Raw genomic sequence first — 144,179 nt, forward strand, 5'->3', positions numbered from 1 at the left:
GAATGGACTTTAGTTTCTGTTTCTTGTTATCATTATTTGCCTGTTGGTTTATTACAATTTGTATTATTATTTAAGCCCCGCATGTTGTACCAGTTTGATTTCATTACATGCCAAAAAGTGGTCAGAACAATGCACATTATAATAAAATATTTCTCAAAAATAACTGTTTGGCTCATTAATTTTCTTTATAGTTAGTTTGTTACATCAGAAAAGTAATCTGATTATGTAATGTATGCTACTTGTAATGCTTTTCTCGTTACATCAGAAAGTAATTTGATTACGTAATGCACGGTATTTGTAATGTGTAACTTTACTCATTACATCAGAAAAGTAATCTTATTATGAAATGCACGTTATTTGTAATGCGTTACTCATTACATCAGAAAAGTAATCTGATTACGTAATGCACATTGTAATGCGTTACTTGTTACATCATAAAAGTAATCTGATTATGAAATGCACGTTACTTGTAATGCGTTACTTGTTACATCATAAAAGTAATCTGATTATGTAATGTGTTACTTGTAATGCATTATTCGTTACATCAGAAAAGTACGATGAAAAGAACAATGCACATTATAATAAAATATTTCTCAAAAATAACTGTTGGCTCATTAATTTTCTTTACAGTTAGTTTGTTACATCAGAAAAGTAATCTGATTATGTAATGCATGTGCTTGTAATGTGTAACTTTACTCGTTACATTAGAAAAGTAATCTGATTATGAAATGCACATTACTTGTAATGCGTTACTCGTTACATCATAAAAGTAATCTGATTACGTAATGCACATTACTTGTAATGCGTTACTCATTACATCAGAAAAGTAATCTGTTTATGTAATGCACGTTACTTGTAATGCGTTACTCGTTACATCATAAAAGTAATCTGATTACGTAATGCACATTACTTGTAATGCGTTACTTGTTACATCATAAAAGTAATCTGATTATGAAATGCACGTTACTTGTAATGCGTTACTTGTTACATCATAAAAGTAATCTGATTATGTAATGTGTTACTTGTAATGCATTATTCGTTACATCAGAAAAGTACGATGAAAAGAACAATGCACACTATAATAAAATATTTCTCAAAAATAACTGTTGGCTCATTAATTTTCTTTACAGTTAGTTTGTTACATCAGAAAAGTAATCTGATTATGTAATGCATGTGCTTGTAATGTGTAACTTTACTCGTTACATTAGAAAAGTAATCTGATTATGAAATGCACATTACTTGTAATGCGTTACTCGTTACATCATAAAAGTAATCTGATTACGTAATGCACGGTATTTGTAATGTGTAACTTTACTCGTTACATCAGAAAAGTAATCTGATTATGAAATGCACGTTACTTGTAATGTGTTACTCGTTACATCAGAAAAGTAATCTGTTTATGAAATGCACATTACTTGTAATGCGTTACTTGTTTCATCATAAAAGTAATCTGATTATGAAATGCACGTTACTTGTAATGCGTTACTTGTTTCATCATAAAAGTAATCTGATTATGTAATGCACGTTACTTGTAATGCGTTACTTGTTTCATCATAAAAGTAATCTGATTATGAAATGCACGTTACTTGTAATGCGTTACTTGTTACATCATAAAAGTAATCTGATTATGTAATGTGTTACTTGTAATGCATTATTCGTTACATCAGAAAAGTACGATGAAAAGAACAATGCACATTATAATAAAATATTTCTCAAAAATAACTGTTTGGCTCATTAATTTTCTTTACAGTTAGTTTGTTTCATCATAAAAGTAATCTGATTATGAAATGCACGTTACTTGTAATGCGTTACTTGATTATGTAATCATCATAAAATAATCTGATCATGTAATGCACGTTACTTGTAATCGTACTTGTTTCATCATAAAAGTAATCTGATTATGAAATGCACGTTACTTGTAATGCGTTACTTGTTACATCATAAAAGTAATCTGATTATGTAATGTGTTACTTGTAATGCGTTACTCGTTACATCTTAAAAGTAATCTGAATTTGTAACGCACGTTACTTGTAATGCATTACTCGTTACATCATAAAAGTAATCTGATTACGTAATGCACATTACTTGTCATGTGTAACTTTACTCGTTACATCAGAAAAGTAATATGATTATGAAATGCACGGTACTTGTAATGCGTTACTTGTTACATCAGAAAAGTAATCTGATAATTTAATGCACGTTACTTGTAATGCATTACTCGTTACATCAGAAAAGTAATATGATTATGTAATGTGTTACTTGTAATGTGTAACTTTATTCGTTACATCAGAAAAGTAATCTGATTATGTAATGCACGTTACTTGTAATGCATTACTCGTTACATCATAAAAGTAATCTGATTATGAAATGCATGTAACTTGAAATGCGTTACTTGTTACATCAGAAAAGTAATCTGAATATGTAATGCATGTGCTTGTAATGCATTACTTTATTTGTTACATCAAAAAGTGATCTGATTACATAATGCATGTTACTTGTAATGCATTACTTTACTCGTTACATCATAAAAGTAATCTGATTACGTAAAGCACGTTTTACATTAATTGTTACAGCAAAAAAGTAATCTGATGTAATGCATGCTACTTGTAATGCATTATTACCCCCAACACTGCTCATTTCAGATGAGATTTGAAAACACCTGATCGCTAGTTTTGTCTGAAACATTAATAGATCAAGTAGATTTCAGTCTGAGCTAAATTTGCCCATTTTGAACATAATCAGAATTAAGCGTTTTCTACACAGTCTGAGTTGGTTTCCACAGAGTTGAACCTCCACCAGATCTTTGACAGAATCACATCCCCATGTTCTGATATCAAAGACACACGAAGTTCATCTTGAAGTTCTTCTCTGTCTGTTAGTTGAATGGAAACAAACTCAATTGCGTTTGCAATAATTGAAGCTGTATTATATTATTTGTATATATTTTATGGTTTTCACATAATTTTATATATCTTTGGTTTGTTAACTAGTGGACATCTGAAAATCTCTTTGCCTAAGAGAAATAAAAACACATAAGAAAAATTCCTGGTTGTCATAATACATGAAAGGGTTAAACTCAAAGTACGGAAGAGTAGTGATTGGAAGCCTTTAGAAACTTTCGAAACGCCACACGCTGGTGACCCCTGTTGGTCAAAAGGTGTAAATGCAATGACTGTGAATGTGAGGTAATGACACTCCGGGCCTCACGGTGGCAGTAAACGCGGAGGGCCTGCGCGATGACGTCATGCTGCGGAAGCGGAAAGACGCGTTCTCTTTTCCGCCTGTGTTCGCAGCTCCGCGACACATGTGCGAGTTAAATCATAATAATTGATCAAAATGCGTATTGAGAAGTGTTATTTCTGCTCGGCTCCGGTTTATCCGGGACACGGAATGATGTTTGTGCGGAACGACTGTAAGGTAAAGACTTGATCGACGCCATTATCAGGATTATTCCTTGTCGTGTGTGATCGTGTTTATATCAGACCGACACTGATGGGCGTTTAAACCAAGTGTCTAACATTGATTATTATTAACGAATGACATATAAGCGTTTTTAAATGAGCTCCTTTATTCATGTATGTGGTATTTACAGTCGGAAGTGTTCAGAATACATGGTAAAACCGTAATGCATATAAAGGAGAAAACATGGTAAAACCGTGTTTCATATCATTTATAATATAATTTTAAATAATAGATAGCAATGTTATGTAATTTATATTGTAAAATATTCTTTTATTTTCATAAAATTGTATATCTTATAAATGTTTTTAGAATGTATAATAATAGTTTATACAATAAATGTTTTTTAATGTGTAATGTAATTTAATATAATACATAATTTATTCATTTGTAATCAAATATGCTTTTATTTTTACTTTTATACAATTTTATATTTTTATAAATGCTTTTATAACATAAAATATAATTTGATATTGTTTAAAATATTTTATAAGTATTACTTGTGTTAAATGTTAGATTTTTATTATTATAAATGTTTTTATAATGTATAATATAATTTTATATAACGCATCATTTATTTTAGTAATTTATATAATAAAACAAGCTTTTTTACTTTTATACAATTTTATATTTATATTTTTATAAATGTTTTTATAATGTAAAATCTAATTTGATATAATTTAATATATTATATAATAAAGTATTTATTTTTACTTGTGTTAAATTTTAGATTTTTATTATTATAAATGTTTTTATAATGTATAATATAATTTTATATAATACATAATTTATTATAGTAATTTATATAATAAAATATCCTTTTATATTTACTTTTATACACTTTTATATTTATATTTTAATGTTTTTATAACGTAAAATATAATTAAATGTATTTTATATAATAAAGTATTGTATTAAATTGTAGACTTTTATTATTATAAATGTTTTTATAATGTATAATATAATTTTATATAATACATAATTTATTAGTAATTTATATAATAAAATAATGCTTTTATTTTTACTTTTACTAAAAAATGTACTTTTATAAACATTTTTATATTGTATAATATAATTTTTATATAACAAATAATTAAAATAATAATTTGTATTATTCCTGTGGAACATTGTAGATTTATTTAATTTTAAATCTTCTATAATGAACTAATATTTTTTAAAATATAATTTTAATATTTTGCCACCATGCTATCATGTCCAAAAAAGGGAAAAAAAAGACAATATTTTGGCGATACGATGGTACTCTCAGTGTGAATCTTGACAGATGTGTGTTTGTGGCTTTGAAGATGTTCAGGTTCTGCAGGTCCAAATGCCACAGAAACTTCAAGAGGAAGAGAAACCCAAGAAAGACCAGGTGGACCAAAGCGTTCAGGAAGTCCGCGGGCAAAGAGCTGACGGTGGTGAGAGACCCGACTCTTTTTTGGACTTATTTTTTGGTCTTATTTCACAGTTAATTCTGTTTCAGTTCTTGAAATCATATAAATGATGGTGATTATTGTGTCTGACAGGATAACTCACTGGAGTTCGAGAAGCGCAGAAATGTTCCTGTCAAATACAACAGAGAGCTCTGGAGCAAGACGGGTGAGTCTGAGAGCAGCAATGTGGCGGTAATGAAGTTAAAATGATCAGCTCTCAATCTGAACCATGTGTTTGTGTTGAACAGTGGAGGCGATGAAGAAGGTCGAGGCCATCAAAAACAAACGTCAGGCGCGGTTTATCTTCAACAGGTGAGTTGAACATATTTTTACATCTGTATTTGCCTTTTTTTTGTGTGTAATATTAGTTGAAATAATGACACTAGCTATGTCTCCATCCACTTATTTTTATGGACATTTTGGGATATTGCATAAACATAACTACTGGAATGAAATGTGCATAAATTTTAAATATTGTGCAATTGAGGCAGACAATTTCTTTATCACATAAATGCATAAATTATGGTGGAAACACATTTACCGAATTAATTTCTCAATACACAACACAAACCTCAGGTGACTGCCTCAGCAGAGGCTGTGATTGGATAACTGGACTAACCAGCGGACCAATCACATCACAGCATTGGTGGTTCTGAAATGCCTGAGTCAAAGATCACATGACTGTGTTTATGATGTTTTGTCTGATGGTCTGAGATGAACTCATTTATGATGGAGGAAATAAAGAGCCTCTTTCATTTTTATTAATGATAATTTATGCCAGTGATGATTTAGTTTTCTTGAACACATGGGATGAAATCGCTGCTTTATTCGCAAATATTTTTGCCATATTTAAAATTTTCACACAAGTTAAATTGAGCAATGTTGAATGGAAACTGTTTTAAGAGCAGCTTTTTCATATTTGATGGTTTGCATCATTGATTCTGTCATCTTCCTGTTTATTTCTGTGAAGCTGCTTTGAAACAATCTGTGTTGCATAAACTGCTATAGAAATGAAGCTTACTTGACATGAAAGGGTCATGTGTTTGTGTTTCTGAGCTCAGAAATGTAAGGATTGTTTTAGTTTTGAGTTTGTGAAGTGTTCAGTCAGTAATTTGATTCCTCCATGTGGTTGAAATTTGCATAATTTCCATGATCATTTCCATATTTGTGCAGGTTGAAGAAAGGCAAAGAGCTGGAGAAGGCAGCAGATATCAGCGAAGTCAAGAAAAACATTCACCTCATCAAAGCGCCACACGCAGGTAATGGACGCTCCCGATTCTGGATAAACCGAGAACCAAATCAAATGATTCTGAATAGACTAAACAAAATAACATGTCTCTTCAAAATGGCTGTCTATTTAAAAATGTTACATTTGAATGAAAAGGTGGCTTGAATGATTCAATGACTCACTCGTAAAGACTTGTCATTGCTGGATGAATCAGCGCTTCTAAGTGAATCGCTTGAATGAATGATTCAATGACACATTTTTAACAGTCACTTGTCGCCACCTACTGGTGTAACAATGTCATTAACACTATTGTAGGCATCAGTGTTTATATCCAAAACTATAAACTTTTATCCCAGTACTTCTGTGATATTTTGAATGATTGTAACACAGAAATAATGATACTGTGTGTTGTTGTTTCATATATATATACATGACGACGACTCTCTCTGGATCAGAATTGTACTTGTCAAAGGTTTAATAGACTGAGTTGAATCACTCATTTAGGAATAAGATCACATGGGTGTTTAAATCGAGATAGCCATCTTTTAGCAATTAATAATCGTGCCACACAATGTGACGTCTGTATCCCAGAAAACAGTGTTCTCACATCTGACGTCTCTATTCAGGTCAAGCCAAGCAGCTGGAGGACAAGATGGTCCAAAAACTGGCAGAAGACGTGGAAATGGATGAGTGAAGCGAAGAAACTTTGCATTTGGACTTTCAGAATATTTCTGCTTTGAAATATTGAGAATTAGTGGCGTCATCACTCCTGATCTACATAAACATGAATATTCATCAGAATCCAGGCGGAGTCGACAGGACTTATTTGCATGTTCCTTCTGCAAAAATCCTTCTTGTTACTCTCGTGGCTAAAGATTATTTTGGACATCAAGTGTCGTGTGTTATAACTGTCCATACATCTGATCATCAACACTTGAACTCGGTGGAATTTGTGCAAAATCTTAATTCCAATAAAAATCTTCAAATACGGTTTTGATCTGTTTGAAAGTGTAACATTTAATTTACATGTTTGTATATGCATAGTTGTCAGCTGAAAAATATACATAATTTTGTCAACTTAATTAGGCGTAAAACATTGTGATACAAAAAAAGTGTATACTGTATATTCAGTACCCGGACTATAAAAGCTCAAAGGTTTCTTTCTTGAAAGTAAATAAATTAAGAAAAGTAATGTAAAATAATACGCTTATGAAATATAATTACATTTACTTAAAAATGCATTTGTTTCACAATATTCATAATCATATAAAAATGTCTAATTGTTTGGTTTCTTTAAATGAATGTGAATTATGAAGACTATATAGATATATATGGGCCATTCTACAGAACTGATGTAAACTACTGTCCCACAACCAAAAACATTTAAAAAGAACATAATAAAATAATCAACATTTAGTTATTCAAATTTGAGGTGTTTACTAAGATCCTTCTAGTATCTATTGAATCCCACAATAATATATAAAATATCAGTAAGCTTGATATATGAAATCAACATTTATTGGTGGCTGTCCCAAACCATAACCCCTAGATTCAACTTGTGATTTTTTTCCGTGCATTTCCGTGTCACTACCAAAACAGTTTGTTTTAGTCCATTGTCAGACTGATTTTAACACACTTCTCCATGTTTGATCAGGAAATATTCCTGTGTTCCTCCTCTCACAGCCTCTCTTTCACAGCAGATAGATCATCATTCTGAGTTAAATGAGTTCAAAAATCTGAAAATCTGTGTGCAACTTTAAGGAACGTCACTAACAAACACCTTTTTCTGCAATTAAGCAAACTTTTTTGGGTGTTATTCCATGAAATGTAGTTTTTATGTGTAAAACAGTGCTAGATAACGTGCTGATTTTCATCTCTGAGCTAGGTTTAAAAGTATCGAAAATTGTCACTACCGAAACATGGTGACGTTTCGGTGGTGACATCGTTTTTTGGAGGTTATTCGATGTGTGTACAACTGTTCAGAACTGTGATAGATAACCATGTGCTGATTAACATCTCTGAGCGACTCAAAAGTATCTAAAATTGTCATTACCGAAACTTCACCACATGACTGTTTCAGTAGTGACATCATTGTTTTGGTAGTAACAAAAGGGAACATATTGTTTATTTGGGGGAAATAAAATGTCAGTACAGTTATGCAAATCATTAGTGTTTTAGTATGCGAGTTAAATTGTGTCATGTGATGTGGTCACTACCAACACATTACTGTCACTACCGGAAATGTGCAGTCATGACCAAAACATGGGATGATTTGTCAAAAATAAAGACTAAGATGTTATTATAGTGTTTGGTTCAATGTATTCAAACTAATGAATCCTTCACTTTGAAATCAGTTTGATAAACTTTATGACTTTTACAAATTCAAAATACAACAAATCTCATAAATTACACTTGAAATATTGATAAAATTGTTATTGTTTATTTACGTGTGAACTTTAAAAAAAAAAAAAATAGCAAAAAAATATATTTACAAGGCAGATGTAAACAAAATAGATCAATGTAACTTCTTATTAAATTATTTATTATTGTGTTTCGGTAGTGACAAATTTGGGGAGAGGAAAGAAATTCCAAAAATTTCTGAAAATACAATATGAGAATTAACTGTACAATTACTAGAAATGAGTACCTTGGATAATATACAGTTTGTAAACATACAAAATTTGTGGAAAATTAAAAAATTTTCAAGACGTTTCCAACTCTGACTTTAAACCAATTCTGTAGAATGACCATTGTGTGTGTGTGTGTGTGTGTGTGTGTGTGTGTGTTCATAACCACTGACAGAAAAATTAGATATGGAGAGAAAACATGAGTCATAAATATGAAGTTTAATGAAGTGAGACCAACGGTAATAATTTTACAGTTTAACAGTTAAACCCAGGTAAAAGCAAATTTAGCAGCTTCATATAATGGCTCATATTTAATGGTTCCAGTCACTAAATAAACGTCAATATGTGACAATGTTGAAATGAAGTTCTGAGAGTTATATTCATTCTGACACCTGAGATAAAGAAAGGGAAGTGAAACTGGATCCCAAAACCCAGAACCTGATATTAGATCCAAAATAAAAAAATAAAACCGAAACACAAAACTTAAGGAAACAAATGCAATTTTTTAAAACCGAAATGTAAAAAAAAAAGCTTAACACAAATACAATTTTTTTTAAATATTGTGCCATAATTTACAGATGATTTAGTCAATGAACATAAAATAATGTAAACATTCCTATGAAACACTTTATATACTTTCAGTGGAAAATAAGAAAGCTGGACATACTGCAGTTATTGTTGCAAATTCAATAATACACAATTAGAAATATGAGATGATGAAAATGATATGAAACCATAAGTTATGGATGGCTGCTTGCATCAGATGATCAGCCAAAATATGTAACGTTTTCATTATAAAAAGATAAAAAGGCACCGTTTATATTATTGAATCTTTACATTTAGTGCAACTAGATCATTCCTTTAAAAACGCTTTCCTCGAGTATCTGTGGCATCACAGGCTTATTTTGTGCTTCCTCACGAGATCTTCGCTGGGCTTCCAGACGCAGTAGAGATCCTGCAGTGTCCTCACGTCCTCGGTGGCGTCGTGAGCGCCGTACGACTCTCGCAGGAAGTGCTGGACGAGGAAGGGCTGTGAGTATTTCTGCAGCTGAAACATCTCTCTGCTCAGTCCCAGCGTGTCCACACATCCCGACACCGCGCTCTCAAACTCCTCCAGCAGGCAGAAATCCTCCAGGACGCGCGTCAGGATGGGCCAGTCGAAGCGTTTGCTGTTGTGTCCTACCAGAAAGGGTCTGTTGAAGGTCTTGAGGAAGGAGATGAAGTCGGTCAGAGCGCGTCTGTGAGGGACGGTGCGCACGGGACGCCGGTTGAAGAGCAGAGATTGACCGTCGACGGTCAGACCCGTGACTCGAGACGCGCCGTCCGTCATACTGCAGCGGGGCAGGAGGTACGCGTTAAACGTCCGGTCCCCGCTGATGGCCGACAGCTGCACGATATCACATGCAGACGTGTCTGAGAAGAGGGGAAAAGGATGTTTTAATATTTAAAAAAAAAAAAAAGTTTCAGGCATTATGGGATGGCATTTTATACTTATTAAATAAATATTTTTACAGTATTTTATTGTAGAATTACATGCATTGTGCTATTATTTTTCACTTATAGTTAACCAACTACACTTCTTTAGACATTATGGGATGGTATTTTGAAAAAAAAAAAAAAAAAAAAAAAAAAGTATATATATATTAAAATGCCATCCCATAATGCCTAAAGAAACTAATTGGTTGTTTAAATAAGTGGAAAATATTATATTTAAAAACTTAATGCATGTAATTCTACAGTAAAATACTGTAAAATATATATTTTTTATTTTACAATATTTTACTGTAGAATTACATGCATTGTGTTTTTAAATATAATATGTTTACACTTATAGTTAACCAATTACATTTTTTTAGGCATTATGGGATGGCATTTTGATAAATAAAAAAAAAGTGTATAAAATATATAAAAATGCCACCACATAATGCCTGAAGAAAATTAATTGGTTGGTTAAATATAAGTGGAAAGTTTACAGTAAAAAGTAAATAGTATACAGTATATTGTAAAATAAAAATTTAAGTATAAAATATATTTTACAATATTTTACTGTAGAATTACATGCATTGTGTTTTTAAGTATAATATTTACCACTTATAGTTAACCAATTCATTTTCTTTAGGCGTTATGGGATGGCATTTTGATATATTTTATACTCATTTTTTTTTAACAATATTTTACTGTATTTTTTTTTTTTTAACTGTAGCATTTTGGGTGACTATGATTTTCATACTTTAATTAGAGACAACTTTTTCACCTATGTGAACGGCCGTTGACGGCCTCAGCTCGTATCTCTGAAAACGTCTAAACAAATTGTAAAATAGGTGCTATGATTAAATATAAGTCACATAATTCAGGTCTAAACAACTACATTCTCACCTAAAAACTCTTAAAACTACAGTTTGTGGTACAACAAGTAGTATTAGCAAAAATTAGGTTGGATTTGCTCGGCTGCCATGACGGTCGCTTCTAGCGGAGTGATACAAATGGTGAAAAGGTAGGAGTGCTGTTATCACTGAAATATTGCATGGCTATCAGCCAATCAGATTCGAGAACCAGAAAGAACTGTTGTATAAATATATATATAGTGCTGTTAAATCGATTAATTGCATCAATATATTTTCTTCACTGTTGAATCATGATTCGGATCACGTGTCAAACCGCCAAACTGCTGAAATCACGTGACTTTGGTGCTCCGAACAGCTGATTCGACACACTGATTCATAACACTCCGAAGCTTCCTGAAGCAGTTTTTTTAAATCGGCCATCACTATATAAGTCGTTTTTTGGCACACCAAAAATATTCTCATGGCTTTATAATATTAATATTGAACCACTGTACTCACATGAACTGATTTAAATATGTTTTTAGTACATTAATGGATCTTGAGAGAGGAAATGTCATTGCATCGGATTTCAACAAAAATATCTTAAGCGTTTCGAAAATACAGGTGTGGAACGACATGAAGGTGAGTAGCCTAATAAATGGCATTATTTTCATTTTTGGGTGAACTAACCCTTTAATGTAGAGTATGAAAGTGATACTTGTAGTCTTTAAATGCCACACAAACAAACTTTAAATGATACCGCTAATAAAATGACTTATTAAAGTGTTTATAAGAGAGCTGTACCCAGTCCAGTGGTCTCCAGGTCAAAAAACACCGGCGTCTCTTCATCGCAGATCATGGCTTTATCTGTTAAAACAGACCAGAACAATCTCACAAAACACTAAAACACAGTTGTTGTTGTTATTATTATTACTGTGACATCATGGGAACAGGAATCAGTCTTTTGTTGTTGTCAAATGAACAGTCTTAAAATATTATATGCTTATACTGTTGAAGTCATGATTACATGACGCTGCTCTTTTACCCCTTACACAACTATGTTTAGCACAGTTAATCTCTGTAAGGAGTGAAACGACACAACAGCATGTTTAACCCTTCAACAAAGCTTTTGTTTGAAACGTACTGAACAAATGTGAAGAGAAAACACGGGAACTCACCGCTCGCGATCCACCGGAACAGTCCCAGCAGGACTCGAGCGATCGAGCTTATCAGGGACACGATCAGACCCATCAATGACTGTTTGGGCTGATTTACCACAGATTTCTCGCGTTTGGACTCTTTCATTTTGGTGTCTCAGGTCGGTTTCGTTTCTCCTCAGCGATCACATTCGCTTTTATTATGAACTGATGATGAGTTATGACGAATGAGGCTGCGCCCTCAGGAGGACGAAGACTAGTCAGTAACGCTCACCATGGCAACTGAAGTTTGTATGTTTGTTTGTGTTACCACAGTTGGTAAGTTTATGTTACCACAGTTGTTTCTTAAATAAAAATCGCGTTATCATACAAAAAAAAAAACTTTTTAAAAATTTTTATTTTTAAAATAAATAAATAAATAAATGAGACCCCATATTATATGAATATGATTTTACTGTAGTAAAACTATCTTTATTAATATAATAAACCTAAAGTTTAGCACGGTGCCAGAACATTATTTTGAGTCATAATTTCAATCAGGGAGAAGTTTGTTTTATATAATAAAAGTAAAACGATTCACATGATTTAATCAAATGCTTTGTTCTGCCCAGCAACAGACACGCCCACTTTGTTCTGACACGTGACTGAAGTTCTAGTGAACCATTGGGGGGAAAAAGATTTGTAACGTTATATTGTTTACTTTATCATGTTTACCATGTTTAATATTTTAATTAGATTTTACAGTATGGAAATAACATGAAATTGCAGAAATGAAGGGTGTGAACGTGTTAAAAGAAAGGTAAATCCGTTGTACTTAAAATACTTAAACATAGTGTAATTAAAATAATCACATGATGACAATGACATGAGTTTCGCTCACACAGATTACAGAAAGGCTCGTCCATACGTCACTTTAGACAAGTAGACTTTGTTTCGACAATTATATGATGATGATAATAATTATGATGATTAAATAATAATAAATAATAATTATGATGATTATAATGTTATGGTAAATTTTGGTTGAAAAATATTCACCTCTTATTAGACACTCTATCTGGACAAAAGGAAAACATATGCCAGGTTTATTTTCTTTCTTTTTTAATAAGACAATGATTATTTTCTTTTTACATCCTTACACATTGATTTACACATTAAAGAAATCTTACACAAATTGCACCGTTTACAACTGCGCTCACGAGAGCACAAACACAAAGTTAGAAAGCACAAATTTGCAGACTGTCTCGGTCCATCAAAACACACAGCGCAGGATCATTCAACATAAAATAATCGTCATACGCGAGATATTACATCCCTCAATTACATCCCTTGTTTTTAAACATACAGCCCGAAACATACTCAAGTGCGTGAGCGCACACGCTTCTAGCTACGCAGGGTCACGTGCCTTTGCGTTCTGAAAAGCGCGCGCTTAGAGCATAACGGTCAGTTTTTTGTTTTTTTACCTCAGTTTGAAGATAATTAAGTTAACGTTAGACTGTTAACATGTTTATAGCTAGCTATCTAAATCCGGTTTCACGACAGACATCTGAAGGTAAGTACTAAAGCCACATGTTAAATATGTACGGAACTGCATTCGGGTTTGCGTATTTTGCATAGAGTATGTTTCCGGCCTTAAACACGATCTTAAATACAGTGGCTGTAAAAGAGAAACTTTGACAATAGTGTGGCATGCTACAGTGATTACATTCACTTATGCAGGACGCAACAAACAACCGTTTCCTTCTTCCCGCCAGTTTTTGAGTATTAGTGGACTTAAGGTTAAGATAGTACCTACATATACTTCTCAAAACATAAAAACATAGCTTAAGTCTTTTGTGACATTGCACCATGGTGATGGTTTCTTGCAACACGCTATGATATGACATAAATATAGACATAGATATCTGTAACAGCACATCAAAAAGGAGTAAACAGCTTCTGGAGACACATTCCCTGCACATAAACAGCAATGTTCACTGTGTAAACTTACTATAGTTTATATTAAAGCTTTGAGCTTTTTGCTGTTATGTGTCCTTGTTTTGAATTTAACTGCTATAAATGGCCATGTTAAAGGATTAGTTCACTTTCAAATGAACTTTTCCTGATAATTTACTCACGCCCATGTCATCCAAGATGTTCATATCTTTCTTTCTTCAGAAAAGAAATGAAGGTTTTTGATGAAAACATTCCAGGATTTTTCTTTTTTCTTCATATAGTGGACTTCACTGGAGCCCAAACGGTTGAAGGTCAAAATTACAGTTTCATTGCAGCTTCAAAGCATTCTACATGATACCAGACGACGAATAAGGGTCTTATGTGGAGAAACCATCACTCATTTTCTAAAAAAAAATTAAAGTTTTATACGTTTTAACCATGAATGTTCATCTTGAACTAGCTCTCTTCTTCTTCTTCTCTATTAGAATTCCAGCAGTGTAGATGCTGCTAAGTGTATTACTGCCCTCCACAGGTCAAAGTTTGAACTAAATGTTATATACTTGCACTAGCATATTGTATATGACAATTTAGTTCAAACTTTAACCTTAAGAGGGCAGTAATACACTTAGCAGTGTCTACACTGCTGGAATTCAAATAGAGAAGAAGAAGAGAGCTAGTTCAAGATGAGCATTTATGAGCATTAATGTATAAAATTTTATTTTTTTTAGAAAATGAGTGATGGTTTTTCCAGATAAGATCCTTATTTCTCTTCTGGGATTGCGTAGAATGCTTTGAAGCTGCAAAGAAACTATAATTTTGACCTTCAACCGTTTGGGCTCCAGTGAAGTCCACTATATGGAGAAAAATCCTGGAATGTTTTCCTCAAAAACCTTCATTTCTTTTCGACTGAAGAAAGAAAGACATGAACATCTTGGATGACATGGGGGTGCGTAAATTATCAGGGAAATTTAATTTGAAAGTGAACTAATCCTTTAAGTCAGATTAAAGGGTAAAAAGCACAGCAGAGGACCCTGTTATAGATGTTTGTGATAAACTAGCCCTAAATTAAAATGAAAAGTTTTAACCAAAAAGTACGTTGTGGCCAAGAGAACTAAATATGTGACTCCGGATGGCACAGTGGAACATTACACCAAAAAATATATTTATATACTCAAATTTCACAATAAAATATCAGCATGTATAAAACACAATATACTTTAAAAAAGCAATTTACAAAAAAAAAAAAATGACAAAAATATTTTCAAGTCCTGATTTTGTTGCACATAACACTGAGGAAAAAAAGGATGAAACAAACAACAGCGATTGAAATTACAGCAAAGAATCATTTGAGGTTACGCACATCTGACTTTTCATCCCTATTCATCCTTTTGATTTTTCATCTGAAGGGAAAATGTGTTTCTGGAACCAAAATAAAAGGGAAAAAAAAGAAAAACGTGGATGAATCTCACTATAGTACATGTCCGGGTCAGATTTCACCCCAGAATCAAAATGATTTTGCATAAAGAAAACAAAAATTGTTTGGTTTATGCAACAGAACTGTTTAGGAAAGAAATAAGACCTGGACCATGTGCGTTTTTGTCAGACTCACCCATAAGAAACTCAACATACAGACACGGACACCAGATTCACACAAGTTTTCGATCTGCAACACAAAAAGTCGTTATTTTCACATGGGTCAACCAGCAGCACAGGGATTTCAGCTATTTACACGATTCATTCGACCCTTATCAATAATATAATATTATTTTACATATTTAGCACTTTATCAAAGGTTTTAATCATAGAGTGAAAACAAAATGGTAGCAATACGGCATGCAGTCAGTTGAAGTCATGTGACCTCTCATTGGCTCAGTTCTGTAAACATGAAAATGGACATCACAGGTTGATCAAAAAAAATCAATCTTTCCCTGTTCAACTCTTCTTAGAATCTGTGGTGAAAAACGGACCGGTCCAGCAGGTCCACTTTACAGTCAGTAGGTCGTAGATTATGGGTGCGTTCATTTTTACACCATTCTTCCTTCCTTACATTTTGTTCACTGGAAGGACGGGTGACTGTGCAGTGAAAGGCTGTGGTGGTTGATTTCCAAGCTTTTCTCTTTCACTTCAAATGTTATTTATTGGTGTCTCTGCTTTACCAGCTCCAGCTAATATTAGACACTATCATGGTCACACCATGAATTCATTACTCCCGTACAGCACTAAAGGCTGAGAAGAACCGAATTCATGCTCTCTCCTGCGGCCGCCACCTTCCCCCGGCTCGCGGGACTTTGGTGGGCAGCTTCGGTTCCCTCTGGGCCGCGGACGGCTTTTCTCAGAGCTGGAGGCACATCGGGTGGTCAGGGAAGCCTGTTCTGAGCCCTCCTGGTCGGGGAGAATGTGCAAGTCCCCGCCAGGAGAGGTGGAGGAAAACAGAGGCCCGGAAGAGGACGAACGGAACCGATAGTGAGGCGTGGACGACACGGAGGAAAGCGAGGCTACGGCAGAGTCCACGGAGTCCAGAGATTCGGGCTGACGCCGTAAACCACGTCTGCTTTTCGACTCGGACTTCCTCCAGCGTGTTGCCGACACTGCGCCGGGGGTTTTTTCTAAAAGGGAGACGTTTGACACTACAAATCATGTGCAAAACGTAAAGGGTTAGTTCATGCAAAAAACACAATTCTGTCATCATTTACTCATCTGCAAATGAAGATATGTTTAATGAAATCTGAGTGGTTTCTGTCCCTCTATTTAAAGTCCGACTAACCAATACGAAGTTAGTAGGGATGCATGATATATCGGCCACAATATCGGTATTGGCAGATATATGTTCATTTTTAATGCTATTAATGCCAATATATCAGTTATCGGCTTTCAAATATAGAGAATTATCGGTTATCGGTATCAGCCAAAATGTTCATATCGGTTCATCCCTACTTTTAAGATCCAAAAAGGTCATAAATGTGTCATGAATCAAGTCTTCTGAAGAAATAGAATTGCTTTATATGATGAACAGATTTAATTTAGGCTTTTATTGACATATAAACACACACATAGAGCACATCACATCATCACAGTGGTTAAATGCAGATAAAAGCTTAAATTAAATCTGTTTATCATATAAAGCAATTCTATTTCTTCACAAGATTTGGATTAAATGTCTTGATTCATGACACATTTATGACCTTTTTGGATCTTCTAAGTAGGGATGCACCGATATGCACCGAAAATTTTGGCTGATACCGATAATAATCCAATAATTCTCTATATTTGAAAGCCGATAACCGATATTTATAGATAAAGTGATCGTATCTCGTCACAAGACTTTGATGAAACTGCTTGATTCATATGGATTAGTTTTATGATGACTTTATGACCTTTTTGGATCTAAGTTTTGGTTTAGGACAGAAGCCTCTCAGGTTTCTTTACTTTATTTTGTGTTTTAAAGATCAACCAAAATCTTATGGGTTTAAGTTTAAGTACTTATCAGGTGAGTAAATGATGACAGAACTCTTGCTTTTAAGCTTTTGCAAACAAAATAGCACCGTTACCCCATTGATCGGACACGGCACCTTCTGACTCCATGAGGTTTTCCGAGCTGTCTGCTGTTCCAATAGATGCTTCCGACTCCAGCATCTCATCATCGGACGCTCTTGGATCCAAAGCCAACATCTCATAGGTTAGTTCTTCCCTAAAATGAAGTGATAATGAACATAAGAAATCCAGACAGGAAAAATAAACAATAATCATGACACAAAAGGTGTTTACTAACTTCTCTTTCTGCAGGTTTTCTATCTGCATAGTCAAAACTTTCTCTTCTTGCTGCATGGCCGCTTGCTGCTGCTCACTTAGCCCAGACTCCGCCCCCTCCTCACCCGACTCCTCCCTTTCCGTCATCCGAGGGCTCAAGGGCGGCGAGGGCGTGTGGCGACCGCTCTTGCGTAAACGGGCCTTACCCTGAAGAGAACAGCAGACCGGAGCATAAGAAGTGAGTAATCAATAAGTGAAGTTGGAGTCACACTAGACTTTGTGAAATTACTTCAACATATAGAAAACAGGTAAGTAGGATTTAATATTTACAGTTAAATATTTTTAAATTAAATGTAAAATTATTTGTTAAAGGTTTTAAAAACTTATTTAAATGTTTATATAAATGTTTAAATGTTACATTTAATTAAATAGTAATTGGAATGTAATTGTTATTTAATTTAAATTTAGATTTTAGTTATAATCAAGCAGCAAAATATTATAAAATTATAAAAAAAACTAATAATAAAATGTATGTATAATTGCAGCCTAAAATTTTGGAAACATATATAGACAATAATGATAAAAAATACACATATACACACACACAAATTATGTTTAAACACACTTTATATAAAATATCTACACATATCTGATTGCATTACTTGTATTCGCATATGAATGAGTAACACACAAAGTCTAGCATGACCACACCTTACACGAGAGAGACAGACAGCACTGCAGTGAGACGCAACTGCCTAAAGACAGACACACACTAACACACAGTCACTGAGCTTTACCTTTTTAACTGTGTTTGGCTGTGTAATAACGCAGCGAGAAGCAAATGCAGGAGAAATAAAAGAGGAAATGTTAGTAAAATGGCAGCATGTTGCATGTGTGGTTAAAACAAGACAAAAAATAAATAAAACAGAACGTGACATTTGAGCACATCATTTGAACCGTACGCTCCTCCGATCAGCTCTCACAACCAGTCACACGACAGCATTTCACAGTTAGCTTGAACGTCTTCAACAGGCCCAAAACAACATGTCATCAAACCACGGATGGCGGGTATGGCAACTAACGATGCTACACTGACACTCGGACTGACAAGTACTAGCCGTGTGACGTCACAGATGTTTCGGCGTGGATACATACCAGGGTGGCAGTTCTTGTAATGCCAATAAACCTAACCGCAATTAGTACTGGTTTCTGGAAGAGGAGGATGGGGAGAAGAGGATAGGGAAGGAGTGAAGGGAAGAAAACAGGATTAGTGGAATGTCTGTCTGGAAACAGAATGGGGAAGTGAAGATGTATAGCACTTTCCATGAATGTAGTACAAAATAAGACTTGAAAAAAGGCTATTTTTTATCTTTTTCAGCAAATGATCAGTGAAAGGAGCTGCAAGTGATAGTCCACCTGAGAATGTTAAACTCAATATTATATTAGCCATTTTAAAATTTTTGCAACCCAGAATTTGGGACATGACTGAATACAGTTTAAAACACTGATTTGTATGATTTAAATCTATCAATAAACATTAAACAAACATAAAAATAATTAGAATATAGAAAGATAGATAGATATTAGGGGTTGAAACGGTACAGGTCACCGTGATTTTGCCAAGTAAGACATGTTCCTGGATCAACATATTTTGTTGATCCTGGAACAACATTCCAGTTTGAAAATTTAGTCTTAACCCTATTCCTACTCCTAAACCTAATCCTACCCATAACTTATCCCTAAAATCAGAGGGGAAAGATAGGTGCTTCTACATCAATGTTATTCACCTATCCCTGGTTGCAAGCCTAAACTTGACATAAACGGCAAACTTGTCCCTCAAATCTGATTGGTTGATTGGAATGTTGTTCCAGGATCAACAAAGATTTTGATCCAGGAACATGTCTTACTTGGCAAAATCATGACCAATGGACATATATATTCGTCCCAAACCGCCATGGCATGGACATCACAGCTCGGTTCCAACAGTCACAGGCGATCCACACTCCAATCCAGAAGGGGGCGCACAGTAATGAAAATTTTGTTGTATTGTATATATGTTTTGTTGAAATGCTGTTTGCTAAACGCCACAAAAGGAAAAAGCGCAGAAGAAGAACAGACAATCTATGCATAGATATGTTTATGTGTAATCTCTCGACCAGTGTTTCAAATGCAGAAAGACGTCAATAAAATAGCTTAAGAATAATATCTCGCATAGCATTATATTTACCTCAGGCAAGTCATTCAGTGTCCACAGCATGTTAGTTCACTTGAGAAATTAAATCTAGAGGGCAGCATTTCACTAAATATATGCACTATATTAGCTTATATATTCATTATATTTACCTGTTAGTAAAGTCTTAATTATTTAATGTATGTTTAAATAAATTTGTCATGAAAAGAAAGTCTGACAGTCACAATTTTAAAAAATGAATCGGAGTAATTTAAAAATAATTTTCAATTAACCACTGTTTAATAAAAAAGAAGCAATTTTATGTTTAGTTTTCTCCCCCTGCCGTACCGAACAGTGACTTCAAAACCGAGGTACATACCGAACCATCATGTTTGTGTACCATTATACCCCTAATAGATAGATAGATACTTACATTTTTTGTCAGATTTAGCCTAAAATAAGCTGTCAAATATAAATAGTTAAAGCATCATTAAATTCATTAATATTTTATCTAAATTATTCAGCAGTGCTCACATTGGGAAGATGGGATTTGTGCCTCTAAAATTCATGGCGCACAAAGTATGTACCATATGCATGGAAAGTGACACGTCACAAAATGGGTAGGGGGCTAAAAATGTGGAAGGTCATGAGTGTGGCAGCATCGGGTGCAGATCCTGGACAAGTCTGGAGCTCTGAGGCCTCGTATCACTCACCATCGAGCGGCGGATGTGCGTCAGGCGACTCTTGGCTTTGCTCTCTGCAAACTCCAACGTGTTGATGTCCTTCAGACGAGCTTTATATTTCCTCATCTGCTCGCAGATGATCAGCTCCACACACCTGAGAAGATAAAGATCAAACAGACATTTCACACAAAATTGCATTGAACATGCTAAATCACCATTTCAGTTATAACTGGACTGGACGGTATTAAACTGTTTTACAAATATATAAAATAGTATGCTTGTGAAGGTAGCATCTTACGCAGTGGTCTTGCCGATGTCCCGGACGCTCTGTAATGGGTCAGTGGTGTCGGGACAGCGCAGTATGCAGGGTGCAAACACGATGGCCAGCGCGTTTGCAGACATGCGGTTTGTGTCCTCTTGGAATGAGATCCTGAAACAAACCGAGATAAGTCATGAAAGATACAGTAAGTCGACCATGGTAAAACTGCTGTAGCAAAAACCATCCAGGCTGTCATGAGGTTGAAATGTCTCACCGGACCAGGTGGAATACGAGTCTCTCCAGTGTGTTCAGGTGAGTTCTGCTGAGCTGATCAATGACCGAATAAACCCCCTGAACCACCTCACGTTTATCCTGCAGACCTACACCAACCAACATGACAAAACACACTCCATTATATCCATGTAAAATCAGCCCAAATTATGATTTCAGGGTGACTAAGTAAGAAAATAAGTCTGAATCTGGCCCAGGCGCACATACCCATAGCCCTGAGGAACTCCTCGTAAAGTTCAAAGGTCATGAGGGGGTTAGGAAGGTCACGCAGCCACTGTTTCAGGACACTTGCGATCACATGGATGTTGTAGTCATCTAAACTCACACTGTTCGCATCTGAAGGCAAACATGCGACACTGTCAATGAAAGTTTCTACTTGAATAAATTTTATCATAAGATGGCGTTCACATGTAGCTCACCGGTATCCAGTCCCTGCTTGAGTTCTTTGATTTTATTGGTGGATCCAGACTTCCGGTAGATGCCCTCAGTGTAGAGGCCGTGCATCTCGATGTAGTTGATCAGTTTCTCCACCACCAGCGGGACGGCTCTCTCGTCGCTCGTTAAACGAGACAACTCGACGCCAAACTGCCGTGAAGACAGCTCGGGGTCAAACTGGGCGCGCACAAACACACACAGACAGACATACAGAAATGAATTACATGAAAAAAATATGACTGGAATGAAGTCACAAAGATTCACATAGATGAGTCACATACAACTGAAGATGGCACAGAAAGATCATTTATCATATAAAAGAGAAAATGAGAGAGTATACGCATTTAAGATCAGTGGCTGACCGATAAGGGTTTTTTAATGGTCAAATCCAATATCTAGAGCGTAGGGTATCAAATAGCCAATATACATGTCGGTCAACCACTGTTTTATGGTGGTCTTACCTTCTTACTGCATTTGGTAGTCATCCTCAGACAGCACTTCTTGTGGCACGCATAGCGACAGACTGAAGAAGACAAAGAAACAAGCACTGAGTGGAATCTGAGGACCATTTCCTTTTCAGATCAACAGGAATATGAGACAGAGACGCAAGAGGCCGTTATTGATCAGGTCCAGAAGAAATGGATGAATTTACAGGAATCTGATTACGCTGCTCTCAGACTAGCAGACAGACACTTAGTGACTGAGATCAAAATACAAGAGAAGAGATTAAAGAGAGAGACACTCCAGACTATGAAGTGTCAAAATGAAGGAATGAAAACACTCTTGCTCGAGTCCCGTATTCCGATGTCACGAGCGAAAACTTTCCCAGACTAAAATATACAAATTATTAAACAGGACTCACGCTTGCAGACACACGCTTTGTCCATCATCCAGATGAGAGAAGAACAGAACTCGCAGTAGGTCGGGATGCTGTACTGAGTGGATTTAAAGATGTGACCCATGTGCTCTTCCACCTGCAGAGGGCAGTAGAACGCTGAAGATGTTAATAGACTCTTACCAAGGATTCATAATCCATAATACACAAGATTAATGATCTAAAATTAGGACTGACAGTGTCTGATTCCTTTTTCCTCCTCTTCTTTCTCTCAGGTTTAGGAGCCTGAAAAACATCATACACAGACTGTCAGAAGAGTGTTTGAAGACGAAGTTCATTTGTGGATCCAGAGACACGTTTTACCTTACTAATGGTTCCATCCATTGGCTTGTGTTCGGTCATGAACTCATCGAGGAAGACTTTGAACGTGTTGACCCAGACTTTAACAGGCGACTCGCTCCAGTCTCTCTGCTCTAGACGCATGCTCTTCTCCAAAATGTGCTCGAACAGAGCGTAGAGATCTTTATAACGAATGCTCCTGCCATCATCCATCTGAGGAAGACACACATTTAGGCTGGGATTTTAGGGATGAGAAGAAGTTTTCAGGATTTCTGAAACTCACAGCCAGAGCAGTAGAGTAGGAGTTGAAGATGTTGAGGCGAAACTCTTTCAGGGCCTTCTTGAACACCACGTCCACAGGTGTGTCCTTCTGACCGTCTTCAGCTTCAAGATCGCCAATCTACAAAACATCAGTTAACAGATATTTAATACTTTGGCTAATATGGCTTTTTAATCACATTTTGGCTTGTGATCCATTTCGCAAAATTGTCACATAAAAAACTCAAGTAGCGCAGAAGTCAAGCGCACACCTTCTTCATGAGGAAGTCGTTCATGCTGCGATAGTCTGCGGTGCTGGTGAGGATGTGCAGGGAGTCGTTCTGCCAGGCTGCAGGTTCTAGAGAAACGCTGCTGATCTTCAAACTACGTCTCCTCTTCATCGACATCATTCCCATTATTGGTTCGCGGTTCTCCTTGCTGTCCCGTCCGCGCTCAGATAGACCAGCATGCTCAGGGCTTCCAGGAGGAGAGTCTGGGAGAGAGAAACCATATTAGGAAAAGGCACATTTGGAACAAAAATTTGATTCAGTATTAGTAAAAAAAAATGGCACACACCGTTCCTCCCATCGGCGAGCTCTGAGTCATCTGAGCGCCCCCTGCTGGACATCTTCTTATCTCCATGTTTGCTCTTACTCCAGAAGCGCATTTTGCCTCTGACCCTACAGAGAACGTTGTTTGGACGAAAGATGCATGAATTCATGAAAATAAACAGTTAATTCTGATTTCATGTCGACTAGTTGCAGGAATTAATTTTTTTTTAATTTGGTCTTGGTCCTCTGTTAGTTAACTAAAACCCTGAGAATTTTTATTTTTTTAACTACATTTTACTCTTTTTTTCAACAAAAGATTGCATGATTATATAATCACAGTTCATGATAAATTATACTGTCTCATCGTCATCTCGTCTCAGACATGAGAAAAAAAGGTTGTCAAAACATATTTGGTTACAGTTTTCATTAAAGAAATGAACACGAGAATGAACCTCCTCTGACCTGCTATCTGTGTGTGACATGGACTTCCTGAGCGAATCCATTTTCCCAAGGTCCCCTGAGGACATGGTCTTCTGGATCCTCTTCTGCTCTTTCTGAGACGACTTGAGATGGAAAGCAAATGCAGAATCAGAATCAGATCATACGTAAGTACTTTGCAAACATCAGACCAGACTGAATGGTTATCAGATCTCCAGGAACAAGGTTCTGGTTTAGTTTTAGGCTGATGAGTGTTTCACTTAAACCACTAAACAGTGTAAAGACACCAACCCCAACTCACATGAGGGAAAGTATGAGAGAAAGAGAGGGTGTTTTAGAAAAGGGAATGAATGAGTGAGTAATGGAGAAATCCCATCCTTTCCATGTTAAATGATAGTCACATGCATCTTAACTTGCAAACTCGATATTCATCAATAAAAAGTTGTCAGAAGTGAACAGAAAATGACACATGAGATCCAGTAGGAGAAAGCCTCGCGTTCAAGACCTGAAATTCTCGAAAAGAAAGTCTTCATAGAGTAATGGTTAATCTAAACACGGCAGCCTCATCCAGTCAGGTTTATTAGTCTTCTATTTGATTAGTCCTATCTAGAAAAGCAGCTGAGATTTGGTTATGAAAGAGATCAACGGTTGTGGTCAGTCAAGAGGCGTTAGCGGGTTTGCACACTGACCAAACATTAAAGAGGTAGTTTTGCACAAATTCTGTCATCATTTACTCACCATCATGTCGAATTCCTTTGACTTTCCTTCTTCCATCATTAATATTTTGAATTATTTATTGTTATGTTTCAAAGATTGAAGTACAGATAAATGGAGATATTGTCTCCTTAAAGAAAGAAGCAATTCTGAACTGCCTGAAACGAGTCATCAGTAATTCCAGTCTTACTTCCTGCTCGAAGGAAGTTACTAATTTGCATAATGCCAATGTGTGATTTTCACTGGCTGCCTGTGAACACGGTCTACTTTGACCCGCCCTCAAACACTGTTCAGATATGTCATAGCATTTGGTTTCCTATACGCACTGTTAATGGTAGACCAATCAGAACTGGGCCATCTGACCAATCAGAGCAGGGAAAGGCAGGGTTTAGAGAGATCGAATCTTTGATCTAACCATTTCAGACTCTGTGAGAGAAGAGCTGATGCTGCAATGGTTATTATGAGAAAATTGAAGTGTTTTTGACCTTGTATGTATGTAAACGTATCGTAGGAGAACTGTAAAACTATATTAGGAACCTTTCTTTAAGATAGCACAATGGAAGTCGCATGGGTTTGGAAAGACATGAAGGCAATTTAATGCCAGAATTTAAAACTATTCATTTAAAAAATGATCCCTGACATGTTCTAGAACACATTGTCTCTACAGGGTTCTGCTAGAGAACGCATCATGTGTGGTTGGATCAGTGTGCAAAGCTCCGCAGTCACTTCCGCGCTCGGTTTTACCATCTCGGAGTCGCTGTGGCAGGCCGGGTCGGTGTCGGGTGAACTGGGGGATTCTGGGAGAGGCAGGGTGTGAGAGAGCACAGGCGTGTACTCGTATTCGTCATCCTCATCATCATCAGAATCGACCTCCGTGCTACAGGCACGGGTCAGGAAATCAGAGCGCGTCCCGGCCATGCGCGCTTTCTTTTTACGACCGGCTCCGGTCACCTGATCGTTCACATTGATGATGTCAAATCAACTGATAGACACGATCTCAGGAAAGAGTCAGAACTCATAATCCTGGACCTTAGAGAGACATCTCACCACTACTTGGTACCTGAACAAAAAAAATATTTTCTGTGTTTTGTCTGCGCTTACCTCTCTGTTTTTTAGTGATCTGAATCCCGCTTCTCTTTGGATCGCCAGTGACCGTTCCTGATTCACCAGGTCTTTGTCCGACCTGAAAAAAAAAACACTCTGTCTGATCAATCTGTCCCATTTGAGAACACCTAAAAATGTCTAAATGTCAAGCAGAACTCTTTCCCTGCCATTGACTGAATTTTCAGGCTTTTTCACCGTTATATGGTAGGGGGCACTATTACACATCTTCTGAAAGAGTACAGAATCTCTTGATCAAAACACAGGCAAAGAAGAAGCAGAAACAATCAAGAGCATATGTAAGCAGATGCATATATGAATAACGCGATCATCAAAATTAAACTGCATATAAATCAAAATTGCCTAATGTTACTGAATTAAATTTTGACCCAGGACAAGCTACAGGACTGTGAAGATTTGGGGGTGTTGATGGACCCGATCTACACCATCTCTGTTTTGATCATCGTTCTGAATCCCATCCAGACCGTAGCCATTGACAAAAAGTCTTTTCTCAGCAATTTTCTCAGCTTTTTGCTCAAAATGGTGATTTTCAACATTCAAATGTTGATAAAAAAAGAAAGCAAGAAACTAGAATAAAATGGGTTTTAAAAGCAGAGGCTCAGTTCTTTCTTTTGATATATTGCATGTTCAGATATTCAACAAAATATTCTGGGGGCCATGAAACTTTAAAACACTGGTGTAAGCCCTCCTGTTTGAACCGCCCGCTCTAAGCAGGACTCAAACCCGGATCCGCTGGCATGGGAGTTTGGGTGCTCTAACAAGGAGGCTAAAGACCACAGTCTCTAGCATCAGCTGCTAGAGTGCCCCTTGAAATCAGGGGAGTGAGGTTTACATACACGGCTCTTACCGGCCTACGCTTGTTACACTCACCCCCCCCAAAACTCACTCCTATCTGGGTCACGGCAACAATGTAACCCCTCCTGTTCTAACTGCTCACTCTAAGCAGGACTCAAACCCGGGTCCGCCAGTATGAGTCGGTCGCTCTAGCAAAGAGGCTAAAGACTGCAATCTCTAGTGTCAGTCGTTAGAGCGCCTTTTGAGATGGGGAGTGAGGTTTACATACACAGCTCTTACCTGCCTACGTTTGTTACACTCACCCACCTAAAACTCACTCCTATCTGGGTCACGGCACCAATGTAACCCCTCCTGTTCTAACTGCCCACTCTAAGCAGGACTCAAACCCGGGTCCGCCAGTATTTGAGTCGGTCGCTCTAGCAAAGAGGCTAAAGACTGCAATCTCTAGTGTCAGTCGTTAGAGCGCCTTTTGAGATGGGGAGTGAGGTTTACATACACAGCTCTTACCTGCCTACGCTTGTTACACCCCCCCCCCCCCAAAACTCACTCCTATCTGGGTTACGGTACCAATGTAACCCCTCCTATTCTAACTGCCCACTCTAAGCAGGACTCGAACCCGGGTCCACCAGTATTGGAGTCAGCCACTCTAGCAAAGAGGCTAAAGACTGCAATCTCTAGTGTCAGTCGTTAGAGCGCCTTTTGAGATGGGGAGTGAGGTTTACATACACAGCTCTTACCGGCCTACGCTTGTTACACTCACCCCCCTAAAACTCACTCCTACCCGGATCACGGCACCAATGTAACCCCTCCTGTTCTAACTGCTCACTCTAAGCAGGACTCAAACCCGAGTCCGCCAGTATTTGAGTCGGGCGCTCTAACAAGGCTAAAGACTACAGTCTCTAGTGTCAGTCGCTAGAGCGCCTCTTGAGATCAGGGGGGTGATCCTACAACAGTTACACTGGCTGGCAACTTTTTTCAAAAACGCTGGTAGGGAAAGAGTTAAAAGCTGTATAAATACTGTCTGAGTGGATGTAAACTCACTTGGAGAAGGTGAGACGGCTGCGCTTGGGAGAGAAGGCCAGATTAGCTTTCTCTTTCATACTTATGCTGATGCTTTGAGAAACAAACTTCTTCGGAACATCCTTCATGGGCTCTGAAGTCACTGCCGCTGCTCCCCTCAAGTCCAGCTGGAGGGGTTTGGAGGGGGTTGAAGTGACCAAGCCATGATTGGCTTGAGGTTCAGGGGTCAAATGGACATCTGGATGATCCAGAGCGGAAGCTCCATTCGAGAGCGATTCCTGCTGGATCTCCTCCGCTTCCATCTCAAGTCTTTCCAGAGCTTCTAGACTGCTCTGGTCTACAGGATCTTCCTTCTGCATGCTGATGATGACCACCACTGACTCCTTCTTCTCGGTGCGGGTCGGCGTCTGCGGCGCACTTTTGAGCGAACTGTCGTCATCATCGGCGATGTAGAAGTGGGGTTTGAAGGACGGTGGGCTGGTTTGGATCTCATCCATTGGCTCGGGTTCGGAAACTTGACATTCGGACGTGGCCAACTCAGTGTGGAGGAGCTCGAAGCTTTCCTGGCTATCTGTGGAGGCCTGAGGAGAGGAAGTAAGATGTTTGGAGAGAGGGATTTGAGCGGGAAGCGAGGAGTCCATTATTTGAGATGGCTCCGAGATTGACGCTGAACTGGACCGGACTTTGAGCAGCTCTAAACTGAAGGTAGCCTGCTCGAGTTCCCGTTGCCTCCTGCTTTCTCGCTTGGATCGGCTCTTCAGTGTGCTGTCGTCAACGATTCTAGGAGGTTCGGTGGATTGCTTTTCCTGTACCTCCTCAAACTGCTCTGACAGCTCTACGGTTGTGTTTTGAGGGATGTGCAAACTTTTGGTCACAGTGTTTGGATGCTCTTCATCATTGAGGGATTTCTCTCCATGTCGCTGCTCTCTCAGAGTGTGGCACCTTGGGAACAATACAGCATCTTAAAACATAAATCTTTAAAAGACATTTAATATGTGAAGGAATGATTGATGACCATTGAATTATTAGAAAAATAATGCACACCCGAGGTGGTAATGTGATTGTTCAATAATTCATCATAGATGAATCCATTGAATAATTATAAATGGATATTTATTTAGTCCATGTATCATAAATGAATAATTAGGGCATCATTCCGGTTTAGCTCATGGCCAAGGTCATGAGTTCAATTCCTAGGGAAATCATGAATACAAATCTTTCCTTTGAAGTGGCTTTTTTTCCCTTCCCGCAAGTGGCTTTGGATAAAAACATCTGGCAAATACATAAATGCAAATGTATTTACCGCTGACGAGCCTGGCGCCCCCTGCAGGCGGCCTGTAGCGTGACGGCGGCCCTGCGCTGCTGCAGGAATCTGTGTCTCTGTCTGTGCGTCCTCCAGACGGCCTGTATGAGGCCTGCCGCTCTCTCGCGCCTCTGGAGGAATCTCCTCCAGCATCTTTGGATGAGCAGCACCGCTCTCTTTTGCTGCAGGTACTGACGTCTCTCTCTGTAGCTTCTCCAGGCTGCCTGAAGACACACTGCTGCCCCCTGCTGGAGCTCAGAGTCACGTGCACCCTCGTCTGCGCGAGTCAAGCAGTCACGCCACCAGTGCTGCAGTGAGAAAGAGACATGAGAGAATGGATATGAGAACATTAGCTCACCATTGAGTATATACTGCATGCTGCCTATTTATTAAAAATAGCATGTGAATTATAAATTATGTTATGTTACTCTATACACAGACAGTTAAGCTGAGCTTACTTTTTTAATTTTAAATATTTTTTTAATGTTATATTTTGTTATAATTTTATTTTATTTTACTGCTTTATTGCATGTAATTGGTTGGGGTTTTGTTAATTGGAATAAAAACATTTGAATTGAGTTTGATATCTAATAGTTATTATTTTTATATATATATATATATATATATATATATATATATATATATATATATATATATATAGTGTACATTTCAAAAGGATATATTTACATATTTCTAAAATGAATATATTTTATATTTAAAAAATACTTATTAATATTAATTAATTATGGCATACGTTTAATTTTTTTTTAAATAATTTATATAAAAATGTATATAATCTAAATAATTATTGTATGATTTTTTTAAAGAAATATCTAAATAGTTTATGCATGTAGTAATTAAATAATTATTTTAAAAATGTAATTATTTATTGAATATTTGTGCATTTTATCATGCCACCATTTCATAAAATCAAAAGGTTGATCATTAAAGTACCTTTACCATGTTTTTTAAATTGTGGTAAAATCACAGTGATTGTGTTATTATGTATTAGTTTGTTTTAATTTCATTTTAATACCTTTATTTTATTTTACTGCTTTATTGCATGTAATTTTTAAATCAATGCAATGTTTTATCTTGTGCTGAATAGGTTTATTATCTGAGCGCTTTTTATTCTGTATAGAACAATCCAATACTTTGTTTTCAATATTATGTGACAGAAAGTGACAACATGAAACGCCACACACATGCATCTTATCAAACCTCTGCGCTTTTGCGTAACATCTTGTTTGTCAAGCGCCACATGTTTGTGAAAATAAATTTTGAAAGTCTCTCTGACATGAAAGCGGCTTTGTTTTGAAAGACACATCGCGGCTGCTAAACCTTCTGCACATGCTGAAAACTAGTTTTGGCAGCACAATAAAACAGATGACTTGAGAAAAACCTTCACAGATCTTCCCTTTGTGCTCCACTAAATCAAACAAACAGTATCGGTTTGAGAACGCTCTCTGCTTTAAAACACTTCAAAACATCAACATAAACGTGTTTGACGATTAAGTTTCACGAATGAATCCAGTTATCAGTTATTCCTCAAAAGCGCTCACCTCATCAAACCTCTAACATTGTAAACATGACTTTGTTATCAGGCAGACGGATATAAACCTGTCTGTGAAACTTCATAAAATCAGCCGATCAGATGAGAGTTTGTCAGCTTGTGAATGTGCTTCCCAGGTTTGTGTGCAATATGAATCTGGAGGTCTGAGGCTAGAAACTCGTCGTCCACACATGTGTCTGCTGAAAGTGTATCTCCGGTTTACGCAAATTCTCGGGATGGTTTATTTGATCAGGAACAGGAAGGACAAACTTCTATAGTGCAGCGGGTCAAAGACGGGAACGTTCAGCCTCTCAAACCGTGACGCCCTGATGTTTCCTGATCTCAGTTTCTTCTAAAAACATTAACGTTCTCCTCGTTGAGATTCGTTTAACTTCTAGCAGAAGTTCTACATTTAGTTTTAGTATTTCAATTCCAGTTCATTCTGCCTTTTTGAAGCCACTGTAAAATAGTTTATATTTGCATCCATAATAGTTTAAAATGTATATGAAATGCACCAATAATTTGGTTATAGAATGATTATGTGGTGGAATTGTTTATCGTGATTATCTTATTATTAAATGTAATTATTTAAAAATGTATAATACATTTTAACAGTTAAAATATATACATAAACATTAAAATAAATATTCATTTATATTTTGTAAAATTTATATTTTTTTATATTAAATGTATATACTTCTTAAACTATATATTTTAAATTTATATAATTTTTGAAAATTTTGTATACATTTCAAAAGGACATTTTTTACATTTATATATTTTTAAAATGTGTAAGTTTTATATTTCATACATTTTAAATTTTTTTATATTTTTTAAACAATTTACATATTTTGAAAAACAATTTATACATTTTTAAAAAAAAATTACATAACGTATATATATATATATATATATATATATATATATGTATTTATGTATATATACACACATACATACATACAATCATTTATAAATATATAAAATCAAATATATATATTTATTGAACATTGGTTTATGTGATCCTGCCACCATTTTATAAAACCAATAGGCCATTTAAGGTTGGTCCATTACAGTGATTTTACCATGTTTTGTTTTTAATTGTGGTAAATTCACAGCGAGGCATTTTCTCTTATGGATAATTGCTTCATTTTGTCAGTGACATATTTCCAACATATACCTGAATGACACGGGCGGCTTGTCTCTGACGGCAGAAGTGTTTTCTCTCCTGCAGCGTCCTGAAGCGCCTCTGCAGACACACGATTCTCCTCAACACCTCCTGATGAAGCTCGTCCTGCAGCCTCTGACGCAGCTGCTCGCGCAAAAACACCTGCAGAAAGACAAACACCGCTGTCAGTGTCACGACCCGATCGATCGTAACCAGCAGTGTGAATGCGGACGCGTTTGTTACCATGTTTCTGCCCACTTGATACCCGCTGGGCTCGAGGTCTGAGTTCTGCAGGAACTGTCTGATGGCCACTTGAGTGGCGTGAAATCCAGCCGGTAACATCACATGGAAATGATGAGCAAAATCCTGGAGAGACAAACAACGAGCTCCATGAAGCGATTCATGGGTAACATGACCTACTCTCTTCTGTAGAGTTGCTTTACAGCTGAATCAGATCTGTTTCATAACTGAAAAACTTTGCAACAGCAATACTGTTTTGGAATTTAATTGAATCAAACAGAACTTAGTTGAATTTGTTTCATAATTGATTAAATTTGAAACATCAATGCTGTTATTGAACTGAATTGAATCAACATTGAACTGAATTTAAACTGTTTCATAATTGATTAACTTTGCAACATTGACACTGTTATTGAACTGAATTAAATTACCACTGAACGGAATTGAGTTGAATTATTATTTTCTTTTTAGAACTTCTTTAGTTTCATTCAATTCATTTCATAATTGATGAAATTTACAACATTGACACTGTTATTGAACTGAACAATCAAAATTGAACTGAATTTAATTTGTTTCATAATTGAACTTTGCAACATCGATGCTGTTATTGAACTGAATTAAATAACCACTGAACGGAACTGAGTTGAATTATTATTTTCTTTTTATAACTGCTTTATAATTTTATTCAATTCATTTCATAATTTTATTCAATTCAATTCATATTCAATTCAATTCACTGAACGGAACTGAGTTGAATTATTATTTTCTTTTTATAACTGCTTTATAATTTTATTCAATTCATTTCATAATTTTATTCAATTCATTTTGTTATTGAACTGAATTAAATCACCACTGACCAGTATTGAGTTGAATTATTATTTTATTATTTTTTTATTATTTTATTATTTTTCTTTTTAGAACTTAATTGTAGTTTAATTCAATTCATTTCATAATTGATGAAATTTACAACATTGTTATTGAACTGAACAATCAAAATTGAACTGAATTGAATTTGTTTCATAATTGAACTTTGCAACATTGATGCCGTTAGTGAACTGAATTAAATAACCATTAAACCATTAAATTATATATAATAACCATTGAATTATTATTTTCTTTTTCAAACTGCTTTATAGTTTCATTCAATTCATTTAATAATTGAACTATGCAACATTGACGCTGTTATTGAACTGAATTAAAATCAACATTTAACTAAACTGAATCAACATTGAACTGAACTAAATTTGTTTCATAATTGAACTTCGCAACATCAACGCTGTTATTGAACAGAAATGAATCAACACTGAACTGAATTAAAATTGTTTCAGAATTGAAGAACTTTGCAACATTTATACTGTTATTGAACTGAATTGAGTTGAATCATTATTTTCTTTTAAAAACTGCCTCATAGTTTTGTTCAATTCATTTCATAATTGATGAAATTTGCAACACTGACGCTGATATTGAACTGAATCAACACTGAACTGAATTGAATTTGTTTCATAATTGAACTTTGCAACATCAACGCTGTTATTGAACAGAAATAAATCAACATTGAACTGAATTGATTTGAATCTTTTCACTTTAGAACTGCTTTATAGTTTCATTAAATTCATTTCATAGTTGATGAAATTTGCAACATTGACGCTGTTATTGAACTGAATCGAATCAACATTGAACTGAATTCAATTTGTTTCATAATTGATGAAATTTTCAACATTGACACCGTTATTGAACTGAATTGAATCAACATTGAACTGAATTGAAATTGCTTCATAATTGATGAACTTTGCAAAATTGACGCTGTTATTGAACTGAATCGAATCAACATCGAACTGAATTCAGTTTGTTTCATAATTGATGAAATTTGCAAAACTGATGCTGTTATTGAACTGAATTGAATCAACTTTGAACTGAATTGAATTTTTCATAATTGATGAAATTTTCAACATTGACACCGTTATTGAACTGAATTGAATCAACATTGAACTGAATTGAAATTGTTTCATAATTGATGAACTTTGCAAAATTGACGCTGTTATTGAACTGAATCGAATCAACATCGAACTGAATTCAGTTTGTTTCATAATTGATGAAATTTGCAAAATTGATGCTGTTATTGAACTGAATTGAATCAACTTTGAACTGAATTGAATTTTTCATAATTGATGAAATTTTCAACATTGACACCGTTATTGAACTGAATTGAATCAACATTGAACTGAATTGAAATTGCTTCATAATTGATGAACTTTGCAAAATTGACGCTGTTATTGAACTGAATCGAATCAACATCGAACTGAATTCAGTTTGTTTCATAATTGATGAAATTTGCAAAATTGATGCTGTTATTGAACAGAACTGAATTGAATCAACTTTGAACTGAATTGAATTTTTCATAATTGATGAAATTTTCAACATTGACACCGTTATTGAACTGAATTGAATCAACATTGAACTGAATTGAAATTGCTTCATAATTGATGAACTTTGCAAAATTGATGCTGTTATTGAACTGAATCGAATCAACATCGAACTGAATTCAGTTTGTTTTATTATTGATGAAATTTGCAAAATTGATGCTGTTATTGAACTGAATTGAATTTTTCATAATTGATTAAAATTTCAACATTGATGCTGTTATTGAACTGAATTAAATCAACATTGAACTGAATTGAAATTGTTTCATAATTGATGAACTTTGCAAAATTGACGCTGTTATTGAACTGAATCACTGTTTTATTTTTAGATCTGCTTCAATGTTTCATAATTGATGAATTTTGCATCATCTTCCTGTTTATCACAGTAAAGCTGCTCTGACACACTCAGTATTGTATAAAGCGCTACAGAAACGTGTTCACGAGTGATTTCTCACCTGAAAGCTGTATTTGACGCTGTATCCGGACTGCCGTATCCTCACCGTCTCCAGCATCCCAGTGTACCGCAGCTGTCTCAACACCAGCGCGTCGTTGAAGCGCAGAGGAAGCTGCAAAAGCACAACAAAAATCAAACCGTGCATCTAAATCTGGTGACGCAGCAACAGAAATAAGACACAAAACGCACCTTTTCCGCATTCGACCGGATGCATTTCACAAAGTACGGCTCCGACTGTCCCAGCGTCTCCATCAGCTTGTTCAGAGACACCTGCATCACAGACACAAGACTGATTCAGTTCTCGTGCTCCAGATATGACACACTGAGTAAGTGTTAAAGAGTCAGATCCTCACGTTGAACTGAGCGCTGATGCTGGGCGGCTTCTTCTTCTTGTGCAGGTGCAGCAGGGATTTGGTTATGCGGTCGTGAAGCGTCAGGCAGCTCAGATACTTCAGGGATTTCACGTCCAGCAGGTGCTGCAGACACACAAAACAAATTCATGACACAAGATGAAATGACTGATCATGTGACTGAGCTTGCATGCATCTGTTAACATGCTAAAAACACTGAATTAAAATGAACCTTATGTACAAGACACATAAAACTGCCTTTAAGTAAAGCGAGAGTGGGACGTTTACCTTCGGGAGGCTCGGCTTCATCTTGTAGTTCTTGTTTCGCCTTCAGAAAAGAGAGAAAGTTTGAGACAGAGTGAATAAGACTGAAAGGAACTGATGCTGATCCGGCGGGAAGTGTTCTCACTCACATCAGGATGCCCTGCGCTCGCTCCAGAAGCTTGTTGTTCACAGAGTTCACGAAGATTCCCTCCTCCTCATGGGAGGAGAACGAGGAGACGCGCTCGGACCTCGAGCCACGGGCGTTACAGCCTGAGAACCCGTCCCTGAGACGACAAACAAACTCAAACTGAACTGCTGTTTTATGGAAAATATGAGTGTATATTTTTTGCTTTTAACACAATAAAGTCATACTGTATATGTTTGGATGAAATGCTTCTTTAATTCACTAGATTGATGAAAACCGAATTTACCACCAGTAACTGAAGCATAAAAATGATAATATTTGAAAATATTTTATTTTTGATAAATAGATACATTTTTTTTTTTTTAAATGTATCGTGGTAAAATCTATAATTTTATCTACAGTAATATCACAATAACAACTGGTGGTTTTATTTTATTTTTTTTACCTGTGATAATATAATTTTAAATATTTCATAAATTTAAAAATATATATTTTTATATAATTAATTTTGTTATTTTAAAATGTATACTTCTTAAAAATTTAATATTTTTAAATAAAATTTTTAATAAAAATAAATTCATATTTTTTATATATTTTTAAAAACAATGAATGTATTATTATTATTAATATTTTTTTAATATTGATTCATTTTATAATACTGCCATTTTATAAATTCAAGGCAATTATAGTTGTACATTAAAGTGACTTTGCAATTTTTTTTTTTTAATTGCAGTAAAATCTACAAATTTATCTACAATATCACAAATTGTGGTGTTTTATTTGTTTACATGCTATAACATAATTATAATATTTTATACATTTAAATAAATATTTTTCAAATAATTAATTTAGATATTTCAAAATGTATACGTTTTTAAAATATTTTTTTCATTAAAATTTTTTAATAAACAAATATTTATATTTGAAAAATAAATAAATGTTTTTTATTTAGATAAATTTATTTATTTATTATAAATAAATAATTGTATTTTTAATGCGGTAAAAATTGTATCTACAATATTACAATAACTAATTGTGTTGTTTTTGTTTGTTTACCTCCTATAATATAATATAATTATAATATCTTATACATACATACATATATATATTAAATTTAGATATTTTAAAATGTTAATTATTATTTTTAAATACATCTATATATGTATGATAAATAAATAAACAAACAAACAAATAAATATTTTTTTATTGCAGTAAAATCTGCAATTTTATCTACAATATCACAATTTCCCTCCATGCCATGTGACCATTAACCAACATCAGAGAACTGCAACATGATGTTGCTAAATTATTAACATATTTGCGTCAAATAAATATTTTATGTTAATGGGGTTTGGCTGACAAAAAGTTTGGGAATCACTGCTTTAATCCACAGTGTTTTCCGGCCCCTCCGGGCTTCCGTACCTGGTCAGTTTCTGGCTGAGCGTGTTTGTGCCCTGCAGGTCCGACAGCGGCGTCCGCGGGTTCCTTCTGCTGACGCACGAATCTGTCGTTCACAAGACAGACAGAGAGAGAGAGTGTCTGAGTATATATAGATGATCCCGATCACAGGTACACAGATCTACAGGTGTGAACCCCGTCCAAAACATTCTGTGATCATTTAAAACTACATCCGTTTACCAGCTGTTTGCAGTCATCAGTTAATGTCAAGAGAAGAAGATATCCAGGGAACTGTTAGATAAGACACAGGCGCTCACACGAAAACACTGATCTGTGATCGTTTCATTATGTCATTTTGATGGAGCTCTTCTTATCAACGAAGATGTTTTTATGGTCTCAGTTTTGGTTATCAAGAATAACACTGGTTTGGATCACTGTACTGTTTTTCTGCTGAAACAGGAAATGGGACTGTGGGCTTTGCAGTCTTACTGTATTTGTCATCTTTGCATCGCTGCAGGATCTCAAGGCTCCGCTGGTGAACAGGATGATGCAGGAAACTGAAGCTGTCCACACTCTTCTGATGCTGAACTGGACCGTCAGAGCCTGGAGAGAGAGAAAACAAACGCAGTGAAGCTGTGAGTGACTCATAAATGTTTCAGAAGTGTCTCCTGTTGTTCTCACTCATCGACTGTTTGAGGCTCTGCAACAACAAACACTTCAATACAATAACAAAGCATATGATCACAAACACATCTGATCAACTGTTGAGGAGCTGTTTGCAAACATCTGACATTCAACTCCAGAAACCAACACTTTAGTATATATATATATATATTTAGATTTTAAAATGTTTACTTGTATATTATATATGAAAAAGCATATAAAAATGCTTATTTATTTTTTATGTTTAAATAATAATCAGTATATATATATGTTTCTATCAGATTATATATATATATATATATATATATATATATATATATATATATATATATATATATATATATATATATATAAATAAAGAGGAAACAAAAATAAATGTTATGTTTGTAAATGTTTATAAAATGAACACAAAGTTTACCATAAATAATGTAAAAATTAAAATAAACATTACAATACGTAAAAAAAAATATAAAAACAAAGAAAATTATATAAATAAATGCTATTGTTTAATTATATTTTAATATTATTTACTTTTTTAAATTTGTTATAATAAACTGAATTTATTTGCAAGCATTTAAAGACACGTGCAACTCCAGAAAACAATAATTTTTATTATTATTATTATTATTATTATAAATCAATATTAGTTCATTATGTTCATTATGCATTAATAGCTGATGTGCAAATTAAAATATGTAAATATTCTTGTGATTATTTATATTTATTCCTATTTGCATATTATATATGAAAAAAGTAAAGGTTTTAGTATATTTTCATGTTTAATTTAATTAAGTAAATAATAAAAAGTAAATATCTTTGTGCGTATATTTTAATGTTTATATATAAAAAAGTATGCATAAAATAAATGTTAATTATAAACATATATAATACTAACATGAAAATTACCATAAATACTGTGAAAATACTGTGAAAAATTATATTATATTATATTATACCTTATAAAAATATAAATATACCTTTGTTCTTATATTTTAATGCTAATCTATAAAAAAATAAATATATATAAAACTAATAATGTAAAAAATAAACTACAATATGTATGTGTGAGTGTATATATATATATATATATATAAGCAGAATATGTATAAATAAATGTATATTTTATATTTTAATATCATTTACTTTATTACATTTTTACTAGCATTACTCACATAGTTTTTTTCTGTCATTGTTTTGTCATAACGCTTTGGCAATATTATGATATGTAAAACATGCAAACAAAATCACTTTAAAAACTGTGAGTAAATTCACAGGGGAAATTGTGTTCGCATCTAAAATGCATCATTTCCAGTCTCGTTTCTTCATGGATGCATATTTTAATATTTCAGTATGAGCATTCGCAGCATTTCTGTGGTGATGAATAATACAGCACAGTTGCATCATGGGATGTTCACTCACGCTCATGTAATAGTGAGAAACGTTTGTGAGAGTGTTTGAGTCTCACATCTGCATTACAGATCAGTCCATCAACATCACATGATACGGGTTTAGAACGACATCTGTGTTTTGTGTACTAACGTGATATAATCTCACCCGTCGTGCTCTTCTTCTCCGTGTGTCGTTTCCCAGCCTCTCGAAAGGCGACGAGCGCTCTGAAATACGCCCGGATCACGGCCCAGCGGAAGGTGGCCACGGGATCGATTCCCATCAGGCTGCAGATGAAAGCGCTGCGGCTGCTCTTCAGCAGAGCCACGATATCCGGACGCATGTGATCCGTGTTCTTCTCCCTGAAATCCTGCAGGACACATCCGACACGCCAGTGACTCTCAAATACAGCCCAGCAGTACGGACAAGGAATCAAGGAATTACATTTCATATTTTCAGCTTTAATCAGCGTTTAAGGGAAGGTGTATTTTTTGGATAATTTGTTTTTTACCATTTTTGTCATGCATAATGAAAAATTTAAGATTAGTATGCCGTTTTAAACCAGAGTTAATAGAGGCATTACAAAAAACTATGATAGTATCTCAATGATACTAAAATAACAGTTTAACACATTAAAAATGAAAATGGTTGATGTGAAGCAGCTAATCTCATGATCAACCCTGATACCGTCGCATCTGCTCCAAACGCTTTCCAGTAAACACTAAATAAACATACAGACAACAACGCTTTTGCATGTGTGTGTGAGTGTGTAGCGTGTAGATTTAACCCTCTCTGCCAAACATGTGCTCCAGATACACTCGTAGCCGAGGGGCCAATCCAACCAATCAGATTAAATCGCAGAATTAGGTCACTGGAAGTGGTGTGTGTGTGTGTGTGTGTGTGTGTGTGTGAGAGAGAGAGAGTGTGTGTGTACATATGCAAATGATCACTTAATCTCACACACACACAGAGAGATATATATGGAAGCTTGATTCCACCACAGAATAAAAAAAATAACACGTAGTTGCAAATTTAGATCTCACGATTCTGAGAAAAAAAGTCATAATTGAAATATAAACTTGCAATTCTGAATCTTTTTCTCAATTTATATCAATATAAATTCATAAAAGTTTTTATCTCACAACTACGACTTTTTTTGAAACTGAGTTTTTATCTCACAATTACGACTTTTTTGTAACTGCAAGTTTTTAATCTCACAATTACGACTTTTTTGTAACTGCGAGTTTTTAATCTCACAATTACGACTTTTTTTAACAGTTTTTATCTCACAATTACGACTTTTTTAACAGTTTTTATCTCACAATTACGATTTATTTTGAAACTGAGTTTTTATCTCACAATTACAACTTTTTTGTAACTGCGAGTTTTTAATCTCACAATTACGACTTTTTTAAAACAGTTTTTATCTCACAATTACGACTTTTTTTGAAACTGAGTTTTTAATCTCGCAATTCCGACTTTTTTTTAAACAGTTTTTATCTCACAATTACGACTTTTTTTGAAACTGAGTTTTTAATCTCGCAATTCCGACTTTTTTTAAACAGTTTTTATCTCACAGTTACGACTTTTTTTGAAACAGTTTTTAATCTCGCAATTACGACTTTTTTTAAACAGTTTTTATCTCACAATTACGACTTTTTTTGAAACTGAGTTTTTAATCTCACAATTACGACTTTTTGTAACTGCGAGTTTTTAATCTCACAATTACGACTTTTTTTGAAACTGAGTTTTTAATCTCACAATTACGACTTTTTTTAAACAGTTTTTATCTCACAGTTACGACTTTTTTGAAACAGTTTTTAATCTCGCAATTACGACTTTTTTTAAACAGTTTTTATCTCACAATTACGACTTTTTTTGAAACTGAGTTTTTAATCTCGTAATTACGACTTTTTTTGAAACTGAGTTTTTAATCTCGCAATTCCGACTTTTTTTGAAACGGAGTTTTTATCTCACAGTTACGACTTTTTTTGAAACAGTTTTTAATCTCGCAATTACGACTTTTTTTGAAACTGAGTTTTTAATCTCGCAATTACGACTTTTTTTGAAACTGAGTTTTTAATCTCACAATTACGACTTTTTTTGAAACTGAGTTTTTAATCTCACAATTACGACTTTTTTTAAACAGTTTTTATCTCACAGTTACGACTTTTTTGAAACAGTTTTTAATCTCGCAATTACGACTTTTTTTAAACAGTTTTTATCTCACAATTACGACTTTTTTTGAAACTGAGGTTTTTAATCTCGTAATTACGATTTTTTTTGAAACTGAGTTTTTAATCTCGCAATTACGACTTTTTTTGAAACTGAGTTTTTAATCTCACAATTACGACTTTTTGTAACTGCGAGTTTTTAATCTCACAATTACGACTTTTTTTTAAACAGTTTTTATCTCACAGTTACGACTTTTTTGAAACAGTTTTTATCTCACAGTTACGACTTTTTTTGAAACAGTTTTTATCTCACAGTTACGACTTTTTTGAAACAGTTTTTATCTCACAGTTACGACTTTTTTTGAAACAGTTTTTAATCTCGCAATTACGACTTTTTTTGAAACTGAGTTTTTAATCTCACAATTACAACTTTTTTTAAACAGTTTTTATCTCACAATTACGACTTTTTTTTAACAGTTTTTATCTCACAATTACGACTTTTTTTGAAACTGAGTTTTTAATCTCGCAATTACGACTTTTTTTGAAACTGAGTTTTTAATCTCACAATTACAACTTTTTTTTAAACAGTTTTTATCTCACAGTTACGACTTTTTTGAAACAGTTTTTATCTCACAGTTACGACTTTTTTTGAAACAGTTTTTAATCTCGCAATTACGACTTTTTTTGAAACTGAGTTTTTAATCTCACAATTACAACTTTTTTTAAACAGTTTTTATCTCACAATTACGACTTTTTTTTAACAGTTTTTATCTCACAATTACGACTTTTTTTGAAACTGAGTTTTTAATCTCACAATTACGACTTTTTTTTAAACAGTTTTTATCTCACAGTTACGACTTTTTTTTAAACAGTTTTTATCTCACAGTTACGACTTTTTTGAAAGTTTTTATCTCACAGTTACGACTTTTTTTGAAACAGTTTTTAATCTCGCAATTACGACTTTTTTTGAAACTGAGTTTTTAATCTCACAATTACAACTTTTTTTAAACAGTTTTTATCTCACAATTACGACTTTTTTTTAACAGTTTTTATCTCACAATTACGACTTTTTTTGAAACTGAGTTTTTAATCTCGCAATTACGACTTTTTTTGAAACTGAGTTTTTAATCTCACAATTACAACTTTTTTTAAACAGTTTTTATCTCACAATTACGACTTTTTTTTAACAGTTTTTATCTCACAATTACAACTTTTTTTGAAACTGAGTTTTTAATCTCGCAATTACGACTTTTTTTGAAACTGAGTTTTTAATCTCACAATTACAACTTTTTTTAAACAGTTTTTATCTCACAATTACGACTTTTTTTGAAACTGAGTTTTTAATCTCGCAATTACAACTTTTTTTAAACAGTTTTTATCTCACAATTACGACTTTTTTTGAAACTGAGTTTTTAATCTCACAATTACGACTTTATATCTCACATTTCCAACTTTTTCTAGCAATTGCAAATTTTTATCTCATAATTCTGACATTTTTCAATTGTGTGTTTATATCTTGTAATTCTGACTTTTTTCTCAGAACTGAGAGATATAAACTCCCAATTTTGATTTATAAATTCAGAATTGCAAGATAAAAAGTTATTTATTTTTTTTATTCTGTGGCAGAAACAAGCTTCCACAGATGTGCACATGCTTCAACACAATATCCAGATTCTCTAAAACATTCATTCTCACCTTGACACCATATTTCACCTTCCCGGCGTAGTGGCGGATGATGAACGCCGGCTCCATGACGGCAGGAAACTCGATGTAGCCGCTTCCCTCGTGTTGACGCTTAAACTTGTCCAGCAGAGTTTGATTAGACGCCTGCGGAAAACTACAAACCAACAACAAGACAAATGTAAAGCTTACCATTCAAAACAGACATTATTAGAAAGGTTTGAAACTTAGACCAGTTCTAAATATTTGATCACAATTTTACAAAAGTTTATAATAATAATAATAATAATAATAATGTAACAATATAAAAATGATATAGCTAATTTAAAAATGGGTAGTACTTAACATTGTTAACATTAGCTAATGCATTAACTATCAATGAGCAATATATTTCACAGCATTTATTAATCTTTGTTAATGTTAAACCTTCATGTAAGTTCATTAACAGATACAACTTTTGATCTTAAAAATGTATTAGTAAATGCGGAAATTAACATTAAGACTAATAAATGCTGTAATAGAATAAACATATTAAATAAAGTGTGATAAAATCCAACAGAATTGGCTTCCAGCTTAATATTTTTTACTAAACATTTCTGTGAAATCTAAAACAAGGATACATGAATAATATATGATAACCGCATAACTGCAATGTGACTTCCTGAAACCGAAACCCATAACAGACCAGAATGAAACAGTCAAATATCATGTGCTTTCTGTGATGTGGTTGAGACGCACTTGCACTCTTCGTCCAGCAGGTGGAGCAGCGCCGTGGGTTTCTTACTGATGAGGTTGATGCAGGCTGTGTTGTCGATATAGTCGATCATGTGCCAGCTGATGCCCTCCGACCGATACTCCTCCTGAGAGAGCCAAAACATCACAGACACCATCAACACAAGAATAATTTTCTTTAACAAAAAAAGTATCAAAAAGCTCCATGGATTCACATAATATTATGCTTTATGAAGTACGTTTCATAAAGCATATTATGTGAATCCATAAATATCAGAGTTTAAACGTAATAAATTAAACTAAATACTTAAATGAGGAAGTGAATCGATGTTTAACCTTTTGCTTTATGCCACAAAAAACAAACCAAAATCAACCCTTAATCACAAAGATCTAAACACACCGAGTCCTTCAGGTTTGCTTGTGTTATCAAACTCCAGTGTTTAATGAAGTGTATTAATAATGACTTTCTGAAGAACATGTGAGCGATGTTTGCCTGAGCAAAACAAACGAGTTACGCCTCAGCAAACATCACTAATGATCTCAATAACACCTTCAAACGCGAGTTTTACCTGCTCTAGTTTGAAGATGTGCTGGTTGAAGTAATGCTGCAGCGTCTCGTTGGCAAAGTTGATGCAGAACTGCTCGAAGCTGTTGTTCTCGTAGTCCTCAAAGCCAAAGATGTCCAGCACCCCGATGGACAGGATCTGAAACACGGACACATTTCACATCAACATCAGTGATTAGGGTTAGAAATATCTCAGCACGAGAACGGAGGACACGAAACTAGCGTGAGCACGCGAGTTCACCACATTGTGACTTTCAGGACGGCTTATGAAAGTCTGTCTAGAAACTGCCGCCAAAATGGGAGAAAATACGTATCCGAAGATTATTGTGTACTTGTGTGAACAAATAAACACACACAAGGTCAGGAAACACTCTCCGAGCAGCTGATGTGTGTGTTTGTACCTTGGCCGAATCCTCCAGGTCTTTGTTGTAGAGCAGCGCGTGATTGGTGCGGAAGACGATCCAGTCGAACAGAGCTCCGTACAGAGACTTCGCCATCGAGTCCCTCACCGTCCCCGCCTGCACAGAGACACGAGTGTCATGTGTGAGTCCATGTGAAGAACATGTGAGTGATGTTTGTGCATGTAAAACCTACAAAACCATCTACAGAGTCCAGTGTGAACAACAGCAGCGTTTACTTTCAGAGCTGACCCAAAGTTTAATGAAAAATAAAGATCGAAAAGGGCAATAAAATCAGTGGAGATACATATATTTATGTGTGTGTGTGTGTGTGTGTGTGTGTGTGTGTGTGTGTGTGTGTGAGAGAGAGAGACAGAGAGAGAGAGAGAGAGAGAGAGACACACACACACACACAATTGCAATATTATGTATATATTTAAATCTCTCTGTGTCTCTTGGAGTCTCCCTGAATATCCCTGTGTCTCCCTGAATCTCCCTGTGTCTCTTGGAGTCTCCCTGAATCTCTGTGTCTCTCTGAATCTCCCTGTGTCTCTCTGAATCTCTGTGTCTCTCTGAATCCCTGTGTCTCTCTGAATCTCTGTGTCTCTCTGAATCTCCCTGTGTCTCTCTGAATCTCTGTGTCTCTCTGAATCTCCCTGTGTCTCTCTGAATCTCTGTGTCTCTCTGAATCTCCCTGTGTCTCTCTGAATCTCTGTGTCTCTCTGAATCTCTGTGTCTCTCTGAATCTCCCTGTGTCTCTCTGAATCTCTGTGTCTCTCTGAATCTCCCTGTGTCTCTCTGAATCTCTGTGTCTCTCTGAATCTCTGTGTCTCTCTGAATCTCCCTGTGTCTCTCTGAATCTCTGTGTCTCTCTGAATCTCTGTGTCTCTCTGAATCTCCCTGTGTCTCCCTGAATCTCTGTGTCTCTCTGAATCTCCCTGTGTCTCTCTGAATCTCTGTGTCTCTCTGAATCTCTGTGTCTCTCTGAATCTCCCTGTGTCTCTCTGAATCTCTGTGTCTCTCTGAATCCCTGTGTCTCTCTGAATCTCCCTGAATATCCCTATGTCTCCCTGAATCTCCCTGTGTCTCTTGGAGTCTCCCTGAATCTCTGTGTCTCTCTGAATCTCCCTGTGTCTCTCTGAATCTCTGTGTCTCTCTGAATCCCTGTGTCTCTCTGAATCTCCCTGAATATCCCTGTGTCTCCCTGAATCTCCCTGTGTCTCTTGGAGTCTCCCTGAATCTCTGTGTCTCCCTGAATCTCTGTGTCTCTCTGAATCTTCCTGAATCTCTGTGTCTCTCTGAATCTCTCTGTGTCTCTTGGAGTCTCCTTGAATATCCCTGTGTCTCCCTGAATCTCCCTGTGTCTCTTGGAGTCTCCCTGTGTCTCTCTGAATCTCCCTGAATCTCTGTGTCTCTCTGAATCTCCCTGTGTCTCTTGGAGTCTCCCTGAATCTCCCTGTGTCTCTCTGAATCTCTGTGTCTCTTGGAGTCTCCCTGAATCTCCCTGTGTCTCTCTGAATCTCCCTGTGTCTCTTGGTGTCTCCCTGAATCTCCCTGTGTCTCTCGGAATCTCCCTGTGTCTCTTGGAGTCTCCCTGTTTCTCTCTGAATCTCCCTGAATCTCTGTGTCTCTCTGAATCTCCCTGAATCTCCCTGTGTCTCTCTGAATCTCTGTGTCTCTTGGAGTCTCCCTGAATCTCTCTGTGTCTCTTGGAGTCTCCCTGAGTCTCCCTGAATCTCTCAGTGTCTATCTTGGAGTGTCTCGGAGTCACACTGTGTCCCTTTGTGTCTCTCCGAGTCTCCCTGAGTCTCTCTGAGTATATCTCTGTGACTCTTTGTGTCTCTCTCTATCTCTGAGTCTCCCTGAGTCTCTCTGTCTCTCTCGAAATCTCTCTCTGTGTCTCTCAGAGTCTCACTCTGAGTCTCTCTGAGTATCCTGGAGCCTCCCAGAGTCTATCTGAGTCTCTTTGTGTCTCTCTGTGACTCTGAGTCTCTCTAAGTCTCTTTGAGTCTCTCTGAATCTCCCTGTGTCTCTCTCTGAATCTCCCTGTGTCTCTCTGAGTCTCTTGGAGCTGACTCTTGGAGTCTCTCTGATTTAACAGATTTAAACATCCAGCGGCGCACAAATCTCCTTCAGCATGTGTGAAGCCCATAAAGCTGCAGGCGCTGCCAAGAACGCTGCTTATTGAACCTGCACGAGCCAAAACATATAAAACACTCTCCCCGCTTAACGCTGATGAAAGGTGCTATGACGTCCTGTAAGAAAAGCTAAATGAGAAACTTGCCGTGTGTCGCTGGGCCTGCTGGGATAGAGCGAAGCTGATTGGCTGTTGAAGGACTCAAGGACGTTCAAGCCAGAAGTTTATGGATTCAAACTGTCTTCATAATATAACTCAACCTCATGTTCAGTGTTGCAGAAGAAACTGCTGCATTATTGATTTGTCTTTTTATTTTTAGCCAAATTCCGGAGGAGGGACGAAACATTATATAAAACACCCCCTGCATGATTCATTATTCACAACACTTTAACATTTAAAGGTTGAGAGACGTTTTGATCACAAACTCAGAAACTGTGGAGGAGAACTGGAATATCACTTATTGCATATAACGACAGGACAGACGGAAAGATCTCATGTGTTTCTGGGTGGGAGATGACAAAAGAAACGCACAATATTACAGGAAGGTTTCCAGATGAACCACAGAGTTTATACGTTATTATAAACACACACACAGAGTGTAAGGAGGAAACGCTTTTGACGTCAGGAGTAAAATAAGACCACAAGAGAAAGTGAGATTAGATGAAGAGATAGGTGAGACGAGTCTGTGCACACATGTAAAGCATGAAGAGATTCGTCCACGGCACACGAAACCAGAGTAATAAACTAATGTGAGAGTCTGAGATTCATACAGAGACACAAAGTAAATGTTAATGCAAATGTTAATGTCTTTTATGCAAAAATAATCATGTGGATGTTTTAAATTGGCCTGTGACTGATAAAAAAAAAAAAAAAAAAAATTATAGAAAGTAAAGTAAATAAATAAACAAATAAAATAAAATAAAAAATATATATATATTTTAATAAAATAATAAAAATAAAGCATTGGATGACCCTCAACAGATGAAGTTTATCAACACAAAGGGCATTTAAAATAAATTAAAATAAATATATGAATAAATATAAAATAAATAAAATAAAACAAAATAAAAAAATAAAATAAAATAAAACAAAATAAAATAAAATATATTTAAAAAAAATAATAAAAATAAAGCATTAGATGACCTTCAACAGACACAATTTATCAACACACGGCAGTTTAAATAAAATAAAAAATATGAATAAAAAAATAAAATAAAATATATTTCATAATAAATAAAATATATTTAAAAAAAATAATAAAAATAAAGCACTAGATGACCCTCAACAGACGAAGTTTATCAACACACATGGCAGTGAAAATAAAATAATAAAATAAAATACAAATATAAATAAATAAATAAAAAATGAAAATAAATAATTGTTTAAAAAAAAGTTGTATAATGTTTTTAAATATTTTGTATATTTATGTTTTCTGTAGTCTAAAAACAAAAAGTAATAAATAAGTAAATAAATAAATATATTATTTAATTAATGAATTTTATATAGCTTATTTATTTATCTTGTTTATATACATATTTATATATTGTCATATATTTATATACACTTTTTATACAGAAGTGCATGATGAATTCATAATGTGAAAGCACAAGTAAAGGTTAAAGCCGGGTCTGGTTGAGTTTGTCCTGGAAAGGTGGAAAATGAGTTTCTTGTGTGGGTGGAAGAGATAATGATGCATAATGACACTGTGAGAAGATGAACGAGGATTCGAGAAGAAACAGCTCACAGGAAAAACAGACCACAAACCCCCCAAAACCACCAAACTTGGGTGTGTGAGGTTTATAACGTCAGTCTCGAGGGTTTATATTCTCACCTCTGCTAGTTTGTACGGCACAATCAGTCTCTCTCCCACCGTCACAGTCTTTCGTGTCGTCAGAGCCTCGAAAAGCATCTCCTCCTTCACCTGGGCATCAAAACAAACCATGAGAACTGCACACATCTATTACTAATTCAGACGCTTATGCACAGTTTTGCAGCTACAGCTACTCAAAAACCGTTTTACTCTGCAAATCAATCTGTGTTTGGACAGCATGTGAATAAAATGTTGGGATGTACAGCATAAACACTGGGAAATTTCATGAAAAACAGACACGTTTGCCTTCCTTAGCGTGCAAGTGTTTCCTTATTAAACCCTCGAATTCATATAAACGTCCATTTTATGCTATTAAATCACAGACTCGTGTGTTTTAGTGCTTTGTGTGTGTGTATTAGTGTTCTCTGTGGTGGGCAAAACCCTTTCCATCAATATTAGTATTATAAAAGACTAAAACACTGTAAAAAGAAAATACAAACGAGGAAACTAAAGCTCATAAAGTAGAAAAACCTTGTCAATAAACTCAACTTCAGGAAAAGGCTCGTGCAGCCAAAGTAAATCAAAGCTGTTATCGTGAAATGTGTTCAAACAGTAAGATGTTGGACGACCATCAACACACGGAGTTCATCAACACACAGCAGTTTAAAATAAAATAAAATAAAATAATAAAAAAATAAAATAACAAAAAAATATATTTAAAAAAATAATAAAAAATAAAGTGTTGGAAACTCAGCAGACAAAGTTTATCAACACATAGCAGCTTAAATAAAATAAAATAATAAAAAAATAAAATAAAATAAAAAAAATGAAATGAAATGAAACACTTAAATGAAAAAGAAAAATGTTGACTTGGCAAAAACATAAAATTAATAAGTTTAAGTTGAAGTAAATGACAAACTAAAACTAAAACTAAAAAAAATAAATAAATAAATAAATATTTTAAATAAATATTTTTAAAAAATAATAATAAATGAGGTGTTTGGTGACCCTCAACAGACGAAGTTCATCAATACATGACAGTTTAATAAAGTAAAATAAAATAAAATAAAAATAAAAATATTACATGAAAAACTTAAATGAAAAATAGAAATGTTGCTTTGGCATGAGGCAGTTTTATTATAATAAAAAAAGAAAATATTAGATAAAAAAGAAAAATGAATGTTGCCATAGCAACTAACTGAAATAAATATTTTAAGTTGAAATACTAAAATTACTAAAACTAAAACTGAAAAAAAAATCTATGAAAAATGAATTAAAGCTATTTTTTTTTTTATAATAAAACTGACATAAGCCCATAACAAAATTACAAACTTAAAAATAAAAACTGAAAATATAAAAATAAAAGCTAATTTAAAATATTTATAAACACTAATAGTACAAACCCGATTCCAAAAAAGTTGGGACACTGTACAAATTGTGAATAAAAAAGGAATGCAATAATTTACAAATCTCATAAAGTTATATTTTATTCACAATAGAATATAGATAACATATCAAATGTTGAAAGTGAGACATTTTGAAATGTCATGCCAAATATTGGCTCATTTTGGATTTCATGAGAGCTACACATTCCAAAAAAGTTGGGACAGGTAGCAATAAGAGGCCGGAAAAGTTAAATGTACATATAAGGAACAGCTGGAGGACCAATTTGCAACTTATTAGGTCAATCGGCAACATGATTGGGTATAAAAAGAGCCTCTCAGAGTGGCAGTATCATGGGTGGCATGGGCAGCTTACACATCTGGAAAGGCACCATCAATGCTGAAAGGTACATCCAAGTTCTAGAACAACATATGCTCCCATCCAGATGTCATCTCTTTCAGGGAAGACCTTGCATTTTCCAACATGACAATGCCAGACCACATACTGCATCAATTACAACATCATGGCTGCGTAGAAGAAGGATCCGGGTACTGAAATGGCCAGCCTGCAGTCCAGATCTTTCACCCATAGAAAACATTTGAGCATCATAAAGAGGAAGATGCGACAAAGAAGACCTAAGACAGTTGAGCAACTAGAAGCCTGTATTAGACAAGAATGGGACAACATTCCTATTCCTAAACTTGAGCAACTTGTCTCCTCAGTCCCCAGACGTTTGCAGACTGTTATAAAAAGAAGAGGGGATGCCACACAGTGGTAAACATGGCCTTGTCCCAACTTTTTTGAGATGTGTTGATGCCATGAAATTTAAAATCAACTTATTTTTCTCTTAAAATGATACATTTTCTCACTTTAAACATTTGATATGTCATCTATGTTGTATTCTGAATAAAATATTGAAATTTGAAACTTCCACATTGTGTTTTTATTCACAATTTGTACCGTGTCCCAACTTTTTTGGAATCGGGTTAGTATATAAATAATCCTAAAATATGACGCTTATATATAGTAAAGTGATGCATTGTAATAAACAATGAAGCAGGAGGAAACTGATCAGAGTGTCATAAAACATCAAATAATGATTTATCCTTGATGAAAGACCAATGAGATTTCACTGTGGGCGGAGCTACAACAACAACAACAGAAACCACATGACCAGCAGGATCATGTCGTACACTTCGCAGGCGGATAACTCGTCATGAGTGGTTCGTACGGACTGACCTCCAGGAGTTCGGAGACGATAGGAAGCACCTCCGGGTTGCAGATGTCGATGGAGTCGTCCCGGTACGTCTTCTTCTTGTACCGGATATTCCCCAGGTGAAGGATCGCAGACAGTAAAGAGAAGATTCTGCGGAGACCAACACATCTCTGAATGAGTCAAACGTCACAGTAAAGACGGCAGAAACTCACAACAGCATGTGATCCCAAACCAGCCAATCCGACGCCAGCAGAGCTGAATGCACAGAATGATTGACAGGCAGAGTTAAACTCACTGTTTTCTGGTGGCCGGGAGGAATCCCACCATCTCCATGGCCAGCTGGAGCCGCTCGAAGTCATGCTTCAGATCCTCTCCTTCCACCGTGAAACAGTCCTGCGCCAAACAACAATCTGAGCCGTTAATGACAGATACTACACTAAAACTGAGGCTTGACATTAAATAATTATCAGACACACTGAGCAGTTCAATTAAGAGGAAAACCGCAGCTCTGTGAGGAGGGTCTGAAACACAAGTATGCAGAGGAAGTGAGGCGGTGAGAGAGACAGGACTTCCTGTTGACCCCAATAACAGCCCTGAGCGAGCTACACGTCTCTGGATCATTACAAATCGTGTCTGTCTCAGATGAGCGTTTTGTGTTGGCGGATTGTTTTAAGACGCGGATCTCAGGATTTCGGAGGCGTTTTCTCACGATCAATCTGTGACAGTCAAACCAGCTCCTCAAATTAGGTGTTGATCCGGATTAAACCAGTTTAAAGAGCCGAAGAGGAGCACGAATGACTGCTTTTGACACTGATGATGTAGAAAACTAATTAAAAGCAAGAAAAACTGAAAAATCAGCAAGGTTTCTCTGGTGAAAAACACTTCTACAGGACAAAACTACTATTAAAAAAAAGTAAATAAATAAATAACATAAAACAGAAAAATAGAATAAAAACTAAAAATTAAATAAAGTAAAATAAAATGAAAATGAAAAATAAAATACAATAAATTAAACTGAAATAAAATAAATAAACAAAAAAATAAAAAGAAAATGAAGAAAAAGAAAAACTAATATAAAATAGTAAAAAAAATAAAATGAAAAATAATAATAGTAAAAAAATAAAACTAAGAAAAGAAATAATAAAATAAATAAAATCCAATAAAATAAAGTAATAAATAAATAAATAAATAAAATCCAATAAAAAATAAACTAAAAAAAAAAAATATATATATATATATATATATATATATATATATATATATATAAATATATATATATATATATATATATATATATATATATAAATTAAAAGAAAAAAAGAAAAAAATATAAAAAGAAAACATAATATAAAATAGTAAAATAAAGATAAAAATAAATTAAAACTAATATAAATCATAAATAAAACAAAAATAAAATAAAGTAAAAAGTTAAAAAAAAATAAAAGAAAAAATAAATTAAGCAGCAAATTAAACTTTTAAGGTTTTTGTTAAAATCTGTGCAGACAAATATCAATTCAAACAAATAAATATATGAAACACTACGAGGACAAATAAATAAATCTTAAATATTACCAACCTGACTGCTTACAATGGAGTAAAACTGCACACATTGAAGCAACACAGACACACAAAACCCACAAACACTTACCCACAAACAAAATAAATAAATAAAAAAATCCATCAAGCTATTGATGAAAAATAAAAACGAAAATAAAAAACTAAATTAGAAAAAAAAAATAGTGAAATAAAATAAAAAATAGACAAAATAACAAATAAATAAAAACAATTAAATAAAATAAAAAATAAAGTAGTGAAAAAAATTAAATAAAGTAAAATAAAAAACAATAAGATAAAATAAATAAATAAAATTAAATAGAATTAAAATAAAAAAAGCAAGCAAGCAGCAAATTAAATAAAGATTTGTGTTGAAATCCAGACACTGTGTGTCTCAGTACAAGATCCATGAGTAAACGAGGCGTCTCAAAGCGACTGTCCTCCATTAAACGCTTTATTAAATGCTGCTAATCAGGTTTGGTCGTTTACCAGAACACAGAGAGACACCGACACAAATAAAACAAATGAAGATGTGAAGAAACACACACACACACACACACACACACACACACACACACACACACACACACACACACACTCGGTACTGACCAGCTCCGTCTCATAGTAATTCCCCCAGTGCTGTCTGTGGACTGTCTTTGTTATCTGGAAGGCAGACAGACGGTTAGGAGCGGCAGACAGGGTCATCTGTCACACACACACACACACACACACACACACACATGCATGAATGTTAGACACACAATCAATGAAACATGCAGTTACTGGACCCGGGTGTAAACACTCTCACTCCAAAAGAGATTTGATTACAACACTTTATTAAACTGAATCTGCTCATGATCTGATCAATAGATTAAATATCAAAGTGTCTTTATTGTAAAGAAAGATGCATGAAATAGTTTGAAATGCTAAAATAACTGAAAGAAAATATTAGTTTTATTTTCTAACAGTATTGTGTGACTGTTAAACATTGAAGGAAAATAAATCAGTCAATGATTTTGAATTTTGAGTAAATATATTTTAATAATAATAAGCGTAACTATTGTTTTTTATCATTAAATATGATAATTTATTTGTAAAAAAAAAATTGTAAATATGTCAACAGTCTTTCTGAATTTGGATTAATATATATAAATAATAATAGTAATACTACTAACTACTACTAATTTTAAAATAAGTATAACATTTTGTTATCATTAAATTGTATTATTTTTCAGCAAATCTGTCCATATTTTTTCTGATTTTTGAGTAAATATATTAAAAATATATTATTAATAATAACAATTTTAAAATAAGTAAAAATATTTTGAGTAAATATATTGAAAAATAATAATAGTACTTTTTAATGTTTATTATATTGTATCTTTTTTTTTCTGATTTTTGAGTAAATATATTAAAATAATATTACTAATAAAAATCATTTTAAAATAAGTAGAAAATATTTGAGTAGATATATTTAAATAATAATAGTAGTTCTAAAAAAACGCTAATTATTGTAAACATTGTATTATATTTTTTAAGCAAATCTGTGAATATTTTGTTCTGAATTTTGAGTAAATACATTATAAAAATAATAATTTTAAAGTAAGTGCAAAATATTTAGTATATATTATTTGTTATTACATTTTATTATATCTTTTAGCAAATCTGTCAATATTTTTTTATTATTTTTTTAAATATATTGATATAATAATAATAAAACATTTAAAATAAGTGTAAATATATTGATTATAATATTATAATGAAATAATAAGAGTAATTGTAAAAAAAAGTGCAATTTTTTAATATATTATTTATTATTATTTTGTATTAAATTGTATTTATTACTTATATTTTAATAAATATATTATTAAAATATATAAGTATATAAGTATTAAATTGTATTTATTACTTAGTTTAGTAAATATACTAAAATAATAATAATAATAACAACAAAATTAAAACTATTTTAAAATAAGTGTAAAATATTTTGAGTAAATATATTGATTATTATATTATAATGAAATAATAAAAATTGTAAAAAAGTGAAATTTTTTAATATATTATTTGTTATTAATTTGTATTTAATTTGATTTTTTACTTATATTTTTCTGAATTTTGAGTAAATATATTTAAATAATAATAATAATACAACAATTTTAAAATAAGTGTAAAATATTTTGAGTAAATATATTGATTATTATATTATAATAAAATTGTAAAAAAAAGTACTTTTTAGTAGATTTTTTTACTTATATTTTTCTGAATTTTGATTAAATATACTGAAATAAATAATAATAATAATAATAATAATACAATTTTAAAATAAGTATAAAATATTTAGAGTAAATATATTGATGAAATGATTATAAAATAATTATAATACATTTTTAAATCATTGTAATAATTGTAAAATAATTTAAAATAGTAACATATTTTGTGTACATATTATTTATCATTAAACTGTATAATATGTTTCATCACTATATCAACTTTCTAGAAATGTTGCTCGAACACTAAATTAATTTTCATTCCGAGTTTGATGCATCTTTACACCTCTAGTAAAGACACTTGAGATGAAACACACACACACACACACACACACACCCTTCAGATTTCCTTCTAGAAACATTTATGCCGAATATTACACACATATTCCTCACATCCTCGGCACAAAGCTGGCACAATCATTCAGATGTGTGTGTGTGTGTGTGTGTGTGTGTGTGTGTGTGTGTGTCAATAGACTGGAGTCATAAATGTGCTTCTGCACGCGACCAGCTCTGCTACGGATGCTGACGACTGTCACCATGGCAACAGCGGCACCCGGCAACAGCCTCAGCATCATCCAGCTCTTTGTGTTGCCGGGGATTATGGGGCATGTTCTGCAGAAAACGAGCTCAGAGGCCGATTCTCTTCCTGTGGCAGCGAACAAAGACATACGCGTCTGATACGATGTCATATTTCAGTCGTGAATCCGCTGTACCTGGTTCAGGTAATGATACTCCTCCGGCTGGAGAAGATGGAATGATTTTCTCTCTTCTTCACTCGCTCCAGCCAGCAGGTAATAAAACACGTGATAGTTCCTGTGAGACGACAGGAATTACATGAATATGCTTTAAATCATCTCAACACACCAATCATAAATGCGTCATGTGACGTGACGTGCCTCTCATTGTGCTCCTGATAAACCAGCCGGGATTTTTCCAGAAGATATTTCTCCACATACGCTCTGAAATCAACCGTGGAAACAATTATTGTAGAAGTTAGTTAAAGTGACTTCACACAGAAACAACATGAATGATAAAAGTGCAGCACATATTTGGGTTTCTGCCTATGTAGAGCACTTCAGATCAGTCACTAATGAGGGCGCATGTCCTTCACAGGTAGTGCCCTATTTAGACACCAGTTCACTAGGTCTGAGCAGAAAAAAGCATCTCTTGCTCTCATTAATAATTAAATAATATTTTAGATGTATTAAAAAATCTAAATATCCTTAAAATGATTTTAAAAATATTTAAAATGTAGTTTAAAAATATTTATGAAATATTTAAAAAGAATTACATATTTAAAAGAATTTAAAATAATATTTAAAAAAATATATTTAGAAATATAATTAAATATAATACAATAAAAAAGTTTTTTTTAAATAGTTTTAAATTGTTTAAAATATAAATATTAAAAATAACTGCATATTCAAATTTTTAAAATCATTTAAAAACATTAAATAATATTTTTTAAAAATAATACAAATGAATAGAAATATTTAAATTAAAAAACATTCAAATATTGTTAAAAATGTAAATATTTAAAAAAATAAAAAAAACACTTAATTATATTAAAATAATATTTCTAATGAAAATTATTTTAAAATAACATTCTGAGTAAATATAGTGAAATAATAATAGTAATTAAAAAAATAGATAAATATTTTGTATATATTTGTTATTATAGTGTATTATATTTTACAAATCTGTTCATATTTTTAATGAAAATACATTAAAATAAAAACAATAATAATAATAAAGTGCAAAATATTTATATATATATAATATATTTATTACATTTTATTATTTTTCTGAATTTTTAAATATATTGATATATAATAATAATAATAATAATATTTAAAAATATTCAAATATTATTTAAATATTTAAATACTTCACTTAAAGTGATATTTAAAATACAGTTAAAAATTATTAGTTTAAAATTAGTTTTAAATAGTTATATAATAGAAATATATATTCAAAAATAAATACATTCAATAAACTTTATTTAAAAAAAAACTTAAATATTTAAAAAATGAATACATATTTAGAAATATATTTACAATTACTATAAATTATATTTAAATAATATTTAAAAATATATTGAAAAAAAAATTAAAATAGTTTTCATTTTTTAAATATAAATATATATTAAAAATCCATAAATACAATATACATTAAAAATAATCAAATAATTATTAAAACAATTTAAATGCTCAAAAAAGTAAATATATCTGTAAAATCTAATGTGTGTTTGAATGCTTGAAACAGTTTATGTTTGATCAGAGAAGCGTCTCACCCTCTGACGGTCCCGCTCTCCTGATAGTTGACTTGAATGAACTTTCCGAAGCGGCTGGAATTATTATTATGGGCTGTTTTGGCGTTTCCAAAAGCCTGAGAGGAAAAACAAAAGCACATTAAGAAACAAAAACACAACTATAGTGGAGGAAAAGCACGTAGATATTCTGCAGATCAACATCTGGATGATTCACGTCTCATAACTCGAGCAGGACGTGAGGACGGGCCGAGAGACGCTCTCAGTCACGGCCGTGTGTCAGCGCCGCAGACGTCTGACGGACCCTGAGAGACGCTCACCGACACGCTCTCCACGGGCTTCAGTCATGTGACTCAAACTACATCTGATCCAGTTTAACTCAACGCAAGAGAACTGACTGTTATTAATAATAATAACAGCTGGACAACAAGCAGAAGTGTATTTAAACAACTGCATACATTTACTTTTAGATATGGTTTCCAAAGACCTTTTTTCGAAAAACTGCCTTATTTATAACATTGAATTGCACCTCAAAATATCATTAAAAATATGATATTTAAATAATACTTAAAAATACATGTTTATTTAAAACATTTAAAAATATTTAAAATAATTTAGAAAGATTTATTTAAAATATACATTATAATAGCTGAACAACAGTTAAAAGTAATAAATTATTACTGTAAATAATATTGATAATTATTATAATATTAATAAATATTTGTGTATTATTATTGTATCTTTTGATAAAAGTAAAAAAATATGTATAAACTCTGAAATGACTTAGTTTTAATAAATATGCTAATATAAACAGACAAATGCTCCTCAAAAGATGATTTAAAATATTATAAAATAATAATATAAATATTTAAAACACATTTTAAAATATATTTTAAATAAATAAATTTTTTTATTTTATATATTATGTTGATATAAACATATTACTTCACTACATATTCCCCTAAAAATATTTACATTCTCACACTCATTTAAAAAATATTGTATTAAATTATACTTAAAAGTACATATTTAAATGTATTTAGAATATTTAAAATAATTGTAAAATATATTATATTTTATTATTAATATATTATATATATATATATATATATATATATATATATATATATATATATATATATATATATATATATATATATATATATAAATAAAGTGTATTATGGAATCTTTTGATAAAAGTAAAAAAAATATATATTTATAAACTATGATATGACTTGAGTTTAATAAATATGTTAATATAAACAGATAAATGCCCCCTAAAAGATAAATTAAAAATATATAAGCCATTAAAAATATATATATTTTAAATAAATCAACATATTCCCCTCAGAATATTTAAATTCTAGTACTCATTTAAAAATATAATATTTCAATAATATTAAAAAATACATTTTGAAATCCTTTAAAATACTTTCAAGGATTTTAAATAAATAAAGGATTTTGAAATAATTTTAAATACTTTAAAATATGTTTAATTAAAGATACAAATATTTATAAAATATTTAATAAAAATATTTAAAATATACACAATATTAGCTGAACAACAGTAAGCAGTAACAAATAAAAGTGTATTATTGCAGATATAAACATTTAATAAACATTATGTTCATATAAATATGCAAACGTATAGCTTTTAAGCACTAACGTGAAGTAGAGATGAACTGAAATGTGATTGGACACTCTGGACCAAATAAAAACCTCTGGAGGAAATGTCACATTTGGAAGTACTAAAGCTGCCCTCTTTATGACATCACAAGCCCCTCCCCCTGCGGGACGGGCCGCACGCGGGGCAGCGGGTCGATCAGGAGGGGTGAAGCTTTAAATAAACACAGACCGAGTGTGTGACGGGAGGCTTCAGGTTTGATTAATGCTGAGAAACGTGTGAACTTGATGAAGGGATCATAAACAGGCTTGAACTCTCCAGAACCTTCGAGCGCTACGGCTCCGCTGGGAGGTGTTAGGAGATCCGGAGGCGCGCTTAGACCACCCGGACACACCGCACTGAACCGGGCTGCGTTTCAAACCTCACAAACACACTTCACCTTGATGTTTCTGGACAATGATATGCTCTGAAGAGCCTCGAATATACTAATGGCTTAAATTAAAATGATATTAATGATATAAATATTTAAAATATTATATTACAAGTAATTAAATAATAATAATAATAATAATATTTTAGATGTATTTTTAAAATGTTTAAAAATATGAAAAACATGTCAAATATATTTCAACAACAATATTTTAGATGTATTTTTTTTTAAATATTGGAAAAAAATGTAGTTTGAAATATGTATATAATATTTTAAAATATAACTATATTTAATAAAATAAAATATCATTAACATATTTAAAATAATAAATAGATATTTAAACATTTTTTAAATCATTCAAAATATGTATTAAAAATTTCAAAATATCATTAAACATATTGAAAAAATATTTAAAATGTAGTTTGAAAATATTTATGTAATATTTTTTAAATATAACTATACTTAGTAAAATAAAAAAAAATCATTAATATATTTAAAATAATAAATACATTTTTAAACATATTTAAAATAATTAAAAATAAATATGGAAATATTCTAAATATTAAACATTAAAAAAATATTAGAAATGTACTTTAAAAATATGTATTTAATATTTTTTAAATATAACTATATTTAGTAAAATAAAGACATCATTAAACATTTAAAAGAATTAAAAATATATATGGAAATATTCAAAATGTCATTAAACATTAAAAAAAATATTAGAAATGTACTTTAAAAATATTTAAATATTTTAAAATATAACTATATATTAAAAAATATATAATCAAAATATGATTAAAATATTAAAAAAATACATTTTTAAAAAATTTTTAAATAATTAAAAATACATATTAAAATGTAAAAAAATACATTAAGTCATATTTAAAAAATATTTAGAAATATATTTACAATTATTAATTTAATAATATTCAAAATATAATTAAAATATTAAATATTTAAAAAATAAAAACTTAAAATTATGTTATAATTACATTATATATAAATGCATAAATATGATAAATAAAAATTAATTTATATAAAAATATTTTAAAAAAAATAATAAAACAATTTAAATTATATATTAAAAAATAAATATCTATTATTTCAAATATAATTGAGAAGTAATCAGGCTGTAATGATTGTCCTCTTAGGTCGATGAGTTTCATCATGTGATCTGTCACTTTATTCCTCAGTACTGAAGTTCTCTGCGGCAGGACCCCGGGGACGTTTCCACTGTCACTTCCTGTTCACCATCACAAGAGAAGCACAATTTCACACCCTCTCTGCTGGACAGGGAGGATCCTGCTCCCGCGCTGGTTAAACGACAGGACGGATGATGACTGGTTAATTACGCCGTCACGGGTCACGACGTCTCTGTCTTTATTAGCCGCCCACTCTCCTCTTCCCTCTGTACTCGACACAAACTCCTCTGAACGCTCGTCTCACACACCACAGGTTTATTCTGTTTATTCTGTGTGTCCTGAGGCAGTGCGACTCACGATAATCACGTTAGCTGCCTAATTAAACAGCAAGAGCGTAGGACTGAAGATACATGATCCGACCCACGCCTGCAGACACACACACACACACACACACACACACACACACACACACACACACACACACACACACACACACACACACACACACACACACACACACACACACACACACACAATGCTGCTGCAACACCCTCACCGTCCAATCAGCTGCAGGCTAGAGACCACCTTTATACTGACCCGGGGTCAGAACACCATCACAACACTGACCTCAGATCAGCGCAGGGCAGTCATGACCCTCACAGCAATTATAGACATTAAACTAAAAAAGTATATAAAAATAATGTAGAAAAATTATAAAATAACTATTTAAATTAAATAAAATAAAATTAATATAATGGTACATGAAAATGGCTAATGGCTTAAATTGATAAATTATATTTAAATGATATTTAAAATATAAATATTTAAAAATGTATTTAAAATATTATTTTTGTAGTAATTAAATAATAATAATAATAATTTTTATGTATTTTTAAAACATTCAAAGTATTACAAATATTGAACACATATTTAACATGTAGTTTTAAAGTATTTATATAATATTTTTAAATGTATATATATTTATATTGATAAAGTTATAATTTGAAAAATATATTAAAATATTCTAAATATTACATTTTGTCATATTTAAAAAAATATATATTTAGAAATATATTTACAATTATTTAAAAATATTTAAATACTATTTTTGAGGCAGTGTAAAAAACAAATATATGTATGAAAAAATAATGTATAAAATTATAAAATAAATATTTAAATAAAATGAAATTAAACATTTTAAATAATTTAAAAATAAATCAAATAACATTTGTTAAATTGAATGTGCTACATAATTAAATAAAACAAAATAACTAGAAACTGTAATAAAACTTTTATTAAAATAAAATAATAAAATATAAATAAAATAATAAAATAAATAAATAAATAAAAAATAAAATAATAAAATAAAACAAAACCCCTGTCATCCAATCCCATTGGGACCCATTTGTTTAATAAATAAATAATAAAAGAAAATAAAGAAATTAAAGAAATAAAATTATGTACATTTTATATAAAAAAGTCAAATCTAATATTTATTAAATTAAATAATGTATTCAAAAAATAAATTATTAAAATATAAATAAAATAAAATAAAATAAAATAAAACTCCTGTCATCCAGTCCCATTGGGACCCATTTGTTTAATAAATAAATAAATAAATAAATAAATAAATAATAATAATAATAATAATAATAAAAGAAAATAAAGAAATTGAAGAAATAAAATTATGTACATTTTATATAAAAAAGTCAAATCTAATATTTATTAAATTAAATAATGTATTCAATAAATAAATTATTAAAAATTAATGTTTACATTACATTTTACAAACATAAAACAAAATAACTTTTCTTTACAACTATTCTAGCTTTAGTTTTCATAATCTTGTAAAATTAATAACTTTCAGGGAAATCAAAATGTTATTTTCTTTAGAATAATATGCACTTTTTATTCTTCAGCTCATAAAATGAAAGTCAAGTTTATCAAGTTAGTGAAGTGAAATGATCCTGAAGGATAAACCGTGAGAGTAAACGAACCCTCTTGAGATTTAATCCCGGTCTAAACTCTAAATCCCAGTATTAAAGTGTCTCTGAGTGCAGAAGAGCCGCAGTAATCCGTCCAGGGTCTAGTATGTCGTAAACAGAGTTTAAAACAGCCGAAGGTCAAACTAGACGAGGCTTTTATACAGTATGTGATGAGAGGAGCGAGACGGCAGCATCTGGATCAGATCCACTCAGGAAACTGACTGTGCGCTAGCAGGAGTCTCCGACAGACAGACCTGCCGATTCCCAAATGAGCGACGAATAGAAACACTGAGCTGAAATTCAGCAACAGTCAGAGTGTGTGTGTGTGTGTGTGTGTGTGTGTGTGTGTGTGTGTGTGTGTGTGTGTGTGTGTGTGTGTGTGTGTGTGTGTGTGTGCACTGCAGATGTGGTCAAATGATGACGATGACATTCAATCGCAGCAATTTGTCAGATCATTTAAAATTCTGATCTCATTTGCGCTGCTCTGCGGATGAAACGCGATCACACACTCAACACTCCCTCAGGACCAACGATAACGACGAAAACTGAGACAGTCCTGTCAGAGGTGATTATATCACCATATTTCAATCACTTCATCATGTCCTGACCAGATGAACCTAATGTTTCCTAATGTCATTCTGAATAGCTCCGCCCACTGTGAAATCTCATTGGTCCACTGCTCTGAATATTAAGCATCAGATATGTTGGAAAAGGTTTAAACGTTCAGTCGTGTTGTAACTGTGTGTGTTGATGTGAGTAACAAACACTGTCTTTGTGGAGGTTCATGTGAGCGTGAAGCAGAAACACTGTGACTCCACACGACCCGAAGGTCCCGTCAAATAGAGCGACCTGATTCCAGGTGAAGCGCAGCGGGACGACGGCAGCGTGTGTGTGTGTGTGTGTGTGTGTGTGCTGCCAGGGCCTTTACTACTGAAGTGTGCAGTATTGATTGTAACGTGTCACTGTGTGTTCAGCTGCTGACGGACAGACTCAACTCGAACTCAGAGAAGATGAACCGGCTCCAAACCATCATCCATCATTTCTGACACACTTAAACTACCCGTCTGTGGAGGACTTCAGTCACGCAAACACCCCGAAGTACAGATGAGAGGAAGTGACATCATGAAAAACATGAAATGTGTGACTAAAATATTATTTTAAAAAAATAAATAATAAAATAAAAATAATATATTATATATATATATATTAGGGCTGTTCAACGATGATCGTGGTTATCGTGTATAAAATAAGAGTCTGTGTTTACGTAATATATGTGTTCGTTTTGTGTATAATTATTATGTATATATAAATACACACTCATACATGTATATATTTAAGAAAAATAAGCATGTATGTATAAATATATAAATGTATTTATATTTTTATTTATTTAAATTATATAAAAATGTAAATATTTGTATAGAAATATAAGATATTTTTCTTAAATATATACATGTATGTGTGTGTATTTATATATACATAATTATACACAAAACAAACACACATATATTACGTAAACACAGACTCTTATTTTGTACACGATAATCACGATCATCGTTGAACAGTACGGAAGAGGATTAGGGCCAAGCAACAATAAAAAAATAAAACCATCTCGAGATTAAAGTTGTTAAATTTCGAGAAAAAAAACTAACGAATTTGTTCTCGTAATTTAACGACTTTTTTTCTCATAATTTAACGAATTTAAATCTCAACATTTTATTTCGACTTTTTTTCTCGTAATTTAACGAATTTATTCTCAACATTTTATTTCAACTTTTTTCTCGAAATTTAACGAGTTTTTTCTCGTAATTTAACGAATTTATTCTCAACATTTTATTTCGCCTTTATTCTCGAAATTTAACGAGTTTTTTCTCGAAATTTAACAACTTTAATCTCGAGATGGTTTTATTTTTTTATTATTGCTTGGCCCTAATCCTCTTCTGTAGAACAGCCCTAATATAGAAAACAAAAAATAAAAATTAATATTATATTAATATTAATTTAATAATTATATTAATAATTATAAAATATTAAAACATAAAAAGTAATATAATAAAATATTAAAATTACCATGCAATAAAAATATAAGTAATGTAAAATATATGCAAAAAAAATTAAAATAAGGTATAATACATAAAATATAAAATATAAATAATTTTTAAAGTATATATATATATATATATATATATATATATATATATATATATATATATATATATATATAGTCTGTGTTTACGTAATATATGTGTGTTTGTTTTGTGTATAATTATTATGTATATATAAATACACACATATATATATATATATATATATATATATATATATATATATATAAAATGTATGCAAAGCACTAAAATAAACAAACAAAATATTAACAAAATATAAGGAATAATACATAAAATATAAAAAAGTAATAGGTATAATGCATAAGATATAAAAAAAATATAAAAGTTATTTTAAAAAGTAAAAATATATATATAAAAATTTAAAACAAAAATAAAAATGAATACAACTCATAATATTACAATACAAAAAGTACTATAATAAAATATAAAATACTATGCAATAAAAATATAAAAAGTAACAAAAATATAAAGTATAATAATACATAAAATATATGTAAAAATATGTAAAGTAATAAAATAAAAATATGAAAAGTAACCAAAAATAAGGTATAATAAATAAAAATATAAATATAAAAGTAACAACTATAAAAATAAATAAAATATAAAATAATAATATTTTGGAAATTAAATGTGTTGCAAATGTCCTGGCAATAGCATGGCAATAGAGCTCAGACAGGAAGTGCTGTTGACTTCAGCTTCCTGTCGCTGCAGCCGGTGAGACTCAGGACGAAGCTAAAGACAGACAGAAATAAAAGGCCATTGAGTGCCTGAGAGCTCAGTAATAATACTGACTTCTGCTCCGTACAGCATGTGCAGATGGAGAGAGAGAGAGAGATGTGGGTGTGATACAGATAACAGATGTTCTGTAGAAACCCAGAGGGAACCGTGAAGAGGAACGCGTCTTATCTAACACAAGATTACAGTGTTCAGGTTCAGTCAAGTCTCATGTTCTCCACACCATCTGAACAACAACAAAACACAAATATGTGAGAGTGAGTGCGGCAGTTACAGCTGCACGTGTTGCTAATGGGCTCGGATTTGTTCTATGCTGTTTCCTGGGTATTCTGCATGGTTGCTATGCAGTTGTAGGTTGTTCAGAGTGGTTGCTATGTAGTTTCTAGGGTGTTCTGGGTGGTTGCTATGCAGCTGCTATGGCGTTCTGATTGTTTAATGTGTTACTATGCAGTTGCTAGGGAGTACTGGGTGGTTAATGTGTTGCTATGCAGTTGCTAGGGTGTTCTGAGTAGTTGTTATTGCATTGCTATGCAGTTGTAGGATGTACGGGGTGGTTGCTATGGAGTTGCTAAGGTATTCTTAACACCCAGTAACTAGGGTGTTCTGAGTGGTTACTGCATTGCTGTGCAGTTTCTAGGGTGTCTTCAGTGGTTATTCCATTGCTATGCAGTTTCTACGGTGTTCTAGGTGGTTGTTATGGAGTTGCTAAGGTGTTCTGAGGTGTTATTGTGTTGCTGTGAATTTTAAGGGTGTTTGGAGTGGTCACTATGGAGTTGCTAAGGTATTCCGAGTGGTTACTGCACTGCTATGCAGTTTCTAGTGTGTTCTAGGTGGTCGCTATGGAGTTGCTAAGGTGTTCCAAGGTCTTACAGTGTTGCTGTGCAGATTCAAAGGTATTCTGCGTGGTTTCTATGCAGTTGCTAGGCTGTTCTGAGTGGTTATTGCATTGCTATGAAGTTGCTATGGTCTTCCAAGATGTTATTGTGTTGCTATGGAGTTACTAAGGTGTTCCAAGCGGTTATCATGTGGCTATGGAGTTGCTAAGGTGCTCTGAGCAGTTATCGCGTGGCTATGAAGTTGCTAAGGTGTTCTGAGCGGTTATTGTGTTGCTATGGAGTTGCTAAGGTGTTCTGAGTGGTTATTGCGTTGCTATGCAGTTCTTACATTGCTATGTAGTTGCTAAGGTGTTCTGAGCAATTATCGTGTTGCTATGGAGTTGCTAAGGTGTTCTGAGTGGTTATGTTGCTATGCATTTGCTAAGGTGTTCTGAGTGGTTATCGTGTTGCTATGGAGTTGCTAAGGTGTTCTGAGTGGTTATCGTGTTGCTATGGAGTTGCTAAGGTGTTCTGAGTGGTTATTGTGTTGCTATGCAGTTATTACATTGCTATGTAGTTGCTAAGGTGTTCTGAGCAATTATCGTGTTGCTATGGAGTTGCTAAGGTGTTCTGAGTGGTTATGTTGCTATGCATTTGCTAAGGTGTTCTGAGTGGTTATCGTGTTGCTATGGAGTTGCTAAGGTGTTCTGAGTGGTTATCGTGTTGCTATGGAGTTGCTAAGGTGTTCTGAGTGGTTATTGTGTTGCTATGCAGTTATTGCATTGCTATGGAGTTGCTAAGGTGTTCTGAGCGGTTACTGTGTTGCTATGGAGTTGCTAAGGTGTTCTGAGTGGTTATCGCGTTGCTATGGAGTTGCTAAGGTGTTCTGAGTGGTTATTGTGTTGCTATGGAGTTGCTAAGGTGTTCTGAGTGGTTATCGTGTTGCTATGGAGTTGCTAAGGTGTTCTGAGTGGTTATCGCGCTGCTATGGAGTTGCTAAGGTGTTCTGAGTGGTTATTGCGTTGCTATGCAGTTATTGCATTGCTATGTAGTTGCTAAGGTGTTCTGAGCAGTTATTGTGTTGCTATGGAGTTGCTAAGGTGTTCTGAGTGGTTATCGCGTTGCTATGCAGTTATTGCATTGCTATGTAGTTGCTAAGGTGTTCTGAGCAGTTATCGTGTTGCTATGGAGTTGCTAAAGTGTTCTGAGTGGTTATCGTGTTGCTATGTAGTTGCTAAGGTGTTCTGAGTGGTTATTGTGTTGCTATGGAGTTGCTAAGGTGTTCTGAGTGGTTATCGTGTTGCTATGGAGTTGCTAAGGTGTTCTGAGTGGTTATCGCGCTGCTATGGAGTTGCTAAGGTGTTCTGAGTGGTTATTGCGTTGCTATGCAGTTATTGCATTGCTATGTAGTTGCTAAGGTGTTCTGAGCAGTTATTGTGTTGCTATGGAGTTGCTAAGGTGTTCTGAGTGGTTATCGCGTTGCTATGCAGTTATTGCATTGCTATGTAGTTGCTAAGGTGTTCTGAGCGGTTATTGTGTTGCTATGGAGTTGCTAAAGTGTTCTGAGTGGTTATTGTGTTGCTATGTAGTTGCTAAGGTGTTCTGAGTGGTTATCGTGTTGCTATGTAGTTGCTAAGGTGTTCTGAGCAGTTATCGTGTTGCTATGGAGTTGCTAAAGTGTTCTGAGTGGTTATCGTGTTGCTATGTAGTTGCTAAGGTGTTCTGAGTGGTTATCGTGTTGCTATGCAGTTATTGCATTGCTATGTAGTTGCTAAGGTGTTCTGAGCGGTTATTGTGTTGCTATGGAGTTTCTAAGGTGTTCTGAGTGGTTATTGTGTTGCTATGCAGTTATTGCATTGCTATGTAGTTGCTAAGGTGTTCTGAGCGGTTATTGTGTTGCTATGGAGTTTCTAAGGTGTTCTGAGCGGTTATTGTGTTGCTATGGAGTTTCTAAGGTGTTCTGAGTGGTTATCGTGTTGCTATGTAGTTGCTAAGGTGTTCTGAGCGGTTATTGCGTTGCTATGGAATTTCTAAGGTGTTCTGAGCGGTTACTATGTTGCTATGGAGTTGCTAAGGTGTTCTGAGCTGTTATCGTGTTGCTATGCAGTTATTGCATTGCTATGTAGTTGCTAAGGTGTTCTGAGTGGTTATCGCGTTGCTATGCAGTTACTGCATTGCTATGTAGTTGCTAAGGTGTTCTGAGTGGTTATCGTGTTGCTATGTAGTTGCTAAGGTGTTCTGAGCGGTTATTGCGTTGCTATGGAATTTCTAAGGTGTTCTGAGCGGTTATCGTGTTGCTATGGAGTTGCTAAGGTGTTCTGAGTGGTTATCGCGTTGCTATGCAGTTATTGCATTGCTATGTAGTTGCTAAGGTGTTCTGAGTGGTTACTCTGTTGCTATGCAGTTGCTAAGGTGTTCTGAGTGGTGTCTAATTCATCATAGTCCTCTGTCTTCAGGGACAGTGCGGTGGTGACAAGCTTTCGAATGTCTTGCAGGACATTTCAAGCCATCAAGCATCAGGACTCGGAGCCTGTAAACACGTCAGCACTACAGTGGTTTGATGTTAACCTGTTATGATGGGCTTTTACACACACACACACACACACACACACACACACACACGTGACATGCAGGGACCTAGAAGTAATGTGCAGAGCAGAGACGTCAACATCCACCAGCATCTTCACACACATTAAACCACAAGATGCCAAACTCGACTCGATACAGTCACAGACCTCACCGCTCAAAGGTTACAGCTCTCAGTTGTTTCTCTCCAGCATTTCTAAGAGTCCAGAGCTGTATGATGAATGAGCAGCAGCTCAGATGAAGTGCTTGAGCTCATATTCTCAGGAGAAACATCTGAGAAGCTGGAGACCTTCAGCATTTCAGTCCACTTATTTCTTTCCAATGAGTGAACAGGCCATACAGGCGGGTTCAGATAGACCTGTTAACGAGATATAGAGCTCTCTATTTCTGTAGCAGCGACAGGACGGCCCCTGAGGGCCCTGTTAACAGAGGGATTAAAAGCATCTGCCGGCCCCAGAGAGACCAGAGGTCCTCACGGAAACAAACCACAAAATATGTAAATAATAATAATAATAATAACTAAAAAATAAATGCATTATCATTCAATTACTATGCACTGATTAAAAATATATACTCTGGATCTGTGATTTTGAAATAAAGGCCAAACATCCTGTAATAGAAAAATGAGCTCAAAGTCAAACTGTATAATTATTTTTTTTCCGCTCAAATATTCTCTGAAATGTGTGGATAAAAGTAATGGTAGAGAATATACTATGATATTTACATGGCACTATACTATGTTACCTCAAAGAATTACCCCAATATTACCAAAAAATAACCCTCATGTCATCACGTTAAGTCCGGTGCATACAGTCCACAGCATGAGAAGTCAACTGTGTAAACATAATCCAGCCGTCTTTACAGGCTGATAAGATATCAGGAATCCGAGCTGAGCTCTGCTGAAACTTCCAGAATTGGAGCGGAGTCATTTATAAACGTCTGCACATTCCCCGACCCGTGCGTGTTCGTTTATTAAACATTTCAGCTCATTTAATGATGCTTTCAGCTACTGCTAACGTTTTAACCGCCTGATTTAACACATACACATCTGGAGAATCCCACATGCATTCCCTCAAAATCAACACCTCACTATCCAAAAAACAAGATTTACATTAACAAGAGCTGAAAACACTGAAGTCAGGCGCTGTTCTGGAAATATTCACGCAAACAGTGCAATCAGATTCAGAATGAACCGATTCTTTTAATGAATCATTCTAACAAACTCGCAGGTCAAAACAACAGCTGCGGTTGACAAAGATCAGGACGATTCCTGTAAAAGCTGATCGAATGTTCCTGTAAACACAGGCGCTGATCTCAGATTACACACCAGCATCATTAATGCCCCTGCGGCCCGTATTAAAGCGCTTTAATGGAAAATAATGATCAGATGAATTAAATAAGCACTGTCATGATGATGTCATGTCGAGTTTGTCTCATTACGATGAGCTTTAAAGCACTACAAACGTCCTCGTTTAGATAAACGTGTTCGTGTTTTTCTTTTGTGCAGCAGCTTTTTCTTCATCAATCTTTTAGATGCCAAATCTGATTCTCATGCGAGAAACCTCCGTCCTAAAATTTAAAAGGCATCTGTATATATTGCTAATGTTGTTATTAACTGCACTTTCCGAATGCAAAGATGCATGAAAGATGCAGTGTGGAGTATGCATACTTGCGTATAGTATATTTCAGGCCGTGTGTGTGTGTGTGTGTGTGTGTGCGCAAGTTTTAGCCCTGAGTTACTGAAGCTAGCACACTGGATGACTAACACCCCCGTATGACGGTAAAAATATGACGGCATGTTAATCTAAACTGACGTGGACTGTGTGAGAGGTGCGTCTGCAGGCACATTGTCCTCTCATGAGTGAAGTGTCAGTGCACGCGTCAGGTCGACCCAACATCAGAAACGCTTGGAGAGCGTACATTAACACGCTCTTTACATTAACTCTGCTAATCAGCTTAATAACGATGACATCATGCTGCTTTCTAGCTCCTGGAGAAATAGAGTGAAAGCCTGTTCATGTCATGAACAATAAATATAACAATAACTATATTAACGTCCACACCAAGAACCATGACGATAACTATATTAGCATCCACACCGAGAACGATAACGGCAACTATATTAGCGTTCGCACCAAGAACGATAAAGATAACTATATTAGCGTCCACACCGAGAACAATAACTATATTAGCGTTCGCACCAAGAACGATAAAGATAACTATATTAGCGTCCACACCGAGAACGATAACTATATTAGCATCCACACCAAGAACGATAACGGCAACTATATTAGCATCCACGCCAGGAACGATAACTGCAACTATATTAGCGTCCACACCGAGAAAGATAACTATATTAGCGTTCGCACCAAGAACGATAACTATATTAGCATCCACACCGAGAACGATAACTATATTAGCATCCACACCAAGAACGATAGCGGCAACTATATTAGCGTCCACACCGAGAATGATAACAATATTAGCGTTCGCACCAAGAATGATAAAGATAACTATATTAACGTCCACACTGAGAACGATAACTATATTAGTATCCACGCCAAGAACAATAACAGCAACTATATTAGCGTCCACACCGAGAACGATAACTATATTAGCGTTCGCACCAAGAATGATAAAGATAACTATATTAGCGTCCACACTGAGAACGATAACTATATTAGCATCCACACCAAGAACGATAGCGGCAACTATATTAGCGTCCACACCGAGAATGATAATTATATTAGCGTTCGCACCAAGAATGATAAAGATAACTATATTAGCGTCCACACTGAGAACGATAACTATATTAGTATCCACGCCAAGAACGATAGCGGCAACTATATTAGCGTCCACACCGAGAATGATAACTATATTAGCGTTCGCACCAAGAATGATAAAGATAACTATATTAACGTCCACACTGAGAACGATAACTATATTAGTATCCACGCCAAGAACAATAACAGCAACTATATTAGCGTCCACACCGAGAACGATAACTATATTAGCGTTCGCACCAAGAATGATAAAGATAACTATATTAGCGTCCACACTGAGAACGATAACTATATTAGCATCCACGCCAAGAACAATAACAGCAACTATATTAGCGTCCACACCGAGAACGATAACTATATTAGCGTTCGCACCAAGAATGATAAAGATAACTATATTAGCGTCCACACTGAGAACGATAACTATATTAGTATCCACGCCAAGAACGATAGCGGCAACTATATTAGCGTCCACACCGAGAATGATAATTATATTAGCGTTCGCACCAAGAATGATAAAGATAACTATATTAGCGTCCACACTGAGAACGATAACTATATTAGCATCCACACCAAGAACGATAACAGCAACTATATTAGCGTCCACACAGAGAACGATAACTATATTAGCATTCGCACCAAGAATGATAACAACAACTACATTAGCATTCGCACCAAGAACGATAACAACAACTACATTAGCGTTCGCACCAAGAACGATAACGACAACTATATTAGCGTCCACACCAAGAACGATAACGACAACTACATTAGCGTTCACACCAAGAACGATAACAATATTAGCGTTCACACCAAGAACGATAACTATATTAGCGTCCACACCGAGAACGACAACTATGTTAGCGTTCACACCGAGAACGATAACAACAACTACATTAGCGTTCGCACCAAGAACGATAACGACAACTATATTAGCGTTCACACCGAGAACGATAACGACAACTACATTAGCGTTCACACCGAGAACGATAACGACGTCTACATTAGTGTTCACACCAAGAACGATAATGATAACTATATTAGCGTCCACACCGAGAACGACAACTATGTTAGCGTTCACACCGAGAACGATAACAACAACTACATTAGCGTTCGCACCAAGAACGATAACGACAACTATATTAGCGTTCACACCGAGAACGATAACGACAACTACATTAGCGTTCGCACCAAGAACGATAACGACGTCTACATTAGTGTTCACACCAAGAACGATAATGATAACTATATTAGCGTCCACACCGAGAACGATAACTATATTAGCGTTCACACCGAGAACGATAACGACATCTAAATTAGTGTTCACACCAAGAACGATAACGACAACTATATTAGCGTTCACACCGAGAACGATAACGACATCTAAATTAGCGTTCACACCAAGAACGATAATGATAACTATATTAGCGTCCACACCGAGAACGATAACGACATCTAAATTAGCGTTCACACCAAGAACGATAATGATAACTATATTAGCGTCCACACCGAGAACGATAACTATATTAGCGTTCACACCGAGAACGATAACGACATCTAAATTAGTGTTCACACCAAGAACGATAATGATAACTATATTAGCGTCCACACCGAGAACGATAACTATATTAGCGTTCACACCAAGAACGATAACTATATTAGCGTCCACACCGAGAACGATAACTATATTAGCGTTCACACCGAGAACGATAACGACATCTAAATTAGTGTTCACACCAAGAACGATAATGATAACTATATTAGCATCCACACCGAGAACGATAACTATATTAGCGTTCACACCAAGAACGATAACTATATTAGCGTCCACACCGAGAACGATAACTATATTAGCGTCCACACCGAGAACGATAACTATATTAGCGTCCACACCAAGAACGATAACGACATCTAAATTAGCGTTCACACCAAGAACGATAACTATATTAGTGTTCACACCGAGAATAACAACTACATTAGCGTTCGCACCAAGAACGATAACGACAACTATATTAGCGTTCACACCGAGAACGATAACGACAACTACATTAGCATTCGCACCAAGAACGATAACGACGTCTACATTAGCGTTCACACCAAGAACAATAATGACATCTAAATTAGCGTTCACACCGAGAACGATAATGATAACTATATTAGCGTCCACACCGTGAACGATAACTATATTAGCGTTCACACCAAGAACGATAACGACATCTAAATTAGCGTTCACACCAAGAACGATAACGACATCTAAATTAGCGTTCACACCAAGAACGATAACGACATCTAAATTAGCGTTCGCACCAAGAACGATAACTATATTAGTGTTCACACCGAGAATGATAACAACAACTACATTAGCGTTCGCACCAAGAACGATAACGACAACTATATTAGCGTCCACACCGAGAACGATAACGACAACTACATTAGTGTTCACACCAAGAACGATAACTATATTAGCATTTGCACCAAGATCAATAACGATAACTATATTAGTTTAACACCAACAAATAAAATAACACTGATACTAAGCTTGCCTTTTTGCTGCATTAACTATTTTTTTTTTTTTTCAAAAATTAGTTACTATGGTAATTTTTTGCTTATTATATACACTAAACCCACACATGTTAGTGTAAATGTCATGTATATAATGTGTGTGAGCAAAACACACCGTATCTGTGTTAAATCTGAGATTGTCGCTGTCGACATGCGTGTCTGACAAATACCGTCCGCTATTGGCAAGTCAAGAAGAATCCAAGTTACAATGTCCGTCTGGTGTGTTAAAATATCACACACTCTCACACACACACATAGTGTGACATCACACACACAAACAAAACTGTTCCCATCTGTGTGCAGAAATAGTTGTCATAACTGAACGAAGAGCGAATGTTTCTATTTCCGTGGTGGAAGCGACATGGTCCATAAACACAGACGCAGAGTCATTTTTACTCTTTGCAAACAGAAGGATCCAACAAACACTTCTGCGTTTCGTACAAGCGCACTTGAACGAGGAACATTTTGCACAAAACACACTAGTCTGTCTAAACAATGGCAGACGGGTTTACTGTGGATGTCACTCTGTTGAGAGGCTATTCAGACACGTTCGGCCCAATCTAACTCCGACTTTAGATTCAAACTCTGTGGCGTTCAGGTCTCTGACGCTCATTCTCAGGGTTTGTGCGTTTAGATACAGTATATGGAGCAAATTCTGCACAAGTGTCAGTTTTCACAGTGAGAAAGTGCCATAATCAGAGGGAGGCAGATGATAGTGTGTCATTATCACCCTCAGGCTGAAGAGAGTGAAGCCACGACACCAGAGAAGGGAAGAAAACCAAAACAAGACGTTTGATGGATCACCGGGGCGAGTTGAATTTCAGGGTAAGACAAGCAAATACAGTTTCTGTGCAAATCAGCCGAAACGGTACAAACACTTTCAGGCACGTAGCACCTTTATTGAATATTCACAATATGTTTGTGAGAATTTCACCGGAAAAAAAAATAGGAAACTCCAAATTTCGCAAACATTTTTATGCAGTTTTTTGATTTGAATGAATTTGAATTTTTTTCATTTTTCAAAATTCAATACTTCGAGTCACTCAAACATATTAGATTTTTTTCAAGTTTAATATTTTAACATGTTGTGGAAAATATAAATTATTATGTACTGTTTTACTGGTACATATAAATGAAAATATATTTACTTTTCCGTTTGTTAATTTAGTGAAAAACATTACAGTTGCTATTTTGATTTTTAATGCATTTTACTTTAATAATATATATATATATATATACACAGTACAGTCCAAAAGTTTGGAACCACTAAGATTTTTAATGTTTTTAAAAGAAGTTTCGTCTGCTCACCAAGGCTACATTTATTTAATTAAAAATACAGTAAAAAACAGTAATATTGTGAAATATTATTACAATTTAAAATAACTGTGTACTATTTAAATATATTTGACAAAGTAATTTATTCCTGTGATGCAAAGCTGAATTTTCAGCATCATTACTCCAGTCTTCAGTGTCACATGATCCTTCAGAAATCATTCTAATATGCTGATTTGCTGCTCAAGAAACATTTATGATTATTTTCAATGTTGAAAACAGTTGTGTACTTTATTTTCAGGATTCCTTGATGAATAGAAAGTTCAAAAGAACAGCATTTATCTGAAATACAAAGCTTCTGTAGCATTATACACTACCGTTCAAAAGTTTGCATCACAGGAATAAATTACTTTGTGAAATATATTCAAATAGAAAACAGTTATTTTAAATTGTAATAATATTTCACAATATTACTGTTTTTTACTGTATTTTTAATTAAATAAATGTAGCCTTGGTGAGCAGATGAAACTTCTTTTAAAAACATTAAAAATCTTAGTGGTTCCAAACTTTTGGACTGTACTGTATATATATGGATTATATCTGTATGTATATAACTGATTATGTTGTAATGTTTGCTTTTTCCTATGAGCTTTTTTGTTTTTTTATGCATTTTTTGCATAGTAAAATAAAACCTGTAGCTGTAGTAATAATTTTGTAAAATATTGTCAGATAAATACATTAACCAAGTTTAGTGTTTTGTTCTTCCCTCATATTTAAAATATTTTAAAAAAGATCAAATATTAATATTTGATGGTTTAATTGAACTTACAGGGTCATTAAAACAGTGTTGAGTAAATTAATCTAAAAAAGTAATTAATTACTAGCTTTGACCCTTCACTGGGTTTGATTGACAGGCGATCTAACCAATCATAACGCCATTTTGTCCGACAAAGCAGTCAGGGTTAGTAGATTAACGTTGGTGGACTTGAACTTGAAAAATGATTTGTACTGACGTCTTTCTGCGGATAAAATATAGTTCATTCATGTTTATTTGATGATATAAATTAACTAGTAAGAAGAGACGATCGGTTCATGAGCCGCTTGATCTGAGGAGCTACAGTGATCTGTCACGACACATTACAGAGCCACACAATGGTATTTATTGTTTAAATTTCTTTAAAAATTACAAAATTTGAGACATATCAAAAGTAACCTGCTCTGTCTTGTCTGTCGATACGTTGTCAATGTCCTCTTTACTCCACAATGTATTTTTCACTGTGTGAGAGCGGCAAGGCTTGTCAGATATAGCAATCTTCAACAGCATAATTAGATTAATGTGCTAATTACCCTCTTGAAAAAGTATTGAATTACTTATTAATTACTTTCTAAATCCCATATCAACCTCGACCAGGATAGACATGAAACCACTCTTTTAATTCTTTCAAATAAATAATATAAAATTGCATTAATTATTCTTGAACTGACCAAAGTATTTAAAGGGAGAAGGTTACATTAAAAGCATACATACATATTTTACATTAGACATTAAATTATGATGTTAAATCCACTATTATATATAATTGTTCTATAGTCTATAAAGTATTTAATGCAATTACATCAGAAGTAACTAATTAAATGACAGAAAATTGAAAAGTAATTCCTTACTTTACTTTTTTCAATGGAAAAGTAATTAAAGGGGAACTATTATGCCCCTTTTTACAAGATGTAATTTAAGTCACTAAATTCCCCAGAGTGTGAATGTGAAGTTTCAGCTCAAAATACCCCAAAGATCATTTATTTACAGTGTGTTAAAATTGCTACTTTTTGGGGATGACAGCTCGTTTTTGTGTGTCCCTTTAAATGCAAATGAGCAGGTGCTCCCTGCCCCCCCTTTCAAGAAGAGGGTGGGGCTTAAGAGCTCCAGCATACTGCCAACAACAAAACAGGACAATCTCACGCACTGAAAATGTCAGGAAAGGTCAGTAGCGGCGTTCAGTTCGAACCGGAGTCGGACAATGATGACTACAGAGCCAGAAAATATATGCTGCATGGAGACAGAACAGGTAGAGTTCAGTTTAATTACATGTATAACTTATGTCGTCATCTTGCTTTTATCCACTATTATTACAAGCCTGTTGTACCGGACCATGTCCGAATGATGACCAAAACCAATATTGCTCCGATACTGTAAGCTGGATCATGAACAGTTGGTCCTAATCCAAAATACCCCACAGATCTTTTTTATAGCATGTTAAAATTGCCACTTTTTGGGGGTTAGCTGTTTTTGTGTGTCCCTTTAAATGCAAATGAGCTTCTGCTCCCCACCCTCTTTTCATAAGAGTGTGGAGCTTCAAGAGCTCATACTCCTGCATAGCGGCAACAACAAAACAGGTCAATCTCACGCACTGAAAATGTCAGAAACTATAAGTAGCGGTGCTCAGTTTGAACCGGAGTCAGACAATGATGCCTACAGAGCCAGAAAATGCTGCATGGAGACAGAACAGGTATAGTTTAGTTTAATTACATGTATAACTTATGTCGTCATCTTGCTTTTATCCACTATTAGTACAAGCCTGTTGAAGTAGACTCCATCCGAATGATGGCTCCGGTGATAAGCTGGATCACGAACAGTTGGTACTGATCCATCCTTAAGTAACAACTTTTTAGCAAAACCTGTTTTGTATTGTCCCTTTGTACAATGATTTCCGCAGACATAAATTAATTTAAGTATATGGGGGCGCATTCCCTTCGAAAACAAAACTAATCCACTACGTCTTCAGCAGATCTGATGACGGGAGTAAATGAAGACTATTACTTTCAACAACAAAACACCTCAATCGCTTACCAGACTTTCTTGTCATTTCAGCTCCCTCATTCCACTCCAATCCACTATTAGCAGAGAGTATAAAACAGGGGATTCACAGATCAAAATCATCCGCTATTAAGATTAAAGTCCATCCTTACCTCCAGAACCGGTCCGGCTCCGAGTATGATCTGCTCCACGCCGCTGGCGAAGCCTTTCTGGCTGAGCGCCGTCAGGTGATGGATCAGGAAGTTGGTGCTCTGGGTCTTTCCTGATCCGCTCTCTCCAGAGATCACGATGCACTGGTTCTTCTTCCTCTGGAGCATCGCGTGATACGCCGCATCCGCCACCGCGTAAATATGCGGCTCCAGCTTCCCCAGCTGATGCTTATCATACATTTTGACGTATTTCGGGTTGTAAATGGGTAGGAACTTGAAGGGATTGACGACGATCAGGATCCCGCCGACGTAGGTGTAAATCTTCTCCTGCCGAAAGCGTCCACGCAGGTTCTCAAGCAGAGACCGTTCGTTTAGATCCGGGAGGGCACAGAGGTCAGCCACGTACTGTCCGGCGGGAGGCTGCGGGAGAAGACCGCGCTCCACCATCCGTCTCCGCTCCTCCGTCACCCTCAACCACATCTGCAGGCTTCCGTAGTGGATGGATCCGTCTAGGTTCTTCTCCCGCAGGAGGAAGCGGTAATCCTCGCCGCCGAGCCGGTTCTCCAGTGCCATGCGCGGCCACAACATCATGCGCTGTACGGGACAGTCGCACGGATTCAGGATCCATTCCTCCCCTCCGAACTCCTTGACCTCGGCGAGCACGTAGAGCCGCGACCGGTCCAGCTGCAGCCGCTCGATGAGCTGCTCGATGACCTCCGCCGCTGACGTGACCTTTCGCGCAGTGACGGGGCAGTAGATGGTGCCCTCGGACAGCGCTCCGGGATACACGCGCAACGTGAACTCCGAGTCCTCGTAACGGCGACGCCCTCCGGCGTCATGGCAACTCATGATGGTGCAGCAGCTCCCATCAGCACGAGACGCACCGCCAACACAAGAGTCCCGCGCTGCATTCACGACATTCCACCTGCGGAGAGACAAAAACCGTCAGTGATTCTGGAGGAACTTACTGTCCGGTGTTGTTAACTAAAACTAAAACAATTACAAATCCTTTTTGCAGCATGGCATTTTTGGAAAACATTTTAAGAGCATACATTTGTTATCTGGATTAGCAACATCCATCCACTGAGACAAACAACGAAAGCCAGCAGAGCTGCAGTCCGTGAACGCCAGCACTCAATAACCGGACAATGACGGGCCAGAACAACTGTGTGAAATGTGTTTATCTTATGGTGATCTGGTTTACAGCAAAAGAGAGACCCGAACACACACACACACACACACACGACACTCTACAGTCCAGTTCAGTCACTGATAAACCACATGTACATGAAATAAAAACACATGCACCTTTTTTTAGCTTTAGGGTGATGCAGATTTACAGTATTAGTGATAGAGACTCATGATCGGATGATACTCGGCCATTTTGAAAGCTCATAACCATGTCAGCTTCATAATGAATAACGCACATTCTTGTGTTTTCAAAAATTGAGTAAATATTGTGTAAAATAAGGGTAAATGTCTCATTTGTGCTCATTACATTGTATTTTATCACACGCTCTGTAGATATCAGTATTAGCTGCACATTACCAGAAATCAGACCAGGATTATGGTATATAAATGTCAAGTTAAGTAAAGGTTTTATAGGTTTTTCAGAGGTGGGTAAAATAAAATAAAATAAAAAAATAATAAAATAAACAATATTAAATAATAATATTAAGAAAAAAAATAAATATTAAACAATATTAAATAATATTAAAATAAATAATAATCTATTAAACATTACAATAAATAAAACAAAATAATAAAATAAAATAAAAAATATAAAAAAATATTCAACAATATTAAATAATAATGTTAAAATAAATAATTTATTAAATAATGAAATAATATTAAATATTAAAAATATTAAAATAAATAATAAAAAATAAATATTTAAATAAATAAAATATTTTTACAAATATTAAATATTAAACGATATTAAATAAGTCAAAATAATTTATTAAATAATATTAAAATAAAATAAAATATTAAACAATCTGAAATAAGCCTTAACAATTAACTGAATAAAATAAATAAATACATAAATAAATAAAATAAAATACTAAACAACAATCTGAAATATGCCTTAGCAATTAAGTGAATAAAATAAAATTAAATTAAATAAAATTAAATTAAATAATAATATTAAGATAAAAAATTAAATATTAAACAATATTATATAATATTAAAATAAATAATCTATTAAATATTACAATAAATAAAATAAAATAAAAAATATTAAAAAAATATTAAACAATATTAAATAATAATGTTAAAATAAATAATTTATTAAATAATGAAAATATTAAATATTAAAAATATTAAAATAAATAAAATATTTTTTTAAATATTAAATATTACACAATATTAAATAATGTCAAAATAATTTATTAAATAATATTAAATTAAAATAAAATAAAATATTAAACAATCTGAAATAAGCCTTAATTAACTGAATAAAATAAATAAATACATAAATAAATAAAATAAAATACTAAACAACAATCTGAAATAAGCCTTAGTGAATAAAATAAAATAAAATAAAATAAAATAAAATAAAATAAAATAAAATAAAATAAAATAAAATAAAATAAAATAAAATAAAAAATAATTTAAAATAAAAACAAGAATAAAAAAATATTAAACAATCTGAAATATGCCTTGGCAATTAACTTAATAAAATAAAATAAAAATATTAGTAGTAATTGAAAACATAAAAAAAAAAAATACTCTAACATATATATAAATGATATAATATCCTACTAAAATAACGCTGTTCCTGTTTGAATTCATGAACACAAACTTCCATAAACTCAAAATGCCAGTCTACAATCTCACGGTATATGAAATGTCAAGTCAAGTAAAGATTAATGTGTTTGTGGATGCCATTTTAAACATTCAGGCGTGGGCGTAACATGGATCTTCTGGTATTTCAGAGGTATGCGTGTTTACAAAGCCACGGGAGATGAGAAGTGTCATTGTCCGTCACCTGACGGAGTGAAGCTCCTCAGTTCCTCACGTGTCTCTGACAGCACAATGCTCTCTATCTGTCATTCAGCCCTTCTCAATTCATCCCGTCTCATTTCCTGTGGTCCCTGGCCCGCGTCCAGCTCTTCCAGGTGTGCAGACAGACACAGACGCAGACGTTCAAAACAAACCCACCCTCTCTCGGGCTTTTGTCTGTGTGGCTTCAGACTACGACCTGAAAGCTTCTGTTCATCGTAACGTGTTTGTTAGCGCAGCTGCTTTCAGCGCGATTAGAGGAAAGTTCATCTAAATCATCATTCACTCGCTCATGTCATCCCGTTCCTCTGCGGGACACAACAATTAAAATATTTAAAGCATATCAGCATCGATGGTTCCATGAAGAATCTTTAACATCAACGGAATCTTTCCATTCTTTAGATTTTTAAAAGGTTCTTTTTAGAATGTTGACTGAAAGTCGTCCTCTATGACATATGATGTAAACTCAAAATAAAGCCACAGCAGAGGAAGGAAAAGAAAGGTGTCAGAGCAGGTTAAAGGTGCTCGAGCGAATATATAATGCATAATGAACAGATGGAAGAAACGACAAGAGACCGAGAGGAGGAGAGAAACCAGCTCTGTTCAGACACCACAGTCCCACAATGCAATGCAACAAATCTGTTCATGATTATCAATTAAAATGCATTACTTGACCCAGTATTTGTTCATGTAATCTAATGCTCATCACAGTAACATCAACAGTATCCACTACAATCACTCCTGAGGTCACATGCTCCCTCAGCAGAACAGACGCATGTCGAGTGACAGTGAGCAGCTCCATTCACACACTTCTGTCTTCTATTAATAAAGAGGCTCCTTAAACTCACTGACACAAACAGACGAGAGCCTCAGGAATCTTCCCATGATGCCTCAGGTCTCTGACAGGTCTGGCGGCTGTACAGAGTAATATTTCCCTTTAACCAATAAAGATGAGTGACAGAGCGTAATGAGCTGCAGTATAGACGAGAGCGGATAACACACACGCTCATGTGTTTCAGCATTCCTCACGGCTTTCCCGGGATCGTTCTGGACTGTCAGAGCCGTCAGCCAGAAGCTTTTCTTAATAGAGACAAATGAACGGCTGAAAGTATGACTTATTTATTAACAGGTACCTATAACACACCTGAACTCAGTCACGCTTCAGCATATATATATATATATATATATATATATATATATATATATATATATATATATATATATATATGAACAATGATATACTACATACTACATAATTTATACTGTGTGAGACGATAAAAATTATCAACTAAATTAAATATTTAGCTTTCATTTTGTCATTAAACAAGAGAATATTTAAATAAATAAAATAAAAAATATTAGTAGAAATTGAAAATATGTAAAATTTACTTTAACATTAAATATATTAAATAAATATTATATATATATATATATATATATATATATATATATATATATATATATATATATATATATATATATATATATATATATATATATATATTTTTTTTTTTTTTTTTTAAATGATGAATTAATACTATATACGATATAATAAAAATAACATAACAATAAAAATTATCAAGAAAAAAAATATTTTTTACTAAATTAAATATTTAGCTTTCATTTTATCATTACACCAGATAATATTTTAAATAAATAAATAAAATCAAAAATAAATTTATTTTTTAGTAGAAATAGAAAATACATAAAATTTACTCAAACAGAATTAATAAATAAATAAATAAATTATAATTTGGATGTGTTTGATTTTTATGATAAAAAAATATTATAAAATAATAAAAAATATTTGTTAAAAAAGGGTTCGTCAATAGAATATAAAATTAATTAATATTATGATCTCTGACAAGACTTTAGAAACAAATATAATAAATAATTATTGTAATAATAATAATAATAATAATAATAATAATGTAATTGTGCCAAATAAAAAAAATATTGTTCAACACATTTAAGTTGTAAGTGAACTTTGACAGCCCTAACAAATACAATTAGCATTTATATATACATATATTTAATATAGTTAATTATATTCAAGTAAATAAATAAATAAAGCAGGCTGAGTTAGTTGATGATGTCAAACCTCACACCATCCCAAAACCACCTCAGGTTTTTCTGAAGAATCCATAATGACACAATCATCCTGTCGCTTTCTAGATCAGCAGCTCCTGATTGGCTGCTAAAAAGCGAGATAACACATGACATAATCAGCTCTCCTGGCGGCTGGAGAAAATGATTGGGGTCAGGGTCAAAGGTCAGATGAAGGGGCTGTGGGGGCATATTTGCTCAGGCCTCGACAGGTTAAACGGCCGCAGAAAGAAGCAGTGCAGAGCACCTCGAACCGGGTCTGAACGCCACAAACGCCCGTCAGGTGACCAGGAAGGGTGGGACGCGGCTCATTTGTCACTCTGTTTGGCTACAGATGAAAGCGCACACAATAGTGAACGTGAGAGAAAGAATCACAAGCCCTTTCTGAAGAGCAGGAGCGGAGAGACTGTTGAAACAAGGATCAGATCGCAGACAAACAGCCTTTATGAAGGACACGGCCTGTTCACCTGCAGAAAGGAAGTGACAGAAAGGTCACGTATGAGAAATATGAGCGAGTGACACACGCCACGGACGTTCCTCTGGATGTCTGAAAGCTTCTGGCACCTGATAAGAGACGGCAACATCCTCGATCCGTGGAAGAAAATACATCAGCTGTCCATCTTCATTAAATACAGCCGAAGAATCTGCTTTAAACGCCTCAAACTACAAATCATGAAAACAGATGAAGAGTGAAACTCTGAGCCAATCACGCGTGAAAGAGAGCATCACTACGCCCTACTTACTGCCAAGGGCACTCAAAGTGGGACATCACTGTGTCATAAAAAGATATATCCCATGCAACTCTTTACTCTGAATCAGGACGTCATCTTAATAAATTTGCAGCAAAAATACAAATTCAACTGTTGCAAATAAAAAAAATTACATAAATTATTGCCTATTTAACTGAAATGAAAAATATTTTTGGTTAATTAGTAAAAATAAAAAATAAAAATAAAATAAAAAGTAAAAATAAAATAAAATAAAAAGTAAAAATAAAATAATATAAAATAACATATTAGATGAAAAACTTAAACGAAAATAAGAAATGTTGCCTTGGCAATTTACTGAAATAAGTTTGATTTGAAGTACTTAAATTAAATAAATGGAAATAAATAAATAAATAAAAATAAATGAACTAAACTAAAGTAAGAAATAAAACTAAAACTGAAAAACATTTTGGTTAATTTAATAAAATTGAAATAAAAGAAAATATAAATATTAAAATATAATACTGAAATAAAACTATTTACACCTAAATTGCAATATATATTTTTATTATTTATTTATTTAATTATTTAATTTTTATATATATATATATATATATATATATATATATATATATATATATATATATATATATATATATATATATATATATATATACAAAAAATACAAAAATAAAATAAATACATGAGTAAAACAAATGAAAAATAAAAAAGCCTACTTCAAAATATTAATAAAATCTATCTATCTATCTATCTATCTATCTATCTATAGTTGTCTATCTATCTATCTATCTATAATTGTCTATCTATCTATCTATCTATAGTTGTCTATCTATCTATCTATCTATAGTTGTCTATCTATCTATCTATAGTTGTCTATCTATCTATCTATCTATCTATCTATAGTTGTCTATCTATCTATCTATCTATCTATCTATAGTCGTCTATCTATCTATCTATAGTCGTCTATCTATCTATCTATCTATCTATAGTCGTCTATCTATCTATCTATCTATAGTTGTCTATCTATCTATAGTCGTCTATCTATCTATCTATAGTTGTCTATCTATCTATCTATCTATCTATAGTTGTCTATCTATCTATCTATCTATAGTCGTCTATCTATCTATCTATCTATAGTTGTCTATCTATCTATTTATCTATCTATAGTTGTCTATCTATCTATCTATCTATAGTTGTCTATCTATCTATCTATCTATAGTTGTCTATCTATCTATCTATCTATCTATAGTTGTCTATCTATCTATCTATCTATCTATAGTTGTCTATCTATCTATCTATCTATAGTTGTCTATCTATCTATCTATCTATAGTCGTCTATCTATCTATCTATAGTTGTCTATCTATCTATCTATCTATCTATAGTTGTCTATCTATCTATCTATCTATAGTCGTCTATCTATCTATCTATCTATAGTTGTCTATCTATCTATCTATCTATCTATAGTTGTCTATCTATCTATCTATCTATCTATAGTTGTCTATCTATCTATCTATCTATAGTCGTCTATCTATCTATCTATCTATCTATCTATCTATAGTCGTCTATCTATCTATCTATCTATCTATAGTTGTCTATCTATCTATCTATCTATCTATCTATCTATCTATCTATCTATCTATCTATCTATCTATCTATAGTTGTCTATCTATCTATTTATCTATAGTTGTCTATCTATCTATCTATCTATAATTGTCTATCTATCTATCTATCTATAGTTGTCTATCTATCTATCTATCTATAGTTGTCTATCTATCTATCTATAGTTGTCTATCTATCTATCTATAGTTGTCTATCTATCTATCTATCTATAGTCGTCTATCTATCTATCTATCTATCTATAGTCGTCTATCTATCTATCTATCTATCTATCTATCTATCTATCTATCTATCTATCTATCTATCTATCTATCTATCGAGAGGAGAGTATATGAAGTATTTCCAGTCTTTCCATATTTTATCTGTTAAAAACGTACAAACATCACAACACAAGTAACAAATGCTTTCAAATACTTTCCAGCATTTTGAAATCCCACATAAGACCAAATATATCAGCGTCACATGATCATAAAGCTCAGAAATCAAAATGACTTGACCATCATATGTACTGTACTCCACTAATGCCGATCCTCTGAGAAACGCCATTCATGAGCGCAAAAATCTGACAATTCTCGCTCATGTGACACAATCTTCGCCAGTCAAGTTTTCAAACAACGTTCCAATATATGACAGATTTCTGGCTAAAACACCATCCTTATGAACACTCGGAGGATGCTCAGCCCGTCCTGAGCTCAAGAACGGCCCTTCATAAGTGTCAGGATCATAACGCACACACTTACCCTTTGACCTGGAGAGTAATGACAGGCATGGACAGGAACGCCACTCACGTTAACTTCAAGACAAACTAAAGAAGATCCGCTCCTCTCAGTCCTGGACGTCCCATGGCAGCCGAGCTTCAGGTCTTCTCGGGGTCAGCGGCTCCGTCGGCCCGTCTGCGCTGAACTCACGCCTCAAGCCTTCAAACTCCGGCTTCCAGCCTGACATTCCAAAGCTCGGGAAAGACGCGAACGCGCAAATACCACACGGAGGAGATCCTGCTCTTCTGGGTTTGATCCTTATAAGGTGAGGAACCCGAATCCGATCCTGCGCTCGGCTGCGTCCATCTCCGTGAGAGAAACCGAGGACAAAACAGACCATAAAAAGGAAGGACACGCATCTAAATGTTGCATGCGGATCCCTTCCTGGCGTTTGTGTCCCTTCTGCTGCCGTCCCAGACTCCAGACGCGAGTGTGTGTGTGTGTGAGGTTTGGCAGCTGCGACGGAGAGGGGGTGGAGGAAATGCAACGGGGGGGAGGGGAGAGAGAGAGAGGCTGTTATTTCCTGAAACGCGAGAGAGAGAGAGACGATCATATGGGCAGGAGGACGATATGGACAAAGAGAGGAAAAGAACAACAGTTTCATATGGAGACTGAAACACACACATCTGCTGCGCTAATGCAGTCCGAGGATGCAGATGTTGTTGTTTGTGTGCTGGGTTCAACTTCCTCCCCTAATATATATATATATATATATATATATATATATATATATATATATATATATATATATATATATATATATATATATATATATATATATATTTATGTATATATACACTATACTATACTATATATATATATATATATAGTAGAGTGTTGTTGTCATGCCGTCATTTTACGCCGGACTGCTTCACAAACGAGGGTCAATTCAACACAAAAGATGAACATGACGGCACATGCTAGTGGATGAGTTGAATCAACTCCACAGCAACTACATCAATTTATCCACTAACCATTCAGAAACATCCGGTTTCATTCTAAAAGTTGTAACTTCTTCCTGAGTCTCTCCATCAGTGTCGACTCCGGTTTGAACAATGTAAGGCTGAACACTTTCCTCATTTTGGCTGCGTGAGATTCTCCAGCTTTGTTGTTGTTGAGCTGTTAAAGCTCCGCCCTCTTCTGGAAAGCGGAGCTCATTTGCATTTAAAGGGACACACACAAAAATTGACAAATTTGACAAGCTATAATAAATGATCTGTGGGGTATTTTGAGCTGAAACTTCACAGACACATTCTGGGGACGCATATTACATCTTGTGAAAGGGGCATTATAATAGGTCCCCTTTAACGTGCCCCTATTATGCCGTTTTAAAGGTTCCTAATTTTGTTTCGGATCTCCTACAGCAGGTTTACATGCATCCAAGATCATCATCATATATATGTCAGCATCAGCTCTTTTCTCAGTGTCTGAAACGCTTCGTTCGAAGATTCGGTCTCTCTAAACCCCGCCTTTCTGAGAGCCTGCTCTGCTCTGATTGGTCAGATGGCCCAGTCTGTAGTGATTGGTCGACAGCTTACAGTGCATGTCGGAAACTAAACGCCTATTACCATATTTGAATCTCAGCTCTGGATTTTTTCCAGCACTTGAGTGATACGAACAGGCATCGGTTTTTCCGTATCTCATCTCAAATTCTACAGATTTGCAAAGTGGTTTTCTCGACTTGAACAACACGAACCAAACTCTTCCAGTCTCAGCTACAACTACAGTGTTTGAGGGCGGGGCAAAGTAGACCTCGTTCGCTGACAGCCAATGAAAACCATTGGCTGGCATTATGCAAATTAGTTATATTGTTACATAGGCATGTAACAGGAAGTGAGACTGGAATCACTGACGACTCGTTTCAGCAGTTGAGAATCGCTTCTTTCTTTTGATCTCTCTGATCGACATCTCTTCTCTGATGATGAGGGCGGGGCAACCTGTCACTCACATGAGATCCACCAATAGCAAACCACAACCATCCAATCAATTCCACACAAACAAACTCAAACCGCACCCAACATTTGTTCTTGTTTGCGAAGCATTTCACTCAGATATACGACACAATAGGGAAGAAAAGACCATTTTAAGACATCATTGAGTCTTTGTTCACGTTGTTCAACTGTTGTTGTTTTTATCCGTGCTTTATCAATAATTTGGGATTAATGTCAGCACACTGTTGCAATTAATGAGAAACTTTAAGAGTCTCGACTTTGAGTTGGTGGGGATTAATTAAAGATTCATGGCAGGAGCAAATTGTTATTGATCATAATTAAATTTTAATTGTTTATTGTTTATTTATGGATGCGTTATGTGAGCTAGCAATAAAGCCTGATAGAATATACGACACATTTACAAACTACATATATTATAAAATGCTTGTTTTGGATAAAATCTAAGTCTATTTTACCTCATATACACTATGCATATACAAACAAACACATATAAATATTTTTAAATAATTGTTTTAATTTTATAAAAATTATATATAATAATAAAATATTATATTATATATATAATTAAAAAAAAAAAACAATATAATAATAAGTATAATAAAATATAATCTAATAAAATAATATTTTTTGTATGTATGTATATCACATGAAAAGCAATATTTTTTGCTTTCTGTGAAGATTTAAATCATTTAGAAAGTTACTGCCTATGTAGACAGCATGGCAGCTCACTAGGGTTTGGATCTGAGCTAATCGTCGCCTAACGTGTCTTATTAGACCTGTGAGGATGAAAGACTGAAACAAGAATACAACATCAGTCATTTCTGAAGAAAGGTGACACAATATCTGAACACAATCCTCCTCCTCCACTGCTGTCGCTCTGCTGCTGCTGAACAGATCAATAATGGTAGAATAATTTGAGACCATTAGACTACACTTACAGGAAATGCAAACGCCAGATCTCAGGGGAGACGGCGAGTCCAGACGCTACCCATGCAGCAAAACAAAAGACCTGCGCTATGATGTCAATAATATCCAACATTAAATGCCACGAATGTTGAATTATGGGGCTGAACTGATGCGTGAAATGCATGTACACACGTCTAACAGAGAATAAAGTGATCCGCTTGAATTTGCATGTACACTTCTGCTTTAATGACTTCCTCCCTACATGTATTTTAGCACACAACATGGCACACATCCAACGACACTGTACCATAACCTGAAAAACTACAGCATGAATCAATTTAAAGAGTGACATCAGCATGATAAATAACAATCTAACGCTCAGATACAAGATCAGGCATGAATCAGAAACAAGAAAACGGAGCCGTTCAATAATTCAGTAATGAGTTCAGTGCAGCTCCAGATATGAATTCAACGCTTCACATTGACCTGTAATTCATACGTTCATTATTCGTCCTCATGCTTCCTGCGATTAATAAATTCAGCGGCTCTAATTACGGCAAACCATTTCTGTTCGTTTGACACGGCTGCTAACACGGGAACAAATCATCTATCTTTGTGCCAATTAGACACTCTGGAGTTAAAAGACACGTACCAGTGTGTTGCAGTGCATTCTGCACTATCAGCAAAGAACACGTGCGATGCAGAAGAAGCTCCCTAGGTTGTTTACTAAGTTTTAGCGCACTAGGAGGTCAATGGAGTCATGTCATACTTTTTAAATTGAGTTTATTGCCTCTCAACACAAAAAGGATTAGTGATTGGATGACGTCATTATATCCTCAGCCAATCACAAGCTCTATTCCTTCTGTTTAACCAATGAAACTGGTCGATGTGGACTCTACAAATCATGATGTCATAGAGGATTTAACAGTTCTGAGATTCTGATTGGCTGTTCTGATTCAGAACAAAATAAAAGGTTGTTACATTCGTTCTACTAAAATTATAAACACAACCACCTGGAAATGTCTTAGTAACCAGCCACAACACCCTGGAAACCACCCAAAAACACCCTAGCAAACACACAGAAATACACTTAAAAACAACACCAAACGCCTTAGCAACAACCTAGCAACCACCCAAAACAACATAGAAACAACCTAGCAAAGTCCTAGAGCATAGCAACCACATAGTAACACTAAAAACCACTCCGAACACATTAGCAACCACATAACAACCACCCAGAACACCTTAGCAACCATATAGCCATGTTTTAGTAACCACCTACAACACCATGGCAACCACTCAAAAATACCCTAGCAAACACACAGTAATGCACTTAAAAACAACCCCAAACACCTTAGCAACAACCTAGAAAAGTCCTAGCAACCACATAGTAACGCTAAAAAAAACCCACCCAAACCTCATAGCAACCACCCAGAACAAGACAGATACAACCTAGAAAAGTCCTAGCAACCACATAGTAACACTAAAAAAAACACCCCAACCACATAGCAACCACCCAGAACAAGACAGATACAACCTAGAAAAGTCCTAGCAACCATCTAGAGCCTAGCAACCATAGTAACACTAAAAAACACCCCAACCACATAGCAATCACCCAGAATAAGACAGATACAACCTAGAAAAGTCCTAGCAACCATCTAGAGCCTAGCAACCACATAGTAACACTAAAAAAACACCCCAACCACATAGCAACCACCCAGAACAAGACAGATACAACCTAGAAAAGTCCTAGCAACCATCTAGAGCCTAGCAACCACATAGTAACACTAAAAAAAACACCCCAACCACATAGCAACCACCCAGATCAAGACAGAAACAACCTAGAAAAGTCCTAGCAACCATCTAAAGCCTAGCAACCACATAGTAAAACTAAAAAACACCCCAACCACATAGCAATCACCCAGAATAAGACAGATACAACCTAGAAAAGTCCTAGCAACCACATAGTAACACTAAAAAAACACCCCAACCACATAGCAACCACCCAGAACAAGACAGAAACAACCTAGAAAAGTCCTAGCAACCATCTAGAGCCTAGCAACCGCATAGTAAAACTAAAAAAACACCCCAACCACATAGCAACCACCCAGAACAAGACAGATACAACCTAGAAAAGTCCTAGCAACCATCTAGAGCCTAGCAACCGCATAGTAACACTAAAAAAACACCCCAACCACATAGCAACCACCCAGAACAAGACAGAAACAACCTAGAAAAGTCCTAGCAACCACCTAGAGCCTAGCAACCACATAGTAACACTAAAAAAACACCCCAACCACATAGCAACCAGCCAGAACAAGACAGAAACAACCTAGAAAAGTCCTAGCAACCATCTAAAGCCTAGCAACCACACAGTAAAACTAAAAAAACACCCCAACCACATAGCAACCACCCAGAACATGACAGAAACAATCTAGAAAAGTCCTAGCAACCACCTAGAGCCTAGCAACTACATAGTAAAACTAAAAAAACACCCCAACCACATAGCAACCACCCAGAACAAGACAGATACAACCTAGAAAAGTCCTAGCAACCACCTAGAGCCTAGCAACCATAGTAACACTAAAAAAACACCCCAACCACATAGCAACCACCCAGAACAAGACAGAAACAACCTAGAAAAGTCCTAGCAACCACCTAGAGCCTAGCAACCACATAGTAACACTAAAAAACACCAACCACATAGCAACCACCCAGAACATGACAGAAACAACCTAGAAAAGTCCTAGCAACCACCTAGAGCCTAGCAACCACATAGTAACACTAAAAAAAACACCCCAACCACATAGCAACCACCCAGAACAAGACAGAAACAACCTAGAAAAGTCCTAGCAACCACCTAGAGCCTAGCAACCACATAGTAACACTAAAAAAACACCCCAACCACATAGCAACCACCCAGAATAAGACAGATACAACCTAGAAAAGTCCTAGCAACCACATAGTTAGACTAAAAAAAACACCCCAACCACATAGCAACCACCCAGAACAAGACAGAAACAACCTAGAAAAGTCCTAGCAACCACCTAGAGCCTAGCAACCACATAGTAACACTAAAAAAAACACCCAACCACATAGCAACCACCCAGAACAAGACAGAAACAACCTAGAAAAGTCCTAGCAACCACCTAGAGCCTAGCAACCACATAGTAACACTAAAAAAACACCCCAACCACATAGCAACCACCCAGAACAAGACAGAAACAACCTAGAAAAGTCCTAGCAACCACCTAGAGCCTAGCAACCACATAGTAACACTAAAAAAACCACCCCAACCACATAGCAACCACCCAGAACAAGACAGATACAACCTAGAAAAGTCCTAGCAACCACCTAGAGCCTAGCAACCACATAGTAACACTAAAAAAAACCACCCCAACCACATAGCAACCACCCAGAACAAGACAGATACAACCTAGAAAAGTCCTAGCAACCACCTAGAGCCTAGCAACCACATAGTAACACTAAAAAAAACACCCCAACCACATAGCAACCACCCAGAACAAGACAGATACAACCTAGAAAAGTCCTAGCAACCACATAGTAACACTAAAAAAACACCCCAACCACATAGCAACCACCCAGAACAAGACAGATACAACCTAGAAAAGTCCTAGCAACCACCTAGAGCCTAGCAACCACATAGTTAGACTAAAAAAACACCCCAACCACATAGCAACCACCCAGAACAAGACAGAAACAACCTAGAAAAGTCCTAGCAACCACCTAGAGCCTAGCAACCACATAGTAACACTAGCAAAAAAAACCACCCCAACCACATAGCAACCACCCAGAACAAGACAGATACAACCTAGAAAAGTCCTAGCAACCACCTAGAGCCTAGCAACCACATAGTTAGACTAAAAAAAACACCCCAACCACATAGCAACCACCCAGAACAAGACAGAAACAACCTAGAAAAGTCCTAGCAACCACCTAGAGCCTAGCAACCACATAGTAACACTAAAAAAAACACCCCAACCACATAGCAACCACCCAGAACAAGACAGATACAACCTAGAAAAGTCCTAGCAACCACATAGTAACACTAAAAAAACACCCCAACCACATAGCAACCACCCAGAACAAGACATACAACCTAGAAAAGTCCTAGCAACCACCTAGAGCCTAGCAACCACATAGTAACACTAAAAAAACACCCCAACCACATAGCAACCACCCAGAACAAGACAGAAACAACCTAGAAAAGTCCTAGCAACCACCTAGAGCCTAGCAACCACATAGTAACACTAAAAAAAACACCCCAACCACATAGCAACCACCCAGAATAAGACAGATACAACCTAGAAAAGTCCTAGCAACCACCTAGAGCCTAGCAACCACATAGTAACACTAAAAAAAAAAAACCCAACCACATAGCAACCACACAGAACAAGACAGATACAACCTAGAAAAGTCCTAGCAACCATCTAAAGCCTAGCAACCACATAGTAAAACTAAAAAAAACACCCCAACCACATAGCAACCACCCAGAACAAGACAGATACAACCTAGAAAAGTCCTAGCAACCACCTAGAGCCTAGCAACCATAGTAACACTAAAAAAACACCCCAACCACATAGCAACCACACAGAACAAGACAGAAACAACCTAGAAAAGTCCTAGCAACCACCTAGAGCCTAGCAACCACATAGTAACACTAAAAAACACCAACCACATAGCAACCACCCAGAACAAGACAGATACAACCTAGAAAAGTCCTAGCAACCACCTAGAGCCTAGCAACCATAGTAACACTAAAAAAACACCCCAACCACATAGCAACCACCCAGAACAAGACAGATACAACCTAGAAAAGTCCTAGCAACCACCTAGAGCCTAGCAACCATAGTAACACTAAAAAAACACCCCAACCACATAGCAACCACCCAGAACAAGACAGAAACAACCTAGAAAAGTCCTAGCAACCACCTAGAGCCTAGCAACCACATAGTAACACTAAAAAACACCAACCACATAGCAACCACCCAGAACATGACAGAAACAACCTAGAAAAGTCCTAGCAACCACCTAGAGCCTAGCAACCACATAGTAAAACTAAAAAAACACCCCAACCACATAGCAACCACCCAGAACAAGACAGATACAACCTAGAAAAGTCCTAGCAACCACCTAGAGCCTAGCAACCATAGTAACACTAAAAAAACACCCCAACCACATAGCAACCACCCAGAACAAGACAGAAACAACCTAGAAAAGTCCTAGCAACCACCTAGAGCCTAGCAACCACATAGTAACACTAAAAAAACACCCCAACCACATAGCAACCACCCAGAATAAGACCGATACAACCTAGAAAAGTCCTAGCAACCACCTAGAGCCTAGCAACCACATAGTAACACTAAAAAAACACCCCAACCACATAGCAACCACCCAGAACAAGACAGATACAACCTAGAAAAGTCCTAGCAACCACCTAGAGCCTAGCAACCACATAGTAACACTAAAAAAAAACACCCCAACCTCATAGCAACCACCCAGAACAAGACAGATACAACCTAGAAAAGTCCTAGCAACCACATAGTAACACTAAAAAAACACCCCAACCACATAGCAACCACCCAGAACAAGACATACAACCTAGAAAAGTCCTAGCAACCACCTAGAGCCTAGCAACCACATAGTAACACTAAAAAAACACCCCAACCACATAGCAACCACCCAGAACAAGACAGAAACAACCTAGAAAAGTCCTAGCAACCACCTAGAGCCTAGCAACCACATAGTAACACTAAAAAAAACACCCCAACCACATAGCAACCACCCAGAATAAGACAGATACAACCTAGAAAAGTCCTAGCAACCACCTAGAGCCTAGCAACCACATAGTAACACTAAAAAAAAACACCCCAACCACATAGCAACCACACAGAACAAGACAGATACAACCTAGAAAAGTCCTAGCAACCATCTAAAGCCTAGCAACCACATAGTAAAACTAAAAAAAACACCCCAACCACATGACAACCACACAGTAACACTTTAAAAACCACCCAAAACACCCTAGCAATATATTAACACCCTCCAGAAAAGTAAAAGGGCATTTATATTTGCAGTTCCATTTCACATTTACATTACTAATAGTTGCTATTAATACACTTTGGTTTATTAATATGGAAATTAACACTCATCTCTTACAAACACAGTAAACCAGCACTAGCGTAACAGAAACAGGAGGAGGAGGATCTGCTTCACAGGATCAGAGGGGAAGTTTTGAGGTGAAGCTTTATCTGACAGTTGGAGAAGAGGAAGGATTTCTGAAATATCACGTGTGCCGCATATGAAATATCTTATTTATATTTCCACCGCAGAGGAAACCCCATCTAAAAGCTGAATGGTGTTAAAAATATCTAAGAAAAGAACAAGAACAGGTCATAGTTTATTTAGGACTACTATTATTTTTGTAATATGAAACTATTGGTCTACATGAATGTGAAATTAAATACCGTCTTAATAAACATTTCCATCCACACTCAGAGAGAGTTCAGACAGACAGACATTCAGATCCAGTTCAGTAGTGCAACACTTCCACTGACCGTCAGACATGAACTCTGACAACGGCCTGCAGACCTGCAGAGGCTTCCTCTCGCTCTGAATGAAGCCAAACATAAAGCGACATAACACTAAAGAAAGACGTCTGCTCTCGTCAGGATCAAACTAAATGAAGTCAAACGCCGGCATGTGGAGAAGAGAGAGGGGTGAATCTCAAGAAAACAGGTCTGGATTCATTTTCATATACCAATGTAAACAAATAACTTAATATAAAATATAATATAATAAGTAAATTTAAATGAATATAAATTAATAAATAAGTAACAATCTAAAATTTAATATGTCAAATAAATAATCAATATAAGTAATTAAATATATAAAAAATACAAATAAATAAAGATACAAGTAAATAATCATATAAATAAAATGCAAATATAACTAAATACAATAAAAAATAAAAATAAAAAATAATGAATATTAGTATATAATATAAATAAATAAATATAAATAAAGACTATAAGTAAATAAATATATGAAATAAATAAGTAAATAATACAAATATAGATAAAAATAAATAAGGAATATATATATATATACACACACACACACACACACACAAGTAACCAAAATGAATACAAATATAATTAAATAAAAAAATAAAAAAAATGAATAAGTAAATAATATAAATAAAAAATAATGAATAAACAAATATATAAAATAAATAATTAAATACAAATATAAATAATGAATACAAGTAAATAAATAGTGTAAATAAACAAAATAAAAATAAGTAAATAAAATGAATACAAATATAACTAAATAAGATAAAAATAGGTATAAATAATGAAAATAAGTAAATAATTATATAAATAAAAATAAAGTACATAAATATATATAAAAAAATGAGAAAACAATTACCAAAAAAATATACATATAAATAAATAATGAATATAATTTTTAAAAAGTACATAAATAAATAAACATAAAAATAAATAATATAAGTAAATAAAATAAATACAAATTAATTAAATAAAAATATATAAATAAATTATAAATATAAGTAAATAAATATATAAAATAAGAAATAAATATAATTAAAGAAATAAAGAATACAAGTAAATAAATATATAAAATAAGTAAATAAATAAAAAATTAAAGCCCATTTTAATACTTTTTTTACTCTCTCTTCTCTCTTCACATTGTGAAATATGAGCATTTTCACGAGATTCACCCAGTGTGACTGAAGTCATCCGAGTTGATGAACCATCAGAAGTAGAAAGCGTCGGCTTCCTCCGGTCAGCTGCGTTGAGCAGCGGTCAGCAGAGACTCAGCATGTTCTGGAGCTCACGGCCTCGAGAAACACTCGAGAAATCCCTGCAGCCTTCTCCATCCACAAACACACAATTACACTTCAATTACACTGAAGGAGCGAGCCAGGCCAAAGGTATCCTGGTCTTCTCGGCTGTTCTGAGCTCATAAAAGTTGAGATCACTGGACAGAAATACGAGGAATGCGACCAAACCAGACTTCTGAACTCTGAGCGACGCTTTATTGTGCTGTAAACAACAGAGAGAAATCCCAAAGCTGTTCTGTGGAAGACGACACGACAACAAACTGTGTTTGACTTCATGCTTAAAGTCAGACAATGAGTTCAACTGAACCAGATTAACAACATTCAAAACTACTAAACTTGACTATTAACATTTAGTAAATCCATAAATGTGTTGTGATGTGTTCAGATCATGTTGCTTTAGTTCTCAGAAACAGGCTTGTTTTTATAGTTTGAGTGTTTGGTTTCTAAATTTCTCCTGAATTTCAGCCATTTCTTGCTCTCGGAGGCACACAAAACACACTGTGCTCGACAGGTCTGTTTGATTTTAATGAAATGGTGTAATTTTAATTTAGTTAATGGTTTTTGAGGACACAGTCTGTCCACGTCAACATCGGCCCAACCTGACGAGCTTCGAGCAAATGACTGAAACAATCTGCAGCAAAAATACTGTAAGATTTCAGTGATGTAATGAATAAAAACAAACAATACAAAAAATACACATCATCATCATCATCATCACATTAACATAATACACAAAACAAAAACTTTTCCATACTATTAGACTATTTACCATAAAATATATTTTTCCTTTCAAATATACACAAATAAAAATAATATTTATATATAAATTATTTACCTACATATATATATATATATACACACACATACAAGAAATAAATCAAAAAAATTCTATATGAATTAACTATATATAAATTAAATAATAAAAATTTAATTAAATTAAATTATATGTAAATTATTTAACAATATATAAATAAATAAATTCAATATATTATATAAATAATTAAGCAATAAAAATAAAATTATATATATAAATTATTTATATATAATTAAATATTTATTGTGCACTTTAGTTAGATTAATTGAATAAAATGCGTGCTGAAATCATTGATCTTGCGCTGCACCGACTGACAGATTATAAAGAGAGAGCGGCGCTTGATTTCTGTCATTCATTCACAAGAAAAGTTATTGTTTTTCATCAGATTTGGTGAGTATTTCATACTTTACATTGACAAAATGTATTTTTAAACCTAGTTATTTTATAATGTTTAATATTTAGTGAAAAACGATTAGAGGAAATGGCTGATATATGCGCAAATAAATGCTACTTTGCCGCCACCTGCTGGTCAAAGTGGTAATTATTGTCTTTTTTATTTTTAAATAAGTGTTTTCTATCAAATGTTGAATTTCCTACATTTTTAAACGTTCGGTTTTACACTGGGGACAATTTGAGAAGGATGAACAGATAATGTTTGTGGTCATCACATTAAAAATAACATTTGAAGCGCTGGAAAATAATGCGTTCACCGGAAATGCCAGAGCTGGTTTAACGACAACCAGAAGTAACCGTGCATATAGTCCACTGAAGATCCCAGTACAGAAAACTACAAAGATGATGAATGAAGAACCTTCATTTATGAGTATAAGAATATAAAAATACATATAAAATATATTTATATATTAAAGTCTGACTGCGTACAACCTTTAATAACAACAGAAGCACTGTATACTGCTGTCCAAACTCAATATCGTCACGTGATCTTCTGAAATCTCTCTGTCGCTTGGTCATCTTCCGAGAACGAGAATAAATCCGCCTTCACATCCTGTGAAGAGTTTCACTTCTGCATCCAAACGACTCAAAGATTCAACCTTCAATCGCTCATCGCTCTACACACGCCTTCATCTGAACTTAAACTTTATCTTACGACACACTTCAGATCATCTCAGTTCACGCATGAAAGCAGAACTTTTACTTTTCTGTTTGCTTGTACAGTCAGGGATCTCCAGTTTAGTGTTTTTCTGGAAATGTTTTTGCTGTTATATTACAGGTTCCTCAGATCAGTGTTTTTGTTTCTGGTTTCTTTAAAGCACCAGAATATAGTTGATCTTAAAACAAATCACAACCCATTTTACCCCCATTATTAAAACTGGAATGTGAAAGGAGGAGAAAAGAGTGTAGTGTGAAGAAAGAGTCATTTTCAAGTTCATGTCAGCTTTAAAGAGGTTATTCTGTTCCTTCAGGCAGTAAAGATCCTCTCTGACTCCAACTGGGGCCTTTTTAAAGAGTCTGTACTGGATAATCATGCATAAATAGAAGATACTGTAGTTTATTAATTTGATTTTTCTCCCTCTAACGCACTGATTTCATGCTGCTGTCCTCAGATGATCTGTAGTGTCATATATCTGAAACTAGAGACCTGCTGCTCGTCCGTCACATCTGCGACTTCTGAAAATCATCATCTGTATCGCCTCGTTTCACAAAGAAAAACAAACTTTGACTAATAAACACTTCATATGTCAATAACATAACAATAAACAAAAATATATATACTTTCATCTATAAATTATTAGATTATTTACCATGCAATATATTTTTATCTTCCAAAAATACATAAAAACTAAATTTTAAAAAATATAATAACAAAATGTAATTTATATATATATATATATATATATATATATATATATATATATATATATATATATATATATATATACACATATTAAAATTTTATATTTGTATTTTATTATATTTATTTTATTTTAAATTAAATGTCTTGTATATTTTTCTTCCAAAAATGAACAATACATAAATAATATATTTTAAAATATATAATATAATGTAATAGTAAAATGTCATTTTTTATATTAAAATAAATAAAAATAAATCATTTATCAATAATATATATATAGATTTATATATAAATTATTTTAATTTTTTATTTTAAATCTGTCATTATATATATATATGACAAATTTGAAAATACTTATATAATATAAATATATATAATATAAAGTAATAAAATCTTTAAATATAAAATAAATTAAATTATATATAAATGTAATTATTTATAATTTTATTATTATTTTTATTTTATTTTTTTTATTTTAAGTTGTGTATATATATATATATATTATACACACATATATATACATATAAAGTATATTATATATACATATAAATATATAATAAAGTAATAAAATCTTTAAATATAAAATAAATTATATATAAATGTAATTATTTATTATTATTTTATTTTATTGTAATGTTGTGTGTATATATATTATATATATATATATATATATATATATATATATATATATATATATATATATATATATATAAATTTCAAATAAAAAAAATTTAACATAAAATAAATATATAAAATTTAAATAATTATTTATGACATAATATACATATACAAATTTAAAATAAATTATAGTAAAATAAATTATTTATATATAGTTTTATTATATTATATTATATTATATTATATATAGTTTTATTATATATATTATATTATATTATATTATATTATGTTATTATATTATATATATATTATATTATATTATATTATATTATATTATATTATATTATATTATATTATATTATATTATATTATATTATATTATAATCTCCAGGTGTAAAATCATCAAACGTCAAGAATAATTTAGTGTTTTACACACTGGCCTCTGCAAATGCTAAACTGGTTTAATTATCATGTAAAACAGGAACTTTAACTCACATTTGCATAAAAGTGTTTATCATTAATGGTCTACGTGAGAAACAGTAACACTGATGCTTGACTAAACAAAACGCCACTAATATTCCCGTTTGGTAGGTCACATCTCCGGCCGGATAACACTGAACTCTTCTGGAACACATTAAGAAATGAAAACAATCTTCATTGGCTGTATTCTCACTCAAGTCAACAATATGCTAATGTAGGCCAGTCCAATCTATTTATGAAACACTGAAACCACAGTGACCTTCATCACACAGAAACGGCTGATCCCGGGAATAACGCACACGACACCTATAAACAATCCCATAACGCCCTGCAGCTGTGAAGATGCACACGTGCTCTGAAAGAAGACATTGTTCTGCAGGAGAGGATCTGAAGGACGGAGACGAGGGTTTGGCCCGGTCACAGAGGAACCGTTGAGCGCCGGCTATATTTGAGAGTCCCTCGACACTGCGGCCGGGAGAGGAGATAAAGGAGGACTGTGATGGAGGAGAGGAGAGAAATCAACCGCTTCACATGCAAACATCACATTCAGTGGTATTATGGTAGTGTTTGAATACTATTATTAACATTTATTCATATTTTGCATTAGCTTTTGTTTATATATTTCATTTATTTATGTGCATTTGTCATTTTGACTTCCAATGCAACACTACTAATTTTCTTTACTTTTCTTTTTAGGTTTTTCATCTAATATTTAAATTTTATTTTATCTCAGTTATTGAAAACTATTCTAATGGTTTTATTAAACAATAACAACTGTAGAGATGAACGATTCTGGATGAATTGAGAATCGCTATTTTTTTTTTTTTATTATTTAAAACATAGATGAATCTCCTATGATTCTGAATGGTCAACTAAACAAAATGTTAATTGCTGCAGTCTATTTAAAAATGTTTAATTAATTAAATTTTGTTTATCTGTTTGAAGAAATGATTCAATGACACTAAATACTTCACTTGTTTCATTACTGGATGAATCAGCGTTTTTGAATGAATCTCTTGAATGATTCAATGACTCACTCATAAATACTACCCTTGTTTCATTACAGGATGACTCAGTGTTTTTGCACAAATCATTTAAATAAATGATTCAATTACTCACTTATAAAAACATCACTTATTTCATTACTGAATGAATCAGCGTTTTTGAACAAACCTCGAATGAATGATTCAATGACTCTCTCATAAATACTACCCTTGTTTCATCATAGGATAAATCAGCATTTCTGAATGAATCTCTTGAAATGAATGATTCAATGACTCACTCATAAATACTACACTTGTTTCATTACTGGGTGAATCAGCATTTTTAAACGAATCTCTTGAATGAATGATTCAACGACTCACTCAAAACTTAATTCATTCTGAATCAGCTTTTTTTTTTTACGAATCTTTGATTCAATGATTCAATGATCCACTCATAAATACTACCCTTGTTTTAATACTGGATGAATCAGTGTTTTTGAACAAATCTCTTGAATGAATGATTAAATGACTCACTCATCAATAATACCCTTGTTTCATTACTGGATGAATCAGCGTTTTTGAACAAATCTCGAATGAATGATTCAATGACTCACTCATAAATAATACCCTTGTTTCATTACTGGATGAATCAGCGTTTTTGAACAAATCTCAAATGAATGATTCAATGACTCACTCATAAATACTACCCTTGTTTCAAGCATCAGCATTTATGAATGAATCTCTTGAAATGAATGATTTAATGACTCACTCAAATACTACACTTGTTTCAAGCATCAGCATTTTTGAACAAATCTCTTGAAGAAATGATTCAACGACTCACTCAAAACTTCATTCATTCTGAATCAGCATTTTTTTTAACAATTTCTTGAATGAATAATTCAATGATCCACACATAAATACTACCCTTGTTTCATTACAGGATGAATCAGCATTTTGAATGAATCTCTTGAAATTAATGATTCAGTGACTCACTCATAAATACTACACTTGTTTCATGATTCAGCAACTCATTCAAAAGACTTCATTCGTTCATTACTGGATGAATCAGTATTTTTTTGTAATGAATCTCTTGAATGAATAATTCAATGATGCACTCATAAATACTACTCTTGTTTTATTACTAGATGAATCAATCACTTTACTTTCAAAAGTTGATTTATTCCATTTTGATTGCTACCGTAGACATCAGTGTTTATATCCAAACTATAATCACTTTTATCCCAGTATTTCTGTGACAATTTGAATTATTGTAACACAGAAAGATTAAATCATGCAGTGTTTCAGAATTGATCTCACTTTAAATGCAAATGAATGTAAATGTAAAGTTTAAATATTTTCCAAACTTTTACTTGAGGCACGAAACGACCTCCTAGCAACCACTCAGAACACCCTAGCAACCACTTTGCAATGCCCTAAAAAGTCTAGATTTTATATGAAGGAAAATGCTGATCCTTAAATAAAACCCAATGACAAATTGATAAAAAGTGAATATTTTCTCACTGCCGTTTCCTTCAGGCGGGTCTGAAGCGCAGATAAAACCACCCGAGCTCAAGCCTGCAATCTCAAACAGATTATATTCCAACATGAAATTCAGTTTAATCTTGTGGGAAATGAACATGAAGTGTCATCATATCATTTAGAGACTCTTACAGGCACTGAATCACACACACTCCATTTAACTCTAAAGGACGCAGCCACTGGGGTTAAAACACACACACACACACACACACACACACATATATCATTAACACAAACATCTGCATTCAGTGAGGATTTGCCCCAGGGCATGATGGGCCGCCACTGAGGGAGGAATCTCACGAGGAAACACGCACACACACGCTGTAAAAATGACTTCAACAATATTCAGATGATCAGGAAGAAGGTCAAATAACATCCTTCTAAAACAGATCAATCTGCATACTGGTTCATATGATTATCGCATTGAGGAAATAAGAGCTTTTAAAGGAACAGATCACCTGAAAAACAAAGGGTTTGGAAGAAGATAATAAACCATCCCAGAAGAACTCACTTTCTGCTTCACAATAACAGGAAGAAGAGAAACTCAACTTCATGAAACACAAACTAAACCTTACACAACCCAATACAGCAGAAAACTGATGAAACTTCCTCTTCAAACACGACTGATCTTCAGTAACATGAACACACACACACAAATCCTCCTCTAACAGCATCAGCTCATCCAAACGCCAGACATACTTCCAAATTAATCTACAATCTTCCAGAAACACTGGGCCGTACGCTCACAATCTCGTGTGGTGTCGAGCGTGAACGCGCACACAATCCTCACATCATCCCGACTGAAATCCACTTATGCCGAACGCTCTTCCACTGTGATTTTCCGCTCAGTGTCCGTGTTCCTCACCGGCTATAATCAACCGTCAATCAAAATCCACTGATCTGGATTTATCAACTGCACAAGAGAAAAACACCATCTGAAAACATCTGCTGATTCAATGTAAAATAAAAGGTTCCAGTTAGAACCTTCTACAAGCTCAAACTGTCACATAGACATGTAAATGCACAATTAAAACTTCATAATTCATTAATTATTTAGAATACAGACATGGTCTCTTTTTAGACCTTAAACCTCAGGTCTTTATCGAACGGGACATCATCAAGACTTCACTTGCTTCATTAATGGACGATTAGCGTTTTTGAATGAATCTCTTGAATGAATGACTCCCTCATAAAGACTTCACTTGTTTCATGACTGGACGAATCAGCATTTTTGAACGAATCTCTTGAATGAATGATTCAATGACTCCCTCATAAAGACTTCACTTGTTTCATTACTGGACGAATCAACGTTTTTGAACGAATCTCTTGAATGAATGATTCAATGACTCCCTCATAAAGACTTCACTTGTTTCATTACTGGACGAATCAACGTTTTTGAACGAATCTCTTGAATGAATGATTCAATGACTCACTAATAAAGACTTCACTTGTTTCATTGCTGGACGATTCAGCGTTTTTGAACAAATTTCTTGAATGAATGATTCAATGACTCCCTCATAAAGACTTCACTTGTTTCATTACTGGACGAATCAACGTTTTTGAATGAATCTCTTGAATGAATGATTCAATGACTCCCTCATAAAGACTTCACTTGTTTCATTACTGGACGAATCAACGTTTTTGAATGAATCTCTTGAATGAATGACTCCCTCATAAAGACTTCACTTGTTTCATGACTGGACGAATCAGCATTTTTGAACGAATCTCTTGAATGAATGATTCAATGACTCCCTCATAAAGACTTCACTTGTTTCATTACTGGACGAATCAACGTTTTTGAACGAATCTCTTGAATGAATGATTCAATGACTCCCTCATAAAGACTTCACTTGTTTCATTACTGGACGAATCAACGTTTTTGAATGAATCTCTTGAATGAATGATTCAATGACTCACTCAAAGACTTCACTTGTTTCATTACTGGACGAATCAGCGTTTTTGAATGAATCTCTTGAATGAATGATTCAATGACTCACTAATAAAGACTTCACTTGTTTCATTGCTGGACGATTCAGCGTTTTTGAACAAATTTCTTGAATGAATGATTCAATAACTCCCTCATAAAGACTTCACTTGTTTCATTACTGGACGATTCAGCGTTTTTGAACAAATTTCTTGAATGAATGATTCAATAAATCCCTTATAAAGACTTCACTTGTTTCATTACTGGACGAATCAGCGTTTTTGAATGAATCTCTTGAATGAATGATTCAATGACTCCCTCATAAAGACTTCACTTGTTTCATGACTGGACGAATCAGCACTTTTGAACAAATCTCTTGAATGAATGATTCAATGACTCCCTCATAAAGACTTCACTTGTTTCATGACTGGACGAATCAGCGTTTTTGAATGAATCTCTTGGATGAATGATTCAATGACTCACTCATAAAGACTTCACTTGTTTCATTACTGGACGAATCAGCGTTTTTGAACAAATCTCTTGAATGAATGATTCAATGACTCACTCATAAAGACTTCACTTGTTTCATTACTGGACGAATCAGCGTTTTTGAACGAATCTCTTGAATGAATGATTCAATGACTCACTAATAAAGACTTCACTTGTTTCATTGCTGGACGATTCAGCGTTTTTGAACAAATTTCTTGAATGAATGATTCAATAACTCCCTCATAAAGACTTCACTTGTTTCATTACTGGACGATTCAGCGTTTTTGAACAAATTTCTTGAATGAATGATTCAATAACTCCCTTATAAAGACTTCACTTGTTTCATTACTGGACGATTCAACGTTTTTGAATGAATCTCTTGAATGAATGATTCAATGACTCCCTCATAAAGACTTCACTTGTTTCATTACTGGACGAATCAACGTTTTTGAACGAATCTCTTGAATGAATGATTCAATGACTCACTAATAAAGACTTCACTTGTTTCATTGCTGGACGATTCAGCGTTTTTGAACAAATTTCTTGAATGAATGATTCAATTACTCCCTCATAAAGACTTCACTTGTTTCATTACTGGACGAATCAACGTTTTTGAATGAATCTCTTGAATGAATGATTCAATGACTCACTAATAAAGACTTCACTTGTTTCATTGCTGGACGAATCAGCGTTTTTGAACGAATCTCTTGAATGAATGATTCAATGACTCACTAATAAAGACTTCACTTGTTTCATTACTGGACGAATCACGTTTTTTTTGATTGAATCTCTTGAATGAATGACTCACTCATAAACACTTCACTTGTTTCATGACTGGACGATTCAGCGTTTTTGAAAAAATTTCTTGAATGAATGATTCAATGACTCCCTCATAAAGACTTCACTTGTTTCATTACTGGACGAATCAACGTTTTTGAACGAATCTCTTGAATGAATGATTCAATGACTCCCTCATAAAGACTTCACTTGTTTCATTACTGGACGAATCAACGTTTTTGAATGAATCTCTTGAATGAATGATTCAATGACTCACTAATAAAGACTTCACTTGTTTCATTGCTGGACGATTCAGCGTTTTTGAACAAATTTCTTGAATGAATGATTCAATGACTCCCTCATAAAGACTTCACTTGTTTCATTACTGGACGAATCAACGTTTTTGAATGAATCTCTTGAATGAATGATTCAATGACTCACTCAAAGACTTCACTTGTTTCATTACTGGACGAATCAGCGTTTTTGAATGAATCTCTTGAATGAATGATTCAATGACTCACTAATAAAGACTTCACTTGTTTCATTGCTGGACGATTCAGCGTTTTTGAACAAATTTCTTGAATGAATGATTCAATAACTCCCTCATAAAGACTTCACTTGTTTCATTACTGGACGAATCAGCGTTTTTGAATGAATCTCTTGAATGAATGATTCAATTACTCCCTCATAAAGACTTCACTTGTTTCATGACTGGACGAATCAACGTTTTTGAATGAATCTCTTGAATGAATGATTCAATTACTCCCTCATAAAGACTTCACTTGTTTCATGACTGGACGAATCAGCACTTTTGAACAAATCTCTTGAATGAATGATTCAATGACTCCCTCATAAAGACTTCACTTGTTTCATTACTGGACGAATCAGCGTTTTTGAAAGAATCTCTTGAATGAATGATTCAATGACTCACTCATAAAGACTTCACTTGTTTCATTACTGGACGAATCAGCGTTTTTGAACAGAATCTCTTGAATGAATGATTCAATGACTCACTCATAAAGACTTCACTTGTTTCATTACTGGACGAATCAGCGTTTTTGAACGAATCTCTTGAATGAATGATTCAATGACTCACTCATAAAGACTTCACTTGTTTCATTACTGGACGAATCCGCGTTTTTTAATGAATCTCTTGAAAGAGCCTGCTGAAAGGTTTTAAAGTACCATTTTCATGGTCAAGCAATGTCCAATTTCAAAAACGTTTTTTGAGTGTTTAAGCTTAATATATGATGATTACTAAAATGTGTGATAGGGAAAAAAAGACAATAAAAAGTAAGCTGTGAAATAACAAGAAAATGGCTCCTTATAGGGGTAAAAACTAATATCTGGCTGAAACTGCGACTTGCTGAAGTCTCCAGCTTCTCAGATGTCTCTCTTGAGAAAAATACCCTAGAAATCTCAAAAGTGAGTTTAAGAAAAGATTCTCAACCTTACTATATATGAGCGCAAATATTCCTCAAACCGAGCCTGATCTGTGTGTTGGTGTCAAAGTGTCTCCTGGAGAGCAGGAGGAGTGTGTGAATGTTGTTCTGGGATCATCTGATTCAGCGTGAGGGGATTTTTACACACGTCAAGGGCATTCACCAGGGTTTAATGCAGTGGGAATGTGTTCCGATGGCCTTGGGATGGAGGCTGTCCATGCTTTTACAACCATGTATCATATGATGTGTCACTTCATATCTCTGTAGAAGATGATGTGCCACCCGCCTGCAGCATTCCGGAACATTCCCTCTTTCGGTTCAGAATAGTGTGAAACTTATTCAATTTATCACATTTTTAAACATTTAACAAGAATGACATTTTTAGGGCCCTATGAAATCACTTTTGTTCAATTTTTTCCACTTAAATTTGAATATATTCCATTTTCCCTGTTTTAATTTTTTTCTGGATTCCATTTTAATTGTCAAATTAATTTTTTAGTAATCGATAAACATGTCTAATCAACTGAAATCATAAACTTATGCACATTATCAAGAATTATTTTAAAAGTTTAACAAAAACTACATTTTTAGGGCCCTATGAAATCACTTTTATGTTTTCCCAAATTCCGTGTTTTCCATTGTAATTTTTCTGGATTCCATTTTAATGGTAAAATTAAATTTTAGTAATCAAAATGCATGTCTGATTAGTTGAAATCATTAAACGTATACAATTTAACAATCTATTAAAAGTTTAATAAAACATTTAAATTTTAGGTCCCTATAAAATCACTTTTGTTAAATTTTTTCCACTTAAATTTGTCTATATTAAATTTGTTTTAAGTTTTCTGGATTTATGATATCATACGAATTTATTATAATAAAAGCTAGTAATGAAATTGAATGAATCTTTTAAAAAGAAACTACTTTTACTACTTGCACTACTTTTGATTTATTCATCCAAAATTGGCCAGATTCCGCAACATTCCGCATTATACTGTAAATTCCATCTTTATGACTGGATTCCATGATTCTGTCTGAGTTTCAAAGGTCCAAAAATGACAAATGATGGTCAAATGACCTCGTTACGTTTAGAATAAACAAACAGTAGAACACTGATACATCACAGTGATTTGAATCTTTTGAATCGGTTCACCTGTGCACTCTGTTTGAATCTTTCTTTGAACGATTCGGACTGGTCTGGATCTTAATGCCTTGTTCTGATCCACAAACACACACTGTGAATGCAAATAACAGCCGGCTCTTTCATGTCGGCCGTGTACAGTAATGAAGAGCAGGTCCATGTGTCTCACAGCTGAGCGAGAGAATCGAGGCTAATGAGGAGCGCTTTTAAAAGATATAGTTGTGTAATCGTGCGTCACGCATCTCTCTGTTCAGCCTCGCCTTTGATCTGAACATCACAGACGGAGAAATGTGGGAGTCGGGAAAGCGTTTGATGCTGTTGCTTCTACATCTCTTCTCCGTTTCACCTCCACCAGCTCATCTGCATGTGAATAGTGCTGTTTGTGGGAGGGTAAAAAACACCTGCGCTGAAAGAACTTCACAGGAACAGGACGTGTGACGGGGTTCAGAAGCGTTCAGCAGGTGGGCGGAGCAGACAATCCAGCCTATTTAAATGTTTGCACAAACATAATTGTGAACCAAATGATTCTGGAATATTGTGACCCTTTCTATTGCAAACATTAAGTCTTGTCTGAATAATATAATATAATATAATATAATATAATATAATATAATATAATATAATATAATATAATATAATATAATATAATATAATATAATATAATATAATATAATATAATATAATATAATATAATATAATATAATATAATATAATATAATATAATATAATATAATATAATATACAATTATATATAAATTATTCAATTATTTTCATTTGAATTTTATTTAAAATTTTATATCGTATATATATATTAAATGATGCAATATATGAAATTTAAATATATTTAATTAGATATAAATATAATATAAATAAATTATAAATAAATAAATAAATTTGAATCTAACTTAATATATTTTATATTTCATATATTGCATCATTTATAGATATATATATATATTATTTTTTATTATTTATTTTAAATTTGTAAAATATGTGTGTGTATGCGTGTAATTATATATACATAAATTATATTTAATATTATATGTAATATATTCATTTTAATTATATTTTGAATTATTCTTGTTCTGCATTAACTTATATTTATTTATTTATTGTTGTTATTTTTAGAACTATTTCAATAAAAGGGTATTATAAAACACACGCTCTGATATTGAAATGTCTGATAACAAGACTATGTAATATAAAAATACAAATATTACCATTAAAAATATAATGTAAAATATTTATATTTATTTATATATATTTTGATAATAAAGATATAAATATAAAATTATATATAAATATTATAATTTAAAATAATGTAAAATAAAATAATGTAAAACAAAACAAAACTAAATAAAATAAAATAAAATAATAGTCATTCTTGTTTGGCAGTCACTTTAAAAAAAATGAATTTGCTTGTGTTGTTATTCAGTGATTAACAAAGAACGCAAAACATTTTAATGGAGTATATTTCTCCACATTAAATTCTACATCTGAGCATATTTCATCCGGCTTTTAGGAAACTGGGTCGGATTCAAGCAGTCAAGCGATTCAAGGTTAATGAAAGACGTCGCAGTGACCGTCCGGAGTCAGAGGCAGAAAACGGCCCCACCCAGTAATCAGACACGCTGAGGAGAGAGACCGACTCCTGCTGCCTACACAGGGAGCTACCTGCTAAGACAGCATCCCAAAAATGCCAATATACGATGCCTGAAAATGCTGTCTAGGTGTTGAAAACAGCTGACAGGTTCAGCACAGGCCTGCTTATGGAGCCAATTCAAGAGCTTCCCATGAGGAAATGACTGGTGGGATCAGAAACACTAATGACACGTTACTAATTTAGAGCGTCGTATTGCCTAGCGAACTCTCCGCAAGCTGTTTAAAGGTCCGAGTGTTTATCGTCTAACACTGTCGTGAGCTACTTTAACTGTCAATCCTTCAGCACAAGGACATGATCACAGTAACACTGCTGACCCAAATACCATTAAACACACACTCATCCAGACCGCTCCAGCCAATCAGAGCAGCTGTTTCAGCTTTAAATCAAATAATAAAGCTTAATGAGGAGATGAATGAAGAGCTTGGGTTAATTTGATCAGTTTCGTCGTGGTGTAGAGAGTCTTTCATTGCCAGTGTGGAGTTTATATGCATTGTGCTTGAACTGGTCTTGAATACGTGTTACAACTTGAATCACATTTCATCTGAAAATCCCCCCCAAAAAATAAACAATATATATACACATATATATGAGAACTTTGAAGGTTAAATGTCATGCAAAAAAGAGGGCTCATTTTCTTCAAGCTAAAATAATTCTGATAATAAATAAATACACACATAATAAATAAATAAATAAATAAAATAATTAAAATAAATAAATACACAAACACAGAAAAATAAATATATGTATAAAGTAAATACACAAACAAATATACGAATAAGTACACAAACAAATAATAAATAAATAAAATACAGAAACAAATAAAATAAATGCACAAATAAATAAACAAATACACACAAATTAACAAATAAATACAAAAATAAATTAACAATTAATAAATAAATGCACAAATAAATAAATACACAAATAAATAAATAAATAAATACAAAAAATAAATGAATAATTAATAAATAAATGCACAAATAAATTAATAAATACACAAATAAATAAATTAATAAATGCAAAAAATACACAAATAAATTAATAAATGCACAAATAAATAAATGTACAAATAAATACACAAATAAATGAATAAATGAATGCACAAATAAATAAATACACAAATAAATGAATAAATGAATGCACAAATAAATGAATAAATGAATGCACAAATAAATACACAAATAAATGAATAAATGAATGCACAAATAAATAAATACACAAATAAATGAATAAATGAATGCACAAATAAATAAATACACAAATAAATGAATAAATAAATACACAAATAAATGAATAAATGAATGCACAAATAAATAAATGAATAAATGAATGCACAAATAAATACACAAATAAATGAATAAATGAATGCACAAATAAATAAATACACAAATAAATGAATAAATGAATGCACAAATAAATAAATACACAAATAAATGAATAAATGAACGCACAAATAAATGAATAAATGAATGCACAAATAAATGAATGCACAAATAAATAAATAAATACACAAATAAATGAATAAATACTCAAATAAGTAAATACAGAAATACACAAATAAATAAATACAAATAAATAAATAAAATAAATACACAAATAATTAAATGTTCAAATAAATAAATACACTTATAAATGAATAAATACACAAATAAATAAATACTCAAATAAGTAAATACACAAATAGACAAATAAATTAATTAATTAATAAATAAGAAATAAGAAATAAGAAAGGTGGCCTGAACATGTTTCCATTAAATTCAGCCAAATAACGAAATGAAGTATCTTTCATTTGTGAAGCATTTTACACACCAGATCATCTAATAACAGCCATTACTACATGATTATGTGATATATATTTATATATACACTATTAACTTAATATAAACTCACTCATACAAGATTTTACCACCTCCCCCTATAATATAAACTCCCATGATCCTCAACAAACCCAGTTTATACTGCAGGCCTGCAGAAGCGTGAGGACTGTAATCTGAGGTTTCTAGCTTGTTGCATCATTTCATCCTGCCGAGAGCGAATCAAAGCCCAGCGTCAGTGTTGATACGAGCAGAAGTCCTGAACACACGAGGCTCAGGTGCAGGAGAGATGCTCAGACGCTCCTCTGATGACCGTAATGAGACGAGACTCATATTCCCACAAACAGCCTCCAAAACATCCCTGCTGGAATGTGAGCGTGTGCAAACCAGCTGCAAGGCCAGCGGCCCAAACTCAGACCTTTAATGAATTAACTGAAGATCTCCCATCAAGCACTGCAGGAGAAGCCATTGGTTCATTCGAGGTGAGGCACTGAATTCATATTCCAATCATTCAAATCAACACTGTAACTGGAAGTGAACACTTCTCCATTTGTCAACCGTCACTAACCCCACACTAAACTGACACAGAAACCGGTTCTACTAGAGCCTGACGCCACTACCAGCTCCCCATGATGCTTTGCATTTCCAGTGAAACTCAAGGCAATAAAACCCCTTACAACCAGGACACTATTCATAGCCGGCGTTATGAAACGGAATAATCCATATCGGCTTTAATGGATTTGAATTACGAAGAGCTCACAGCTCGACACCCCCATCGCTTCGGCTCCGAAAGATCTTTAACTCAATAAAAATTGATTATATTCGTGTTTACCCGAGCGTCAGGCGCGCAACAACGGCAAATCGTCAAGATGACGTCTAGTTAGTCGACATGATCTCAAACCCTCTCGCATCCACAGAAACCAGTGAGCAAATGTGTCAGTGCTGAGCCAGCAAGATCTGGAGATGTATAAAAATCATTTATGAACGCAGCTCACTATGTAGGCAGCTCTCTATGATACCCACACTGCTGTCTAAGTAGGCAGCACACTATGTTATCAGGATATGACGCACAACAATGGCCATAAATGCTATCTAGATAAATAATCCACTAGAGAGGTCCAAAAATGATGTCTAGATAGGTAGCCCACTATGTTTTGAGACTATGATACTCAGAATGTGGTCTAGCTAGGATGCTTACTATCCAGGCAGCTTTCTATGATGCAGTCTATGTAGACTGCGCACTAGATTTTAAGAGTATAATGCCCATAAATGCTGTCTAGGTAAACAGCACACTAGATTTTGATACAAATCTAGGTAGGCAGCTCACTACAGTAGGTTTTGAGACAGACCCTATGTAGACTGCTCACTAGCTTTTAAGGGTATCATGCCCATAAATGATGCCTAGCTAAACGGCACACTAGATTTTGAACAATTGGGTTTTTTAAATGATGTCTAGATAGGTAGCCCACTAGGTTTTGAGACTATGACACTCAAAATGTGGTCTAGCTAGGATGCTTACTATCCAGGCAGCTTTCTATGATGCAGTCTATGTAGACTGCAGTGCACTAGATTTTAAGAGTATAATGCCCATAAATGCTGTCTAGGTAAACAGCACACTAGATTTTGATACAAATCTAGGTAGGCAGCTCACTACAGTAGGTTTTGAGACAGACCCTATGTAGACTGCTCACTAGCTTTTAAGGGTATCATGCCCATAAATGATGCCTAGCTAAACAGCACACTAGATTTTGAACAATTGGGTTTTTTAAATGATGTCTAGATAGGTAGCCCCCTAGGTTTTGAGACTATGACACTCAAAATGTGGTCTAGCTAGGATGCTTACTATCCAGGCAGCTTTCTATGATGCAGTCTATGTAGACTGCGGCGCACTAGATTTTAAGAGTATAATGCCCATAAATGCTGTCTAGGTAAACAGCACACTAGATTTTGATACAAATCTAGGTAGGCAGCTCACTACAGTAGGTTTTGAGACAGACCCTATGTAGACTGCTCACTAGCTTTTAAGGGTATCATGCCCATAAATGATGCCTAGCTAAACAGCACACTAGATTTTGAACAATTGGGTTTTTTAAATGATGTCTAGATAGGTAGCCCCCTAGGTTTTGAGACTATGACACTCAAAATGTGGTCTAGCTAGGATGCTTACTATCCAGGCAGCTTTCTATGATGCAGTCTATGTAGACTGCGGCGCACTAGATTTTAAGAGTATAATGCCCATAAATGCTGTCTAGGTAAACAGCACACTAGATTTTGATACAAATCTAGGTAGGCAGCTCACTACAGTAGGTTTTGAGACAGACCCTATGTAGACTGCTCACTAGCTTTTAAGGGTATCATGCCCATAAATGATGCCTAGCTAAACGGCACACTAGATTTTGAACAATTGGGTTTTTTAAATGATGTCTAGATAGGCAGCTTACTAGATTTGAGACTATGACACTAAGAATGCTGTCTAGCTAGAAAGCTAACTATCCAGGCAGCTTTCTATTATGCCCTAAAATGCTGTCTATGTAGACTGCTCACTAGATTTTGCAAGTATAATGCCCATAAATGCTGTCTACTAAACAACACACTAGAATTCAGCTCACTACAGTAGGTTTTGGGACAGACTCTCTGTAGACTGCTCACTAGATTTTAAGGGTATCATGCCCATAAATGATGCCTAGCTAAACAGCATACTAGATTTTGAACTATGGGGTTTTAAAATGATGTCTAGATAGGCAGCTTACTAGGTTTTGAGACTATGATGCTCAGAATGCTGTCTAGTTAGGAAGCTGCCTGTCCAGGCAACTTTCTATGATGCCCTAAAATGCTGTATGTAGACTGCTCACTAGATTTTGATATAGGCAGTCTAGGTAGGCAGCTCACTACAATGGGTTTTGAGGCTATGATACCCAAAACGGACTCTATGCTCAGAATACTGTCTAGGCTAGGAAGTTCACTATTCAGGCAGCTTTCTATTATGCCCTAAGATGCTGTCTTTGTAGACTGCTCACTAGATTTTACGAGTATAATGCCCATAAATGCTGTCTAGCTAAACAGCACACTAGATTTTGAACTATGGGGTTTTAAAATAATGTCTAGATAGGCAGCTTACTAGGTTTGAGACTATGATGCTCAGAATGCTGTCTAGTTAGGAAGCTGACTGTCCAGGCAACTTTCTATGATGCCCTAAAACGCTGTCTCTGTAGACTGCTCACTAGATTTTAAGGGTATAATGCCCATAGATGCTTTCTAGCTAAACAGCACACTAGATTTTGAACTATTGAGTTTTAAAATGATGTCTAGATAGGCAGCTTACTAAGTTTTGAGACTATGATGAACAAAATGCTGTCTATGTAGTCTGCTCACTAGATTTTAAGGGTATAATGCTCATAAATGCTGCCTAACGAAACAGCACACTAGATTTTGATACTATGAGGTCCAAAAATGATGTCTAGATAGTCAGCTTACTAGGTGTTTGAGACTATGATGCCCATAATGCTGTCTAAGTAGGCAGCACACTATGTTTGCAGGCTATGATGCCAAACAATGGTAGAATGGCCATAAATGCTGTCTAGGTAAACAGTCCACTAGAGGTCCAAAAATGACATCTAGATAGGCAGCTTACAAGGTTTTGAGACTATGATGAACAAAATGCTGTCTAGATAGAAAGCACACTAGATTTTAAGGGTATAATGCTCATAAATGCTGCCTAGCAAAACAGCACACTAGATTTTGATATGAGCTCCAAAAAATGATGTCTAGATAGTCAGCTTACTAGGTTTTTGAGACTATGATGCCCCAAAAATGTCATCTAGATAGGCAGCTTACTAGGTTGAGACTATGATGCTCAGAATTATGTCTAGCTAGGAAGTTCACTCTCCAGGCAGCTTTCTATTACACCCTAAAATGCTGTCTATGTAGACTGCACACTAGATTTTAACAGTATAATGCCTGTTGATACTGTCTAGCTAGACAGCACACTAGATTTTAAACTATGAGGTTGTAAAATGCTGTCTAGATAGAAACCTCACTAGTTTTTAAGGATATAATGCTCATAAATGCTGCCTAGCTAAACAGCACACTAGATTTTGATACTATGAGCTCCAAAAAATGTCATCTAGATAGGCAGCTTACTAGGTTGAAACTATGATGCTCAGAATGATGTCTAGCTAGGAAGTTCACTATCCAGGCAGCTTTCTATTCCACCCTAAAATGCTGTCTATGTAGACTGCACACTAGATTTTAAGAGTATAATGTCCGTTGATACTGTCTAGGTAGACAGCACACTAGATTTTAAACTATGAGGTTGTAAAATGCTGTCTAGATAGAAACCTCACTAGTTTTTAAGGATATAATGCTCATAAATGCTGCCTAGCTAAACAACTCCCTTGATTTTGATACCATGATGTCCAAAAAATGCCATCTAGACGTCAGCTAACTAGGTTTTTGATACTATGATGCTCAGAATGATGTCTAGCTAGGAAGTTCACTATCCAGGCAGCTTTCTATTACACCCTAAAATGCGGTCTACGTAGACTGCACAGTAGATTTTAAGAGTATACTGTTCATAAATGCAAAAACAGCACACTAGATTTTGATAATATGAGGTGCAAAAACGATGCCTAGATCACAAGATTTTAATACTATGCGTAGCAGAAATGAAGTCTGCATAGGCAGCACACTTGGTTTTGAGACACAGGCAGCTTATTGAGTGTGTCTAGTAGACTGACATCAATGCATATATTTAGATGCATGTAAAAGACAATGACATGCATTAATCTAATCGTCTTTCATGTTCACATCTCCTGCATTACTGCACTAGGATTGACTGATCCAGACAGCTCTCTATGATGCCAAAAAAGCTGTCTATGTAGAAAGATCACTAGATTTTAAGAGTATGAGGCCCATAGATACTGTATTGGTAAACAGAACACTAGATTTTGATACTAATTGATTGCCAGAATGCTGTCTATGCAGTCAGTTCACAAGATTTTGAGCTTACTGAGTACGTCTACTGCTTTTATGTTGACTGGCATTCATATTCATATGCAGTGAATATATGAAACATCATTATTTGAGGAAGCACTCATTCATAAGTGTCATGTTTATTGCTGTAGGATTGCATCGTTCATATGAACGCAGACTCAACCAGAAACCCAACTCAACAAAGACAACCCTAACAACCTCAACCAGGACATGAAAACACATCCAGAATCGAATCGACACAGAAAACAGCAGAAAAAACGAACCACATTTCTGCGTCAAACGCGTTTCGCGTCTTACCTGAGCGTTTTATCTCTACTGACGCTCGCGGTGTTCCTGCATTCCCCCGCTCCGGCTCTGTCAGTGAACACACGCCTCAATCAATACTCGTTTTGCTTGTAAATCCGTTTGAAAGCTCCCGTTGTCGTTTAACGCGAGTGGAGACGCCGAGCTCCGCTGCCGCGCGGTCATGAATGTCACTTGATCGCGCTGGGTAGATGCGCGCGCGGTCATGGAAGCGCGTTCCCGTGACAGATAATCACTGTGCGTTGACGTGAACGCGAGGTGTGGGGCGGGGGCGCGCGCGAGTGGTAGAGTATTAACTCTGTCAGATAATGATGAGGTGTGTTTAATAATCTATCTATCTATCTATCTATCTATCATCTATCTATCTATCTATCTATCTATCTATCTATCTCACATGTGTTGCATACAGTGGCCGGACCCCCGTGGACGTGACGGGCAGTCAGACATGTTTGTTAGACGAGGCCCCCGTGGCCCCGAGGAGTCTGAATTCCAGGACCCAAAGTGAGGCCCCTGCCGTGCAATCAGATGGTCGACGGGGTCCGAACTGACAGGATCTCTAGGAGAACCGTCATTAGCTTGGAGTGCTTTAAAGAAACCAGATGGACGATTGGGAGACGGGTCAGAGTTTATGAGGGGCCGACCATGACGGAGCAAAACAACACAACTGTATTTTATCTGGACAGACCAAAGAGTGTAATGTTCCTCAACCCCACACATTTAGAAAGCAGAAGTGATTTGACATGATATTTCAGATCTCTGAAGAATGCAGTCAACAAACAATTTAAAAAGAGACCTATAATGCCCTTTTCACAAGATGAAACTATAAGTCTCTGGTGTCCCCAGGAAGTTTCAGCTCAAAATCCCCCACAGATCATTTATTATAGCTTGTCAAATTTGCCCCTATTTGGGTGAGAGCAAAAACACGCCGTTTTTGTGTGTGTCCCTTTAAATGCAAATGAGCTCCGCTTTCCAGAAGAGGGCGGAGCTTTAACAGCTCAACAACAACAAAGCTGGAGAATCTCACGCAGCCAAAATGAGGAAAGAGTTCAGCCTTACATTGTTCAAACCGGAGTCGACACTGATGGAGAGACTCAGGAAGAAGTTACAACTTTTAGGACGTTTCTGAATGGTTAGTGGATAAATTGATGTAGTTGCTGTGGAGTTGATTCAACTCATCCACTAGCATGTGCCGTCATGTTCATCTTTTGTGTTGAATTGACCCTCGTTTGTGAAGCAGTCCGGCGTAAAATGACGGCATGTCAACAACACTCTACTACAACGACTCTTCCTCTTCTCTAAAGCAGCCCAACATGGCCCCGCCCCCTTTGTTGTGTGTTCTCGGGGGCGGAGTTTATGTAAATTTTAGGGTTTGTGATGTCACAAACCCAGGAAGAATCTCGTTGTAGTCCCTACCAGCCAAAGTGATTTAAGAAAATATCTCCCTTTGCATTGAACTTTGAGCGTCATATCTTTGCAGATGTTGTTTATGATCAAACAGCAACATGATTCATTGATTAATGCTCTTAAAAATAAAATTCCACAGAAAACTGACAGAAAAATAACTAATAAAACAGGGAAAAGTGAAAGAATCCCAAACAAGGCCGATAGAGATTCCCTGGCGCTGGTCATCTGGGCCTGGTGATATTTTCCATGTTATAAGCACGTTCCATGCTGTGTTGGGATATTTCAGCACTGCGGCCACATTAGACTTTATGGATCCAATAAAACACTGCAGAGAATGACAAACTCACACCACACACTAAAGCAGAGAAATGTTTAACAACATTTACTATATTACGTGTTGATTAAGAATGGGAATTTGGCTTTAAATCTAATTCTCTTCAAATCACTGTGACTGTCCTCGTGATGAAAGTCTCTACAGGAAACTGACAGCTAGAACATCTCACAGCTTTAGTCAGTACAAGGTGTGAACACGCGTCTGAGAGCTGAGCTGTTCCTCAGAGAATGACGCTCGTGACGTGTGATCCCGCTTCAGTCCACTCTGAATGACTGACTGGATTTTCACTGACTCACCATCATCTCAAAGTGAAACTAACTCTGTGAATCTGAAACTGAATTGTGACAGAAGAACTGACACCTGTTTGTGAAACTTAGACAGTGAATAATGCAAATTTCCTCTGACTAACTGAATGGGGATGAACTGGATTACAAAATATCACAACGGCCCAAAGGCCATAAAACGAAACACAAAGACAATCCTGAAGTTCTCACAAAGAAATGTGAATCATTCTGTCAGGCTCAATGTCAGTACAACAACAAATGATATCATTATATATACTTACAAATATACTATTTTGTATTTAATATGATTTCTTTTCTTTCTTCTTTCTTTTGATTCACCACCCAGCTAACAGGGAACGTTCTCAGAACTTGAGCTCATGTTCTCAAAGTTTCTTCCAGTAACGTTTATAGAACAAGGTTATCTGGTCTTTAATAATGTTCTCAAAAAGACAGCACAAAAACATTATTTACACATTGTACATGGAACGTTTTCCTGATAAGTTTTAGTTGGACATTCATTTAACATTTTTTTAAATGTTACTACTTGTTTTAGAATGTTCAGAGAACATTCAAATGTAACATTCAAAAGTTGGACTTTATCTAACATTTTTAAATGTTACTTTTTATCAATTTGAGGGAAACAAATTCTAAATCACATGCACGATTTATAAATCGAGGGAACAAAATAGTAAATCGCGCACACAATTTAGCAAATCGAGGGAACAAAATAGTAAATCGCCCACACAATTTAGCAAATCGAGGGAACAAAATAGTAAATCGCGCACATAATTTAGCAAATCGAGGGAACAGAATAGTAAATTGCGCACAGAATTTAGCAAATCGAGGGAACAAAATAGTAAATTGCGCACACAATTTAGCAAATCGCAAAATAGTAAACACAATTTAGCAAATCGAGGGAACAAAATAGTGAATCGCGCACATCATTTAGCAAATCGAGGGAACAAAATAGTGAATCGCCCACACAATTTTGCAAATCGAGGGAACAAAATAGTAAATCGCGCACATAATTTAGCAAATCGAGGGAACAAAATAGTAAATCGCCCACACAATTTAGCAAATCGAGGGAACAAAATAGTGAATCGCGCACATCATTTAGCAAATCGAGGGAACAAAATAGTGAATCGCGCACACAATTTAGCAAATCGAGGGAACAAAATAGTAAATCGCGCACACAATTTAGCAAATCGAGGGAACAAAATAGTAAATCGCGCACACAATTTAGCAAATCGAGGGAACAAAATAGTAAATCGCGCACACAATTTAGCAAATCGAGGGAACAAAATAGTAAATCGTGCACACAATTTGGCAAATCGAGGGAACAAAATAGTAAATCGCGCACAGAATTTGGCAAATCGAGGGAACAAAATACTAAATCGCGCACATAATTTAGCAAATCGAGGGAACAAAATACTAAATCGCGCACATAATTTAGCAAATCGAGGGAACAAAATAGTAAATCGCGCACACAATTTAGCAAATCGAGGGAACAAAATAGTAAATCGCGCACACAATTTAGCAAATCGAGGGAACAAAATAGTAAATCGCGCACACAATTTAGCAAATCGAGGGAACAAAATAGTAAATCGCGCACAGAATTTGGCAAATCGAGGGAACAAAATACTAAATCGCGCACATAATTTAGCAAATCGAGGGAACAAAATACTAAATCGCGCACATAATTTAGCAAATCGAGGGAACAAAATACTAAATCGCGCACATGATTTAGCAAATCGAGGGAACAAAATACTAAATCGCGCACATGATTTAGCAAATCGAGGGAACAAAATAGTAAATCGCGCACATGATTTAGCAAATCGAGGGAACAAAATAGTAAATCGCACACACGATTTAGCAAATCGAGGGAACAAAATAGTAAATCGCGCACATGATTTAGCAAATCGAGGGAACAAAACAGTAAATCTCGCACACAATTTAGCAAATCGAGGGAACAAAATAGTAAATCATGTGCACGATTTATCAAATTGAGGGAACAAAATAGTAAATCGCACACACAATTTAGCAAATCGAGGGAACAAAATAGTAAATCGCGCACACAATTTAGCAAATCGAGGGAACAGATAAGTAAATTGCGCACAATTTTCTTTTTTTTTCCTTGCATGTCATGTGTGGCGCTCCGTATCAGAGAACATTCAAAAGTAACATTCCAGTAATGTTTGAAGAATGATAAAATGGAACGTTCCCTTAACATTCGCATAACCTAGAAAAAACATTTATAGAACATTTTTTAAAAACTGAAAGTTAAGATACTATATATATATATATAACGTGAAAAGAAGTAGCACTGTTTCTGAATAGTGATTCTGTGATCAGGATAATGGGTTTTTAACAGAGTCACGCTCCACTCTGGATTCTATAGGTTCACTGAAGGGCTTTATAGAAAGCAGATGTTTTTACGGTGAGCGCTCTAATCTTTGCCCTGTATCAAATCACTATGTTAATAAAAGTCTTTACCTGTCATCCACCCTATATATTACATCACCGCTGCGTTCCGTTCCGTCTTCTCCATGAAAAAACTCAACACGGAGAATTTGTTACCTCACAAAGACATTCGTCTGCCAGTGAAAACACTGCAAAGTTCACAGAAAATATATGTGCTGCCTATCATTTTATGGCCTCAGTCAATACTGGAGCTCATTAAACAGTTACTCGACAGAGACGGTGGGATTAGCTGCTCTTTATTTCCACAGCTGATGTTAAATCACACTAAAGTTTTATCAGGAGAAAGAGACACAAAACATTAAGCTAATATTCACTGGGGAGAGTTACTACACGACATTTGCAAGAATTTAACAAGTGCAAGTATCTCGGTTCTATTTTAAGTCTAAAGAATCTGCAATAAAAACAGAAGTGCTTCCTTAGAGAATAAACTCATTGGAGAATGAAAGAATGACACATTTCAGTTTAAAAAGCCAAATTAATATGTCTAGACTTTATGAGTAAGATAGATCAAGTAAAACAAGTTTTTAGTAGTGTTACACAATAAAAAAACTTTCAGAACAATTTTGCCATAAATTAACCCTGAATTTTATTTAATATTGCACAGCCTTTATATTGTTAACCTGTCAATATAATAATCTTACTGTGGAACAAATCAGTAAACACAAACTGACCAAACTTTGACCTGAAGTTCTGGTTTTTACACATACACTTCTTTTCCACAAACTCAAAGTGTTATTAACTATTTATATTATTAAAAAGCTCCAGAGCTGCAGTGGTTGTGAAATATCAGTCCGCAGAGAATCTGATCTCCGTGTTTTGTGTAAGAACACTTGGGGCATCTTTTCTCTGGATCCACCTTAGTAAAATAAACAGTGTTTGTGTTAGAAAGGTGGAGGAGATTTACTCCAGTCCTGCAGGGTCGACTGGATCACGGCCAGCAGAATCCAGTTAAAGGAACAATTCGCCTGAAAACTATCATTCTGCCATCATTTATTCACACTTATGTTTCTTTCTTCTATAAAAACACAAAAGGAGATGTTTAGAAGAATCTCAGAGCTTCTGTTTTACATTTGAATTTTAATTTATACTGCTATAAGTTTCATAATATAGGAAAATAGATTTGACAGCATTAACAGAGGGAAATTATCAAATAATAACGACTTACTGTAAATTTGAGTCAGTTCCACAGGGTTTGTATGGAAACCCATTTCTGCCACATAAGAAAACATAATCAGGCTTTGGTCAATCATAATTATGATTCATAATTATCACATACTAAGTCATAATTATGAAAAAAAGTCTTAATTTGGAGATAAACAATAAAAATAATGAGATAAAAAGTTGAAATTATGACATACCAAGTCATAATTTTGAAAATAAAAATTTAAATTATGACAAAAAGTTGAAATTATGGCAGTCTTAATTATGACATAAAAAGTCAAAATTATGAGATAAAATATCGAAATTATGACATAAATGTAAAAAATTATGATAAAAAGTTGAAGTTATGAAAAAAAGTCCAAATTGTTACACTAAGTTGTAATTTTAAAATAAAAAGTCAGAATTATGAGATGAAAAGTTGAAATTCTAAGTCATAATTTTGATAAAATGATGATAAAATTTTGATAAATTATGACAAAACGTTGAAATAAAAAGTCTTAATTTTGGGATTTATAGTCAAAATGATGAGGTAAATAGTCAAAATTATGACAAAAAGTCAAAATTATTAGATAAAATATTTAAATATGACATAAAAGTCCAAATTATGACATAAAACATCAAAATTATTAGATTGAAATTATGACAAATCATAATTTTGAAAATAAAAATTATGACAAAAAGTTTGAATTATGACAGTCTTAATTTTGAGAGTCAAAATTATTTGATAAAAAGTTAAAATTATGAGACAAAATATTGAAATTATGACACAAAAGTCCAAATTATGACATAAAAGTCAAAATTATTGGATAAAAAGTCAAAATTAATGCACTAAGTCGTAATTTTGAAATAAAAAGTCAAAATTACGAGATAAAAAGTTGAAATTATGACATACTAAGTAAATTTTGAAAATAAAAATCTAAATAAATTTAAATTATGAGTCTTAATTTTGAGATTAATAGCAAATGAGCTATTATGAGATACTAAGTCATATCTATGAGATTAAAAAGTTCAAAATTTTGAATTTATGTGTCAATTATAACTATTTATAACTTTTTGATCATAATTATGACTTGGTACGTCATAATCTCTATTTTTTGAATGACATGAGGCTGAGTAAATGATGGCAGAAGATTCATTTTGTGGTGAACTGTCCCTTTAAGAGTGTTCTCTTCTGGAATCCACATGTGTCCGTCTTCCTGGCAGGGTCGATCCAGGACTTGCCAAGTCCATTCCGACAGAGAGGACAGATGGTGACAAGGTGACTGTCTTTCTGATCGCGAGTGCTTTTCAGGGAAGTATGAACGGGATTTATTCATCCATGCGGAAAGGACTTTTTCCCTTTACGGACTTCATTCAGTGTTTTGGCGTTTGACTTAAAGTTTTGGACCATGCAAGAACATTTCTGCCACATAAGAAAAAAAAATCACACTTTTGTAAATCATGGCATAAAAAGTCGAAATTATGACAAAAAGTCAAATTTATGACATACTAAGTCATATTTATGGAATGAACAGTCATAATTATGGCATTAAAAAGTCTAAATTATGAAACACTAAGTCATAATTATGACAAAAAGTTGAAATTATGACATACTAAGTCATATTTATGAGATGAAGTCAAAATTATGACATACTAACTCATTATGACATAAAATGTCAAAATTATGACATATAAAGTCTTATTTATATGATGAAAAGTCTAAATTATGACATACTGAGTCATGTTGAGATGAAGTCATAATTATGACATACAGTAAAAAGTCCAAATTATGACATACTAAGTCATAATTACGGCATAAAAAAGTCATAATTTTGATTTTCATCTCATACCATAATACTAAGTCATAATTACGATGTTAATATCATTAGTTTGACTTTTTTTATACCATAATTATGATTTTTATGTCATAATCATGATTAGTATGTCATAATTTCGACTTTTTATGTCACATCTTGGAAATCTAAAATCTTTCTTACCAGGAAAATAGACCAAAAATATTGAAAATATTTATCGGTAACACTTAAAGGTTATAATGGACTATAAAGGTATTCATAATGTACGTTATAATGCATTATATCTCTTCATAAATAACTAACCAAAGTTAAAATGCACTATAATATTTGCAGATTCCTCATTACATCTGAAACTGGTTGTTTGTTGTGTGTTTTAACGTATATACTTTCTAAAGGCGTAACATAAGTATTATAACTGTGGTTATAAATATTCATGAGATCATACAATGCATTATAAGCTGCATAATTTATGTATTAAAATACTTTTATAATGTATTATACATAAAGGTTTAAAGGGAAGTCTTCCTCTTATGGCTCCACATGTTCATCCACTGAACCACTCTCTAGACTGCCTCATTTTAAGCATTAAAAGTAACCTATATATTGTGTGTTTGGCTGGTTATGTTGGTTTAATGAAGCCTGTTTTAAACCATCTCGAGTGAGAAATGCTGTTCTCATTGACCACAAATTCACTGCCGTGTTATTTTTCGCCCCTGATGTCCTTTGGTCTCTCAGCTAGGACCGCAAAAGACCCATAAAAGACGGTTTTACTGAAGCATGCTTTAACTAAACCCTCCGTATGCGAATAACAGACTCAAATGAAGCTGTTTTCAGAGTCTTCTGTGACTGTATTAAACACACTCAGACTACAGAGTGGATCTGAATCCGACACGCCTCCGAATATCATTTACTTTCCCTCTTTTCCATCCAAACCCATGGCTCTCTTTCTTCTGTGGGACACAAAAGCAGCATCATTGAGTAATTGAGGTGAAACTCCCTTCAGAATGAGCGTTCAGTGACCCTTCGAGGGGTCGGATGAAACATTCCAGGAATTGCTCACCTCAGATGTCAGTTTAAGGCCTCGAGGAACCAGGTGTGTCACTGCTGGCCATGAAGCTGCAGCAGATTCCCACTTCAAACCATCAACCTTCAGCTAAGAACGTTTTTTTTTCAGATAATAATAAAACAAGAATGATGACTATAACAATAACTATTCAGCGTCCACAGCAAAAAACAATAGCGTTCTGTTTATTATAAGCGCGCGCTGCAGTTTTGTCGTCTGTCTCTTTAAATGCTCGCGCTCTTTTGGAGTAGAATAAATTCTGATTGGCTGTCGATGTTTTTATCATCCATCAGTGGAAAAAAAGAAAAAAAATCATCTTGAACGCGATTCCAACGATATCGTTCTTCTGTGAAGTTTTCGTTATATAGGTGTGCCGTAGATAATACAGTTTATAGATGAATACAACCTGACATGTGCACACAAATAAGTCTGAGAAAGAACAGACCAGATGATTATTTAACAGTTACTTGTTGTCAAAGTCCCTTTAAGACAAGTCATTTCACTCGGCGGCCATCTTTGAAACGGCTCTCGGGCATCCTGGGCATCATGCAATCTCTTTGAATGGGGAAACAGAAAATTCTCCAAAACTGTTCGCCAATCTTACGATTAAATTTCATATTTGTAATCACCAATCAAATCTAAAAAAACTGTTTTTTAGGCTGGATCAAGCTAATGCGCATGCGCAGATGTAAATGCGCGTCTCCTGTGCCTCATTTCAGAGGCGCGCGTCTGACTGTTTCTATAGAAACCAGTGCTTCTAACGGCTGCTGCAGTGACGCGATGACTTTACCAGTCGGCGATTGGCTCTTATTTAGAAGGCGGGACTTATTCCGCCATATTGCCCGTTACACTTTCTCCCATTCAAAACACGTCTTATATATATATATATATATATATATATATATATATATATATATATAATTTTTTAATAATTTAACACTGCTTTTGTCATTTTTTTACAAGATGGACAAAATTTAACCAAAGTTTCACCGAATGACGATATTTTCAAACAATGCTAACAGGCTGATATCTAAAAGGACAATCAAACATTTTATATTTAGTTCAAGTTTTTAAAATATTACAACATTTTCCATGTTTTATAGCGGTTGCACCGAATGACCTGATGTTTCGGGTCATGCGTATGAACAAGTGAAAACATGAATTTATCAAATTTAGTTACTTTGCTTCATGACCATGTGGTCTTTTGCAGGTGTCTGAATGATGTCACATCCTGTCACATGATACTGACCGCATGACTTGATCCAAAATGGTCTCTTTATATCAGTTACTCCGAATGACATCAATGAAATTCATTTTTCCGGACATTATTTCTCATAACAAAGCATAACTTCTTCAAATAATTTTAACACCATTTTGCACTATGTTGATGTATGATGTTATAAAATCATGCCAGAATAAAAAAATATATACATTTATTACATTTTACGATATTTTAATCACAAATGAGCGGTTGGACGGTTAAACCGAATGACCTTTTGACGCTTCAAAATCTTTAAAAAACCTTTATATGTAACAAAATATAATTAAAACCTTTTTGATCCAATAAAAGAGATCTAGTTGTACTACCTTACATACTTTGGATGTCATATCTTTGTTTTTTATTATTATTATTAAGGCCTTTGGACAAATAAATGACCTGTCACGTCATTGACCCATATATATATATATATATATATATATATATATAAAAAAACACACTCTTTCAGAAGAGCATAATCTTTGCACTCTTATCTTGTAACTTAGAAAGCTACAAATATATTTAATTTCCTTATTTATTTGACCATTGATATTTTATCGTTGTTAACCTGTCTGTATTAGTTATTTATTTTGCTTTATACATTGTTGAGCTCATGCAACTGAAAATTGTTTGATTGTTTGTCGCCCTCAACTGGATGAATACAGGTAAACACCCTTCAGTATTAACAACTAAAAACATCTTACCATACAGACAAAACATTTTAATATTTGTTCTTCATCATCAGGGGAAAATAATAATATTGAGCCTCTTTATCATTATGGTTGTAGTGTGAACACAATTTTTATAATTTTATGGTATCTTTCTTGGTGTGATCTGGCCTTATTTAGTTTTAACAATTTAATAAAGATTTCTAAAAGGGTATATTTAAATATTCACTATAGCAATGTTGACTTTTCCAGGCCTTAAAAACCACAGTTTTACATTTTTCGTCTAATATTTACAGTTTTTCTCTGACCGTGACAATCCTAGCGGTCAGTTAATGAACACACTCTTAATAAAAAACAACAGAAACAATAAAAGTCTTTGTTAAAATCATCAGATTTTGCACATAAATGATTCTTAGAAACAAGAATGTGGTGAAAGTTTTTATTAGTTTGAACTTTCTACCTCCCGTCTGCTTGTGTCAGAAAGAAAGTTATAAAACATCTACAGCGTGGCAGAAATCATGAGCATGTACAAAAACATCACGACTACAATCTCTCATTTACAGCACAACTATTAAATATCCATATCCTACATCATCTAGCATGCCAGAAATGCAAGCGTATATTTCAAGTACGTAACGACCTACAGACGCCCCATAATGCACTTTAATACAGTCAACAGGAGATCTAACCATGATTGAACCCAAACTCCAGTCCTTCACAACTAAACCCTCTCAGATTCACTTGACCTTGACCTTTCACCTTCCGTCCTTGCTTTGAAATGATCTTGAAATGTGTGTGAATAATATCAATTCTTACTTTTCTCTTCAAGTCCACAAGAAAACCCAGAACATCTCATCTGTTCACTGCAAAAATCATTCTTAATTCGCATTTTGTCTCGTTTTTCAGTAAAAATATCATTAAAAAAACCTGCAAACAAAACAGCATAAGATATTAAGACACGTTTTCAGAGAATTTCTCTTGAGTTAAGTTCATTTTTTGAAATTTGGTATAAAAATGCATTGTACAAAAACCAAAACAACGTAATTTTTCCCGGGAATCGAACCCGTGACCTTCGCGTTTAGGATCTTGGCATACTTTTACCGGTGAACAAGACAAAAATACTCATGAAGGTGATTCTGGCAGTGCACTAAACACTGGTAAACATGCACATTTGGGGCAGGATAACAGAAATGTTTGCTCCATAAAAACAACAATATTGACACAGAAAGAGTTAAAAATGTGAAACGTTCTCCGTAACATGAAAGTGTCACCAACGTAACCCTGATCATCCGTCCTGAACGCGGAGGTGTTAGTGAAGCCAGGCAACTATGGCTAATATTCCTGCTGTGGGAATCTTCACAGGTCAGCAGTCCGGCTCTCGCGGCTCACCGGCGCCCTCTGCTGGTCCATTAGCTAACTACTCGGTGACTAGTGCTGTACCTGTGCTTGAGCTGGTGTAATGGTGAGAGACGCGCTCTCCTGATGGGTTGGCACGGGGTTAAACCTGGGTTACCTGGACAGAGAGTGAGATCTTAGAGCCCAAACACAGTCTGTGCAGGTACATGTGTGTGTGTGTGTGTGTGTGTGTGTGTGTGTGTACCTCTCTCTCATGGACATTGCCGGTTGTGTGTTGAGGAAAGACAGTTGTTGTTCCAGACTACAGACCCGGAACGCCAGATAACACGAGGAAATGATGAGCAAAATAATGCTGGGAAACACAAACACAGACGTTACAATCCTTCCTTTTACTGCAGCTTTAATTACACACAAAGACTTGACTTTTTTATTTATTAAAAATAAGACTAAAAATGTCAAGCTACTCCTGTTAAGAAAGTAAACAAATCTGCTAGTTCACACCACCATTATTAATTATTATAAAAATAATTTTTAATAATTACACATTATAATTATTTGTAATAATTATAAATTAATTTATTTTGACGTTTTAAATATTTTTATTAAGTTCTTGATTAAGAAAATAAACACATAGTTCACTATGGCATTATTAATTATTATACTTATAAATATTAATAATTATACATTATTATTTGTAATAATTATACATTTATTTATTTGACATTTTTAATATTTTTATTATGTTTTTGTTTGAGAAAGTAAACAAATCTGCTAGTTCACACTACCATTATTAATTATTATAAAAATAATTTTTAATTTATTGACTTCAAATTATTATATTTTTGTTCTTGGTTGAAAATGTAAACATCTGCTAGTTCACACTAATTATTATAAATGTAATTAATAATAATAATTATTATTTATTGAATAATTATTATTATACATGATTATTTGTAATAATTATAAATGTATTTATTTGACATTTTTAATATTTTTTATTATGTTCTTGTTCTTGGTTGAAAAAGTAAACAAATCTGTTAGTTCACACTGCCATTATTAATTAATATAAATATAATTATTTATAATTATACATTATTATTTGTAATAATTATACATTATTTGACATTTTAAATATTTTTTTACTATGTTCTTGGTTAACCAAGTAAACAAATCTGCTAGTTCACACAGCCATTATTAATTATTACCAATATAATATTAATAATTACACATTATTATTTATAATTTAACATTTTTGATATATTTATTTTGATAAATTTATTTTGATATATTTATATGTTCTTGTTCTTGGTTGAAAAGTCAATCAAATCTGCTAGTTCATACTTCCCATATTATTATAATTCATTACTATAATAAAATAATTACTATTAAGTTAATAATTATACACTATTATTTATAAAAATTGTAAAATAATGTGTTATTAATTATTGGTCAGACTCATACAGCACTTCATACAGACTATATTATATTAGGGCATATTATAAGGTAATTTTACGTTTGACTTTGTAAATATTCTTAAAATAAAAACAATGGTGTTTATTTAGAGTAATTCAATTGAACAACCAGCAGATGGCGACAATCCACCATGAAAACAAACACGTTTCTGGAGAGTCGAGGTCAAGTGTTTCTCTCAAACTCTCAAATAAAGACAGTTTATTAATAATGATTTCTATCTGGGTTATGATCATGCCAGTGCTGATGTTTGAGTGTTTGAGTGCCGCAGACTCACAGCAGAATGAAGAACTTCAGCAGATGATACTCCATGTGACCCAGTTCTGCCACGGGTTCTGCCAGCAGGATCTTCTCCGCCTCCAGACGGCGCTCTGAGGAGCACAACGCATCAGAGATCTGGCTTAGTTCTGTTCTTTCAAAAGCTTCACGCAGAGCCGAGAACGGTTTGTTTCAAATGCATCGCTGTGCCGCACAAATCCAGCTCTCTTGAGCTCTCGGTTAACAGGCGTGTCGTAGTCAAATGTGAAACCGAGCATGTAAAACTCACTGCACCGGCCTTCACAATAATCACACAACGTGTGGACATTCTCCTAACTCCGTCATGGATGTTTGACCGGCGTCTGAAGATAAAAGCCTCCAGCCAGAAACATTATCCTCAAATCAGTGTGTCAACAGCGCCTCACCTTTCGCCCAGAAACCGTCCCTTTCACATGCCGTAATATGAGCCGCAATACGGCACAAATATTTGGACAAAGACGTGAAGAACAGGGAACAATAGTTCATTAAAGAGCACTCGACTGCAGAATCAACAGAGACGTGAATAACTGAGAAACAAACATTTGCTTATTTAAACTGGATATAAATGATGGAGTTTGTGTTACAGTTAAAGAGGATCACGTGCTTTATCCATTATGAATAATAACAAAAAACATTGACACGACTATACAGCATCAAGAGTGAAACACACGAGCAGTCAGCATAAGATATATATACACACACACTTATACTTATTTAGTTTTAAATTTTATATATATATATATATATATATATATATATATATATATATATATATATATATAATAAATTACTAAATAAAACAGAGAACTATGTAAAATTTATATATCATAAGCATATATATCATATATGATATACGTTTACATGTATATGTTTTAATTTATTTAATAATTTATTAATGCTATTATTTATTTTTTGTATTTATTATATATACTTGTATTTAGGTAATAATATATATAAAATAATAGATAATTTTACATTTATTTTATTCATTAAATATATATATAATATAATATATAATATATATTATAATTAATTTATTAATGATATACTAGTTAATCTTATATAATAAATACATAATATCATTAACAAATTATTAAATACATTTATATATATATATATATATATATATATATATAGTTTATAATTACTTATTTAATTTATTAACAACATACTAGATAATTTTATTATGTATGTTTATATATATATATATATAGAATTTGTATATCATTAACATCTGTATACATATATATGATATACATGTTATATATATACTTGTTTATTTAATAATTTAATGTTATTATTTATTTATTTCTATGTATTTATTATATATGAGATGATAATATACATATAATAAAATAATATATATTTTTTAATTATTATATTAATCATTAATAAGTATGTAATTATTATAATTTATGTATAACAATTTATTATACATATATATAAATTATTAAATAAAAGAAGTATATATAGAATTTGTATGTCATTGACATGTATACCATTATACACAGCATATATGATAAACATGTTTTATATACATGTATATATATATATATATATATATTATAAATATTATATTATTTAATAATTATATTAATATTATAATTTTTAATGCATTTATTTTATAATTTATATAAAAAATAATTTATAATTAACTATTTCAATTATTACTTATATATATATATATATATATATAAACAAACATGTAATGAACACGTATATCATTATGCATGACACATATGATTGTTTGCGTGTGTCATATATGAAGGTTTGGTGTCGTACCCTCCAGCGGAGTCTCTGCGATGTACGGTGCGTCTCCTGCGCTCAAGCTGCTCGTCGAGTTTCCCAGCAGGTCCGGCAGTGATGAAGATACGGACGGTGCAGACGGTTTCCTGCGCCATGTCAACACCGGCGTGAAGTCTGTGCTCACTGGAAACTCGTCCTGAACAAAATGAGTCTCATATCAGATAACAGCTCTTCAGACGACAGAGAACTTCACTGTGTGTTTCTCATACCGTCGACAGAGACCCGGGTTCCTCCAGGTACTGCTTCAGACTTAAACTCTTCTTACCGTTCACCTGACGATCAAACACAGTGAATCATGTTTCTGTATTTCTTTACATTTGAACAATAAAACATTAATGCACATACAATAAAACATTAATGCACCTGCAGGTGTGTGCAGATTCTTCTCAGCACGTCATACACACTGTCCCGCGACAGAAGAGACACAAACACATACTGCCACAGAGAAAAAAACAAATTACATTTGAATAAAGCCTCTTAAGCAACTAAACTGCAAACTGTCTGATGAATATTCATCATTTCATTTAAATAAGTATTAAGTCACATTGAAATAAAGATCTCAGATGTTTCTCCTAAACAGACACAAATGAGTCATTAGCTGCCATACAGTAAAATTAATGTGGGGAGATCATCTGATGATTATTAATTAAATAAATGATTAATTATATAATTATTTATTAATTTATATGTGAGTGTGTGCGCATGTTCCCTCAATTTACTAAACTGTATGCATGATTTACTATTTCGTTCCCTCGATTTACTATTTCATTTCCTCAATTTACTATTTCATTCCCTCGATTTACTAAGTTGTACCGACGGTTTACTAATTCATTCCCTCGATTCACTATTTTGTTCCCTCGATTTACCATTTTGTTTTCTTGATTTACTAAATTGTACGGACAATTTACTAATTCGTTCCCTCGATTTACTCAATTTACTAATTCGTTCCCTCGATTTACTATTTCATTTCCTCAATTTACTATTTCGTTCCCTTGATTTACTATTTCATTTCCTCAATTTACTAATTTGTTCCCTCGATTTACTATTTCATTCCCTCGATTTACTATTTCATTTCCTCAATTTACTATTTCGTTCCCTTGATTTACTATTTCATTTCCTCAATTTACTATTTCGTTCCCTTGATTTACTATTTCATTTCCTCAATTTACTATTTCGTTCCCTTGATTTACTATTTCATTCCCTCAATTTACTATTTCATTCCCTCGATTTACTAAGTCGTACGGACGATTTACTATTTTGTTCCCTCGATTTACCATTTTGTTTCCTTGATTTACTAAATCGTACAGACAATTTACTAATTTGTTCCCTCAATTTACTAAGTTGCGCGCACAATTTACTAATTCGTTCCCTCGATTTACTAAGTTGTGTGCACAATTTACTATTTTGTTTCCTCGATTTACTAAGTTGCGCGCACAATTTACTATTTTGTTTCCTCGATTTACTAAGTTGTGTGCACAATTTACTATTTCGTTCCCTCGATTTACTATTTCGTTCCCTCGATTTACTAAGTTGCGCCCATGATTTACTATTTTGTTCCCTCGATTTACTAAGTTGTGTGCACAATTTACTATTTCGTTCCCTCGATTTACAAAGTTGCGTGCACAATTTACTATTTTGTTTCCTCGATTTACTAAGTTGCGCGCACAATTTACTATTTTGTTTCCTCAATTTACTAAGTTGCGCGCACAATTTACTATTTCGTTCCCTCGATTTACTAAGTTGCGCGCACAATTTACTATTTCGTTTCCTCGATTTACTAAGTTGCGCGCACAATTTACTATTTTGTTTCCTCGATTTACTAAGTTGCGCGCACAATTTACTATTTTGTTTCCTCGATTTACTAAGTTGCGCGCACAATTTACTATTTTGTTTCCTCGATTTACTAAGTTGCGCGCACAATTTACTATTTTGTTTCCTCGATTTACTAAGTTGCGCGCACAATTTACTATTTTGTTTCCTCGATTTACTAAGTTGCGCGCACAATTTACTATTTCGTTCCCTCGATTTACTAAGTTGCGCGCACAATTTACTATTTCGTTCCCTCGATTTACAAAGTTGCGCGCACAATTTACTATTTTGTTTCCTCGATTTACTAAGTTGTGTGCACAATTTACTATTTCGTTCCCTCGATTTACAAAGTTGCGCGCACAATTTACTATTTTGTTTCCTCGATTTACTAAGTTGTGTGCACAATTTACTATTTCGTTCCCTCGATTTACTATTTCGTTCCCTCGATTTACTATTTCGTTCCCTCGATTTACTAAGTTGCGCCCATGATTTACTATTTCGTTCCCTCGATTTACTAAGTTGTGTGCACAATTTACTATTTCGTTCCCTCGATTTACTATTTCGTTCCCTCGATTTACTATTTCGTTCCCTCGATTTACTAAGTTGCGCCCACGATTTACTATTTTGTTTCCTCGATTTACTAAGTTGTGTGCACAATTTACTATTTCGTTCCCTCGATTTACTATTTCGTTCCCTCGATTTACTAAGTTGCGCCCATGATTTACTATTTCGTTCCCTCGATTTACAAAGTTGCGTGCACAATTTACTATTTTGTTTCCTCGATTTACTAAGTTGTGTGCACAATTTACTATTTAGTTCCCTCGATTTACTATTTCGTTCCCTCGATTTACTAAGTTGTGTGCACAATTTACTATTTCGTTCCCTCGATTTACTATTTAGTTTCCTCGATTTACTAAGTTGCGCCCATGATTTACTATTTCGTTCCCTTGATTTACTATTTCGTTCCCTCGATTTACTAAGTTGCGCGCACAATTTACTATTTTGTTTCCTCGATTTACTAAGTTGCGCGCCAAATTTACTATTTTGTTTCCTCGATTTACTAAGTTGTGTGCACAATTTACTATTTCGTTCCCTCGATTTACTATTTCGTTCCCTCGATTTACTAAGTTGCGCGCACAATTTACTATTTTGTTCCCTCGATTTACTATTTAGTTTCCTCGATTTACTAAGTTGCGCCTATGATTTACTATTTCGTTTCCTCGATTTACTAAGTTGCGTGCACGATTTACTATTTCGTTCCCTCGATTTACTAAGTTGTGTGCACAATTTACTATTTCGTTCCCTCGATTTACTATTTAGTTTCCTCGATTTACTAAGTTGTGTGCACAATTTACTATTTCGTTCCCTCGATTTACTATTTAGTTTCCTCGATTTATTAAGTTGCGCCCATGATTTACTATTTCGTTCCCTCAATTTACTAAGTTGCGCACACGATTTACTATTTCGTTCCCTCGATTTACTATTTCGTTCCCTCGATTTACTAAGTTGCGCACATGATTTACTATTTCGTTCCCTCGATTTACTATTTAGTTTCCTCGATTTACTAAGTTGTGTGCACAATTTACTATTTCGTTCCCTCGATTTACTATTTCGTTCCCTCGATTTACTAAGTTGTGTGCACAATTTACTATTTCGTTCCCTCGATTTACTATTTAGTTTCCTTGATTTACTAAGTTGTGTGCACAATTTACTATTTCGTTCCCTCGATTTACTATTTAGTTTCCTCGATTTATTAAGTTGCGCCCATGATTTACTATTTCGTTCCCTCGATTTACTAAGTTGCGCACACGATTTACTATTTCGTTCCCTCGATTTACTATTTCGTTCCCTCGATTTACTATTTAGTTTCCTCGATTTACTAAGTTGTGTGCACGATTTACTATTTCGTTCCCTCGATTTACTATTTAGTTTCCTCGATTTACTAAGTTGCGCCCACGATTTACTATTTCGTTCCCTCGATTTACTATTTAGTTTCCTCGATTTACTAAGTTGTGTGCACAATTTACTATTTCGTTCCCTCGATTTACTATTTAGTTTCCTCGATTTACTAAGTTGCGCCCACGATTTACTATTTCGTTCCCTCGATTTACAATTTAGTTTCCTCGATTTACTAAGTTGCGCCCATGATTTACTATTTCGTTCCCTCGATTTACTATTTAGTTTCCTCGATTTACTAAGTTGCACGCACAATTTACTAATTTCGATTTACTATTTCCTCTATTTACTAAGTCAATTCCCTCCAGAAGCGTCTCACATGATTGTGTTCCCAAACACCAGCACCCGAACGCAAGATCAGATGTCAGCTTTAAGCTTTAAGCTGTGTTCCAGTCGACAGGGTCCCTATGCACTGTTCACTGCTCCCTACTCCCTGAGCACGGTATATCCATTGAAGTGGACTTCACTGACAATAATCGCTCATTTGGAACGCCCTGCAAACGTCATCAAAGAAAGTCAACAACGGTGTTGCTCTGAATGTGATATAACATAAATAAAACAGATATTATAATTTACTTTCGAATTTAAAATTGACTCTTAACAGATTTGAAGCTGTAACTGTCATGCAATATGAAAATATCTTCTCATTTGGTTAACTGTAGAAACGTATTCTTAATCCATGGTCCAGGACCCGGGTCTCATCTCGTTCGCTTTCTTTTCCACGCGCAGCCACGTAGTAAACACTTCTGAGGTAAATAAAGTAAAATAAAAAATGACTGAGTCTCAGCTGCTTTTCAACACTTATACGTTGTCATGCCTCTTCATACAATAAAATATGCAAATGTTACACTCATCGCCATAACCATTAATACTTTCGCAAAAGAACAACAAAATGTATGAATGCTTAAAAAACGTAAATTCCTCCATCGGAAAAAACTCATTTAACGGCTCTGCTCCATCGTAGTTCTGACTGGTCATGCGGTGCGCAATGACAGTTGGGTAATTTTACCTCTCTACTTCCCTATGTCGTTCGCAGTGCCCTTCGAACTGTACATGTTCGCTCCCTTCGGAATTGAATCTCACTTAAGATGGCGAAATACCCTGTGAAGTCCACTTCGCAGTCCACTTACGGCCGAATGGAACGCACCTTTAGTGTGTTTTGTCTGGCGCTCTGAGACAAACTCATTTATGATGGAGGAAAAAAAGCCCAATTGCAGCAACTTCCTTTTTTATTACTGATATTTTACGCCAATTTCCTAGGAAGAGACGATTTTGTTCTCCTGAACACATGGGATGTAAACACTGCTTTATTTGCAAATGTTTTATGCCATAAGTTAAATTCGCACCTTTGGATGGAAACATGGCTATTGTTATGTCAAAGCTGTCTAGGAGAATCAAGATATTAAATGGGATCTAAATTGTGATTTGTTTTTGTTTTTTCTTGGCAAATACAGTATAAAATCTGCCATCACGATGGACTTTGTATCCAGCGATCTTTCTGAACTGTGTTTTGCATCATCAGTGTTTTGACTGGCGCTGGACCAGACGCTGTGTGAACCTGCGGATCAGGTGTGTGAAGCGTTCCTCACCTTCTGGCTGGTGTCGGTGGTGATGGCGAGTCCGTTTGGAACCAGTCCGGCGGTTTTGTGTTTCTTCACCAGCCGCACAGACACCACCGGGATGGCAACCTAAACCAGCAGAGACAACAACCAGCTTCATCACAGACACTCATCGATAAAAACATCAAATATGAGGAGTTACTATGAGAGCTGATGATCCTGGATCTTTGTACTTTCATTCTATCAGCGTTAACAAACAAAGCAAAGACAAAACAAACAGAACGGAAGATAAAAATGGGGAAAAACTCATCCAAATTTAGCCAAAAGAAAGTGAACTGAACATAAGGTCTGAAGTAAAGTCAACAAAGCGGTGGGTATAAATCAGGTCACAAGGTATCATTGAGATACATTATCGTTTTTTCATGTTGAATTCGTTTTCAGAGTTCTGCATACGCTGAACATCAAATCAACAGATCTGATCACATGATACACTGATGCAGACGGATCAGCTGACAGCCAGTGATTATTCTAATATTATGGTCAATAACCAGGATTCCCACACTTTGACCAATGAATTTGAATGACTTGTCCGGTCCTGCAAGAGTTTTATTATAAACACACTGCACTCATTAATTCACTACATGACTTTCCTGATTTCCCCAAGATTTTTGAAAGATTTTATTCATTTCCAGAACTGGAAATCACCACTTTAAAATCCCCAGAAGTTTTTCACAACCACCAACCGATATTTGTTTGTTTACATGCTAAAGTGTAATTAGGCATCAACACATTATAATGTACAATAGAAAATATCAATGACTAAGAAATAAAAAATGCTGGGTTAAAAACAACCCAAGTTGGGTTGAAAATGGACAAACCCAGCAATTGGTTTGTTTTAACCCAGCGGTTGGGTTAAATGTTTGCCCAACCTGCTGGGTAGTTTTATTTAACTCAACTATTGTTTAAAAATTACTGTATTGCTTAATTAAAATTAACCCAAAGTATGTTGGAAATGAACATTTATTAATGTTCAATGAATAATTATTAAACAATAAACATTTATTAAATTGCTTATTAATAAATTTATATTAATAAACTATTAAATGTATATTAATAAAATATTAAAGCTTATTAATAAACATTCACCTTTTGTCTATTATTGTTGCCTCTAATTGCATCTGGTTTTTAATTTCCCAACTATTTTGGGTTCATTTTAAGCTAGCCATATAGAAATTTTTAAACAATAGTTGGTTTAAATAAAACTACCCAGCAGGTTGGGCAAACATTTAACCCAACCGCTGGGTTTGTCCATTTTCAACCCAACTTGGGTTGTTTTTAACCCAGCATTTTTTAGAGTGAAATAAGCTGATTTCTATACTGATCAATTCATATACCAATAATTCAACAATGTAGATTAATGTTATTTTAGTGTTTAATATTTATAGTTATTGATGTTTTAATGTTTATTATTCATAGTATTTATTCAGATTTTAAATTAACTTTTTTTTGTATATTATAATTTTAGTTTTTATTATGTTTAGATATTTAGATTTGATTAAATTTTAGTAATATATGTACTTAAACTTATTAATTTCAGTAGTATTTAAAGTTTCATATATATATATATATATATATATATATATATATTTATACACACACACACACACACAAACACTATATATACATATATAAATACATATATACATACATATACATGTATATATATATATATCACAATATTAATAAATACTATTAGTAGTACTTCAGTAGTACTTAAAGTCTTCTTAAATTATATATATATATAGTCATTTTAGTACTTCAACTTATTTATTTCTGTTAGTTGCCAAGATTTCTAGTTATTTTAAGGGTTTCCATATATATATATATATATATATATATATATATATATATATATATATATATATATATATATATATGATATAAATTTTATTTCAGCTTTATTTCAATTAATAAAAATGATTTTTAATAGTTTAAGTTAACTGTAACAAGACTGATGCAGATTTGATCACTGATATATCTCGAATCCTTACACTTTTACATCTTTATTTTTCATGTCACATAAAGTTTAACTACGAACCTTAATGTCTTTGCCGAAGAGGTTTGCGTAGAAACACAGCCAGTTCCGGGAAATATAAAGTCGTCCTTGAAGCAGAATGTCCCGCAGAAGAGCGCAGGAATAAACTAGAGTAAACAGGAGAGACGCTTTAATAAATAACAACATTTTGTGCGAAATACAACACATATTTACACATCTGGCATGTACAATATGTCTGAATATTAACAGACTTCAGTGGTACATGATATTATATTAATACATCAATGTTTAATTCAAAGAGAGTAAGATGATGTCTTGATGACACTTGGTTCCTGAAGTGAAACCAATGGAGATACTGATGAAGATCCGATACGTTACCCTTCATGAGGATCTCCTCCTTCGGGACGGTGGAGAAGAGTTTGTGGTACTGCGAGTTGTATTTGCTGACGGTCTGTGGAGAAACACATGCTGATGGAGACTCTTGCATTGGCTTCAGTTTCCTCTTCTCTTTCATGCATAACACAGTGGCATCTTAATGTGAAAGATGCTGAAAAGCCTACCAAAACTAAACTTTATTTGTCACGAAACTAGGTCAAATTAACTAAAACCTTCTCGAGATGCACTGAAACACTAAACTGATTCATTCTCTCACATGACAGGAAGCGTTTCGTTTTGTAAGTGTGGGAAACTCCCACGCTGGAAACTTCTCAATTCATTTCCAGCTGATAAAACACGCGATGGTCGTCCAGCACCCGAGGGTCTCGCGGATCTTTGAAACTGTGACTGAAGTGGTGAGCCGCCCATAAGGAACAAGGCTTTGTAATGTTTAACCACAATCTTGCATCACGGATGATTGTTAAACACAATTGTGGACAGAAACTTGTGGCAACTGAACTGAAACTCTATTAATGTAAGATCTAAAGAATCACTTTTGATTGATCGGATACTTTTATCCAAAGCACTTTACAACACATTTAATCAGTAACTTCAAATCATACTTTACACAAAGGTTTAGGCAACAAATTATTATTCATCTGCTGGATATTATCTGATTTAGACATATACTTACTGAACCCCTGTAGCATTTCTTTACATCTTCATAAGAGAGATCGTCAATCAGCTGGAGCCTGAAAATACACAAATAAAGTATAATTATTACTAATGGTGTTAGACGTAAAAATATTAGATGAAAATGATTTTTTCAGAAAAGGTAAAAATCTAGTTTAGTCTAATTCTACTACTAATAATGTAGATATACAAATACATACTGTATATTACATACATACATACAGAAATTACAAATTAAAATAGCATTTTAAAATATTCATAAAATATTTTAGATTCAATTAATATATTAAACATTTATAAAATATTATATATATAATTAAAAATGGTTTAAAATCTATATATTTTATATTAAATCAATATCTAAATATATATACACATTATAAATATAAATTATATAATATATAAAATTGAATTATAGAAATATCAATGGCGTGACGGGTCATTTTTTTTTGTCCAAAGGCCTTAATAATAATAAAAAACAAAGATATGACATCCAAAGTACGTACAACTAGATCTCTTTTATTGAAACCAAAAGGTTTTAATTGTATTTTGTTACATATAAAGGTTTTTTAAAGATTTTGAAGTGTCAAAAGGTCATTCGGTTTAACTGTCCAACCGTTCATTTGTGATTAAAACATCTTAAAATGTAATAAATGTATATATTTTTTTATTTTGGCATGATTTGATATCATCATATATCAACATAGTGCAAAATGGTATTAAAATTATGTGTAGAAGTCGTTGCTTTGTTATGAGAAAGAATGTCCGGAAAAATGAATTTCATTGATGTCATTCGGAGTAACCAATATAAAGGGACCATTTTGGATCAAATCATGTGACAGGATGTGACATCATTCAGACACCTGCAAAGAACCACATGGTCGTGAAGCAAAGTAACTAATTAACTAGTTGATAAATTCATGTTTTCACTTGATCATACGCATGTCCAGAAACATCTTTCGGTACAACCGCTATAAAACATGGAAAATGTTGTAATATTTAAAAAACTTGTACTAAATATAAAATGTTTGATTGTTCTTTTAGATATCAGCCTGTTAGCATTGTTTGAAAATAGCGTCATTCGGTAAAACCAAAATTTTGGTTAAACCAAATGACTTTTTGGTGACAAATTTTGTCCATCTTGTAAAAAAATGACAAAAGCAGTGTTAATTGATTATAAAAACCACATAATCTCACTGTTAACACTAAATACAACTTCAAAATTAATTATATCTCCATTATGTTTTTTATTTACACTTTTAAAATCCTTATTTGTCAATAACCCATATTACTGCTAGTTTTTCAATTTATAATGCCAGTTCCTTTAAGATTAAATTTTTCTTTACTGAGAAAGGCCTGGCAAAAATGGCAGCAAAAAAACAAAACAAAAACTTTACAACAAAAAATAACCAAGCCTCAAAGACGCAAAAATTAAACAAATTTTCACTGGAAAACACAGAGTTGAATCTATACCAGTAAAATGTTTCTGTTGAACATGTAGATGCAAATCTGCTCTTTATGAATATTCCTGCAATGCAAAATTGTTGCAGTTCAGTGAAAACAAATGCATGGTCAAACACACATTCACGAAAATAACAAAGATAACATTTTTCCTCACATAATGTCTCTGTGTCTTTTTGCACGTGGTCCGAACGAAATCCAAATATCATGCAAAATGCGTATGGATAAATGATCATACAAACAGACATGAACCCCAAAATCATCACTCCGGCTCCAGCCGCAGGCAAATGTGTGCAAATGTGCAAAGTGCATTTTCATATTTATTTACCAGGTCAAAACCTCAATATCTTCCCACTTAAACAAACACACAGACACACATCCTGAAAACCAGCGAAAGATTGGTCGCCAAATGATCCGGGGACAAAACTGAAGAAATACAGAGCAGTGAAAGGTGGGAAAAGTCTAGGGAAAAAAATGTCAGCGTATAAATTGGGTTATAAAAGTTAAACGCCTTTTACATACTAGGACGGTGATTTCTCATTCATTTCTTACAGAAAAATGCTGAACACAAAAACCATGTTGGTGACTGCAATATTTCAATATAGCTGGAGATTTTCCGGTCTCGTTTGCCCGGCTCCTTCACCTAATTCCCTGAACTTCCTCTCACACACAATCAATCATTGTTTATAACTTCTGGTGGCTGATGACTTCAGAGAACTTTCCTCACGTTTCCTTCCTGAAGCGGCTCAGCTGCCGGTAACTCCATCATTTCAGC

At 34.1% G+C, this 144,179-nt stretch overlaps 3 protein-coding genes across 21 annotated transcripts in view; 1 reads left to right on the forward strand and 2 right to left on the reverse strand.

The window, feature by feature from the left end:
• The first annotated feature begins 3,250 nt into the window (after positions 1-3,250).
• Positions 3,251-7,117, forward strand: rsl24d1 (ribosomal L24 domain containing 1). Its single transcript, XM_048159112.1, has 6 exons — positions 3,251-3,417; positions 4,764-4,877; positions 4,986-5,058; positions 5,141-5,204; positions 6,066-6,151; positions 6,747-7,117. The coding sequence occupies exons 1-6, from the start codon at positions 3,337-3,339 to the stop codon at positions 6,812-6,814; spliced, it is 486 nt and encodes a 161-aa protein (XP_048015069.1). The 5' UTR covers positions 3,251-3,336; the 3' UTR covers positions 6,815-7,117.
• A 1,830-nt stretch (positions 7,118-8,947) lies between these two features.
• Positions 8,948-118,333, reverse strand: myo9ab (myosin IXAb). 19 transcript variants are annotated; one of them, XM_048159082.1, is made up of 46 exons: positions 118,115-118,333; positions 78,370-79,291; positions 57,370-57,464; positions 55,973-56,035; positions 55,790-55,889; positions 53,419-53,514; positions 51,551-51,648; positions 51,279-51,405; positions 48,678-48,767; positions 44,713-44,829; positions 44,316-44,450; positions 43,753-43,874; positions 43,030-43,171; positions 39,329-39,530; positions 37,601-37,714; positions 37,136-37,217; positions 35,718-35,852; positions 35,593-35,632; positions 35,308-35,430; positions 35,144-35,224; positions 34,956-35,066; positions 32,084-32,206; positions 31,853-32,002; positions 29,124-29,431; positions 27,842-28,762; positions 25,985-26,066; positions 25,628-25,834; positions 24,194-24,294; positions 23,757-23,860; positions 23,453-23,673; positions 23,206-23,322; positions 22,947-23,135; positions 22,821-22,868; positions 22,611-22,722; positions 22,210-22,271; positions 21,733-21,925; positions 21,521-21,649; positions 21,297-21,402; positions 21,062-21,193; positions 20,794-20,917; positions 19,066-19,119; positions 18,708-18,725; positions 17,933-18,117; positions 17,712-17,851; positions 11,876-11,938; positions 8,948-10,160 (listed from the first exon to the last, which is right to left on the reverse strand). In XM_048159082.1, exons 2-46 carry the CDS (start codon positions 79,213-79,215, stop codon positions 9,640-9,642), a joined length of 7,329 nt encoding a protein of 2,442 aa, XP_048015039.1. In that variant the 5' UTR covers positions 79,216-79,291; positions 118,115-118,333; the 3' UTR covers positions 8,948-9,639. The 19 variants fall into 19 exon arrangements, with proteins under 19 accessions (XP_048015039.1, XP_048015040.1, XP_048015036.1 ...); XM_048159083.1 differs by lacking the exon at positions 118,115-118,333 and adding an exon at positions 86,610-87,042; XM_048159079.1 differs by lacking the exon at positions 118,115-118,333 and adding an exon at positions 86,562-87,042 and having other exon boundaries at positions 53,419-53,472.
• Positions 118,334-128,991: 10,658 nt separating this feature from the next.
• The window catches only part of LOC125246938 (GRAM domain-containing protein 2A), a 36,369-nt gene continuing 21,181 nt past the window's right edge, over positions 128,992-144,179 (reverse strand). Inside the window, exons 3-12 of the mRNA XM_048158081.1 lie at positions 141,945-142,002; positions 141,254-141,326; positions 140,918-141,021; positions 138,850-138,948; positions 133,859-133,930; positions 133,705-133,767; positions 133,472-133,631; positions 131,670-131,763; positions 130,167-130,274; positions 128,992-130,079 (exon numbers count right to left, since the gene is read on the reverse strand). Of these exons, the coding sequence (XP_048014038.1) occupies positions 130,076-130,079; positions 130,167-130,274; positions 131,670-131,763; positions 133,472-133,631; positions 133,705-133,767; positions 133,859-133,930; positions 138,850-138,948; positions 140,918-141,021; positions 141,254-141,326; positions 141,945-142,002 (835 nt within the window). The 3' untranslated portion in view covers positions 128,992-130,075. The remainder of the gene's footprint in view (positions 130,080-130,166; positions 130,275-131,669; positions 131,764-133,471; positions 133,632-133,704; positions 133,768-133,858; positions 133,931-138,849; positions 138,949-140,917; positions 141,022-141,253; positions 141,327-141,944; positions 142,003-144,179) is intronic.

Source organism: Megalobrama amblycephala, linkage group LG15 (genome assembly GCF_018812025.1).
Source record: "Megalobrama amblycephala isolate DHTTF-2021 linkage group LG15, ASM1881202v1, whole genome shotgun sequence".
NCBI lineage: Eukaryota > Metazoa > Chordata > Actinopteri > Cypriniformes > Xenocyprididae > Megalobrama > Megalobrama amblycephala.

Coding starts and splice junctions, on each gene's coding strand:
- myo9ab (XM_048159077.1), bottom strand. CDS start 86,590: ATGCCTGTCATTACTCTCCAGGTCAAAGG. Junction 57,465..78,369: donor GAGCCGGACCGGTTCTGGAG/GTAAGGATGGAC, acceptor TTTTCCTCTCAG/GCTTTTGGAAACGCCAAAAC. Junction 35,633..35,717: donor CGAGCGCAGGGCATCCTGAT/GTGAGTGAGAAC, acceptor TCTTTTCTGAAG/GCGAAACAAGAACTACAAGA.
- rsl24d1 (XM_048159112.1), top strand. CDS start 3,337: ATGCGTATTGAGAAGTGTTATTTCTGCTCGGCTCCGGTTTATCCGGGA. Junction 5,205..6,065: donor GCGCGGTTTATCTTCAACAG/GTGAGTTGAACA, acceptor ATATTTGTGCAG/GTTGAAGAAAGGCAAAGAGC. Junction 6,152..6,746: donor CATCAAAGCGCCACACGCAG/GTAATGGACGCT, acceptor GTCTCTATTCAG/GTCAAGCCAAGCAGCTGGAG.